Source organism: Lactuca sativa, chromosome 8 (assembly GCF_002870075.4).
Source record: "Lactuca sativa cultivar Salinas chromosome 8, Lsat_Salinas_v11, whole genome shotgun sequence".
In the NCBI taxonomy this organism is placed as follows: domain Eukaryota; kingdom Viridiplantae; phylum Streptophyta; class Magnoliopsida; order Asterales; family Asteraceae; genus Lactuca; species Lactuca sativa.
This window is the reverse complement of record NC_056630.2, coordinates 332,564,420-332,708,598: the sequence shown is the minus strand read 5'-3', so window position 1 is coordinate 332,708,598 and position 144,179 is coordinate 332,564,420. Positions and strand designations below refer to the sequence as shown.

Sequence of the window (144,179 nt, the reverse complement as noted above, 5' to 3'; positions counted from 1 at the left end):
ACTCTCCTCCTCAATCGGATCGAAGCATCTTGATTTTCCTGCCCAATTGATTCTCCACTTCATTCTTGAACTCTTTGAACTTTTCAAAAGTTTCTGACTTTTGCTTGATTAAGTAGATATACCCATATCTACTATAGTCATCGGTAAAAGTCACATAGAAGCGGTTCCCATCCTTCGTGGTTGATCTAAACGGTCCACATACATCGGTATGTATAAGGTCCAACAAACCCTCACCCCTTTCACAAGTACTTGTGAAGGGTGACTTAGTCATCTTTCCAAGCAAACAAGATTCGCATGTGTCATCTTCCCTAAGGTCGAATGACTCCAACACTCCATCCATTTGGAGTTGGGCTATGCGTTTCTTGTTGACATGTCCAAGACGACAATGCCACAAGGATGCTTTATCCATACTATTGGAAGAATCCATGCATAAAACATCATTTCCTTAGTTATCTACAATCATAAAGGTTTCATAAATTCCATTACATGGTATAGCTTCAAAATAAAAGACACCATTTAGATAAACCAAAATAGAACCATTCTCATTATTAAAAGAAAATCTAAAACGTTGTCTAAACAAACCATGAAATGAAATGATGTTTCTAGCCATTTCTGGCGAATAGCAACAATTGTTCAAATCTAAAGATAAACCATTCCTAAGCACTAAAGAATATACTCCAATCTTGGTCACAAGCGACAATCTTCTGTTCCCCATGATTAGATTTATCCTTCCATGCTCCACATCCCTATTTCTTCTTAGTCCCTGCACATTAGAACAAATGTGGTAACCACAACCGGTATCAAGAACCCAAGAAATAGCATGAGATGAATCATTAGATTTAATTGTGTATATACCTGCGAAAGATGGCTTGATCTTTCCTTCCTTGATGGCTTGTAGGTACTTTGGGCAACTTCTCTTCCAATGTCCTATCTTGTGGCAGTGGTGGCACTCTGCCTCCTTTGGGTTAGGGCAGGGTTTAGCAGGATCAACTTTGGTCCCACTAGAAGAGGCACCATCCCGGGACTTAACCTTGTGATGGTTCTTAGATGAAGCCTTCCTCTTCTTTCCCCTTGCTTGTCCAATAGCCAAAACAGGAGCAGCGGGTGGATTGGGAGTTGGTGCAACAGACTTGTCCTTGAAGTTGCTCTCAGCGACCCTCAAGAGACCTTGGAGCTTGCTTAGGGTGACCTCTTCTTTGTTCATGTGGTAGGTCATCCAAAATTGATTGTAACTTGGAGGCAAAGAGTGAAGCACCATGTCGATCGCCAAGTCTTCCCCAAAGTCAACATTCAACTTGCGAATATGGTCGACATACCTTTGCATCTTTTGCAAGTGCACGGTAAGAGACTCTCCATGACCCATTTTAGCGGAAATCATGTTAGTTAAAATCTCATAATGCTCTTGTCTCGCGTTTTGGTGGTATCTCTCCAACAAGTCTTGGTGCATCTCGTACGAGTACATGTCCTCATAGGACTTTTGGAATTCGGAGTTCATAGTGGCTATCATGATGCAATGTACCTTCGTTGCATCACGCTCGTGAATTTCAAAAGCGGTCATTTCAGCCGGAGTAGCGATTTCAAGGTTGATTTTCTCGAGCTTCTCATCGAGGACATACTCCTTGTCCTCATAACGAGCAATAGTGCGAATGTATCTTATCCATTCGCTAAAGTTCGTCCCATCGAAAGTGACCTTTTGACAAAGGCTCATCAATGTGAATGAACTAGCAGCAGCGTTGTTTGCGTTCGACATCTACAAATAGAAAGGACAAAGATAGATTAGAATATGAATCCCTAATTATCACCCAATAAGAAAATTAAGGCTAGGATCCAACAACAATATTTACATATTAGAAAAGGGATGCCGTAATCTAACATGCAAACAATTTGAAGGTAAGTGAATGACGATTCACTAATTCTCCACCACAAAACATAACTTTAAGTCCTAAATGTATTGAGAATTCCTAGGTTTGGATGAGATTCATTGAAACTTTTCAATGGCATGTTTAAATCTCGATATGCCCCTCTTGTTTGTGACTGGGATACCGAGGATCACAAAGCGGGTGTGAATTACCATGCAAATTTACATGGTGCCTTCATTGTAACGATCACCTATTCGATGTGTCGGTAAACCACACACGCTCCATCGAACTATGATAAACAATGAATCACCCTTTGCCACCTTTGCTTAGAACCAATTAGTGTGTCGGTAAACCACACACACTCCACTAACTTCTTAGCAAGGGTGCAAAGTGTAATTTCATGGGATTGCATCAATTCACTTTTCCTAAAGTAACTAAGATTGGGAAATTTTTGAAAACCATGTGGTTACTTTGTATTTCATATGATACTTTTAATGAGAGATGAGGTTTCCCAATCCTACCCGTTCGGCTAACGACCCTCCACCGATCAAGCAAGCGGTGGGTGTGAGTGTACACCCATTAAGCGCCATTTTATAGGCTGCAACCTTATACCCACCTTATAGATCAGCTTCGTGAATGAGGCCTACTAACGGTAAGACTAGAAACATTTAAAACATGGAGGATCAAATAACAAATAATCTTAATTAACAATTAATTCCATAATTATCCATATTTGATTTATTTAATGATTTCTTGCAAAATAATTTACCAATTTAATCAAAATAATTAATTAATTATCACATAAGGAAATTAAATATTTTATTAATTGATAAATATCTTTAATTAGATCAAGATTATAGTCATATATATCAAAAAAAAAACGGATTAGGGTTGATCTAATATGATAACGGCAAGTTTCCAAAAGATAAATATCAAAAAATCCCGATTTTGGCTCTTCCTGACGCTCGGACTCGCCGAGTTCCCAACTGGACTCGCAGAGTCAGGCCAACTCGTCGAGTCCACCATGGACTCGTCGAGTTCATGACACAGAACCACAAAATTTGAATTTTGCAAGCAAGAAACAAACAATCATGCATCAATTTAATAGAAACCAATCTAGTCTCTGATACCGCTGATGGGTTTTGGCCATATGAACATTCCTATGTGCACATGCAAACCCTAATGCTTGGATCTAGGTTTCTCTAATTAAACATGCATTGAATCCAAGACTTATAATGACCAATAGAGTATAAGAACAATACAAAATCAGAGTTAGAAGCATACCTTGAAACACTTGTTTGATCTTCTAGTTCTTGGAGCTTAAGAGCTACAAATGTCACTCCTCTAATGGCTTACAAACACCAACTAGCAAGAGGATGATTTGAGAGAGAGGATAGGGAATAGAAATCGGCCAGGGTTTCTTTGCTTTTGCAGAGGTGCCGATTTCCCTTGCCCCAAGGGTCGATTTATACTTGTAAGGCTCCTAGGGTTTCACCCTTAAACCCTAGTTGGATAATCTTTACTTAAAGCAATCCAAATCCTTTCCAAGATAAGCCCTTGGACGATTTGTGGCTTATCCCAAGCCCTAGAAATCGTCCAACCCTATCCATAAATGATTTACAACCCAAAGTGTAACTATCAAACAATTGACAGTTTATACCCTCTTATTTAATTAATCTCTTTAAGTCACCAAATTAATTCTAATTAATTTATGACTTATATTAATCAAATAACAATATTATTATTCCTTATATTATTCTCATAATATACTAATAATATTTATTCTCTCATAATAAATCATCCTGTCAAGTTGCTATGGTGAAGGCAACCCAAAAGGATCATGCATAATCGAGTCAAATACTTGCCTAATATAGTTGCAGCCTTAGACACTATTCCAACAGCATTGACTATAGGGATCTGAATAAGTTAATGGTGAAGAACCGTTATCCGCTCCCGAGGATAGATGATCTTTTCGACCAGTTGCAGGGTGCATCTTGGTTTTCCAAGATCGATTTGAGATCAGGATACCACCAGGTCAGGGTGAGGGAGGAAGACGTGGAGAAGACCGCGTTCCGGACTCGTTATGGTCATTACGAGTTCGTGGTGATTCCGTTTGGACTCACCAACGCGCCAGCAATATTCATGGATCTGATGTACCGAGTCTGCAGAACAATGCTCGATCACTTGGTCATTATGTTTATAGATGATATCTTGGTGTATTCCAAGACCCGAGAGCAGCATGAGGAGCACCTCAGGGAGCTGTTGGAGGTGCTACGATGAGAACGACTTTATGCCAAGTTCTCGAAGTGCGAGTTCTGGTTGCGAGAGGTTCAGTTCCTTGGACATCTCGTTAATCAGGATGGGATTTTGGTCGGTCCGGCCAAGGTGGAGGTGGTTATGTAGTGGGAGACTCTGAGATCTCCCTCAGACATGAGGAGTTTTCTGGGATTAGTAGGGTATTATCAGAGATTCATTCGTGATTTCTCCAAGTTTTCTGTACCCCTCACTCGTCTAACGAGGAAGGGAGTGGATTTCCGGTGGGGCCCGGAGCAGAAGAGGGCGTTTGAGACCCTCCGGCAGCGGTTATGCAAGGCGCCAGTGTTGATACTCCCAGAGGGAGTGGAGGATTTTGTGGTATACTATGATGCGTCCATCACAGGCTTAGGGGCAGGCCACATGCAGAGGGGGCGAGTGATAGCTTATGCATCGCGACAGTTGAAGCCACATGAGACGAGATACCCCACACACGATCTTGAGCTGGTAGCGGTGGTCTTCGCTCTCAAGATTTTGAGGCATTATCTGTACGAGGTCTGTTGTACCATATACACGGATCACAAGAGTTTGAGGCACATAATGGATCAGCTGAACTTGAATATGAGGCAGCACAGGTGGCTGGATGTAGTCAAGGACAATGATTGCGGGATCCTTTACCATCCTGGTAAAGCAAATGTGGTTGCGGACGCTCTGAGCCGCAAGTCAGCAGGGTCTTCTACCCCAGCCAGATGTATGAGGATAGCGGTGGATTCCCCGTTGGTGGGTTTGGTCAGGGATGCTCAGATCGAGGGTATGAAACCGGAAAACTAGAAATTGGAAAGGATTAAGGGTGCAAGCGCCCGGTTTGTTCAGGATAGTCGCGGGATATTGACCCGATATGGTCGAGTTTGGGTTCCGATGACCGGAGGAGTTAGGCAGACAATGATGGAGAAGGCTCATAAGTCTCGTTTTTCTATTCACTCGGGGGCTACCAAGATGTACCGTGATTTGAGTTTGAGTTATTGGTGGCCTGGTATGAAGTGAGATATCGCTTGGTACGTTGAGAGGTGCTTGACCTGCAGGATGGTCAAGGCCGAGCACCAGAGGCCGCATGGTAAGCTACAGCCTCTGGAGATTCCCATATGGAAATGGGAACAGATCGCGATAGATTTCATCACGAAATTGCCAAGAACGGCAAAGGGATTCGACGCTATATGGTTCATCATGGATCAATTGACCAAGAGTGCCCATTTCCTAGCTATACAGGAGAGTTCGTCGGCGGAGAAGTTGGCCGACCTATACGTCCACGATATTGTCTTTCGCCATGGGGTTCCAGTTTCCATAGTTTCCGATCGGGATGTCCGATTTACTTCCCGTTTTTGGCAGAATTTCCATGAGGAACTAGGTACGAGGTTGCATTTCAGTACAGCGTTCCATCCGCAGACTGATGGGCAGAGTGAGCGGACCATTCAGACCCTCGAAGATAGGTTGAGGGCGTGCGTCATTGATTTTGGTGGGAGTTGGGATTCCCACCTACCGCTTGTAGAGTTCGCCTACAACAACAACTATCATTCCAGTATTGGCGCCCTGCCTTTCGAGCTATTGTATGGGCGGAAGTGTAGGACCCCATTCTGTTGGGGCGAGGTTGGGCACAGGGTGATGGGTCGGACAGAGGTAGTTCTACAAACTACCGAGATGATACAGCAGATTAGACAGTGGTTGTAGACCGTTCAGAGTCGACAGAAGAGTTATGCTGATCGATGCCGATCTGAGTTGGAATTTCAGGTGGGTGACATGGTTCTCCTGAAGGTCTCACCCTGGAAAGGTGTGATCCGTTTCAGGAAGAGGGGAAAATTGGGTCCCCGATACATCGGGTCGTTCAGGATTGTTGCCAGGGTTGGCAGGGTGGCTTATAGGCTAGAGCTTCCGGAGGAACTTAGCCGAATCCACAGCACATTTCATGTTTTGCAATTGCAAAAGTGCATCATGGACCAGGAGGCAGTGGTATCGTTAGATGACATTCAGGTCGATGAGCGCCTGAACTATGTGGAGAGGCATGTAGCTATTTTGGAAAGGAAGAAGGAGATTCTGTGGAACAAGGAAATACCTTTAGTAAAGGTGCAGTGGGAAAATTGGAGGGGATCCGATTGGACATGGGAAGCGGAAGCGGAAATGCGCGAGCATTACCCGACATTGTTTTCTTCAGCGGACTTTGAGGGCGAAGTCTAGTTCAAGTGGGGGAGAATTTTAACTCCTCAATCCTCAGGTATTAATTAATTAAGAATTTCTGAATGAAGCTCTACTCGACGAGTTGGTCGACCTACTCGTCGAGTAGCAGCGGGGTGAGAACACGTGTTTAGTGACCTACTCGGCGAGTCCACTATTGGGACTCGACGAGTAGGAGCTGGCAGATGAAACCCTAAATCCCGGGGTTTGCTCCCTATTTAAAGGAGCCTCAGCCTCCTATGGGCCTCCTTACAGTCTTTGAAAGCTCTTAAAACCCTAATTCGTGTGTGTGTGCCTTGGTGTGGGTTTGAAGCTTGGAAAAGAGGATCTTGGAGGAAGGAAGCTAAGACTGCAAAGGAATTTGAACCAAGAAAGGAGTGGGAAGCAGGTTTTGCCTCAGCTAGCATCGTTTGAAGGTATCAAAGTGCCACTCTTACTTCCTTTACTCCTCTTTTGTTGAGTTCTAGGGCTTTCTATGGATTTTCAAGTTGGGATGTTGAGCTATGGGCTAGATCTGAAGTTGTAACTTCAGATCTGGACTCTCCTTGGATGCTAGAGTCATAAAGTTGTTGTATTGGTTGTGGTTGAAGTCCCTCTTGGACTAGAAGCTCCATTAAGAACTTAAAATAGACATTTGGAGCCTTTATAACCATGCATGCACATAAAGTTTGCAACTTTACGTGGTAAGTATGCCCTAGAAGCTTGGATCTGTGATTTGGAGACGATGCATGGCTCAAAACAAGTCTGTATGGAAAGAGGACTGGATGGACTCGACGAGTCGCACGAATGAACTCGGCGAGTCACATGAAGATGGTCATTGAACTCGTCGATTTGGATGAACAACTCGGCGAGTCCGATGAAGATCACCATAAAACTCGACGAGTTGAAGAACAACTCAACGATTCGGATGGCTTTTCCCTAGGATATGCATGTGTGTTTACCCGTCGAGTTGCAAGGAGGAAACTCGACGGGTGGCCTTAAGGATTGATCAGGATTCGAAGGAACTCGACGAGTCACTTCGATGACTAGGCGAGTTGGAATGTGTTCCATGGACTCGGCGTGTGGCCGAGTGTACTCGGTGAGTTGAGGTCAACATGGACTGCTGACCTTGACTAAGGATTTTGACATTGATCAGGAATCACTAAGAGGTTATGGGGTTTCTCATAGGAGTAAGAACTTATGAGTATATTGTGTTATGGTTATAGGTGGTGGAGCCGGTGTCAAGTGATCCGATAGTTGGAGTTTGCATTTCGAATCGACATCTGCAAGGTGAGTTATCCTCACTATATCGATAGGGTCTACGGCACCAAGGCCGGCCCTTTATGATTTACATCCTGGTTTAGGATGGTTGCTTTGTTATTGTCATGTTAGATTTCATCCTGGTTTAGAATGGGTGTTACGTGATTGCTATGTTAGAATTCATCCTGTTTAAGATGGTTGTTATGCTAGAGATCGGTTAGATCGGTTGTCATGGTATGCTACATATGATTATGATCTGTTAGATCGAAATCAGGATAGATAGTATGTTATGCTTTTATGATCCGTAAGGATTGGTATGTTAGTGACGTCTTAGGTCGATACTCTAGTTACGAGTGAAACTCTGTGATTGATGGTAAATGAGATAGATATGTTTACTATGTGTATGTGCCAGTATATGATAGTATGCGTACATGGTTAGTTGTTGGTTGGTTGGGTTGAGGCGGTCCTGCTTTGTGCTGAAGGCCAACACACCTTCTGAGCGGTCCGGGGAGACTGTAGGCCCACGCGGCGGACCAGTCATACCGAGGCTCGGGATAGATTCAGATAGACTGTAGGCCCAGTAGGGCGTACCAGTCCGGCCGATGGCCCAGTATGTATGTTGTTTGATTGATCTTTATGGCTATGGTTTCTGCCAGTGTGGTATTGGTATTTTGGGGGTAGCTCGCTAAGCCCTCGGGCTTACAGTTTTCAGTTTATTGTTTCAGGTATTTCAGGAGAGCGAGGGAAGGCAAAGGCGTGACCGTACCGCTCCTCATCCTTATGATCTATTTTGGGACACTCTGATGATAAATGAATTGGAAATGTTTTGTAAAAACAATTACTATTTGACTCTTGTGTTAGTATTAAAAGTTTAAATTTGGCGTAAATTGTATGGGTGTTACACCTAGTGTGACACCTCAAATGGTTCCCACAACATCAAATGCATTTGGAATAACTTAGAGAGAAAGTAGAACACTTCAAAATCGGCTTTCCCTCACTTGTTTCACTAGTCGCCGATTTCTTCAATAATAAGATCATTATATGGTTAGTCACAATTAGGGTAAACCCTAATTGTCATGGCTTTCCATTTCCTTGGATCCATGGGTTCAAATACACCATGGAGCATCCTATGGGTTTTAGCCCAACTTGATAATCCATGAAGCATTAGCCCGCTATATAAGTATGGATGAGTTACACAATCAACCCATATATTTAATTAGTCTTCTTTTGATCACTTAATTAATTCTTGATCAATACTAATTAAATAATCTTATTAATATATTAGAACTTATAATATATTAATAAACCTTAAGGGTTACTTCTCTCATTTTAGTCTATCCAACGCATGATGTCATGCAACCCAAATGGACCATGCCGAGTCGGGTCAAGTCTTACCAATTATAGTTATGGACTTAGAAATTAATCCAACACTATGATCATAGGTGGTGGAGCCTGTGTCAAGTGATCCGAGAGTTGGAGTTTACCTTCCGAGTCAACATCTGCTAGGTGAGTTATCCTCACTATATCGATAGGGTCTACCGCACCAAGGCCGGCCCTTTAGTTGTTATTGTTATGGTATGCTACATGTGATTATGATCTGTTATATTGGAATCAGGGTAGACAGTATGTTATGCTCTTATGATCCGTAAGGATTGGTATGTTAGTGACCTGCTAGGTCGGTACTCTAGTTACAAGAGAATTCTATGATTGATGATCAGTGAGATAGATATGTTTGATGTTTGTGTATGCCAGTATATGATAGTTATTCGCACATGGTTACTTGCTTGTTGGTTGGGTTGAGGCGGTCCTGCTTTATGCTGAATGCCAACATACCCTATGAGCGGTCTGGAGAGACTGCAGGCCCACATGGCGGGCCAGTCATGCCGAAGGCTCGGGATAGATTCAGATAGACTGTAGGCCTAGTAGGGCGGTCCAGTCAGGCCGATGGCCCAGTATGCATGTTGATTGATTGCTTGTTACTGATATGGCATTGTCAGTGTGGTATTGGTATTTTAGGGGTAGCTCACTAAGCCCTCGGGCTTACAGTTTTCAGTTTATTGTTTTAGGTACTTCAGGAGATCATGGCAAGGCGAAGGCGTGATTGTACCGCTCCTCATACTTATGTGATGATTTTTGGACACTCTGATGGATATTGATTTGAAAATATTTTTGTAAACGATGCTATTTGATTGTTATTTATGATTGAAAAAGTTTAAATTTGGTGTTAAATTTATGGATGTTACAGTAGGTCATGCGAAACTGGTTGAAGTAGGGTGTGAATGAAGAATGATGTCAATCGCCAGCTCTTAATTGAAGTTAACATTTAACTTCAGCAGGCGGTCAACATATCTTTGCATCTTTTGTAGATGAGCAGTGACATACTCTCCGTCTCTCATCTTGGTCATGATCATTAAAGTGATGATCTCGTACCTCTCCTGCCTTGAACTTTGGTGGTACCTTTCAAGCAAGTCCTGATGCATTTCGTAGGGATAGAAGTCGTCGTAAGACTTTTGGAGTTCAACAGTCATGGTTTCTAGCATGATGTAATGGACCTTCGTGGCATCACGCTCATGGACCTCAAAGGCAGCGATCTCCTCAGGAGTGGCAGTGTTAACATCCACCATTTTCAGCTCTTTTTCGAGGACATACTCCTTGTCCTCGTAATGGGTGACCATCCTTATGTTGCGGATCCAATCGTTAAAATTGTTTCCGTCGAAGGTCATTCTCCTACATAAGTTCATGAGTGAGAATGAGCCGGAAGAGTTTGAGCCAGAAGCGTTGTTGTTCAAGTTCGACATCTGAAAAGGAAAAGAGACAAATATTGATTAGATAAGAATCCCCAATTAAACACCCAAATGAGAAATTAGGGCTAGGATCCAACAACATTATTTTCAATTTAGAAGAGGGATGTCGTAGTCTAAACAACAAATAATTTGAAGGTAAGTCAATGACGATTCACTAATTTCCACCATGAAAAACAAAAGAAAATTAAGTTTTAAATGTATTGAAAACTCCTAGATCTTTTGAGATTCATTGAACATTTCAATGGCATTTTAAACCTCGATATACCCCTCAATTTTTTGACTGGGATACCGAGGATTACAAATAGGGTGTGAATAACCATGCAAATATACATGGTGCCCTCAATGTTACAGTCACCTAATCAATGTGTCGGTTAACCACACACGCTCCATTGATCTATGACTAATCTTGAGTCACCCTTTTCCACCTTTTCTTAGAGCCAAATTAGTGTGTCGGTTAACCACACACGCTCCACTAACGTCTTAGCAAGGGTACAAAGTGTAATTTCATGGAATAGCATCAAATTCACATTTTGCCTAAAGTAACTAAGATTGGGAATTTTGTAAAAACCTTTAGTTAATATATATATATATATATATATATATATATATATATATATATATATATATATATATCATTATACTTTTAATTAGGAAAGAGTTGCCCTATCCTACTCGTTCGGCTAACGACCTCCACTAATCAAGGAAGCGGTGGGTGAGAGTGGACACCCATTAAACGGCTATTTTATAGGTCATAACCTTATGCCCCCTTATAGATCGGTTTCGTAAATGAGGCCTACTAATGGTAAGACTAGCATTTATGTCATACATATATAATAATTATTCTTATCATATTATAATCGGGTGAATTTTAAACTTGTAAAATTCTAGGGTTTAGAATTTAATTATTTCAAAATTAAACTTTTAATCCAAAAACTTAAATTCCAAAACTTGAAGGCAAGTTTTGAAACATTTCAAAACTATCTAGATCAAAATTCAAATAAATAATTAAACAATTAATTTTGGTGATTATCTGATTTTGACCTAATCCAATTTCATGCAAGATAATTGACCAAATAATTCAAATAATTAACATTTATCATATAAGGAAATAATTATTCAATTAATTTGAAATTATTTTTTATTTTTGCAAGGATAATCACATAATATTAATAAAATTCGTATTTTATCAAATAAAAACGTTTTTGTAATTATCCCATAGCAAAATAGGCATAAAATCCCAAAATTCTCTCTGTCTGACAGCCTGACTCGCCGAGCCCTTTACAGAACTCGTCGAGTTCATCCTACTCGTCGAGTACCTCTTTGGGCTCGACGAGCCTGTTAGAAAGATAGCCAAATATTCGATTTTAAGCAATGAATAAAGGCACTATGCATCAAGTACAATAGAAACCAAGCAAAGCTCTGATACCACTGATGGGTTTTGAGCAAAAGAACATCATATGTGCACATGCAAAACCCTAAAGATTTAGATCTAGGTTTATCTATTGTACATGCAAATTTATCCAAAGCTCCTAAACCCTAATCTAGCATACATTGAAATTGAGATCTCTAACAAAACTAGTTTAGATGATACCTTTCAATAGTTGCAAGAATCTTCAATCTTCAAGAAACTTAGTGTCACAAGTATAACACCTCTAATGGCTCTCAAACACCACAAGCAAGAAGATGATCTAGACGATAGAGGAGAGAGGCAAAATTTCGACTATAGTAACTCTAGGGTTTCTTGGTCTAGCCGAAACTGAAGCCCTGGGGTCCCTTAAATAGCTGAGTTGCTAGGGTTTTATTCAAAACCCCAATTGGATGACTTAGGCCCTAAGCAGCTTAAGAACCTTCTGGAATGAGGTCTCCTTGGACGAAATTAGAGTGGGCTTCCACTCCTAATTTCGTCCCCCTTATGCCCATGAGGGTTCACAACCCAAAATCAACTATCTTAGAATTGACAATTCATGTCCCTCTTATTTAATTAATCTCTTTTAGCCACATAATTAATTCTTAACTAACTCTTGACCAATATTAATTAAACTATATGAATTTTCTTTTAATATATTATTCATATAATATATTAATAAACCATAATAACCTCTCTCTCTCCTTAAATCATCATGTCCAGTTGCTTTGGTGAAGGCAACCCAAAAGGACCATGCACAACCGGGTCAAATACATACCAAATATAGTTATGGGCTTAGACACTAATCTAACAATAAGGAATGTGTAAATCAGATTTATAACGAAGAAGTTATGATCCATTAAAGTTACTTTATTCGACCCGATACGGTAACATGCATCATAAAAAGTAAATTTTTGTTAAGTTACCTTTTAGCCTTAGTGATCAAAACAAAAGTCGTAGTACTTGTTAAACCGAGAGCATGCATATAGAGAACGTCCAAATCTGACTTCATGAGAGTAAGTTATGATTTTTATGAGATTCAGCGTAGCAGTATACGACTCAGAAATTGAATATTAGATCAGTCGATTTTTAGCCAAAATGATCTAAACGATAATTAAAGATCTCGTTATGTAACACCCAAGATTTTGAAAGCCAAGAAAGTAAAGGAAACCCTAAATTTAGGAGGGACTCGGCGAGTCCAAGGAAGGACTCGGCGAGTCGGAACGGGATCCGGGTCGAGGAGTAAGTGACCAACTCGGCGAGTCGGCCAAGTGGACTCGGCGAGTCTGTTCTGTGAGAGGAAAACCCTAAATCCGGGGCTTGGAGCCTATTTAAACGTCTTAATCTTTTTCCTAGGGCTCCTTTACTGTCTCTCACACCGAGAACGCCGCACCCTAAGCCTCCATTATGTTCATTCAAGCTTTTAGCCATTTTTGAGTGGTTTTAAGGAAGAAGAAGGAGTGGGAATCTTTGAAGCATCAAGGAGTGGTCTTGGATCCGAAGTTTGGGGAGCATTTCAGAGCATTTGAAGGTATTAAGTCGTTTCTCTCCTCCAGGTTTTCCTTGGTTATCAGTTTTGGGGGTTTTAAGCCATGTTTAAGATCAATCTCGAGCTTGAGGTCCAGATCTGAGGTTGCTACCTCAGATCCATGCTTGTTTTGGTTTAGAATCCCGTAAAGTATCAGCCATTGGGTGGAATTTGGAGCCTCTTGGTCTTAAACCCTAGTTATTAGTGCATTTTGCCTAGATCTCCCTCTCTACACGTAAAGTTTGCAACTTTACGTGGGGAATAGGCTTGGGAAGGGTAGATCTACAGTTTGGAGTTCATGCATGACTCGGAAGTCCTCTACATGTAAGTGGATCTTAATGGAGTCGGCGAGTCCTTCGAGTGGACTCGGCGAGTAGCTTGAAGATGAGGAGGAACTCGACGAGTGGGATGAACAGCTCGTCGAGTCGGATGAAGCTAGGCATGAACTCGGCGAGTTGGATGAACAACTCGGCGAGTTGGATGTAGATTGTCGTGTGCTCGGCGAGTCTGTTCTTAGACTCGGTGATTCAGGTCGCGTGGTCCCAAACCCTTCGAGTTGAGTCTCGAGTCAGCGAGTCAAGCCAGGACTCAGTGAGTTGGACAGGACAGGAATCGGGAATCAGTAGACTCAGCGAGTCAGGGGCTGACTCGGCGAGTAGAGTTGCGAGTGGAAGGACTCTGGAATTATGAACTCGGCGAGTCAGTAGGGTGACACGACGAGTAGGGTTGACCTGGAAGGTTGACTTTGACCAGGACGTTGACTTTGACCAGAGTTGACTTGGTTGACCTTTGAAAGTCAGTTAGACTAAGTGTTATGTTGATATTGGTAGCTCGGGGAGCTAGCGGAGCAGCAGTTCGGAGTCAGTGGTCAGGTAGCGGTCAAAGGGGTTAGCAGCAGCAGTTCAGCAGTATCAGGTGAGTTTCCCTTTGTATGAATGCGTCTACGGCCACAATGCCAGCCCATGTAGTTATGAGTAGAAGACCTGGGGGTTAGCCCTAGGCACAGTATGCTAGTATGATATTCGGACGAGGTCCAATGATAGAGGGCGGGTGCCCAAGGAGCGGTTTATGTGATAGTTTATACTTGTTGTCTGTGTGATACTTGTATGTGCCTGGTAGGGAGGTGAGTGAGGGCGAGGTCCTGTATCTCACCAATAGCAGAGTGTGGATGGTGTTCCACATCTTAGTAGCAGCAGAGCAGGGGCGAGGCCCAAGTTAGGAAAGGAGTGAGGGTGGGCTGGGCCCGTATCTCACTATCAGCAGGAGTTTGGACGAGGTTCCATGACTCATTAGTAGCAGGACACGGGCGGGGCCCAGAGATAGGCGAGGCCTTAGAGCAAGAGTTGTTATTATATGTAATGTTATGTGATATGTTTATGTGCTATTATATGTTAGTGGGCAAGGCCCTATGACAGGCGAGGCCTAAGTGAAACAGATCTGTATCCGAGCGGGGCTCGAAGCCAGGCGGGGCCTGGAGCGGCGGGGCCGTTGTAGCGGGCGAGGCCCGAAGTAGAGGGCGAGGCCCAGGATAGCGGGCGTGGCCCAGTATGTGAAGTATATGGTTTTGCATGGTATGTGGTAAGGTGGGGAACTCACTAAGCTTCGTGCTTACGATTTTCAGTTTTGTTTTCAGGTACTTCCGGTAACGGAGGGAGGAGCTCGGGGTGATCGCATGGCACACACCATAGATTAGTCAGCCTGGGAATGTTTACTCTGATAATAAACATGTATTTTGAAAACTTATACTCAGATTATGTTTTGGAATGACGTCTTGTTTAAAGTAATGTTTTATTAAAAAGAAATTTTTGGTCTTGAATTTTGGGATGCTACACGTTAATAGAAGTTCAATGTATAAAGACAGTAAAAAACGGACGTCGGATGATAAATTTATGCATTTTATACAAGATTTAATAGTCTAAGCCTTTGTGAAATAAATAAAGTCAAAATTAGCTAACTAAGTCTGAAGGAAAGTTGTAGACTCGGTCGATAGCTACGCATGGATATAAAGAACGTAAAAAACAGAGCATGTATGAAGAAGTTATGGAATTTTGAAGTTTGAGATTTATTGCGCTCGTGTGCGCCTTGCGCACAACCTTCTAGAAGCCAGCCACATCACCCTACATAAAGTTGGACACGTATCAACACGCTTGAGGAGCTACATCTACCATGTGCACGGTGCGCATGTCCCTTGCGTGATGCGCAGGTCTAGGTTCCATACTATAAATAGCTCATTTGGGCTCCTTCCATTCCCCACATCTCCTCTACAACTCTCTTTCGAATTCTACTTCTTTAGCTTCGGGATTCTTATAGTACTTAGGATATTTTGGCAAGTTCTGAGGTCCCTACGAGCCCAGTATCTAGTAGCTATTAGCCTAAATTTCTGCTAGATTAATTTCTAGAATTTTTGTCTAGGGAATCCTTGTAAGTTAAATTACAATCTATCTCATTTTAGTGTAATTTATATTTAAATTCATAGTCGTTGTTATGAATTTGTAAATAAGAACTATCGGTAATTCCAAGTTATAATATTGATTGATCTACTTACGTAAGAGGTGACTAGAATTGTCATGTTGGTTTGGTTGTTGTATTGTAGAATATCTATTATGTTGAAATAGTCATGCCTCCCAACTGTCTTGCCTGGCTGATCCTTACTTGATAGAACTATTGGTATTCATTGGAATGATTGAGAGGTATAGACTATTTTAAGTCACGTATAATATTAGACTAAGACTTAGTGGTAATGATATTAGGTTACGTCAAAGGAAAAGTCAGTTGCTAGAAGTGAAGTGTTGTCTGAGTTTTGAGACATCAATTTAACACGTTAGTGCATATTTAGTTTCATCGTACACATAGATATAAATTATTCAAGATAATTACATGTTATATGTGCCTATTATCTGTATCTATGGTAGGTGAATGAGTTATACATATTTTACTTGATTTAAATTGTATATGTATTTTATACTTATAAATATCTTGGGTAGAGATGGCTAGATAAAAGATGATATAGATAATGAGAGATGAAAGATGTAATAGATGATGAGAGGCCTTAAATTTAAAGATGATATATTTGTCTAGTTAAGTATATATGACGACCACAAACTATTCTAGACAGTCTAGTGGAACGCTAGAAGGCTCGCAACTTGTAGGTGTTTTTGAACTAAGTGTTCACCAGGTGTACTCCATCCCCCCCCCCCCCCCCACATGGTTTCCTTATTGAAATATAATGTTAAGGAATCCCTGAGAATTATTGTCTATCCCGAAGATAATCCTTAGGATAGGTCCCTCAAATTAGATGATTTAGGGACAGAGAGTGAGGATAATGAGAATGGGTAATCAGGTAGAATGATTTGATAAGATATATAATTAAAAGAAATTAATTATTATGGGTTGAAAACCCTATGTGCTCACCAGGTTTCCAAGTCCGACCCGCTCAGTTTCATGCATTACAGGTTCTGGTACGAGATCACATGTGTGATAAATGATGAGAGATTTATGGATTATAGGCTAAAAGAATAATAGATGTTTGTAAGGCTTATATTATTTCCGTTTATGCTTACGTACTATATTGACGATGAAATCTCAATACTTTTAATATAAATAAAATACATTTCTTATGAATTGTTTTGATAATATCATTATCATGTTTTTGGGAACAAATTCCGCAATAATATTCTTTAAAAATGATACTCTGATTTTAAATAAGCATAAATAAATTGGTTTTTCCTGGCCGTGAAATTAGGGATGTCACACAAGGTGCGCGACGCGCACTCAATTTTTGAGCTATAAATAGGTGACGATTTCATTCAGTTTTCTTCATTCCTGGAGTGGCTGAGATATAGAGCTTTCAGATTGCCCACATAATTCCTGGTTTTTGCTAGGATTCCTATAAGTTAAGTTATGCTTTTAGTGTAACTTATATTTATATTCATAGTCGTTGTTATGGATATATAAATAAGACTTATCAGTAATTCTAGTTATAATGTTGATTGATCTACTTACAGGAGATGTGTGTAGAATGGCCACGTTGGCTTGGTTGTTGAATTTCAGAAAGGCTATACACTTAAATGATCATGTCTCCCGACTGTTTGGCCTGGCTGATACTTATTTGATAGAACTTTCGGTATTCATTGTGATTAGTGAGGGATCTAGTTTTCACAACCACGTCATCATGCAAATTAATAAGATAAAGTATTATAGATTAATACTTGTTAGGCACACTATCCATTAATTGAATCGCTAGTAGAATCGCCCAGATAGTTGTGAATATCCCGAGTAATTGTCCAGGTGAGTTATCTTACTATACTATGTGTTACAATATATATATATATATATATATATATATATATATATATATATATATATATATATATATATATATATTCATGTATGTTATGACATAGGAGCTAATAAAGTAGAGCTGATAGTATAGCTTCTATATGCCTATATTAGTAGAATTTGATGTATAGTCTCTAAATATGATTATGCAGGTCAAGCAGGGCCGGTCATGTAATTTGGGTGGGTCTCATTATGTATGTTGGGCGGAGCCCATTATATAGCTTAGGTGGGGCAATTTGTATGCATGTATATGTATTTTGATATATAATATCTTGGAGAACTCACTAATCCTAGTGTTTACCCAATTGTTATAAATGTTTTTCAGGTACTTCTTGAGAACGGGAAGGTTCGACTGTACATACGTGCATTCGCAATCATGTTTCCACATTATACTCTAATGTAATTGAATATTTTAATAAATTGAAATAAAAATTTTGGGTTGGAAATCGGGATGTTATATATATATATATATATATATATATATATATATATATATATATATATATATATATATATATATATATATATATATATATATATATATATATATATATATATATATATATATATATATATGAGACAAAAACAATGTTATCATGTAGATAAAAGCTACTTCTATTTTTTAACATCTTAAACAATAAAAGTCTATAAAATGACGATATGTTTTTTCTCTGTCAAATCCAGAGGTTTTTTTTTTTTATTTTATTTTTTATTTTTTATTTTTAACAAAGTAATGTATTTTAAAAAGATATTTACCAAATTGTGTGATTTTGAAAATATCTATCATTTAGGTTAAATTTTATGCAAAATCAAAATTAAATGGTAAAAATAAAACTAAAAAAATTGACTTATCAAAGTAATTACATTTTCTTTTTGTCCATATTTGCTTGAAATATTTTTTGTACACGTCTAGGTAACGACTTGATGAAAGTGTTTACATAGATCGGATGTAATTTGATACAATCGGTCATAATAATCATATTTGAACATTTTCAAAAAGTTCATTACGTAAATGTATACAAGAGAAAATGATTATCCATATGTGAACAAAACATAAAGATAATTACCAAGTCAATTTTTCAAAGATTAAAATGCGTGGCTGATGCTTTTTATCTTGTAGTTCCTACTATAATTATAAAATAAACCCGCAGCATGTATTTATTATCAGAAAATAAATAAATAAATAAAATATATTCAATTTTACTACCAAAAGGTATAAAAGTATATGCACATACCCTCATTAGCGAGTTTATATATATTTATGGTGGGTCACCTGACCCATCTTTTTTTTTTCAACAAGTTATATATAATAAATTACTATGACCTACCATAGAAATATCATCTTATTATTTTTGGCAAAATATACAATTTTAGAGCCCTTATTGTATGTAATAATTGTCCAATATTTTTAGGATATAATCCAATATATATAGCCTAATACAAATTAAACTAAAAGAAAAAAGTTAACCCGACTAAAGAACGGTTTTCACCGCAATGCATGAAGCTTCTACACTTCTTTCAAATCGCCGATCATATTGCCCGTTTGCACACCGTAGGTAAATTACTTTTGTTAATTTTGTGAACATTAAGTAAAATATATGGTTTTTATTTCTAATTTTGTGAGATTAAATTTGTTAGTTTTGGAATTCTAATTCCACCATCGATTAGTAGTGATTCACAAATCATGCTTCACTATACGTTTGGTTCATTAATTTTGTGAATAATTTATTGTGAATTTTTTTTCATTGTTTTAATTGATCTGTTCCATGAATATAAATAGAGCTTTTCATTTTTTTGTTTATATGATTTAATCCGATCTGAACCCGCAATAGTATTTTTTTAATAGTTTTTTTATCGGTTTTATTTAAATAGTGAACCATATAGTTTTAGGTTCTAGACTTGCCACTGCATACCCGCTTCCAAGTTTCAAACTCCAAGTTTCAATATGGATCTGTCCTGACCATTGTAAAAAAAATCTTACGTGAAAAGTGGCATTAGCATACGAAAACGTTTTCCTCGAAATATTGTGGTAATTTAATTGAAAATAATCTTAAAAAACAGATAATATCATTAAACTTGAGTTTTTAATCATATAAGTGTTTTTGAAAAAAATATTTACCCAATGGGTATACTTTAAAACATATTTACTATAATGGGTTTTTTCTGGTAATTCAGTAAAAAAAAAAAAAAAAAAAAAAAAAAAAAAAAAAAACCACCGTGCCTAACTCATTCTTGAATTTTAACAGATATAAATTACAAAGTTTTTTGTACAAATCAATTATCCATAAATAATTCATTAATACTTGTCAAAAGTTTGAAGATCTGAATTAAAGAAATTAATTAAAAATTTCAATTTGGAGCAGCATGAAAGTTTTAAAATATTAAATTCATATATTTAAATTAATTTATATTTTCTTAAACTAGGCATAAATATTAATTAAATACATCAATAGTAATAAACATACAAAATAAATATAAAGTATAAACATAAACATTTTATTTAAAAATGATAATTTTTATTATATAATAATTAATAATAAAATCTAATAATTTTTTATTCGTTCAAAAAAAAACTATTTATCGTTGCCACTTTGCGCGACACATCTAATATTAATTGATAGATATTCATGATATAAGTCTAGTTCTACATATGGGAAGATCAATTATTTTATCGGTTTGTTGATTAAAGATGGAATCATAGTGTGTATCCAAAACGTTATGGTCGTTCATTTTAAAATTAAGTTTACGAGAGTTATTTTAACAAAATATCGTTTGAGTTCAATGATTTTTCATAATAAATATTAAATCTTAGATAAATATACAGGTCATACCATAAATCATTTTTGCATTTCAAACTTACAAAGCAACGCTACGAATTTAACCAAGATTAGATATATGATTATATCATTTATTAAATACTTCTATTCACATAACAAAAATTTCATTTTAAAAAATATTTTATAATAGATTGAATTTCACGTGTGACAAATTCTAAAAAAAAAAACAAAATGGACAAAATATTTTGACATACAATATCAAAACGTGTCTCAGTTAAAAATTTATTTCTTATGTACATTCTATCTATTTCTCAGATATAAAAAACTACAAAATTTCCAACTTCTTCACCAACAAATGTAACTCCCAGCTCAAATAGTCAAATACACGATGCAGATTCCTATTATAATAATAAATTTATACGAAGGGATGTTTTTTGTTTATGATATAATAAGTAGGGGGTGATTTTTGAAAATTAATATCATAGAGTGTATTGGTATCATGTCAGCCATTAATTTGACATAAAAATATATCAGCCATTAATTTGATAAGATATGATTACACGATAAAAAAATAAGCTTTATCTAAATTTTTAAAATGTATTTGTATTGTGTAATTATGTCGTGTCTCTCACATATTCTTGTCTGAAATTATCTGGTCTTCGATAAATAGACAACATCTGCTGACTCGGCAAATAGGGATGGTTACGTGTCCATGGTTGTTGCAGCTCAGAAGAAAGCGCGTGTGAAAATATGGAGTGGGGTCCCCATCTGCAAGGTCCGGAAAGAAGCGAAGCACATGGAGTTACTGCCACGTCATCGGTCTGGGATAACGTGTCACGTAGTCACGTTGATAAGTGTTGTATACTTGTATCTATCCCGGCTTTTAGGTTTTAAGTTTTAACGCTACTTGTACACGTTCCTGTTTCTGCCGACTTTCTTGGACCAATTTTTATTTTATTTTTTGATTACTTTTTATTTTTGTTCTGCCACTTTGTATATTATATATTTTCTTTGGTTTTTACATTTACTTTTAGAAAACTAAATCTAGCAAAACAAACTATGTTTATAGTTTTAAATAATCAACTATAAATTTATATAATACAATTAAAAAAATTGTAGAAAAGATGTAAAACTTTCATTGTTTATAAATAATTAGATATGAGCGGTATGTTACACATGTTATTTATAAAAGGTTATATATAAAAATATAAAAGTTACATCAAATTATTGAGTTAGACAATGTATGTGGATGAATAATTTTCACACTTGAATAATTTTCTTACCTATTGAATTATTATTTTAATGATGTATGAATAGAATGTTATGTAACATAAACTAGTGGGTGAGCCTCTGGTGAACCACGGGTCACCTTTGTAGCAACGAGATGCGTTTTGTTTTATTCACAAAGGATGACGATGAGAAAAAGATGACAAAACGAAGCACAAATCGATAGATGGAAAAGGGACAAGATAAAGGTAAAAAATGGTCAAAGAGACTGAAAATGAGAAATATTAAAACACGTGTGGCAAACTCGGAATGAAATATAAGCGGTAAGACGAAAAAATGGAGAAAAAGAAAGCCAAAATAGTCAAAGGGACTTAAAGTGACAAATATTAATAGATATGTGGCCAATCTCTAATTACAACATATTAGGGATTAAAATTGTCAAACTATAAAAAATGTCGTGGCAAAATGTTGAAAGATACAAAATAATGGGATTTGAAGTGGCAAATATTAAAAGACATGGGTCAATCTCTAATTACAACATGTTATGGACTAAATTGCCAAACTATACAAAGTATTGTGGCAAAATCTTGAAACAAATAAAATATGGATTAAAATTATAAAACTATAAAAAGTATTGTCACAAAATCTTAAAACATACAAAAATATACTATTACTAGTGACCATGTCTATTAATATAGTATAGTAATACTCATTAAATGTAAAGAGAAACGCACACCATCTTGAATACAATCTTCTAAGGGGATGTTTGTTTGGCAGAAATGGAATGGAATTCGAGGGAAAAGGATTCCAATTCCTTCGAATTCCTGTGTTTTATTCATATTTAAGGGAAGGAAAAAGAATCCTAAATGAAATATTTTTCCTTCAAATGAAGGAAAGTTCATTCCTTTACCATCTTAATGGAATTAATTCCTTCATAACATGGAAAGTAGCAGATTACGATATTGCCCTCACTAAACATGATTCATCAGGTAAACCTATCCTATTCATCTCATTCGCGTGCAACAGACAACCTTTCTTATGCACTGCGTCTTCTCCACTTCGTCACATCCATTGTCTGACGAGCTTCATCACAGGTGATTTCTCTTTCTCTCTTTCTCTCTCTCTCTCTATGTGTGTGTATCTCTCTCTATCTCCATCTCCCCCTCTCTTTAATCACATCTTACATTCAAACCAAACAACCCCTTTTGAAGTCGACCCCAAATGCGGCTACTGTGACATCGCTAGAGGGTTTCTTTTTCTTTAATCGCAACTGTGACCCTATTGATATGAGAAGTTGAAAAAAAATCCCTTTCTTTCTCTTCAATCGATGCTAATAACACTTTTATGGAATTAATCTTGCTCTAAAGTTGTTTACTTCAGAGGAATGTGAAAAAAAACATGCAGTTTCTTGCCTAATCTTCTGCACACAACTCGTTTTTAGTTTAGATGCATGTTATTTCGTTTTGAGTTATTTGCCTTATATGAACTTAGTTTATCTCTATCTTTCTTTAATGTGTTTGGTTAATATTGATGGGTTTTAGCCATAAGAACTTTCCTATGTGCGCATGCAAAACCCTAATGCTTGGATCTAGGCTTTCTAATAAATATGCTTTGAATCCAAGACTTCTAATTACTAATTAGGTTAAATAACAACATTGAAACAGATCTAGAATCATACCTTTGAGTTCCTTGTTGATCTTGAGGTCTTGGAGCTTCTAGAGTCACAAGTTTCACTCCTCTAATGGCTTACAAACACCAATAGCAAGAAGAATGATTTAGGAGAGAGGAGAGGGAGGAATTTCGACCAGGGTTCTCTTACTTAATCAGAGGTGTCGAATTCCCTATGCCATGGGGTCTATTTATACTTGTAGACTCCTTAAGGGTTACAACCTAAACCCTAATTGGATAATCTTCTCTTAAGGCTATCCAAATCCATTCCATAGATAAGCATATGGACGATTTTAGCTATCCAAAAGCTCTTAGAATTCGTCCAAGGCATATCCTAATGGATTTACAGTCTAAAGCTTAACTATCAAACAATTGACAGTTTATACCCCTTTATTTAATTAATCTCTTTAAGTCACCAAATTAATTCTAATTAATTCTATGACTTATATTAATCAAATAACAAATATATTATTCATTATATTATTCACATAATATATTAATAATATTTACTCTCTCTTAATAAATCATCTTATCAAGTTGCTATGGTGAAGGCAACCCAAAAGGACCATGCACAACCGGATCAAATACTTGCCTAATATAGTTGCAGCCTTAGACACTATTCCAACAGTCTCCCACTTGGATAAGTCTAGTAACTATATGCACAAGTACAATTCGGTTTGCAATCGTAGCTCTCAAAGACGCTGTCAAACTCTGATCTAATCAATCTTGTCCTTTAGATAAGGGAACGTACAGTCCTCTGTTAGATATCATGCTGACAATCCTATGGAATGGTTAGTCACGCATTTAGGTTTCTCGATCTCTGATTTATTTGACATAGAACTTAATCGAACACATCAATTCAGTTCTGACCGGGCCCGGCACATAAGTCAAATCAAATCATCGAGCGGCCGAGATATCGCTTTTACCTTCTTAGATAAAAGTTACAGATAAACTTCGACTTATATGCATTTACTTATTCATTTACCAACTATACACAACAATACGTTTTATAACATCAAGTTACTGATGTGTTTTCGTATTATCAATGTACAATCAATTAACAAATAATAAACCATATATCTAGGTTTTAAGACTATATGATATTATCGTCTTGCGATCACCTTTTATATCGTATTCCATAAGGTCATTCCAGCAAGCGCGGGTTTATTCCAATGCTCAAAACTAGTTCATAAGCACTCATGAACGTCGCAGCAATCCTTTGCTATGTCTAACACCATTTAGACATTCTACACACCAATTCATGACAATCTTCATTCATATCTACTCCCAACATATGAACGATTGTGGACCATTTGAATAATTCGATTATTCCTAATAAAGTCAATTATTCTGGAAGTCAAAACATGCAAAGTGAAACAATAGCTAAACAATTAACATAAGATAGTAACATTACTCATAAATAAAACTCCTTTATTTAATCATCAAATGTCAATTACATTTATCTATTACACGTTTCTAATACTATCTAATCTATGCTAATATCATCCTTTAGCCCAATACTCCTAGCATGCTGCAAGTGCTTAACCCTACTCAGTCCCTTCGTAAGCGGATCTGCTGGGTTATCTTCTGATGATATCCTCTTTACTACGAGTTGTCCTTCTTCTACACGATGTCTGATGAAGTGATATTTTCTGTCGATATGTCTTGATCTACCATGATCCCTCGGTTCCTTGGTCAAGGCAACCGCTCCTTCGTTATCATAGAAAATCTCCATGGGCTCCTTTATGGCATGTACGACTCCAAGATCACCGATGAAGTTCTTTAGCCATATTGCCTCCTTCGACGCTTCGCTCGCTGCAATGTACTCTGATTCGCACGTTGAATCAGCTACGGTTTCCTGCTTGGAACTCTTCCATGTCACTGCTCCTCTATTTAGGGTAAAGACCCAGCCCGACTGCGAAGGGTAGTTGTCCCTATCGGTCTGAAAACTGGCGTCACTATACCCTCGCACCTTCAAGTCATTACTCCCTCCGAGGACTAAGAACCATTCCTTCGTCCTCCGAAGGTACTTAAGGATGTTTTTCACCGCAATCCAATGTGCTTTGCCAGGATTCCCTTGATATCTGCTAACCATGCTCAAAGCGAAGGCTACATCATGGCGAGTACAAGTCATAGCGTACATGATTGAGCCGACTGCGGAAGCGTATGGTACTCGGCTCATTTCTGCTATCTCAGCTTCGGTACTCGGACTTTGAGTCTTACTCAATTTGGCATTACTTTGTATTGGTAGTTCTCCCTTCTTTGAGTTTTCCATACTAAAACGTTTTAGTACTTTCTCTAAGTAAGTATTCTGACTAAGTCTAATTAGTCTCTTACTTCTTTCTCTTACTATCCTTATTCCCAAAATGTAAGAAGCCTCTCCGAGGTCCTTCATAGCGAAGCACTTCCCGAGCCAGGACTTAACTTCCTGCAGAGTCGGGATGTCGTTTCCTATGAGTAATACGTCATCGACATATAGAACGAGGAAACTTACTATACTCCCACTGGCTTTGACATATACACAAGATTCGTCTTCGCTTCGTACAAATGCAAACTCTTTGACTTTATCATCGAAGCAAAGATTCCATCTGCGAGACGCTTGCTTAAGTCCATAAATGGACTTCTCAAGCTTACACACTCTATCCGGATGCTTCGGATCCACAAACCCCTCTGGCTGAGCCATGTAAACATCCTCAGCCAACTTTCCATTAAGGAAAGCGGTCTTGACATCCATTTTCCAAATCTCATAATCATGAAATGCGGCAATTGCTAGCATCACTCTAATAGATTTAATCTTCGCAACTGGTGAGAAGGTCTCATCATAGTCAACTCCGGGAGTTTGAGTAAAGCCCTTCGCGACCAATCGTGCTTTATATGTGCGTACGTTCCCATCCACGTCGGTCTTCTTCTTGAAGATCCATTTGCACCCAACGGTCTTGCGTCCGGGCACGTGATCAACCAAATTCCAAACTTGGTTATCATACATGGATTGGATCTCGCTATCCATTGCCTCTTTCCACTTTACAGACTCCGGGCCTGCCATGGCTTCCTTATAGCTATTAGGTTCATCAAGGTTTACTAGTGTACCATCACTAGTATACGTGTCCCCTTCGGTAGTAATATGAAAGCCATAAAACTGGGGATGAACTCTAACTCTATCGGAACGTCTAAGAGGTAAGGATTCGTCAATCGGTTCAACCGGAGTTTCCTCCTCGGGTTGAACGCCAGCGGTAAAGGTTCCTTCATCTATCGACTCTTGAATCTCTTCAAGTTCGATTTGCCTCCCACTGTCTCCTTGACTTATGAGTTCTCGCTCTTGGAAAACTCCTCTTCTCGCAACGAAGACAACATTGTCCTTCGGTCTATAGAAGAGATATCCAAAGGATGTCTGCGGGTAGCCGATGAAAATACATCGCTCACTTCGAGGTTCAAGCTTGTCGTGAGTATCTCGTCTTACGAAAGCCTCGCAACCCCAAACCTTGATATGTGCCAACGAGGGAGCTTTCCCAGTCCACATCTCGTGAGGTGTTTTGGCAACCTTTTTAGTAGGGACTCGGTTAAGGATATGGGCGGCAGTCTCTAAGGCATACCCCCAAAAAGAGATTGGTAGCGAAGCACGACTCATCATAGAGCAAACCATATCTAATAAGGTTTGATTACGCCTTTCTGCTACACCATTCAACTGCGGTGTCCTAGGAGGCGTCAATTGTGAAACTATTCCACACTCCTTGAGATAATCGTGGAATTCAAGACTTAGGTACTCTCCTCCTCGATCGGATCGAAGCATCTTGATTTTCCTGCCCAATTGATTCTCCACTTCATTCTTGAACTCTTTGAACTTTTCAAAGGTGTCTGACTTTTGCTTGATTAAGTAGATATACCCATATCTACTATAGTTATCGGTAAAAGTCACATAGAAGCGGTTCCCATCCTTCGTGGTTGATCTAAACGGTCCACATACATCGGTATGTATTAGGTCCAATAGACCCTCGCCCCTTTCACATGTACTCGTGAAGGGCGACTTAGTCATCTTTCCAAGCAAACAAGACTCGCATGTGTCATCTTCCCTAAGGTCGAATGACTCCAACACTCCATCCTTTTGGAGTTGGGCTATGCGTTTCTTGTTGGCATATCCAAGACGACAATGCCACAAGGATGCTTTATCCATACTAGTGGAAGAATCAATATTCAAAACATCATTTCCTAAGTTATCAACAATCATAACGGTTTCATATATTCCATTACATGGTATAGCTTCAAGGTAAAAGACACCATTTAGATAAGCCAAAATAGAACCATTCTCATTATTAAAAGTAAATCTAAATCCTTGTCTATATAAACCATGAAATGAAATGATGTTTCTTGCCATTTCTGGCGAATAGCAACAATTGTTCAAATCTAAAACTAAACTATTCCTAAGCACTAAGGAATACACTCCAATCTTGGTCACAGGCGACGATCTTCTGTTCCCCATGATTAGATTGATCCTTCCTTGCTCCACATCCCTACTTCTTCTTAGTCCCTGCACATTAGAACAAATGTGATAACCACAACCGGTATCAAGAACCCAAGAAATAGCATGATTAGAATCGTTAGATTTGATTGTGTATATACCTGCGAAATATGGCTTGATCTTTCCTTCTTTGATTGTTTGCAGGTAATCCGGGCAGCTTCTCTTCCAATGTCCTATCTTGTGGCAGTGGTGGCACTCTGCCTCCTTCGGGTTTGAGCAGGGCTTGGCAGGATCAACTTTGGTCCTACTAGAAGAGGCACCATCTCGGGCTTTCACCTTGCGATAGTTCTTCGATGAAGCTTTCCTCTTCTTTCCCTTCCCTTGTCCAATAGCCAAGACAGGAGCAGCGGGAGGATTGGGAGTAGGTGCAACAGACTTGTCTTTGAAGTTGCTCTCAGCAACCCTCAAGAGACCTTGGAGCTTGCTTAGGGTGACCTCTTCTTTGTTCATGTGGTAGGTCATCCTAAATTGATTGTACATCGAAGGCAAAGAGTGAAGCACCATGTTGATCGCCAAATCCTCACCGAAGTCAACATTTAACTTGCGAAGGCGGTCGACATACCTTTTCATCTTTTGCAAGTGCACGGTAAGAGATTCTCCATGACCCATCTTCGCGGAAATCATGTTAGTGAAAATCTCGTACCTCTCTTGTCTCGCGTTTTGGTGGTACCTCTCCAATAAGTCTTGGTGCATCTCGTACGGGTACATGTACTCGTAGGACTTTTGGAATTCGGAGTTCATGGTGGCGATCATGATGAAATGTACCTTCGTTGCATCTCGCTCATGAGTTTCAAAGGCGGTGATTTCGGCTGGAGTAGCGATTTCGGTGTTGATTTTCTCGAGCTTCTCATCAAGGACATACTCTTTGTCCTCATAGCGAGCAATGGTGCGAATGTATCTTATCCATTCGCTAAAGTTCGTTCCATCGAAGGTGACCTTTTGGCAAAGGCTCATCAACATGAAAGAACTAGCAGCAGCGTTGTTTGCGTTCGACATCTACAATTAGAAAAAAAAGACAAAGATAGATTAGAATAAGAATCCCTAATTATCACCCAATAAGAAAATTAGGGCTAGGATCCAACAATAACATTTACATACTAGAGAAGGGATGCCATAATCTAACATGCAAATAAATTGAAGGTAAGTGAATGACGATTCACTAATTCTCCATCATAAAAAAACCTAAACTATTAGTCCTAAGTGTTTTTGAGAATTCCTAGGTTCAGATGAGATTCATTGAAACTATTCAATGGCATGTTTAAATCTCGATATGCCCCTCTTGTTTGTGACTGGGATGCCGAGGATCACAAAGCGGGTGTGAATTACCATGCAAATTCACATGGTGCCTTCATTGTAACGATCACCTATTCGATGTGCCGGTAAACCACACACGCTCCATCGAACTATGATAAACAATGAATCACCCTTTGCCACCTTCGCTTAGAACCAATTAGTGTGCCGGTAAACCACACACGCTCCACTAACATCTTAGCAAGGTGCAAAGTGTAATTTCATGGGATTGCATCAATTCACTTTTCCTAAAGTAACTAGGATTGGGAAATTTTAAAAATATGTGTAGTTACTTTGTATTTCTTATTATACTTTTAATGAGAGGATGAGGTTGCCCTATCCTACCCGTTCGGCTAACGACCCTCCACCAATCAAGCAAGCGGTAGGTGTGAGTGTACACCCATTAAGCGCCATTTTATAGGCCGCAACCTTATACCCACCTTATAGATCGGCTTCGTGAATGAGGCCTACTAACGGTAAGACTAGCATTTAGTTATACATATATATATTATTCTAGTAATATCATATTAGTATAGGGTTGTATTTTAAAACTTTTAAAATCTAGGGTTTGAAATTTAAGTTGTCTAAATTAAAACTTTTAATCACAAAAGTAAATTTCAAAACATGAGGGTAGGTTTTAATCATTTAAAACATGGAGGATCAAATAACAAATAATTCCAATTAACAATTAATATCCTAATTATCTATATTTGATTTATTCAAGATTTCTTTGAAAGATAATTACCAAAATAGTTAAATAATTAATTAATTATCATATAAGGAAATTAAATATTTAATTAGTTGATAAATATCTTTTTCTAGATCAAGATCATAGTCATATATATCATAAAATCGGATTTAGGTTGATCTATTATGATTAAGGTAAGTTTCCATAAGATAAACACAAAGAAATCCCGAATCTGGTCATTCCTGACGCCTGGACTCGCCGAGTGCACAAGGGGACTCGCCGAGTCAGGCCTACTCGCCGAGTCCACCTTGGGACTCGCCGAGCCAGTGACTCAGAACCCTAAAAATCGAATGTTGCAGGTTTGTTTTTGTTAATCAAGCAACAATTTAAAGAAAACCAAGCTAGGCTCTGATACCACTGATGGGTTTTAGCCATAAGAACTTTCCTATGTGCGCATGCAAAACCCTAATGCTTGGATCTAGGCTTTCTAATAAATATGCTTTGAATCCAAGACTTCTAATTACTAATTAGGTTAAATAACAACATTGAAACAGATCTAGAATCATACCTTTGAGTTCCTTGTTGATCTTGAGGTCTTGGAGCTTCTAGAGTCACAAGTGTCACTCCTCTAATGGCTTACAAACACCAATAGCAAGAAGAATGATTTAGGAGAGAGGAGAGGGAGGAATTTCGACCAGGGTTCTCTTACTTAATCAGAGGTGTCGAATTCCCTATGCCATGGGGTCTATTTATACTTGTAGACTCCTTAAGGGTTACAACCTAAACCCTAATTGGATAATCTTCTCTTAAGGCTATCCAAATCCATTCCATAGATAAGCATATGGACGATTTTAGCTATCCAAAAGCTCTTAGAATTCGTCCAAGGCATATCCTAATGGATTTACAGTCTAAAGCTTAACTATCAAACAATTGACAGTTTATACCCCTTTATTTAATTAATCTCTTTAAGTCACCAAATTAATTCTAATTAGTTCTATGACTTATATTAATCAAATAAAAAATATATTATTCATTATATTATTCACATAATATATTAATAATATTTACTCTCTCTTAATAAATCATCTTATCAAGTTGCTATGGTGAAGGCAACCCAAAAGGAGCATGCACAACCGGATCAAATACTTGCCTAATATAGTTGCAGCCTTAGACACTATTCCAACAAATATATCTATTTTATTTACAAATAGGTGAGGAAGGTGGACATGCTTGATGGAGTGACTGTGGTCAGATACAAGAAGGTTAAGGATGAATTGATTCTAGATTGAAATGACCATGATCCTATTTCTCGATCTTCAGCCCTAATTAACCAACTATTGTTTCACACATACTAGTTTATATATCAAATTATCAATGTTCTCTGTTTTTATCTGTTTTTATCATTTTTGATAATGGTTTAGTGATTGTGATTTCGTATATGCAGAAATGTGTTATGAAGAACAAGGATACCCAAAAGTTTATTAATGGTAACTATGTGAGTAACAAGGGAAAGATAGAGTTCTGTTACAATTGAGTTCTAAAGTTTTCTTGAACTTTAATTACTATTGTACTCTGATTTTGGTCTTGTTTATGCATCAATTATATCAAATCCCGACTGTTTTTGTTTGTTAATATGATTGAAGTTCTTTTCTTACTATTTTTTATAATTTATATAATGTATCTTTAAAAATGAGTTGAAAAATAATGTAAAATTAAGCAAAATAGACAAAAAAGACAATTTTATCATTTTACAAGGATTCAAATTCCAATTCCTGCCAACCAAACGTAATCTATAATTAATTCCAATTTCATTTCCTGCCAAACAAACAGGATATGGAATTGGATTCAAATTCCTGACAGATTTCTTTTCCAATTCCAATTCCAATTCCTTCAACAACATTTTGTGAACCAAATAACACCTAAGTGTTCAAGAATCCTCTCAAATTTTTTTATTTTATAATGTTTTAGTTTAGTTTTGTTAGTTTTAGTTTTAATTACGTGGAATTTATAACATGTTATCGGCACGAAAGCTTTAATCAAGTCGAAATCACATATATCCTATTCAAGGTATGTATTACTTAATAAAAAATATATTTATTATAAAACAAGCAATTAAAACAGATAAAAAATTATTCGTTATTGATGACTAATGATATTTATTTATTTTTTGTCAAACCATTATTTATGTATTCTAACTTTTATTTATGCATTTACATTATGAAACTAATTTTTATTTATGTATACTAACATTTCAATTATGCAACTAATTTTTATATATACTAATATTTGTTTATACATATCCATATTTATATTTTAGATATTTTTCATAATTTTATTTAAATATTTACTAATATTTATTTATGTTTCTAATTTGTAAAATTATACCAATTAAACAAATTATGTACTATATAAAAGTCTTATTAAATGATTTATAATATCAATATATATATATATATATATATATATATATATATATATATATATATATATATATATATATATATGCAATGTCTATAAACGGCAAAAACAACGGCTATTTTTTCTCCTATAAATAACATCACTATCATATTTCTTTCTACCACAAAAAAGAGTAAATTCTCTCACTTTTCAAGGTTATCAAGATCAAAATGATTCATCCAATTATGATTCTCGCAACTATAATGACCATAGCACTTACCTTCCTATTTTTCAATATCACGCCGGATGTATTTTATCCTAACAATTTTATCATTTCTTAGTCTTGTATGGGATGATTCTTCTCCTGCTTCTGTTTTGTGCAATACATATTGAAATAAATGGATTTTAATTTTCATCTTGTTATTTTGCTTAAATTTATAGTTACAATATGTCCAACATTGCAAAGCTTGAGTTTACAGCACTTGAAGTTAGTGGGAAAAACTATGTGACGTGGATGATAAATGTAAAAATGCTTCTTGAGTCCATGTGAATCTGAAATGTTATATATGAATTTAATAATTGTTTGACACAAGACAAGGAGAAAGCCCAAGTTTTCCTTCATAAGCATATTGATGAAATGTTGAGATTTATGTAAGTCCCAATCTATAGATCCAAATCAGTAGTCAATGAATTGCAAGCAATCAAAAAGAGTGTAAAAGGAGTAGAATGAGAATAATTCGTTATTGATGACTAATGATATTTATTTATTTTTTGTCAAACCATTATGTATGTATTCTAACTTTTATTTATGCATTTACATTATGAAACTAATTTTTATTTATGTATACTAACATTTAAATTATGCAACTAATTTTTATATATACTAATATTTGTTTATACGTATCCATATTTATATTTTAGATATTTTTCATAATTTTATTTAAATATTTACTAATATTTATTTATGTTTCTAATTTGTAAAATTATACCAATTAAACAAATTATGTACTATATAAAAGTCTTATTAAATGATTTATAATATCAAATATATATATATATATATATATATATATATATATATATATATATATATATATATATATATATATATATATATATAGCCGTTGTTTTTGCCGTTTATAGACATTGCATATATATATATATATATATATATATATATATATATATATATATATATATATATATATATATATATGCAATGTCTATAAACGGCAAAAACAACGGCTATTTTTTCTCCTATAAATAACATCACTATCATATTTCTTTCTACCACAAAAAAGAGTAAATTCTTTCACTACAAGGTTATCAAGATCAAAATGATTCATCCAATTATGATTTTGGCAACTATAATGGCCATAGCACTTACCTTCCTATTTTTCAATATCACGCCGGATGTATTTTATCCTAATCAATTTTATCATTTCTTAGTCTTGTATAGGATGATTCTTCTCCTGCTTCTGTTTTGTGCAATACATATTGAAATAAATGGATTTTAATTTTCATCTTGTTATTTTGCTTAAATTTATAGTTACAATATGTCCAACATTGCAAAGCTTGAGCTTACAGCACTTGAAGTTAGTGGGAAAAACTATGTGACGTGGATGATAAATGTAAAAATGCTTCTTGAGTCCATGTGAATCTGAAATGCTATATATGAATTTAATAATTGTTTGACACAAGACAAGGAGAAAGCCCAAGTTTTCCTTCGTAAGCGTATTGATGAAATGTTGAGATTTATGTAAGTCCCAATCTATAGATCCAAATCAGTAGTCAATGAATTGCAAGCAATCAAAAAGAGTGTAAAAGGAGTAGAATGAGAATAACATCAAGCATGCACACATCTATTACGCACAAATTTCAGCTACACCTTGAAATAGACACATACATACGTCACTCAAGACTGACACAGACACGTACTATTTATAGCACACCCAGCAACACATGAGTGTACAGCCACACACGCGTGTGCGGCTGCACACAGGGTGTACGACCACACACACATGTCCGGCCTCACACAGCCACACAAAAGATACAACCACCATAACTAATCCCAAGACCCTAACAAGACCTTTACAAGATAGATGCCTAGCCCAAACCACTATATTATGACTTAACAATCTCCTCCTTGGTTTGAGGCTAGCATGAACTCAGGTCTTCTTAATCAGCATCACCAAGGTGTGTATGTCTCGCTTCCTGAACTGTAGAAGATCCTTAGCATCAACAAGACGAATAGCACAATCGCTGTCTCGAAACTTTATCACTGCAGTGGCAAAAGGCTCTTCGATTGTGGTCTTGAACTTGTCAACAAATTCTGCAATAAGCATATTCTTCAAGTCAAAGTAGCCTGCTGATAGGGCACCAAGATTAAGCTGGAGATCGTAGATCTGTTTAGACTTCTGAAAGTTTTCTTTTTTAATCTCGGAAACTCGAATATCGAGGTTTCAGATCAGAACGTCTTTCTTGATGATCTTCTGTTTAAGAGTAGTGATCTCCTCCTTGAGCTCTGAGATAGATGGGTCTGCTCCCCCTGAACTTCCTTCACCTATTGATATTCATTTGCCACGAGGTAAAGGATCCGAATCTTGTTGAGCAAGAAACTTGGTCCTATTAGGGTCGGTTGAGTTGGTGTAGCAGTTGTGGAGGGTTGTTGGACTGGTGGTGCTTGTTCTTGGATAAGTGCTCCCTGCCTCGGAACAAGTTGTCTTCATTTCACAGGAGGCTGGGAGGTTTGTGTCATTATCTGATCAGTCATCGATGGCATAGATGTTGGAATAGCACCAACAAGGGGAGGAATCCCTGAAGTTGTATCCATATCGGTTGAAACGTGTCAGCCATCTGATCAAAAGTTGGAGACATCACTTTAAGAACACCACTAACTCCTTCTGTCTAGGTTGCACAACATCATGGACAATGTCAAAGAAAGCATCGAGGTCTTCACTGCTTAACCTTATATCATTATCCATAGTCCATAAGCTGATATGTAAGACACTCAACAAGCTACACTTTAACTCAGGAGCGTAGATGATGTCCCCAAAACTCAGCACTCCATTTATAACTATTCCCTTTTGAGTGATCTTCCCTCCATCTCCTCCCGCGAAGGAAACATAGCCCCCATTAATAGTCTGAATGACATGCAGTTGGGAGATGTCTCATGTCATGTTCCTGGAACAACCGATGTTGACGTACCAAGGTCTAGCGACATTCCTCCGCAGCTGTTCCTGCACAATGAGGGATATTATTTAGATTTGGGGACCCAGGTCATTACAACCATGGGTCCCAACAACTGATAGGTTTTACCGCCGCACAAGGGATTACGGCCGTACACTTGATTACGGTTGTACACGGGGATTATGGCCGTACAAGGATCACAACCGTACACGCCAACCGTACACTTAGCCGCACACTCAACCGCACACTTTCAACCGCACACTCAACCACACACCTTCAAAGTTCCAACCGCACACCTTCAAAGTTCCAACCGCACACTCAAAAATACTAGATTTTTTTTAACGAATTCTGATTCCAAACTAGTAAAAACAATGATTAGTAGCAGTTTCTCAATCAAAAAGTATGAATGCACTTCAAAAACCACAATTATCTTCAACCGCACACTCTATGATTCTTCAAATTTGACACTGAATTGGCTCTGATACCAATTGTAAGTCCTAATCTATAGATCCAAATCAGTAGTCAATGAATTTCAAGCAATCAAACAGAGTGTAGAAGGAGTAGAATGAGAATAACATCAAGCATGCACACATCTATTACGCATAAAAGTCAGGTACACCTTGAAACACACACATACATACGTCACTCAAGACTGACACAGATACCTACTATCTATAGCACACCCATCAACACATGAGTGTACAGCCACACACGCGTGTGCGGCCTCACACAGGGTGTACGGCCGCACACACATGTCCGTCCACACACAGCCACACAAAAGATACAATCACCATAACTAATCCCAAGACCCTAACAAGACCTTTACAAGATAGATGCCTAGCCCAAACCACTATATTATGACCTAACAATTTAAATATCGTGATATTACTGATCCAACTATTCTCTAGAATCTCTTGAAAGAAAGATTTGAACATCAAAAGGAAGTTATACTTCCAAATGCTAGAGATGAATGGAGAACACTGAGATTTCAATACTTCAAGAAAGTAAATGAATATAACTCAACTTTGTTCAGAATATGTTCACAATTCAAGTATTATGCACAAGAAGTTACTAATGAAGATATGTTGGAGAAATCTTACTCCACGTTTCATGAAACAAACTTACCTTAATGCAACAATATCGGTTGCAAAAGTTCACAAAATATTTTGAACTGAATGCATGCCTGCTTGTTCCAGAGCGAAACAATGCTCTTGATGGAAAACCATGAATCTCGTCCAACAGGATCAATAGTAATTCCTAAAGCAAATGCTACAAATATTGATGGTCATAGAAACAATACACGTGGACAAGGGTGTGGCCGTGATCGAGGACGACGTCGTGATTATTTTAATCGAAACCAAAGCCATAATCATAACCATAATTCTGGTCGTGGACAAGATTAATCGTGGTCATGGCCAAAAAATGAATAATTACCAATCTTCACAAAGAAATAATGTCCATACATAAGACTCCTATCAACATTCCTTGGCTATTACCAATGATTTGCAAAGTAACAATAGGTACAGTAGCTCCTAGACGTAGCTATCCTCTCACCAGAGCCATTCAACTTCATCGGAGTTCAACCACACACTCTCCGGAGATAGGGACATGAGCTTGACACTGACATTCATGGAGAAATCAGAAATCAACGAAGATGTTGGCAAACATCACTCCATGAATGGAGTTTACTAGAGATACCATCTCCGAAGCACCTACAGTTTCTTGTCCAAAACAGCACATCAAAAACACCATCTTCATAGAAAATGAGCAACCCAAATCAGATCCTGCTTCTGGTTCAACCTTCTTCATTCAAAAGTCTTCTCAACTGATTATTCCTTCTGTCGAAACCACTGACATAACCATCGATCGTTAATCTTCCGTCTCGTGATACCTTCTTCTTTGTTGAGCATTTACCGAACGGACTAAGCTCTCCTTTCTCACAATGATTCTAATTTCTCTCTCTAATCTCTCTATACATCTTCGTCTCTGTCTACAAGTTTTTTTTATAGTAGTGGAAAGAACACGATCTCAACCCGTACAATTGTTATGATATATTGCAACGTTTCTAAACTTGATTTCTTTTTTGTAACTTTGACCCTTTAACTATAAGGTATTAACATCTAAGACCAACTCATAATTTTGTATTATTTACAACAATTAAAATGAAACTAAACCTCACAATAATGAAATATCCCATCTTATTTCAAAATTCATTAATTGCCTTATATGGACAACTATAATGCTAATAATATAATTATCTATAAAACTTTAGCAAATTAAATATTATGAATTTGAAACAACCTTATTATATTTAATATTACTACTAACAAAAATTTTTTATAGTCTTATTAAACATTTTATTTTATTTAGTTATATTATTTAATATTAAATTTTGAATTACATGTAAATACGATTAATTAAGGAATAATGAAAATGAAATGTTATAACTCTGTCCCACATACAATAATTTTGTCCTCAAAATTAATAGTCTAGACTTTGCTTCTAATATTTTATTTATTTATTTATTTCACTCAAATATACCAGTTATTGTCCTTTAAATACCCTCAAAACGCTAAAAAATATACTCAAAGACTGACAATAAATCTTTTGATAAACCTATCCTCTGGTCCATATGACTAGAGACACCGCCACCGTGTTGACACAAGCACTCAAAACATTCTAATCATGAATTTCAACAAGTCCCAAAAACCTTAAATATACGCTTGACTTCTTGACAAATCATCAACAACCCACTGTTCCCACGAGCATAATGATGGTCCATACAAGAATTTCACATTGCATCCAAATCCCTTATCAGCTCAGGTGGACCTCCACCTGACAGCTCATTCAAGACATCTACAACGAACTTCGTGACTCAAGATTTCAGAAACAATACTTATCACTGGTAACAAAAAAATCCTAATAAACAACCTACAAGGAAACAGGGTCCAACATTGCAAACATTTATCAAGCGACTTTTGATGCACAACCAATACATCAACCAAAACAACTTTTACTGACCACATGATTCAAACCAGCTAGTCCCTGAGCCTCCCGACTCCTAACAATGCACTAACGTCCAAAGTACTACATGTGGAGAATAAAAAACATGATTACTGCCCCACATGAAACATACAACCATTGGTTCATGATACGTCGTGACACATTCTAACCACTAAAATGATGAACGTACGACACCATACCGATCATGTCACAATTCCATCACTCGCCTGAAAACTCACGACCAACACTACATCTCCTAAAGATACTCAACCATGAATCCACTTTCTTACCGGAACCCAATCAACATCCCTCTCAATGCTAATCGAACATAACACAAACTGTACCCATATATCATGCACAATTCCTTTCATACTACAGGCTGCTACCCATGCAAAATCAGATGAAAACATGATTGCACGCAACCAGAGAATGAGATTGGCGGTCAAACTCTTATTCCAATTCATAGGCTATAACCCAAATAAGAACCATGCATATAATTCGAACCAAGTGCTCCATGGCTATCTTGTCCAGTCCACATACACCCCTCACGATGATATCTACTTAACTTAACAGAATACACACCCTTAAGAGAACCCATAACCAACCTTGGATCTACTGCATTCCTTTTTCCACACAGCCTTACCTAAAGGGTGAAGTACCAGTAGATCTGACAAAATGACGAACCTCAATCATTAACAGAAAGATCCTCATGAACGACCAAAACAAGATCCCATACCTTGATTGGGATTAAAAAGATATCATCAATATGTACCTAGCTCGATAAAACTTATAAGGTTATCCAGAAATGCTACTGAAACTCTGGTCGGATCCATGCAAAAACTAACCCTACCAGTATGACATGCCAAATTTAGATTCTACGCAGATTTAATGTCACGTTTGGAAAAAACTAAACAACTCTGCCCCAAATTCTAAGCTTCATATAACCAAGTACATCTTTCAAACTCGAGCAAAACTTGACAATAGGTTGACGCATCCATTGCACTTCAACTGATACAACCCGAAACTTCCAAAGAATTTCCGCTATTGATGATGAGCGATATGACCAAAGATCGAGGATACAATGATAACTAGTCCCATGATCAAATACACTACCGAACCAAAACCCATGCGGAGCTAGACATGCGGAATTCTAAAACTGGCTGGCTGATCAGCAACTGCCCAAGCTAGACTATGGATACGAATTTATACATCAATCTGAAAAAACTTTTAACAATCGGTACTTAGCCTCGGTAAACTAACCGCCTCTTTACCTATTCCTATGAAACCATAACTCAAATAGATCGATGATCCTCTAATCAGAATATCCAGCTCTCCCCCACTTTGGGTTCGAACCACCTTCAAATGACGTTGCAACAGATCAAAACTCAATCGGCTCTCCCAGATACATAGCATCCCTGACCCTTGGGATATATATAACACAACTCAAGATGATCTTCTTGATAAAGACTAAGAAAACACCAAGATATTTTAAATCTCAGATGGAGATCTCGAGAACTCCCCAATCATAACCACCTTTAATATTATGAATCCCATGTAGATGCACAAGAAAAAATTCTGACAGTCCACTCATGGCACCGATTCTCTATCTAGAAATAATGGATTACCAATAACCTCGTCCATAAATCCACAACCATCCCTTCATCACGAGGATCATTCATACATATATATATATATATATATATATATATATATATATATATATATATATATATATATGAGAGGCATCACTCTCATAATAGGGATACATCAGAGACAACAAAAGTTAGTGCTCTCCATTTCCTTTCCTGATCACCTGAAACCATCTACCAAAACCTGACCTGACTATATCCAAAGAAGTAGACCCTTGGTCTCATTGCAAAGCATCCATATCGCAACAATCCTCATGTGCCTTCCCACGCTGCCATACTGCTGCCAAAAACCACAACTATCTAGCACTGTGTTAGGTCTACACCCTAACTTTGAAGATCGCATGTTTGCTTTGTCTTTACTTCGAGCACAACAAGCTAGAAGAAGATAACTCCACCATATATAGGAAAATTCCAATCCATCTGTCAACCACTAAACTTCCAACGACAATCCTCGATCTGATCATAACAATTGCTTCCTTCTTGAGTCCTGCGACTCAACTAGCATGACCTCATGCAAGGCCCTCGAGACCTGGAAACCAACCAACTCACATAGGTCTGCACCATTCAAACCCAAACTGACATTAATACTAAGTACCAAATAATCACCAGACCCATTCTCATGCCTGAAAACCCATAACCAAAGACTGATATATATGGAAACACTATCATGAATCATGGTATCAAACCATGTTATCTTCCTAGTAGTCATCTCAGCCATCCCCCCTCATATTTTGAAAAGCTATAGTTTGATCCTCGAACTTGGTAATTAGCCTGAAAATGATCCGATCCACGATACCAGACAATTCATCCTTCAATATCTATGAAAACTCAATGGTAATCATCTCCTTCATCTGATCAACAATTAATCTCGGCCTATCCTGGCCCTCATCTCTAGATCTTGAATCAGATCCCCACGTGAGCTCCATACTAAATCGAACCAAAATGCATCGGAATGCCACAATACACATTGCTACAATTACATGACAAAAATACCCCTCGGGGTTTGTGACTTCCTTGCGACGCGTACGGATCCTATGCTTTTAGTAGTACGGGCACAATCTACCTTCCACACCTATCCGTATTTGTCTCAAGGATCATCACAACCACTCAAAACAAATACAACAACTAGGATATGAATACACCCTATTCTCACTTCCTAGAGAGAGGCTAGACATTCCTCGATTGGCCGTCTAACCCGACGTAACTCGTCTATGAAACTTCCACCAACCCTGCGTAACTCGTGTATGATAATCATACATAACTCTGGATCTAATAAATAGTCGAATACCTTGTTCTACTTTAAGGCCACAACCAGACAAGGAACAGGAAGTAAGGCCCAATTAAACAGTCTCAAGCTATAAAATCTTAGTTATGTACAATTTTGATACATACACTAAGCAACTACAGTACTGATGTCAATTTCATACAAGAAGTCACCCTAGGCTATTAGGCATCATATATCAGGTAATTCTATCATGCAATTCCTGAAGATCCATAGCCTATCACTAGCATGTTGTTCTATCATAAACATCAAATCAAATAACAATGTGGTAACTTGGGGTATACTTTCTGGATCCAACTAATCGTACACATCACATCCTTTCTTGATTATTTTTTAAAACAACTTTGAAAATAATTTTTAAAACTATTGCAATTCATTAGATTGAGTCTAGATTCACACAGATGTTCCTCCAATTCACTTAAACCAAGGCTCTGATACCAACTTGTAACGTCTCAAAAATCACAACAAATTTAAAATTTTCAAAACAACCCATTTACTAAAAAAAGTGTTTACAAAACCATTGTTTCCAAAACATTATTTAAAATCAGAGTCTCCCAAGATCCAATCAACATAAAACCAAGGATGTGTACGGTCACGCCTTCGCCTTGCCATGGTCCTCTGAAGTAACTGAAACAATACTAAAATTGTAAGCCAATGCTTGGTGAGTTCCCCCAAAGTACCACACATAAACATAACAAACAACAACATGCATAAATGAGCCTTCAACCTGACTAGACCACCTCGCAGGGCCTACAGCATATTTGGACCGCTCCCATGAACCGCCTTGCAGGGCCTAGAACCTATCTGGACCGCTCTTCAGGCCTTCGGCCTGATTGGACCGCCTCGCAGGGCCTACAGTCTATCCGGACCGCCACAGGTATCTTGGCTTTCAGCACAAAGCATGACCACCTCAACCCAACCAACCATAACATGTCGACATATACATAACTGATAAACATATAACCAGTCCACAAACAATAGGCAGATCTACAGATCACTACCGCATGCTAACATCCTATTGATATTGCCATATTTATACATATTTTAGGCAACATTTTAATGCATTTTGATTAATATTTTGGTTATTTGTAAATATATGGGGTACTTATGAGATTGAATTATATTTTGCAGCCAAAAGGAACATTCGTGAAGATAAAGGACCAAAAGCGACAAGAATTGGAACTTTGGAGGATTGGAGCTTAAAAGGAGAAGATTCTAGCTGAAAAGTCAATCTCACGATGTGAGCCTTGAGATTCTAGAAGATTGACATTCGGAGGTCAGAGTCCGTGTTCGATATAGATAATAACCAAGCTCACGACGTGAGATGCCTTATCTCACGACTTGAGAGGCAGAACTACCAAAACTATATATAATCTTTGGAACTTACGAATTGAGGAGTTTTGGAGAGACTTGGAGGGTTGAGAAAGAGATTTCTGGAGGAAATTTAATCAGAGAAACAAGTCTAAGCATTTAAGGAAGGACAATTGATTAAAGATCTAGAGATTGAAGATTATAATCATCACTTTAGTTTGGTACATTTAATCATGTCTTTATTTATTCAATTTATGTGTGTGTTTTCAGCCATGAGTAGCTGAATCTAGTTGCTTCTGTTTACCTAGATGAAGCTTTAACTCTACGGATTAGTTAAATTTATTATGGATTTAATAGTTGGTTATGTGCTTGTGTTTGATTATTACTACCTAGCATGCTAATATCCGATACTTTAATTGCTTGAGTTCATGTTCTGTGTAGCTTAGTGACTATTAAGTTACATGAACTTGACACCTAGTGATTTAGTGACCATTGAATTGCTAGAGTTAGAATCGACCCAATTTTAGATAAATAATTAAAGTAATTGAATTAGTTGTGCTGGAGAACATAAATTATGCCATAATTGTGTTTGTTAAATAAATCCTCCATAAGATATCCATAATCAATAGTTGATTATGTGTTTGCTTGTGTATGACCATACATAGTTTTACATGAATTAGTGAAACATTATCAAATTTGGACTTAAATTACTAATAATATAATATTTGGTAACCAACTTTAATAATCCATATTTAGTAGCTAACCATATAGGAGAAGTGGATTCGAACTAAACGGAAGTGTTTTTAGTAACTGATTGAATTTGATCGTTAAGTGATTAAGTTTGTCTGAACTTGTAAAATCAGATAAAAAACCCAATTAACTTTTGCTTGTTTTAGGTTAATTTTTAGTAGTTAAATTAGTTAATTAAATTCGTTCTATGTGTTCGATACCCGACTGTTAGTGCTATATTATTTGCGAAAAGACATTGCCAAAAATCGTAATAGTTAGATAAATAGTTGGTAAAACTCACAAGTAGGTATAATAATTACATATCTAGTTTTTGACGCCATTGCCGGGGAACGGCTAATTTAGTTTTTGATGTATTTGCTTTAAGTTAATCGATCCTTTTTGTAGGGTTAAACCTGCAAAAAGTTATTTTTAGCATTAGTTGATTTTTCTGAATAACCGACCTCAAAACGTGAGCTTGGAGTCTCACGACGCGAGCGAGGAAATTTTGTATTTTTCTTTCATTCTTGTTGCGACAACACGAGGTGGTATTCCTTACCACGTCGTGGTGAACAGTCAGTAGACATTTTTATATAGTTTTTGTTCATTTTTACTTTTTTATTTTTGTTTTTGTTGCAGTAGTACATGACCTGTGGATCCAAGACACCTTTGATACCACCGCTTGAAGATCCAGAGTCAACCCTTTGTAAAAAGACGGATAAGAACATAGGAGAAACCAACCTACCAAATAAATCACCTTTCAAGGATCTCAAATCAGTTTTTTTGAAAAGAAGAAAGGAAAGAACGTAGGTGAATCGATCAAATCCTCAAAAGACAAAAGCAAGGTTGAAAGCTTTGAGCAGAATCCTAATACACAAGAATCCGAATACGAGTCCGAACCCGAATTAGAAAAAGAAGAAAGTGAAACCGAATATGAGCCAAAAAACGAGATGGCGAACATTGTCGACATGTCTATGGAGGCATACAATAAAAGAATCCGAGAGAACACCGGTCCCGGTTTAGTGCAACATACAATTCCCTCTACCGTAACATTCGAGATAATAATGGACATATTCTTTCCGCACTTAAGGAAGTTTCGTTTTTCGGGAAAGATCATGAGGATGCTTACAAACACCTTGATGAAGTCAATGACATAGCTAATTAACATCCCGAATGTTCCACGAGAGACAGTGTTGTTGAGAATGCTTCCAGTCATTTTGAAAGGAGCTACTAAAGATCGGTTAAAGGCGCTTCCACCCGGTGCAATTACTACATCGGCGCAAATGCGTGAACAGTTATTAGAACATTTTTGCCCACCTTCTAAAGTTTCTAAACTCAAGAAGGCCATAGCAAACTTCAAGCAACAACCGGGTGAGCCACTCTATGAAGTATGAGAACGATACAAAAGGATTAAGAAGAAATTTTCCCCAAAATGATTTAAATGAGCAACAAGAAGTATCCATCTTCTATGATTCGGTAAATGTGATGACAAGGCTACTCCGTGACTCTCAAGGACCTTTAATAAAGAAAAATCATGGTGAGATTAAGGAGTTGATTGAAGAGTTTTCTAAGCATTCGTGTGAGTACCACAATCCTCGAAATGATGGAGTAAAAGGAATTGGGAGTAGCATTTTTGAGGACATGACAGCTATTTTAGCTATGCTAAATAATATGGACCGAAGTATGACAAAAATAGATCAATAAATACATGCAATTCGTGTGGGTTGTGAAAGATGAAATGGTTCACATTTGACTAAATATTGCCATTTGGACGAGAACGGGAATAAGAAAGCTCAAGTATGCTACTCGAGTGGAGACCGATACGATGAAGATTAGAGGAAGCCAAAGAAAGAATGGTTGCCATATAATGAATATAAAGAGCAAAAAGAAGAAAATTTTAGGCAAAATGGCCGAGTCTTTTACCAAAAAGAGCAACCACAACCTGAAAAGAAATTTGATTTAGTGTCCATGCTAGCTAGATTTATGGAGGCTTCAGAAAAACAACATGTGAGACCGATGCGGTGATAAGAGACCAAAAAGTTTTAATGAGAGACCAACAAGATTTACTAAGAAATCATCAAGAATCGATTCAAAAAATTGAAGCTCAACTTGGTCAATTAACTACATTGGTTAATGGGCGATTATCTCCACAAATTCTTAATAAAAAGCCACAACCGCATGTCATGGTCATCGATACCAAAGAAGATACTATTTCTGAGTTCCTAGAAGCCCTAGAAGAAGAGAAAAAGCAGCCCAAACCAAAACCAAAGAAGTATAAAGCCGAATAAATAATTGTTACTGAATCACAGATCCCACATCGTGAGGATCCCATTCTCACGACCTGGGGCCAGTCTGACCAGAAAAATTTGATTGATGATCAAGATTATCTTCCTCCTCTACCATTTCCTTCTCGAGCTAAGTTCATCCACTGGAACAAGAATATATGAAGTTTATGAAGCAAGTAAAGGGTATTTCTATTAATACTCCTTTTATTGAGTCCTTGGCACAAGTACCTGAATATGCGAAGTTTCTTCAAGATTTAATTGACACTCGCCAAAAATTAGAGAAGATTGTTATGGTGGTCCTAAGTGAACATAGTTCTAAGGTGATTATGGGAGAAATACCAAATAAGATGGGAGATCTTGGACGCCTTACACTTCCTTGTGAATTTGGAAATAATATGAAGACATATGCTTTAGCCGATTCTGGAGCAACCATAAATTTGATGCCATACCCGTTTTATCAGAAGCTCGATCTTCCAGATTTGAAAGCTACTAGAAGGACTATTCACATGGCTAATCGTTTCATGACTCATCCTCAAGGTATAATTGAGGACATATTGGTAAAAATTAGGAAATTTGTTTTTCTAGTTGACTTTGTTGTATTGGATATGAAATAAGATAAAAATGTTCCAATAATCCTTGGACGACCTTTACCCAATACTGTTGGAGCCTTGGTGGACATTCACGAGTCTAAACTTACATTGCGAGTTGGAGATGAAGAAATGACCTTTGGAGTGGCAGATGGATTCAAGAATAATTATGCTCAAAATGAAGTGTTCAACATTGATTAAGAAAATGAGTTTGAGGAATTGGAGAAATTAATGGAAGAAGAGATTCAAGCCATGAAAGAAATTAAGCGTATAAAGCCTAGAGCATCAATTCCGATAGTTTTCGAAGTCTTTGCTTACAAAACTCCAAGTTATTTAGTTACTGGGGAAAGTGGCAAAGATTTTGTGTCAAGTGATGAGGAAGAAGTTACCCAAGTATTGGAACCACCAACCTTTGTCAATGAGAAGGTTGCCACTATGGAACTAAAAAGTGAAGAAAAAGAAGATAACAAACATGAGCTTATTATGAAGAATAAAGGAGTGAAAAGGAAGCATGAAGAAGGTGATGCTAAGGTTAAAAAAGAGAATTCTAAAAAGGATTATCTTAGACGAGTGCAAGCGTACAAGAAACGATTGAAGGATCAAAAGGTGAAAATGATGATTAAAACTCCTAAAGATTCAACATAAGTCGGCATAGAGATCTGCTCATGACTCCAACAAAAAGAAGCGATTCTCGGGAGGCAACCCGAGCTAGGTTTGTGATTTTAATTTTTAAATTTTTGCATTTTTAGTTAAGTTTTAGGATAAATAATCATCAAAGTCATCTAAATTTTTAGAAAACAACAAAAATCAAGTGTGGGTTCATAATTATAGAGTGGGTTAAATGTCTTAGAAAAAATTGGGATTTTTGGACAAAAAACCTTGATAACACGTCATGGTTATAAGCCCACCTCGTGATCATTTAATTTGGCCCGTATGCTTAGCCTAGAACCATACTCACGACATGAGCTCTAAAGCCTCACGACGTGAGAATTAAAAAACATGGGACCACAAACTTAAACTAATCAGATGCAATTTTTCAACACTTTTGTTCTTCAACCTACGACGTGAGCTCCATATATCCCCCCCCCCCCCCCCACTTCGATTTCAGTTGCATCCCTTAAAAATTTCTCCTCTCTTATGTAATCTTCCACAAATGGTAAGCATTTCATGTTATTAACTCGTTATTTTAACTAATTTTGGAGATTTAGGGGTTAGGGTTTATGTTCATATTTCAAGTTTGCAATTACCCCAATTTGGTGTGATTTTCGACCTGCATGTTTCTTATTTATATTTAGAATCACTGTTTGACAAAAACCTATGATTGTATTAGACTTGATTTGCCTTGGAAACTATTCGATTTTGATCTTCACCCGAACTGCCTTTGCACCTGACTCATGACGTAAGGTCTTAAGCTCATGACGTGAGCTTGGTTGTAACATATTTTGTTATTTTTCTTTTCATATTTGATCTTTGTTTCTTCTTTGTTTTTTGTTTATTTTGCAAGAAATGGCTTCAAGAAGAGCAAATTGCAGTTCTGAGGGAATGTTTTTGACCGCCACCCAATTACCGGTCAACATGTCCCAAAACATGGAGATGAGTTTTACAAACAAGTTGGGTTGGTTACATAGTAGGGAATTTCTCTATCTCTCTTAGAATTGATTGGGTGAAACTAGGGGAAGTGGGGCTTATGCAAAGGATGGTTCCTTATTTGGCGAAGATGTTTATGATGGATGGTTTTTCTTTCACTTGTAAAGGGTGGAAGAATGTATTTGAAATAAGCGAGCCTGTTTTTTAAGAGCTCTGTGTGGAATTTTTCGCGTCCATATCATTCAAATATGCCATTGTGGATCCATATTTTTCATGGTCTTTAGTTTTTTGCCTCGGGGGCGAATACATGTAGTGCAGTTTGGCAGAGTTTTCTTAGCGAATGTGAATTTATGAAGAGAGTGAGACACGAACACCATCTTTTGATATCTTCTTGAGGACAACTATTCGGGAGTATTTACCTGGAGTTAGTAGTTATAGCTTTAGGTCAACCATCGCAAATGGGGCATTCAATTCGGGTGTCTCACAAGAAATCCATATTCGATCCCCGATTCATAGACTCTTTCACCAGTTGGTGACTTTTTCTATCAACCACAAGAAGCATGGACACAAAGTGACAAGTTTAAATTTATTCTTCTTATGGATAATTATTGCACCAATGGTTTTTTGTAATATCCCCTATCATCTTGCTAGCTACTTGGGTAGCAAGGCAGCCATCTCTCGAGCAGGAAGCCCTATCAATGGGGGACATTTTGTTACTCTCATGACGGGATCTTATGGCCTTTTGACACCTCGATTGACTAGGACTTTAACATGCAAGGCGGGGGATGATCTTTCTAAGGGATACTTGGAGTATATGTATGTTGCTGTTAATACGGGATCGCATTGGAGTATTCCTATTGACAATGATGTGGAACAACATGATCATACTGAGCAGTAGCCACGTCCAAGAGGAAGGAGAAATGTTCGGGGGCGTGATGATAGAGGTCAACCAATGCACCTGAATGCACCAATAGGAGGAGCATCTTTTGGCGAGGAGACGATGGAGATCTATTTTGATCAAATGAGCTTGAGTTTGAATTGGATACGAGGGACGATGGAGAATATGATCCATCACTTCAACGTTACACAACCGCCTCATTTGGGAAACCACTATCTAGTTTTTCCAACATGGAGCGACTATAGGACGCGATGCAGAGATGAAGCTGGGCCGAGTGGGACACATGAAGATGACGATGATTATTGATTTATCCTTTTATTAGACTATTTATTTTCTTTTTATTTTTGGCGTGTTTGTTTTTATTTGGTTTGTTTATATTGTGTAATACTACTTTGTGATGATTATGTTTCTTCTTTCCACATTTTGGTTGTTTTATTGCAGAAAATCGTGAGAGAATAGATATATTAGAGATAAGAGGGTATAAGAGTAAAGTCGTGTCATTTAAAGTGAAGAGTCGAAAACCATAATTTTTAATAAGTGTGGGGTTAAGTTTGTCAGAGAAACAAGACTAGAATTGAGGCAAGAATCAAGGAAAGAATAGAGTCTTAGAAGGGTCTTAATGCATTAAGACATTCAGTTGCATTTCACTTGATAGAAGAAATTTTTTCAAAGTTGCAATATGAGAGATCCATTTCTCACGACATAAGTTTTCAATCCTCACATCGTGAGCTCGATGCCATTAAAATTCAGAATTCGTTTCTTACGACATCACGACGTGAGCCTTCAATCCTCATGTCGTGAGCATTAACATTGGTATTTTTATTCTAATCTTCCAATATTACAATGGAGTGTATGCTTTCCCACATTGACATACTATGCTTTGAAGATCTTACGCAACACATTTATTGAAGATTTATGTTTCTGATTCACATTTTTCCGGCACATTCACGTATCTCAGAAGATCCAAGTTCCAATCACATAATCAAGATGTTCAAGTTTTCCACACACATTCAGAATCGATCTCGTCACTACTACTCCAGGGGACTCTATTCCCCTTTCTCCCTTTTATTGCTTTTAAAGTATTTATGAATACAATGAGGACATTGTATGTAGTAAGTGTAGGGTAGGGGGTCGAAAATGTAAATTGCTAGAGAATTTTGAAATTTAAACTTAAAAAAAATGGAAATAGACTTGGAATAATAATCTAAAAAGTGAATCTACTAGTAGTTTAAACTTAAGTTACTAGTGTTATGTGGGATTATCTAATGCGAGCTCAAAAGTTTAATTGAGCCAACATATGTTTTAGTATATTTGTGGCTTCTTATTCTAGTGAAAAGCCATGAGATATGAAAGGTAATCTGATAGTTTATATGGCATAATACATTTTGCAGCCTAAACCTGAAATCTATCCACTAGAGCTTATGTATTCATTGCACTTAGACTAATACCTCTAACCAATAAAGGTTCAAGTTAAGCTCCCTTGCTTAAGCATGTAGGATTTCAGTAGAAAAAAAAGTGAGTTATATAAAAAAAGAGAGAAAATTGAAAAGGTAGAACGAATATAGGAGCTATAAGAGTATGAAAATTATGAAGATTAAAATTCTAAAGACCTAAAAAGTTGAAGATACCAAAAATCAAACAATAAAGGTGATGAATTCAAAGAAATAAAAGATCAAAAATTCAAAGAAGTGAACAATTCCAAAGAGCTCCATTGTGATATCAAAAGTGGTAATTTTTCTATATTATGTATGCTTGGGTAGCTTACCAAAAATACCTTGAGGTTAAGAAAGATATTTGAGGATTGATTCGGAGGGTTGCAAAAATAAGTGTCGTATAAACTAAGGGGTGAAGGTTCAGAAAGATTGTGAGTATTTGTGAGTATTTAGGATTGGGAAATTGTTAGGATTTTAGACACAAATATATGCATTGAGGTCTTGGTATAATGGTTGAGTTCAAAATGGATTGTCTTATGTGATGTTGGTGATGAAAGTTTGCAAAAGGAACATTCTTGAAGATAAAGGACCAAAAGCGATAAGAATTGGAACTTTGGAGGATTGGAGCTTAAAAGGAGAAGATTCTAACCAAAAATTCAATCTCACTCGAGTAGCATACTTGAGCTTTCATATTCCTGTTCTCGTCGAAATGGCAATCTTTAGTTAAATATGGACAATTGCATCTTTCACAAGCCACACGGGTAGCATGTGTGTTGATCCATTTTTGTCATTCTTCGGTCCGTATTATTTAGCATAGCTAAAACAGTTGCCATGTCCTTAAAAGTGCCACTGCCAATTCATTTTACTCCATCATTTCAAGGATTGTGGTACTTACGTGAATGCTTAGAAAACTCTTCAATCAACTCCTTAATATCACCAATATTTTTCTTTATTAAAGGTCCTTGAGAGTCAAAAGGTTGCCTTGTCATCACATTTACCCCATCATAGAAGATTGATGCTTCTTGTTGCTCATTTAAATTGTTTTGGGGACAATTTCTTATTAATCCTTTGTATCACTCCCATGTTTCGTAGAGTGACTCATCCGGTTGTTGCTCGAAGTTTGCTATCGCCTTCTTGATTTTAGAAACTTTAGAAGGTGGGAAAAAATGTTCAATGAATTGTTCATGCATTTGCGCCTATTTAGTAATTGCACCGGGTGGAAGCGCCTTTAACCAATCTTTAGCAGCTCCTTTGAAAGTGACTGGAAGAATTCTCAACAACACCGTCTCTCGTGGAACATTTGGGATGTTAAAGTAATCAGCTATGTCATTGACTTCATCAAGGTGTTTGTAAGCATCCTCATGATCTTTCCCAAGAAAGAGAACTTCCTTAAGCGTAGAAAGAATATGTCCTTTAAGCTCGAATGTTGCGGTAGAGGGAATTGTAGGTTGCACTAAACCAGGACCGGTGTTCTCTTAGATTCTTTTCTTGTATGCCTCCATAGACATGTCGACAATTTTAGCCATCTCGTTTTTGGCTTGTCTTCGGTTTCTCTTTATTCTTTTTCTAATTCAGGTTTGGACTCGTATTCAGATTCTGCTCGAAGCTTTCAACCTTGTTTTTGTCTTTCGAGGAATTGCTCGATTCATCAATGTTCTTTCCTTTCTTCTTTCCAAAAACTAATTTAAGATCCTTGAATGGTGATTTCTTTGGTGGGTTATTTTCTCCTACGTTCTTATCCATCTTTTTACGAAGGTCTGACTCAGGATCTTCAAGTGGTGGTATCAAAGGTGTGTTGGATCCATGGGTCATTTACTATTGTAACAAAAACAAAAATCAAAATATATTGAACTAAATAAAAATGCCTACTGACTGTTCACCACGACATGTTAAGGAATACCACCTCATGACGTCGCAACAAAAACGAAAGGAAAATATGAAATTTCCTAGCTTACGTTGTGAGGTCAGTTATTCAGAAAAATCAACTAATGCTAAAAATTAACCTTTTGCAGTTTTAACCTAACAAAAAGGATCGATTAACCTAAAGCAAATAAATAAAAAACTAAATTAGTCGTTCCCCAACAACGGCGCCAAAGACTTGATACGTAAAAGGATCGATTAACCCAACTATTTATCTTGTTGAAACATGAAATGTGAACCTCTAGCAATCACAAGGATGAAGATCCGAAGTCATCAGTTTCTGAAGTAGAGATGGAGTCCGAAGTGAAGATCAGTTTAAGGTGGAGTAAAGATCTGAGATCAGTCTACCTGTTTAAATATTTATTGTTTCTTGTCTTATTCATGATAATTAGTTGTCAGTTGTTGATTATTAACCAGTCCTTGGAATGTTTCTTTAGGTTGTACGATGTACCTCCTTAGTCTATATAATGAGTGTTTTAAATTACAAGAAACATGGTGAATTGTTACTCAAAAGATAGCAAAATTTCTCTTTAAGTCACTATCACTGTTCTCTCAAGTCAAGATCTTTCACAACATTCTTCTTGTTCATTTAATATCTTTACATTGATTATACTCCATGTTTACTGTAACACTCGTGTTTCTAGCCTAGGCATTTATATTGAGTTGATAGTCTAGGTTAACCTTTGTAACTCATTTTGAAGAAATGAAAATGAATTATGTGTTTTATGCTTAATTATTAGGGCTTAATTAATTAAGAATAAAAATAAGCGCCAAAATTAAAGTGTGAGATAAGCCCGATATCTTTACATAAAGTTGTAGTGGTCGAAACAAGGATTTTGGGGATATAAAGAATACCAAAATCCATGTTATAACGAAGAAGTTATTGATGAGTTTTGAGCATTCTAACACTTCCTAAGTGTACATGCAACCATAATAAACCTTGGATCTATGTTTGTCGAAGATACATGCAAATAATTATTTTTCCAAGGTTCATATCCTAACTAGCATGGCATGGGGAACATGAATCAAATAAAGCTAGTAGAAATACTTACCTTGTAGTTGTAGTTGATTGTTTTGGAGTTTTAGAGCCTAGCACCAATAGTGTGGATGCCTCAAATGGAAATCACAAATCACCACAAACTTGGAACTTTGAGAGAATAGTCACTACTATCTTGAAATCGGCCCTCACCTCAACAAGTGTCAACTAGTGTGATTTCAAGAACCAAAGCCTTCTTTATATAGTGTGGTGGATTAGGGTTACATCCATGTAAACCCTAATACCCATGTCTCTTCATTTCCATGAGATCCATGGGTTAAAGCTCCATGGAGTATCCATGGACTTTTCCATTAAAGCCTAGCCCATTCCAAATAAGCCTTAGCCCACACTATATAAATATGGAAGCCCATATTTAATTAGTAATATCTTTGATCTCTAAATTAATCCTAGATTAATTATAGATCAATACTAATTAAATAATATGATCTTATATTAATATATTAGAACTTATAATATATTAATAAATCATAACTGGTACTATTCTCAACAGATTATCCATAAATTGTTCGGGTGAAGTGCAACCCAAATGGACCATGCCGGGTCGGGTCAAGTACATACCAAATATAGTTATGGACTTAGACACTATATCCAACAGTCTCCCACTTGGATAAGTCTAATAACTATAGTTGCAAGTATGACTTCAGGAACCGATCATCAATCGTAGCTCTTTAAACTCTGTTGAACTAGAATGCGTCATTTTAGATAAGTGATCATATAATCCTCTGTTCTAGATATCAGCCGGACAAATACATGGAACATGGTCTTACTTATTGCCCAACATTTGTTTCCCGATTTCCGATTTGTTTGACATAGAACTTAACTGAACACATCAATTTAGTTCTGACCGGGCCTGGTACATATGTCAAAACAAAATCATCGAGGGGCCCAGATATCAGATTCTAATCCAAGAAGGAACAGATAAACTTCGACTCATACGTTTGTTCTACCATTCATTGAATTATACACAAAGGCACGTCTTATAACATCGAGTTAGTAATGCGTTTTCGTACAATCAATGCATAACCAACTCGTAAGTAACAAATCATATCTCTAGGTTTGAAGACTTATATGATATTACCATCTCACGATCACTTGAGATAAAATTCCATGAAGTGATTCCAGTGAGCATGGGTTGAGTCCAATGCTCAGAACTTATGAGCACTGATGATTGTTGTAGCCATGTCCAACACCTTAGACCTCTGCAACCAATCATGACAGTCTTGATTCATACCTACTTCCGACATATGATCGACTGTGGAGGTTTGAATAATATGATATACCAAACATAATTATTCTGGAAGTCAAAAAATGCAAAATAAATATAGTAAACGATTGACAAGAGATAGCAACACTTTACTCATAAATAAAACACCTTTTATTCATCATCTAATGTCAATTACACTTTACAAATTTCATAATTTATCTAACTACTAAAACTTATATCATCCTTCAGCCCTATGCTCCGAGCATGCTGGAGATGCTTAACCTTACTCAGTCCCTTCGTGAGGGGATCTGCTGGGTTCTCATCTGATGATACCCTCTTTGCCACGAGGATTCCTTCTTCTATTCGATGTCTGATGAAGTGATATTTTCTGTCAATGTGCCTAGATCTCCCATGATCTCTTGGTTCCTTGGCTAAGGCAACCGTACTATTGCTGTCACAGAAAATCTCCATTGGCTCTTTTATAGCTGGTACAACTCCAAGGTCTCCGATGAAGTTCTTTAGCCATATAGCCTCCTTTGCTGCCTCGCTTGTTGCTATATACTCTGATTCACAAGTGGAATCAGCCACTGTCTCCTGCTTGGAACTCTTCCAAGTGATTACTCCTCCGTTTAAGGTAAAGACCCAGCCCGACTGAGAGTGGAAATTATACCTATCAATCTAGAAGCTAGCATCACTATACCCTACAACTCTCAAGTCATCACTCCCACCGAGGGTAAGGACCCAGTCCTTAGTCCTCCGCAGGTACTTGAGGATATTCTTTACCGCAGTCCAGTGTGCCTTGCCAGGGTTCCCCTGGTACCTGCTAACCATGCTTAAAGCAAAGGCTACATCAGGGCGAATACACGTCATAGCATACATGATCGATCCTACAGCTGAAGCATAAGGTAGTCGACTCATTTCTGCTCTCTCAGCCTTAGTACTAGGGCTTTGTGTCTTACTCAATCTGGCATTACTCTGAATGGGTAACTCACCTTTCTTAGAGTTATGGATGTTGAATCTTTTCAACACTTTGTCCAGGTGCTTTGACTAAGTCCAATTAGTCTTTTACTCCTGTTTCTCAAAATCCTTATCCCTAGGATATAGGCAGCTTCACCAAGGTCCTTCATAGCGAAACACTTCCCAAGCCAGGACGTAACTTCCTGCAGGGTTGGGATGTCATTTCCTATGAGTAGTATGTCATCCACATACAGTACCAAAAAGCTGACTATGCTCCCACTAGCCTTGATATAGACACAAGATTTATCTTCACTCCTTGAAAAGCCAAATTCCTTGACTTTCTCATCAAAGCAAAGATTCCTCTGCGAGGTGCCTGTTTCAATCCATAAATGGATTTCTCGAGTTTACACACTCTATTGGGGTACTCTGTACTGACAAAACCCTCTGGCTGAACCATGTAAACATCTTCAGCCAACTTTCCATTAAGGAAAGCGGTTTTGACATCCATTTGCCATATTTCATAGTCATGAAATGCAGCAATGGCTAACATAAACCTAATAGACTTTATCTTGGCCATTGGTGAAAAGGTTTCATCATAATTGATGGGTTTTAGGTAAAACAAATAAACTAGAAAAACAATTCCTAAGTTCACATGCAACCTACTTTGGATCTATGTTTTATCTATTGAACATACAACTTTGAATTGCAAAACAAGAACCCTAGAGGAGAGAGGCTATAATCGAAATCTACAAACTAGGGTTTAGTAATTACATACCTTTCAATTGTTATAGTAAACAATTGATGATTCCCTTGATCTTGATCTTGATCTTCTTGGAAGCTTAGCACCACAAGTGTAATGCCTCTAATGGAATCACACCCAAACTAGCAAGAAGGAAATTAGAGGAGAGAGGGAAGAGGGAGTATGCAAAATTTCGGCCCTTAGGGTTTCTTCCAAAGAAAAGAGTGACCAAAACATGAACCAGGAGGCTCCTTATATAGCTGAGGGATCCAGGGTTTAGGAAAACCCTAGTTATCCTTTGCTTAGGGCCTAAGCAAACCCAAGGGCCTTATCCAAGCCCCCATGGACGAAATTATTAGGGTTTCCCCTAAAGATTTCGTCCACCCTTATCCAAGGGGGTTTTAGAGCCTTCCACTCAACTATTAGATAATTGCAAACTAGTCCCTGCACCTTATAATTAATTCTTTTAACCCCAAAATTAATTCTAATTAATTTCTGGTTAACAACTAATTAAACCAAATGATTTCTTATTGATATATTAATCTTTTAACATATTAATAAAATCATTTATATTAATTTATTAATCTTATAATAAATTAATATCTCTCCTTTCATAATTTCCTTGTCCGGTTGCTAGGTTTGAGGGCAACCCAAAAGGACTGTGCTGCTATCAATTCAAATACATACCAATTATAGTTATGGGCTTAGACACCTAATCCAACAGTCTCCCACTTGGATAAGTCTGTAACTATAATTGCTAGTATGCCTTCAAAATTTGACCAGCAAATTGTAGCTTCCAAAAAGCTGCTGCCGAACTCTGATCCAGTCAGTTACGTGTCCTAAGATAAGTGATCATATAATCCTTCGTTCTGCTAGATATCCCTAGACAAAAGACATGGAATGCAATCAACCTCTTTGTCCAGAATCTATGTTTCCCGATTCCTGATTAGTGATGATGTAGGACTTCTAATTGAACACATCAATTTAGTCCTGGCTGGGCCCAGCACATAAGTCAACACCAAATCATCGAGGGGCCCACAGATATCGCTTTTCCCATTAAGGAAAAGGAACGAATAAACATTGACTCATATACTTGTATCTTTTGCTCATCAAATCATACATGATAATACGTTTTATAACACCTAGTTACTGATGCGTTTTCGTATTACCAATGCATAACCGATTTGCAAATTACAACTCATATATCTCTGTTTCAAGATTATAAGATATTATCGTCTCAGTATTACTCGTGATGGATTCCATGAAGTAATACTCTGAGCAAGGGTTTATCCAATACTCAAATCTCAATTTCTGAGTACTCATGAACGTTGCAGCAAAATCTATTGCCATGTCTATCCTTAGACAATCTACAATCTAGTTCATGACAGTCTTGATTCACTACTTACTTCCAAAAGTACGAGCGACTGTGGAGTTTGAATAATCTTATTATTCGGGAAGTAAAACATGCAAAATTTAAACACAATAATAAACAATTGACAAAAGGTAGAACCCAAACTTATAAATAATACTTTATTATTTAATCACCAAAAGTCAATTACATTTACTTTGTTACAAGTTTCAGAACAAAACCAATCTAACTACTAAAACTAATATCATCTTTCAGTCCTATGCTCCGAGCATGCTGAATATGCTTAGCCCTACTCAGACCCTTTGTGAGGGGATCTGCTGGGTTATCTTCAGATGACACCCTCTTCACTATAAGATGGCCTTCTTCTACTCTATGTCTGATGAAATGGTACTTTCTGTCGATATGTCTGGTTTTACCATGATCTCTCGGTTCCTTTGTCAAGGCTACCGCTCCTTCATTATCGCAGAACAGTTCCATAGGCTCCTGGATGGTTGGAACAACTCCGAGATCCCCGATGAAGTTCCTCAACCAAGCTGCTTCTTTTGACGCTTCACTTGCTGCTATGTACTCTGATTCACAAGTAGAATCAGCCACCGTATCTTGCTTGGAACTCTTCCAAGTAACTGCTCCTCCATTTAATAAGAATACCCAGCCTGATTGAGAACGGAAGTTATCTCTATCCGTCTGAAAGCTGGCATCACTGTAACCATCTACTCTCAAAGTATCATTGCCGCCAAGTACAAGGACCCAGTCCTTCGTTCTTCGCAAATACTTGAGTATATTCTTCACGGCTATCCAATGAGCTCTACCTGGGTTTCCCTGATAGCGACTGACCATGCTCAAAGCAAATGCCACATCAGGACGAGTACATGTCATAGCATACATGATTGATCCGACAGCGGAAGCATAAGGTACACGACTCATGTCATCTATTTCCTCATCTGTACTCGGGCATTGAGTCTTACTCAATTTGGTATTGCTTTGGATAGGTAGCTCTCCCTTCTTGGAATTTTCCATACTAAACCTCTTTAGTACCTTATCCAAGTATGTGCTCTGACTAAGTCCAATTAGTCTCTTCTTTCTATCTCTCAATATTCTAATCCCAAGAATATAGGCGGCTTCTCCTAGGTCTTTCATGGCAAAACACTTTCCAAGCCATGACTTAACTTCATTCAAGGTTGGAACGTCGTTACCAATGAGTAATATGTCATCGACATATAATACCAGAAAAGTTACTATACTCCCACTAGCCTTGATATACACACAAAACTCATCTTCACTTCTAGAGAAACCAAACTCTTTGACTTTCTCATGGAAGCAAAGATTCCAGCTGCGAGATGCTTGTTTCAATCCATAAATGGATTTCTCAAGCTTGCATACCCTATTGGGAAACTTTGCATCAACAAAACCCTCTGGCTGACTCATGTAAACATCCTCAGCCAACTTCCCGTTAAGGAAGGCAGTCTTGACATCCATCTGCTAGATTTCATAGTCATGAAAGGCAGCTATGGCGAGCAATATCCTAATAGATTTAATCTTAGCCACCGGCGAAAAAGTCTCATCATAGTCAACCCCTGGGGTTTGAGTGAAACCTTTTGCAACCAGTCGAGCCTTGAACGTATGCACGTTTCCATCCATGTCTGTCTTCTTCTTGAAGATCCATTTGCACCCAACTGTCTTCCGACCTGGTGCACTATCAACCAAATTCCAAACTTGGTTGTCATACATGGACTTAATCTCGCTGTCCATTGCTTCTTTCCACTTGGAAGCCTCTGGGCCTGCCATTGCTTCCTTATAAGTCACTGGTTCATCTAAGTTTACCAGTGTTCTGTCACTTATGAATGTGTCACCATCTGAAGTAATATGAAAACCATACAACTCAGGTGGCACACTCACCCTAGTGGATCTTCGAAGCGGTAATGATTTATCAACCGGTTCAACAGGGACTGTTTCCTCTGGTTGAGTGCTAGTGTCATCTAAGGTTCCTTCATTGGCTGACTCTTGAATCTCTTCAAGGTCAATGGTACTCCCACTGTCCTCTTTGAATATGAGCTCTCTTTCCAGAAAGACTCCTCTTCGAGCTACAAACACCACGTTTTCACTGGGTCTGTAGAACAAATATCCAAAAGACTGCTTTGGGTAACCAATGAAAACACATTTCTCACTTCTGGCTGCTAGCTTGTCGTGAGTCTCTCGTCTTACGAAAGCTTCACAACCCCAAACTTTAATATGTGCTAACGAGGGAACTTTCCCTGTCCACATTTCGTGAGGTGTTTTGGCAACCTTCTTTGTAGGGACAAGATTGAGGATGTGGGCGGCTGTCTCTAAGGCATACCCCCAGAAGTGAATAGGAAGCGAGGCACGACTCATCATAGAACGAACCATGTCTAACAAGGTTCGATTACGCCTCTCAGCTACACCATTTAACTGTGGTGTTCTAGGAGGAGTCAATTGTGAGACTATCCCACATTCTTTCAGATAGTCGTTGAACTCGGTACTAAGATACTCCCCGCCTCTATCGGATCTAAGTATCTTGATCTTTCTGCCTAATTGATTTTCGACTTCATGCTTAAACTCTTTGAACTTTTCAAAGGTTTCTGACTTATGTTTGATCAAGTAGATGTAACCATATCTGCTATAATCGTCAGTGAAAGTCACATAGAATCGATTAGCATCCCTTGTGGTTGATCTGAAGGGCCCACACACATCTGTGTGTATGAGATCCAACAGACCTTCACCTCTTTCACAAGACCCTGTGAATGGTGATTTTGTCATCTTTCCCAAAAGACAAGATTCACACATATCATCTGATTTTAGGTCAAATGATTCCAACACTCCATCCTTTTGGAGTTGGGCTATGCGTTTCTTGTTAATGTGTCCAAGACGACAATGCCACAAGCATGCCTTGTCTACACTATTAGACAAGTCAATATTAAGTACACTATTTCCTAAGCTATCAACACAAGTCACTGTTTCATACACACCATCACAAGGTAAAGCTTCAAACACAAAAACACCATTCTTATAAACAGAAATTGAACCATTCAAATCATTAAAAGAATATTTAAAACCTTGTCTGAACAATGCATGAAATGAAATAATGTTTCTCGTCATCTCAGACGAATAGCAACAATTTATTAAGTCTAATCTAACATCATTACTAAGCAATAATTGATAAACTCCGATCTTGGTCACTGGTGAAGACTTTCTGTTCCCCATGATCAAGTTTATCCTCCCATGCTCTATCTCCTCACTTTCCTTTAGCCCCTGCAAATCAGAACAGATATGAAAACCACATCCTGTATCAAGGACCCATGAACGAGAAGATAATGAGTTATTAGTAGAAATAGTGTAAATACCTGCCGAGGATGGCTTCACTTTGCCATCCTTGATATCTTGCAGATACTGTGGGCAAGATCTCTTCCAATGCCCCTTTTGATTGCAGTAAAAACAGGTGGCCTCTTTTGGATCAGAAACATGGGGAGTGGAACCATTGGGCTTGGCCTTCGGGCCATTACTAGATGACACAGCTCGAGCCTTGCTCTTCCAGTTTTGCTTGGGAGGACCTTTCCTCTTCTTCCCCTTACCCTGTCCAATGGCCAAGACAGGGGCACTTGCAGGTGTAGAGGGTATACTTTTACCCTTCATCCCTGCCTCAGCTGTCTGCAACAAGTTGTGCAATTGGGCCAAAGTCTGCTCAGTGTTGTTCAAATGGTAAGTTAAGATAAACTGACCATAACAATCAGGCAACGAGTTCAAGACCATGTCAATGGCCAATTCCTCATCGAAGTGAATGTTGAGCTTGACCAAACGCTCTATGTAGCGTTGCATTCTTTGCACATGAGATACAACCGATTCCCCCTCCTTCATCTTGCAAGCCATGAGTGACTTGACTACCTCAAACTTTTCTTGACGAGCTCGCTTATGGTACTTTTCCATAAGGTCCTTGTTCATCTCAAAGGGCCAGTAGTCCTCATAGTACCTCTGCAATTCTGGGGACATGGTTGCAACCATGATGCATGCCACTTTGGTAGCATCATCATAGTGTTTCTTGTAGGAAGCATACTCTTCGGGAGTGGCTTTTGACTCATCAAGTTCTTTGAGCTCCTTTTCAAGGACATACTCTTTGTCCTCAAATCTAAGCGCCATCTTGATGTTACGCATCCAATCGTTATAGTTTGAGCCATCCATAACGACTTTGGAGCAGATGTTTAGTAGAGAGAAGTTGTGGCTGGAGGATGATGAAGCAGAAGTGTTTCCAGGAGCAGACATCTGAAAAGAAAGATAGTTTTAGTTAGATTCCAAGACACCTCAATATAATAACCCAAAGATATCATATCAAGGTTAGGACCCAACTATGACGATTTACAGCTTAGAAATGGGATGCCGAGATCCAAGTTCAAATCTCACAAAGGTAGGTGAATGACGATTCACCAATTCCACCATTAGACAAAATGAACGAAGTGAAATTCCTAATTCTTTTGAGATACATTAAAACTATTTAATGGCATGTTTTAATCTCGGATTATGCTCTACGATTTGTGACTGGGATACCGAGGATCACAAACTAGATGTGAATAACCATGCAAATGTGCTTGGTAACCTTATTGTCTTTATCATTAACTATTGATGTGCCGGTAAACCACACACGCTCCATCAAAATGATAATTATAAGATACCCATTACTACTCTTTATTAGTGCCTTTTAGTGTGCCGGTTAACCACACACGCTCCACTAACGACCAATAAAGCATAATGTGCAATTTCATGGATTAGCATACTTTTCACATTTTTCCTAAAGTAACTAGAGTTGGGATTTTGAAAAATAGTGTTCTAGTACTTTCTTTAATAGCATTATACTTTTAATGAGGAGTAGTTGTCCTATCAAATCCGTTCTGCTAACGACCCTCCACTAATCAAGGAAGCGGTGGGTGAGAGTGGACACCCATTCAACTACCATTTTATAGGCAATTTCCTTATACCCCCCTTATAGACTAGCTTCGTGAATGAGGCATACTAGCGATTTGACTGACCATATTCTTATACATATATAATGTTTAACTTTTAATTATAATATATACATATATAAGGTGTGTTTTAAAACATTTTAAAACTCCAAGAGTTTATATAAATTTTCGAAATTTAAACTATTAAATTTGTTAAATTTAAATAAACTAACCAATTAGATTTAATATTTATCTATTAATTAACTTTTAATTAATTTATTAAATCTTGTAAGGATTATCTAATCAAATTAATCAATTAATTTAATCCTAATCCTTATCCCTCTAAATTTCGAAAATTAGGGATAAAGGATAATTATCCAATTAATCTAATCAAGTAATAATTATCCAAAACAAGAAACCCTAAAATCTCTAGCATATTTCGAAATTCACAAGGGAGGAGGCTAGGGTTTTCAAAACCCTAACCCTAATTTCGATTAGGGTTCTTTGGAGGCTAGGGTTTTCAAAAACCCTTTGATCCATAACCCAAAAAATCGAAAAAATGGCCTTTAGGGTTTAATAGCTATAAACCCTAATTTGCAATTCAACAATTATGACAATTCAATTTAAAACAAACAATGGCTCTGATACCACTGATGGGTTTTAGGTAAAACAAATAAACTAGAAAAACAATTCCTAAGTTCACATGCAACCTACTTTGGATCTATGTTTTATCTATTGAACATACAACTTTGAATTGCAAAACAAGAACCCTAGAGGAGAGAGGCTATAATCAAAATCTACAAACTAGGGTTTAGTAATTACATACCTTTCAATTGTTATAGTAAACAATTGATGATTCCCTTGATCTTGATCTTGATCTTCTTGGAAGCTTAGCACCACAAGTGTAATGCCTCTAATGGAATCACACCCAAACTAGCAAGAAGGAAATTAGAGAAGAGAGGGAAGAGGGAGTATGCAAAATTTCGGCCCTTAGGGTTTCTTCCAAAGAAAAGAGTGACCAAAACATGAACCAGGAGGCTCCTTATATAGCTGAGGGATCCAGGGTTTAGGAAAACCCTAGTTATCCTTTGCTTAGGGCCTAAGCAAACCCAAGGGCCTTATCCAAGCCCCCATGGACGAAATTATTAGGGTTTCCCCTAAAGATTTCGTCCACCTTTATCCAAGGGGGTTCTAGAGCCTTCCACTCAACTATTAGATAATTGCAAACTAGTCCCTGCACCTTATAATTAATTCTTTTAACCCCAAAATTAATTCTAATTAATTTCTGGTTAACAACTAATTAAACCAAATGATTTCTTATTGATATATTAATCTTTTAACATATTAATAAAATCATTTATATTAATTTATTAATCTTATAATAAATTAATATCTCTCCTTTCATAATTTCCTTGTCCGGTTGCTAGGTTTGAGGGCAACCCAAAAGGACTGTGCTGCTATCAATTCAAATACATACCAATTATAGTTATGGGCTTAGACACCTAATCCAACAATAATCAACTCCCGGAGTTTGAGAATAACCTTTTGCAACTAGTCGAGCCTTATAAGTGTGTACATTACCATCCATGTCGGTCTTCTTCTTGAAGATCCATTTGCACCTTACAGTCTTACGACCTGGTACATTCTCAACCAAGTTCCAAACTTGATTGTCATACATGGACTGTATCTCGCTATCCATAGCCTCTTTCCATTTAGCAGCCTCAGGGCCTGCCATGGCTTCCGTGTAACTGTTAGGCTCATCCAGACCTACTAGTGTCTCATAAGTAATAAGTGTCTCAGCTTTCGCGTAATATGGAAACCATAGTAATGCTTAGGTGCATTCCTAACTCTCGTGGAACGCCTCAGAGGTACAGATTCGTCAATTGGTTCAACAGGAGTTTCCTCCTCAAGTTGAGGGATAGCGTTTGAAGTTCCTTCACCACTTGACTCTTGAATTTCTTCAAGATCAATTTGCCTCCCACTGTCTCCTTGGCTTATAAACTCTCTCCCTCTCTCGAAAGACTCCTCTTCTTGCTACAAAGACCACATTATCACTAGGTCTGTAGAAGAGGTAACCAAAGGATCTTTGTGCGTAGCCGATGAAAATACACCTCTCGCTTCGGGGTTCTATCTTGTCATGAGTCTCGCGCCTCACAAAAGCCTCGCAACCCCAAATCTTGATGTGGTCTAGGTTGGGTACTTTACCAGTCCACATCTCGTGAGGAGTTTTGGTAACTTTCTTTGTAGGGACTAGATTAAGAATATGGGCGACAGTCTCTAAGGCATACCCCTAGACTGAGATTGGTAGCGAAGCTTGACTCATCATGGAGTGAACCATATCCAACAAGGTTCGATTACGCATCTCAGCTACACCATTCAACTGTGGTGTCCTGGGAGGTGTCAATTGTGAGACAATCCCACATTCCCTAAGATAGTCGAGGAACTCTGAACTAAGATACTCACCACCACGATCGGATCGAAGCATCTTAATGTTTCTGCCCAATTGATTCTCGACTTCCTGTTTAAATTCCTTAAACCTTTCGAAAGTCTCTGACTTATGCTTGATCAAGTAGACATATCCATATCCACTGTAATCATCAGTAAAAGTCAAATAATAACGATTAGCATCCCTTGTGGCATGTTTGAATGGTCCACACACATCCGTGTGTACAAGGTCCAACAAACCTTCACCCCTCTCACACGAGCCTGTGAAGGGTGACTTTGTCATTTTTCCAAGTAAGCATGATTCGCAACTATCATCTGACTTTAGGTCAAATGACTCCAAGACTCCATCCTTTTGGAGTTGGCCTATGCGTTTCTTGCTTATATGTCCAAAACGACAATGCCATAATGATGCTTTATCCAAGTTATTATTAACAGAATCAATACACAATACATTATTTCCTAAGTTATCAACCACATATACTGTTTCATACACGCCATCACAAGGTAATGTTTTAAAATAAAGAACATTATTAAAGAAAGCATTAATCGAACCAACTTCATTATCAAATGAAAAGGTGAAACGTTGTTTATACAATGCATGAAAGGAAATAATATTTCTTGCCATTTCTGGCGAATAACAACACTTATTCAAATCTAAACTAAACCCACTACTTAGCAATAAAGTATAAACTCCAATCTTGGTGACAGATGAAGCTTTCCTGTTTCCCATGATCAAGTTTATTCTTCCTTGCTCCACATTATCACTTCTTCTTAGTCCTTGTAAATCAAAACATATATGAATACCACAACCGGTATCAAGGACCCAAGAATTAGAATGGGGTGAGTTATTAGATAAGATAGTGTAAATACCTGCATGGTTGGGTTTAACTTTCCCATCCTTCACATCTTGCTGGTACTTTGGGCAGTTCCGCTTCCAATGTGCCTTTTCATGGCAATAGAAGCATTCAGCCTCTTTTGGGTCAGAAGAAGGAGTGATGAAACCTTTCTTGGTTCCACTTGAAGAAGAGCCACCAAGGGTCCTAACCTTGGTACCCTTTGAAGAACTCTTTCTCTTCTTCCCTCGTTCTTTCCCGATTGCCAAGACAGGGGCGGAGTTGGTAGGAGTAGGAGTAGTAACAACCGCCTTACCCTTAAGACCACTTTCTGCGGTCTTTAAGAGTCCTTGAAGTTTGCTGAGAGTGACCTCTTCCTTGTTCATGTGGTATGTCAAGCGGAATTGATCATAACATGAAGGTAAGGAGTGCAAAATAATATCTATTGCTAGCTCCTCCGGGAAGTTCACACTAAGCTTCAGCAAACGGTCCACAAATCTTTGCATTTTCTGCATGTGGCCCGTGATGGGTTCACCATCCTTCATGCGAGTTGTTATCATGGAAGAGATGATTTCATACCTCTCTTGACGAGCACTTTGATGGTATCTTTCCATCAAGTCTTGGTGCATCTCATAGGGGTAGAAATCTTCATAGGATTTTTGGAGATCCGCGGTCATAGTGGCCATCATGATGCATGCCACTTTGGTGGCATCCCTTTCATGTGCCCTAAAATCAGCGATCTCATGAGGAGTAGCAACTGTCTCATCAATCTCCTTAAGCTCCTTATCGAGGACATATTCCTTGTCCTCGTAGCGAGTAATCATTATGATGTTTCTGATCCATTCATTAAAGTTGGATCCATCAAAAGTGACTTTCCCACACAAGTTCATAAGAGAAAAGGAGCCACTAGGATTAGAGCCAGAAGTAGCGTTGTTTGCAGACATCTAGTAAGAGAAGAAAGAAAGAATTAGTTTAGATATAGAGATAGTCCTTAATAAAACACCCAAATGTAATATTAAGGCTAGGACCCAATCACAATATATTATACTTAGAAGAGGTATGCCGTAATCTAAGTAATAACATATTTGAAAGGTAGGTGAATGACGATTCACCAATTTCCACCAAAGTCGAAATATTAAAATATTTAATTTGGTTCTTAGAAACTCCTAGATTCTTTTGAGATTTAATGAACTTTTCAAAGACATGTTTCAATCTCGAGTGTGCCCTCCACGTTTTGTGACTGGGATGCCGAGGATCACAAAACGAGGTGTGAAGTAACCATGCAAATTACTTGGTACCCTTAATAAATTACCCCTCAATCGATGTGCCGGTTAACCACACACTCTCCATCGATACTATGATAAATATTAAGTCACCCGTTACCTACCTTGTTAAGTCCAAGTTAGTGTGCCGGTTAACCATACACGCTCCACTAACGACTTAGACAAAGTGTAAAGTGTAATTTCATGGATTAGCACCTTATTCACATTTTTCCTAAAGTAACTAAGATTGGGAATTTATTAAAACATTTAGTTACTTTATAATATTCATCATACTTTTAATGAGAATTTATAAGTCCTTGTCTTACCCGTTCGGCTAACGACCCTCCACCAGTCAAGCAAGCAATGGGTGAGAGTGGACACCCATTAAGTTGCCATTTTACAAGCAACAACCTTATACCCACCTTATAGACCGGCTTCATGAATGAGGCGTACTAGCGGTAAGACGACTTTAATCTTATACATATATATATATATATATATATATATATATATATATATATATATATATATATTATTAACTTATAATATTATAAGTATAAGGGTTGAATTTTAACTTTTTAAAATTCCAAGGGTTGGAACTAAAGTTTTTAATATGACTTTACTTGTTCCAAAACTTGAGGGCAAGTTTTTTAAACTTTCAAAACTTTTCATTTCTTGTAACTTATGAGTTTAATAGAGTAATAAAAATGAAGACTCTTCATTTTTCTAACTCTTGTGTTCTTTTAATGGTTTTTTAATTCAAGTGACTTTTGGTTTTCCATAACTTGAGGACAAGTTATGGACTCCATTAAAACACATTATGATAAAGAATTAAACTACCACATAGGTTACAAATAATTCCTATGATCATCTAAACATCATAAGATCAAGAACATGAATATGAACACTTTCATGAATCAAAAATTACACATAAAACTTTGTAATTTTGATAACAAGTTGTTGTAAATGGATTAGCAAAGACATTACACCATCTAAAACAAGTTTTTAAGTACCAAAACAGTTTAGGGTAATGTTTCTAGTCCATTTCCAGCAACTAAAGTCGAAAATCTACACTCTGTGGCTCCTACTCGCCGAGTGCATGAACCTACTCGGTGAGTAGGTTGAATATACACATGAACTCGGCGAGTACCCCCATGGACTCGGCGAGTTCATCAGGCAGACAACAAGTTTTTCGACCTTTTCAACTATTTTGCATCAAGTATCAAACAAACAAGCCTAGGCTCTGATACAACTGATGAGTTTTGAGCATTCTAACACTTCCTAAGTGTACATGCAACCCTAATAAACCTTGGATCTATGTTTTTCTAAGATACATGCAAATAATTATTTTTCCAAGGTTCATATCCTAACTAGCATGGCATGGGGAACATGAATCAAATAAAGCTAGTAGAAATACTTACCTTGTAGTTGTAGTTGATTGTTTTGGAGTTTTAGAGCCTAGCACCAATAGTGTGGATGCCTCAAATGGAAATCACAAATCACCACAAACTTGGAACTTTGAGAGAATAGTCACTACTATCTTGAAATCGGCCCTCACCTCAACAAGTGTCAACTAGTGTGATTTCAAGAACCAAAGCCTTCTTTATATAGTGTGGTGGATTAGGGTTACATCCATGTAAATCCTAATACCCATGTCACTTCATTTCCATGAGATCCATGGGTTAAAGCTCCATGGAGTATCCATGGACTTTTCCATGCAAGCCTAGCCCATTCCAAATAAGCCTTAGCCCACACTATATAAATATAGAAGCCCATATTTAATTAGTAATATATTTGATCTCTAAATTAATCCTAGATTGATTATAGATCAATACTAATTAAATAATATGATCTTATATTAATATATTAGAACTTCTAATATATTAATAAATCATAACTCGTACTATTCTCAACAGATTATCCATAAATTGTTCGGGTGAAGTGCAACCCAAATGGACCATGCCGGGTCGGGTCAAGTACATACCAAATATAGTTATGGACTTAGACACTATATCCAACAGTTATGACCTGTCGAAGTTTCGCGAAAAAACCGGCACAGTGCTGAATGTCGTAAAAAGTGAGTTTTCGATAAACTAATTTTTAGCCTTAGTAATCTAAACGAAAGTCGTAGTATTCGTTAAACCGAGAAGTTCGATAAAAAGAACGCCCAAATCTGACTTCGTATGAGGAAGTTATGATTTTTCGACGTTTCAGCATAGCAGTAGACAGCTAAAAACTCGAATTTTAGATCGAGCGATTTTTAGCCGACACAAACTAATCGAGAATTGAAGGTCTCGTCATTAGGAGCACAACGGTAAAAAGTCTGACGAAAACGGACGTCGGATGAAGAAGTTATGAATTTTTAACGGATTTCTTGTCCCGGTCGGTTAAAAATAATAATATAAAATTTAAATCAAAATTAGCAGACGAAGTCTAAACGGAAGTTGTAGATCGTAATTTTAGCTACGCGTGCATATAAAAAAGTCAATAAAAGAGCTCGTATGCGAAAGTTATGGATTTTAGAAGTTTTGGCGCGAAAATCGAGAAAATTCGCATAGTCATACTTTGCCACGTCACCCTCGCTTAGAATGTGACACGTGTCCTGCTGAGTCACCAGGCTGCTGAGTCACCAAAACTGCTGAGTCATGCGAAGCCACGTGTCCTCTTTTGATTTGACCGAGGAGGAGGCCCAATCCGAAGCAGCCAGCTCCCCAGCCGAAGCTTCGCCCTGCTTCCGCGTGTTCCGAGGCTCGCATAGCCTAGCTCCGAGCATCGCTTAGCCTAGCTCCGAACCTCGCAGGTGCACCAGTAGACTCCGGTCCACTTAGAAGCTGCCAGCGAGCCCTCGCAGGTGCGAGCCATGTGCGAGCCATGCGCAGCCTCGTGCGAGCCTTCGCCTGTGAACCCTCTCAGCCGTTGGATCAGAAGCTTCTCAGCCCTTGGATCACAAGCTTCACCCTATAAATAGAAGGCTGCGAGCCTTCTCGGATATTTTTAAGAAATTGCCACATTTAGCCCCTTTCTTCATATTTTCTTCATCTTAACATGCAAAGCCCCGCTATCGATTGTAAATCCCGGAATACCCCACGAAGTGCCCGAGAAGCCCGAAAAATTTATCTTTTCGGTTTCGAAGCCCGACTTTTGCAGAGCCCGGTTTCTCAATAAAACTCCCGGTTTTATTAGAAACGATCGTTTTAGGAAACGAATTGTTGCTCGATTTTCACCAAAATACGTGAGTGTGTAGTTACTTTCAATTTACACATAGATATGAAGTATTTACCTTGAAATATGTGTTATGTGTAAATATGCTAATTGTTTATTCTAGGTGACTCTTGAATTGATGTTTTATACAAGTTTTAAACTGTATATGTTTTTATCTACAAAATATGTTGGGTAGAACATGGGTAGATGAAATAGTTGATGTGTGTTAAAATGGTGAGAGGCCTCGATGTTGTTGTTGTTGTAATCATCTAGCAGAGTATAGATGACGACCACGGACTTTCTAGATAGTCCAATGGAACACTAGCAGGTTCGCAACTTGTAGGTATTGATGAATTAAATGTTCATTAGCGTACTCCATCCCCCTCATGGTTGCCTTAAGGACATGTATGACTGAGGAAACCCCTTAGCAGTAGTGTCCATCCCGATGATAATTCTTAGGCTAGGTCCCTTGTGATAGGTGTTTAGGGACGTAAAGTGAGGACAATGGGAATGGGTAATCAGGGTTATTGTTGATTAGTGAACTTAATAAGTATATTATTATTGTGGGCTGAAAACCCTATATGCTCACCAGGCTCCCAAGCCTGACCCACTCAGTTCTTATGATTACATGTAGTGGACCCCGAGCATAGTCGGAGGACGACGAGAGATTTTTGGATTATAGGCCAGTAGCTGTAAATAATTGTTGAAAGGCTTATAATGTCTTATTTATGCTTTTGATTTGTATCGGAACATGACATCCCGAGGTTTTGGATATATATGGAAAATATATACCTTCTTAATGAAGGGTTTTGATAAACTTTTATCATATGTTGTTTGGGGACCAATTCCGCAACATCTTTTAAAAAGATTTATCTGATTTTATTTTAAAAAGCATAAATTAAATCGGTCTTTTCTGGCCGAGAAATATGGGAAGTGCAGCGTGAAGTCACTTGTTACAAATGTGGAAAGCCAGGGCATTATGCCAATGAATGCACCTTCAATAAGAACGTATGTTTTGGGTGCAATGAAGAAGGGCATATTTTGAGGGACCGCTCGAAGAAGAAGGACGCAACAAAACCCAATCTACCACCAAAGCAGAAGGCGAGAGCCTTTCAGATGACGCTCGAAGCTGCGAAAGAAGAAGCCGATGTCGCTTCAGGTACCTTTCTCGTAAACGAATTGCCTGCCCAAATTTTGTTTGATTCTGTAGCCAATTACCCCTTTATATCGCATGAATTTGGTAGAAAGCTAGCTTTGCCTGTAGATATGCTAGTTAATGCTATAATAGTCGAGATTGCTAGTGGCAAGTTTGTACCTGTTAGCCATCGTATGAAAAACATCCTCACTGACTTGGATGGGAATAAGTTCCAAGAGGAATTATTGCCTATCGAGTTAAATGGATTCGACATAGTTTTAGGAATGGATTGGCTTAGCGCCAACGATGCAAAAATACTATGTAGAAAGAAGATAGTAAAAGTAAACCCGCCAAGGAAAGAGTCGTTTATGGTGTATGGAGACAAATGCAGAGTAAATTATGGAATCATTTCCCTAATAAAAGCTAGAAAGTGTTTGGCCAAGGGATGTACATCATATCTAGCGTTCGTGATCGATGCCAATATGGAAAAGAAAGAGGTGCAGAATATTCCGGTGGTGTGTGATTACCCGGAAGTCTTTCCCGAAGATCTTCCCAGATTGTCCGCTGGTTGACAAGTAGAATTTCGTATTGACTTGTTACCAGGAACGACGCCGATAGAAAAAGTACCTTATCGATTAGCGCCAACCGAAATGAAAGAAATTATGACACAACTTTAGGAGTTAATGGACAAATGTTTCATTTGACCTTGTTCATTGCCCTGGGGAACCCCTGTGTTGTTTGTGAAGAAGAAAGACGGAAGCATGAGAACGTGCATCGATTACAGAGAGCTGAACAAAGTGACGATAAAGAACAAGTACCCGTTGCCAAGGATCGATGACTTGTTCGACCAGTTGTAGGGTTCGAACTATTTCTCGAAGATCGATCTTAGGTCGGGATACCATCAACTAAAGGTGAGAGAGCAGGGTATTGAAAAGACTGCTTTTAGAACGAGATATGGACACTATGAATTTTTGGTTATGTCGTTCGGACTAACCAATGCCCCAGCAGCTTTCATGGATTTGATGAATAGGGTTTGTAAACCATTCTTAGGTAAATCCGTGATAGTATTCATAGACGATATCTTGATTTATTCGAAAAGCAAGCAGGAACATGAAAAGCATCTACGTGAAGTGCTAGAAGTCCTGAAAAAGGAGAAGTTGTATGCAAAGTTCTCCAAGTGTGAATTTTGGATTCAAGAAGTCCAATTTTTAGGTCATGTGGTTAGCCAAGAAGGAATAATGGTTGACCCAGCAAAGATTGAAGTTGTAATGAAGTGGGAACAACCAAAAAGTCCTACGGAGATTCGAAGCTTTTTAGGATTAGCTGGATATTACCGAAGGTTTATCCAAGGCTTTTCTTCGATTGCTAATCCATTAACAGCTTTGACCCACAAAGGAGCTACTTACGCTTGGAATGAGAAGCATAAGGAAGCCTTTGAGAAGTTGAAGAAGAGATTGTGTGAAGCACCGATTCTTTCATTGCCTGAAGGAGTTGATGACTTCGCAATTTATAGCGATGCATCTGGAGTTGGGTTAGGTTGTGTTCTGACCCAAAGGGATAAAGTGATCGCGTATGCATCGAGGCAATTGAAGGAACATGAAAAGAACTACCCCACTCATGATTTGGAGTTGGCAGCGGTAGTATTTGCCTTGAAGATATGGAGGCATTATCTTTATGGCACAAAGTGTAAACTTTTCACTGATCATAAGAGTCTTCAATATCTCTTTAATCAGAAGGAATTGAACATGAGGCAACGACGCTGGCTAGAGCTACTCAAGGACTACGACTTTGAGATACTTTACCACCCTGCTAAAGCAAATGTTGTTGCTGATGCTCTTAGTCGGAAGGTAAATCTTGAAAAGAAAAGGCCAAGAGCGTTGAGAATTGAAGTTGTCTCGACAATTGTGGAAAGTATAAAGAAAGCTCAAGAGGAAGCTTTAGAGAAAAGTGACCGAAAGGAAGAACGTTTGAGAAAAATGTTAGTATTCGGTACAAACAACCAAGGGTTGAAGGTATTCCAAGATAGGATTTGGGTACCTAAGACGGGCGGAATAAGAGATCTTCTGACTGAAGAAGCTCACCAGACCATGTACTCGATTCATCCCGGCAGTACAAAAATGTATAGGGATCTAAAACCCTATTATTGGTGGCGGACGATGAAGCTCGATGTTGCTAAGTATGTGGCCGAGTGTGTAACTTGTGCTAGGTTTAAGGCACAACATCAGAAACCGTATGGGAGTTTAGAACCTTTACCCATACCCATGGGTAAATGGGAAGACATCACCATGGATTTTGTGACTAAACTGCCCAGAACAAGGAACGGTCATGACATGATTTGGGTGGTTGTTGATCGCTTCACTAAGAGTGCGCATTCCATAGCAGCCAAAGAGAAATGGTCTATGGATAAACTTGCGAATTCTTATGTGAAGGAAATTGTGAGGCTTAACGTTGTTCCGTTAATGATTGTGTCCGATCGTGATAGCCATTTTACCTCAACGTTTTGGAGGAGTCTACAAGAGGAATTGGGTACCAAGTTGTGTTTGAGTACAGCTTACCATCCGCAAACCGATGGTCAGAGCGAGCGAACGATTCAAACATTGGAGGATATGCTGAGAGCATGTACCCTAGATCCAAGGTAACTGGGATGAACACTTAGCTTTAGTAGAATTCTGCTATAATAATAGTTTTCACTCAAGCATCAAGATGGTACCTTATCACGCTTTGTATGGGGAGAAGTGTCGAACGCCATCATGCTGGCTGGAAGCTGGGGAAAAGCAGTTTATGGGACCTGAAATAGTCGATGAGACTGCTAAAAAGTTGAAAGTGATAAGGGAAAGGATGTTAGCTGCTCAAGATCAACAAAAGAGTTATGCTGACAAGAAAAGACAACCGATATCCTTCGATGTTGGAGATTCGGTTTTACTTAAAGTCTCGCCGTGGAAGGGACTTATAAGATTTGGTAAGAGAGGGAAGTTGAGTCCAAGGTTTATTCGACCATTTAAAGTTCTTCAGAGGATCGGGAATCAAGCTTACAAGCTAGAGTTACCGTAAAAACTAGAGGGTATTCATAACACCTTTCATGTGTGTTATTTGAGAAAGTTCACAGGAGATGTGCCCGACATAATTCCGATTTCTGAGTTAAGGTTGGATGAAATCAAGAGGTTGATCGAGGAACCTGAGGCAATCGTTGACCGTAAGACTATGAAGTTACGACGCATGATGGTCGATTTAGTGCTTGTGCGCTGGAAACATACGAATGGACCAAATCTCACTTGGGAAACGGAGAGTGACATGATGAGTCGCTACCCGCAGTTGTTTGGTGATATGTGATTCCGGGGAAGGAATCATCCTAAGGGGGAGAGAATTGTAACACTCGTGTTTCTAGCCTAGGCATTTATATTGAGTTGATAGTCTAGGTTAACCTTTGTAACTCATTTTGAAGAAATGCAAACGAATTATGTGAATATTATGTGAATTATGTGTTTTATGCTTAATTATTAGGGCTTAATTAATTAAGAATAAAAATAAGCGCCAAAATTAAAGTGTGAGATAAGCCCGATATCTTTAAATAAAGTTGTAGTGGTTGAAACAAGGATTTCGGGGATATAAAGAATACCAAAATCTGAGTTATAACGAAGAAGTTATGACCTGTCGAAGTTTCGCGACAAAACCGGCACGGTGCTGAATGTCGTAAAAAGTGAGTTTTCGATAAACTACTTTTTAGCCTTAGTAATCTAAAGGAAAGTCGTAGTATTCGTTAAACCGAGAAGTTCGATAAAAAGAACGCCTAAATCTGACTTTGTATGAGGAAGTTATGATTTTTCGAAGTTTCAGCGTAGCAGTAGACAGCTAAAAGCTCGAATTTTAGATCGAGCGATTTTTAGCCGACACAACCTAAACGAGAATTGAAGGTCTCGTCATTAGGAGCACAACGGTAAAAAGTCTGACGAAAATGGACGTCGGATGAAGAAGTTATGAATTTTTAATGGATTTCCTGTCCCGGTCTGTTAAAAATAATAATATAAAACTTAAATCAAAACTAGCTGACGAAGTCTAAACGGAAGTTGTAGATCGTAATTTTAGCTATGTGTGCATATAAAGAATGTCAAAAACGGAGCTCGTATGCGAAAGTTATGGATTTTAGAAGTTTTGGCGCGAAAATCAAGAAAATTCAAATAGTCACACTTTGCCACGTCACCCTCGTTTAGAATGTGACACGTGTCCTGCTGAGTCACCAGGCTGCTGAGTCACCAAACCGGAGTATAGATGACGACCACAGACTTTCTAGATAGTCCAGTGGAACACTAGCAGGTTCGCAACTTGTAGGTGTTGATGAATTAAATGTTCATTGGCGTACTCCATCCCCCTCATGGTTGCCTTAAGGACATGTATGGCTGAGGAAACCCCTTAGCAGTAGTGTCCATCCTGATGATAATCCTTAGGCTAGGTCCCTTGTGATAGGTGTTTAGGGATGTAAAGTGAGGACAACGGGAATGGGTAATCAGGGTTATTGTTGATTGGTGAACTTAATAAGTATATTATTGTGGGTTGAAAACCCTATATGCTCACCAGGCTCCCAAGCCTGACCCACTCAGTTCTTATGATTACAGGTAGTGGACCCCGAGCATAGTCGGAGGACGAGGAGAGATTTTTGGATTATAGGCCAGTAGTTGTAAATAACTGTTGAAAGGCTTATAATGTCTTATTTATGCTTTTGATTTGTATCGGAACATGACATCCCGAGGTTTTGGATATATATGGAAAATATATACCTTCTTAATGAAGGGTTTTGATAAACTTTTATCATATGTTGTTTGGGGACCAATTCCGCAACATCTTTTAAAAAGATTTATCTGATTTTATTTTAAAAAGCTTAAATTAAATCGGTCTTACCTGGCCGAGAAATATGGGGGTGTCACATTTACCTTATCTAATGTTGAGTACTTTTTTGAATATCTCCTTCAAGTCTTGACTGGTTTTACCAGACTCGACTGGAACATCTAATTAAGAAGCAGACCTTGATCTTAAAGATTAACTCAAGGTTTGATTTTTCAAACCTTTTCTTTGTGCATCGTTACTTGAAATCACAATTGGTATCAAAGCTTGAGTGGTTGTCCTTTGAATCCATAAGAACATATTATAGTTGATTCGAAATTACCTTGGTATTTCGATCATTTCTGTGTTCAGGATAAAAGTTCCTCTAGATACCACTTCTGCTCTAATATCTTAACTTTAATGGCTTCTCCTAATTCTCAACAAATGTAATCAATGCAACTAGAAAATAGTGTGGGATTGTCCTTCTCATGCCCTATTGCTAGTTTTCGAAGAGTATGATCATCAGAAAGTCACAATGGAAAGGTTTTTACTTGGTAAGGAAAACAGTGAAGCTATTTGGGGATCTATAAAAGAAGGTCCACATGTTCCTGTTATACAAACTATAAGAGATTGTGTTTCAACTCTCATGGGAAAAGTGGAACAAAGTCAGGCACCTCTCACTGCTGATGACATCGAGAAACTGCATGCAGATCAAGTTGCTTTTTCCAAAATTATGTTTGTTGTTCCTCCTTCTCTCTTTGATTACATTAAGTTGTTTAAATCTGCAAAAGAGATTTGTGACGCACTCCAAGACCTGTTTGAAGGATTATAAAACATGAAGGATAAGTGTTTAACTTCCATTGTCAACGAGTTCAACACTTTCACGACGACTCCCGGTGAATCAGTTGCCTCAGCCTCTAACAGATACCGAATCATTTTCAACAACATGACGGCTCATGGGATTGTCCGAACTCTAGTTAAATACAATCTAAAGTTCATCAATAGTCTTGGTAAAGTATGGGGAAATGTGAAATCATTTCTTTAGAGCAATGGATCTCTGAAGAAGTTGAAGCTCTACTAGTTGTTTGTCGAACTTCAAGGTCATGAATCAAATGTTGCACACACCTTAAGAGAACTTGTTGGGTAGCATAGCGTAGCCTTTTTGATGTATAGCGTCTATTGGGCTCGGTTAATAGTCCATGTTTTGTACTCCGGTTTGGGCCTGTCCAACCGTGAGCTGATAGGGTTTAGTATATAATAATGTGCTTGCATGCATATTAGGTTAACAATTGATAGCAATTACGATAGCTTTACAGATTTTCTTCATCGTTCTTGTAAACCCTAAATCCTCTACAGTAGAAGTTCTTTATCGAGCTCTTCTGAGGATTGTTTATTAATCATTCGACATCTTTTGATCCATTCTTGTGTTCTTGCTGTTTATTCGTTTATTTCTTTACCTGTTTTATAGATCTAATCGATCTTCAAGTTAGTTTTAACTTATCAATTGGTATCAGAGCAGGAGGCTGTGTAATCGATACACTTCTTTTCTGTGAAAAAGGTTTCGATTAGGGTTATTCCGCATTTATTGATATTTATTGAGGCGTCATCTCATAATTGACGTATCTCGATATTTATTGTTTTGCCCTAATTTGATATATTACAAGTATGATCTTTGAACAGGTTATTCGATCAATTATGGACGAGTCGCAATCCAATCCCATGAATATTTCAAACAGCATTGGATCAACAACGAAGATTCCCATCCTGTACACCCATGATTATGAAGTCTGGGCGCATCACTTTGAAGATTATGTTATAGGATCTGAGGATAATGGATACCTCATCTGGGAAGCAATCGTTTCTGGACCTTTTTCTCATTCAGCAACTTCAAGGATTATTAAAACTCAAAAGGAGTATAATGATCTTCTGAAAGATGTTAAAGATATTGCGCAAGATGAAAAAGATAAATTTCAGTGCAATATCAAAGCGTTAAGATTGATCAGATTCGCTCTTCAATCCGATACTTTTAGGTTGGTGAGTTCATGCATGACTGCAAAAGAGATATGGGACAGGCTACGTGAATTGTACTCTACAGATGAAGATCTTGAACACTCCATTCAAACCTTACTCTTATACGAGTTTGGTGAATTCAAGCAAGGAGCCGAAGAAACTGTGACTCAAACGTTCGATCGCTACAATCATCTTCTTAGCAAGATGATCAAACACGACATCGAAAGGAAGCTTATTAAGCAGAAGGTTACATTCTTGAACGGACTCAGATATGAGTGGAGAGCAGTTGTGTCCACAGTTAAAGCGCACGAGCAATTCAAATCCTATTCTTTGGCGAAACTGGTGGGCATCCTAAAATCTCAAGAAAAGATCGTGTTACAGGAGAAAAATGTGGTTTCAAGCCTAGGTTCGTTGGCCCTCCTGTCCAAAAGCAAAGCGGTGATGGAGGACGAAGACCTCAACTTGGATGACTATGACCTCACTTCTGAGGACTATGCTATGATGGTGTCAAACCCCAAGAGGTTCATCAAGAAGAGATTCCCCACTAACAAGAACCGAAATTGGCAAGGGAGTTACAGTTCTGAAAAGCTCAAAGATGAACCGAAGGCTGAAGAGTCAAAGAAGGAACCGAAGGCTGAAGGAGATTCGGGAGTGAGCTGCTATTATTGTGGAGGAAAGAACCACTATGCAAAAGATTGCGTCCTCAAAAAGATGGCATAAAAGGATGAGGAAAAGGATGAAGAAGCTTTGTTGCAGAAAAAGCTAGATGAAATCAGGAAGAAGAAATCTACTGCTAATCCTCCTATGAATGCGTTAATTGTGCAGGGTTCGGTAGCTGATGATGAGTTCGGTGGCGTGGAGGTCTGGTCAACCGACTCTGAAGATGATGAAGTGAGGAAGCCTACACATGGAAAGGCTTATGTGGCGAAAGAAGAGAGCAGTGGAGGAAGATGCTTGATGGTGTCCGACGTATCTCAGATGAGGGGATACAACACTGATGGTGGGAATGATGACACGAAGGAGCAACAGAACTTGTGCTTTACAGCCAAACCGCTCAGCGTGCAGTTCAACGAGCTTGATGAACTGATCAAGAAGGTACAATCAGTTTTTGTCTCATTTAAAGTCCCACATTGTTCATATGAAAAAGAATTAAAAAGTATTAATTAAAGAATCTCTCATCTAGATAGTAGTTTAACTCAAACTCGAGTCACCAATTCTAACCTAACTGACCAATTAAGCAGGGTGTCTTCGAAGAGTGAGGAACGGCGGATGTGGATCGAACTGAAGGAGTCGGAATTAATCAAAATAAAAGATGAAAACATTTATTTGCAAAGAGACAATTTAAAGCTTTTGAAACAGCGAAATGTTTTTTGTTTGATTGCCAAACGTCTTTATACTAATATTACTCAGCTTCATTTGGATTGTGAAATAGGACAAAAGATTCATCGCATGATTTTACCCTTCCTTGAGTTTAAGGAGGATGAAATTGATGCTGAAGCGTATAATTGTGAGAGTGTTATTTCATCTGAGGATGTTAATCCGACATATATGTATGGACTAGACAAAATCGAATCTTTGATTAAGTCCAAGGACCATAAGGACATGCTTAAAAACCTTTTGGATGAAAATGATAAACTGAAACTGAGAACCGAAACCATACAAAAATTTGACTCTTTGAATGACAACTTGAGCTCAGAAAATAAAATTGATGTTGAAAATGCATCTGAGCTTAATGAGGACGTCAATATGAGTGAAATTTCTGTAGAGGACACAGTTGACTGTTCAGAATTTGTCAAGAGCGAACCCGAAAACCACAAGAATCTTATTTCAGAAAATTCAGTGGAGTTTGCTCGTATGTCCCAACAAAAGTCACCGATCCTTGCAGAGAAGGCAGTCGTATCCCAAAAGGTTAGAACCACTCCAAATCAGGTGTACAAGGTAATAGGCGTAACCGAACATCAGACTGCTGAACTCACAGCTATTGTAAATGAAGACAATGCTGATGGCTGTGACGAGTTCTTCTGGTCAGCTCCCATTGACAATGCTGATGAAACGGTGGGTTTGTCTGAAAGGACTTCATGGAAAAGCAAAGGCAGATATGTGCCAGAACCTTTGAATAAACCTGATAGCTTCAATGTGCCAAGTACTAGTGGTACGAAAGATGTTCCTCAGGAAAAAGAAATTCCTGCAAAAGAAGTCACATCCCCAAGTGAAACTTCATCAGTTCAGAGTGAACCAGCTAAAGAAAAACAAAAACCGAAAGCTAACATCCATCATCAACCGAAGCAGATGAGAAATCAAAAACGAAAAAGGAATCAGAGATACAGGAAGAATCTCTCTGAAAGAAAATAGTTTTGGCAATCTCAGAATGCCTATTTCTCACATCAAGACAGGAACTTAAAATTAGAGAAAAGTCCTGTTGGATCGAAAGAGAGTAACAACAACCGAAAGCAGAGGTTCGGTTCGGAGAAAAACATCAACCGAAGGCAAAGGTTCGGTTCAGAAAATGATTCCAACCGAAAGCAAAGGTTTGGTTCTGAGAATGATTACAACCGAAAGCAAAATTTCGGTTCAGAGAACTACATCAACCAAAAGCAAAGGTTTGGTTTGGAAATCAAAAGAGATCAAAACTCTAGGGTCGGTCCCACTGATGATCAAAAGCAAAAAGGGTCACCTAGAATCTTCAACCAAGAAGTCATCTCAATCTAAGCTCTCTTATTCTAATTCTTCTAATTCTTCAAACTCTTCTATCTCTTCTCCACCTCGTCCTAAATTCCATTCTGTTCCTTCTCAAAAATCTCAATCATCAACTGAACAAAAAGGAAAACAGAAGGTTTCAGTGGTTAAACCAGAGTCAAAACTGAAAGTATCGAATCTCAATAAAATTAAAGTTTATACCATCAAAAAGAAAGATGAAACAACACTAATAAAAAGAACATATTTAGTTGACATCTCTCTTACTATTCCTGTTCCTGTGAAAGGCTCACGTGGACCCAAGAAGCTTTGGGTTCCTAAATCTGCTTAATTTTTGCAGGTTATCAGTGACGAGCAGTTTGACGAAGAATGGTACATTGATAGTGGCTGCTCGCGTCACATGACAGGTCGGAAGGAAGAGCTAAGGGAATACAGGTCTCTTTCAAATGGTGGAAACGTCAAGTTCGGGAACAACTCCTTCGGCACCATAAAAGGCTATGGAATGATTACAAACGGTGATTTCACGATAAGGAAGGTTGCATACGTGGAAGGACTACAACACAACCTCATCAGTGTATCTCAGCTTGTTGGAGGTACCGGTCTCAAAGTCTCATTCGACGATGAGGGTTTTGAAATAATTGAGAAGAAGACGAAAAGAGTTATTCTCAAATCGGAGCGTAAAGGCGAAATGTTTCCTTTAAACCCCAAACCCATCAAAGGAAACCCAGCTATCTGCCTGTTATCCAAAGCACAATCTGACAAAAGCTGGCTGTGGCACCGAAGACTCTCTCATCTCAACTTTAAAGATATCAACAAACTTGTTACTGGAGGTCATGTTCGAGGTCTTCCATTGCTCAAGTACGATAGAGATCATTTGTGTGCTGCATGTGAAATGGGGAAGCAGAGTCGTCAAAGTCATCCATCTATAATAAACACTGAGGTTGTTGAACCATTAGAATTACTTCATATTGATTTGTGTGGTCCATCATCTATCGAAAGCATCGGTGGTAGCAAGTATATTCTTGTTATTGTTGATGACTTTTTGCGTTTTACATGAGTGTTCTTTCTGAAGCTTAAATCTGAAGCGACTCACAAGCTAAAAGTGTTCATCAAGCAGATTGAAGTACAGCTGAAGAAGGTCGTTCGCAACATCAGGAGCGACAATGGATTGGAGTTCAAAAATAGAGAATTCGAAGAATTCCTGGCAGAAAAGGGAATCAGTCACAACTTCTCAGCTCCCTACACACCTCAACAGAACGGAATTGTCGAAAGACGAAACCGATCCTTATGTGAAGCAGCCCGAACCATGCTAAGTTTTGCTTCCTTACCTTTATATTTTTGGGCTGATGCTATTTCTGCTGCTTGTTATACACAGAATAGGTCATATCTCAACAAGCGCTTCAATCTCACTCCCTATGAGATCATCAACAACAGGAAGCCAAATGTGAAGTTTTTCCATGTGTTCGGTTCAAGGTGTTTTATCTTCAATTCTAAAGAACACCGCAACAAGTTCGATGTCAAAGCCGACGAAGGGATATTTCTGGGCTATTCTCTCACGTCTAAAGCGTATAGGGTATTAAACAAGCGTTCGAGGAAAACAGAAGAAACTTACTACGTGACTTTTGATGATAGCTATGTCAAAAAGCTAAAGGCCAACGAAGACACAGCTGGAGAAATCTTTCCTCAAACTGGCCAAGTCACAGCCTCGATCGCTAATCTATTCGAGAAGTTCATGGAGCTTTTTGATGAACCAGAGAAGGCCACTCTTTCTGAAGCCAGTGCATCAGACAACAGGGTAGATCACTTAAAGCAACTTGTCGACGATGCTGCAAGGAGAATGAATGAAGGAGAATCAGGTTCTGAAGACCCTCCACAACACAATGCTTCAGTCGAGGGGGAGGATCCACCATCATCATCCCAGCTGAGCTCACAAGTTGAGGGGGAGCTAAGGTCTCAAACTACTCCCGAAAGCACTTCACCAACCGAAAGTGCCTCACCATCCGAAGGTACATCAACGCCTGAAAGCTCAGCACCACAAGAAACCACTGTAGCTCAAGATTCTCAAGACATTCCTGTAAGATCATCTATCGAGGGGGAGCATGCTGATATGTCTTACGACTATGAAAGCCAGTCCGAACCAGAAGAAATGATAAACGCTGAATTAGATCCAACCTTTGATCCAAACTACCCTCCTCTCACCAAATGGACCAGAGATCATCCTGTCTATCAAGTTGTTGGTGATGTATCTGAAAAAGTTCTGACTCGATCACAACTCAAGGCAAAACAGGCTTCCTTGTTTTCAAAAGTCGAATTTTGCATGTTTAACTCATTCGTATCAAAAGTTGAACCAAAGACAGTTAACACTGCTCTTGATCACTCCGATTGGGTTCAAGCTATGCAAGACGAACTGAATGAATTTGAAAGGAACAAAGTTTGGCGAGTTATTCCAACTTCTCCAGATGCCTCGATTGTTGGTCTCAAATGGGTCTTCAGGAATAAAATGGACAAGGAAGGGAACGTTATAAGGAACAAAGTACGTCTGGTAGTGAAAGGATACTGTCAGGAGGAAGGCATTGACTATGAAGAGACATTCGCTCCTGTAGCTAGGCTGGAATCCGTAAGAATATTTCTTGCCTATGCTGCCCACAAAAACTTTGAGGTCTACCAAATGGACGTCAAGTGTGCATTTCTCAATGGAGAACTCGAAGAAACTGTGTATGTGGAGCAACCTACTGGATCCGTGAATGAAAAGTATCCTAATCATTGTTACATTTTGGATAAAGCCGTGTATGGACTGAAACAAGCTCCGAGAGCCTGGTATGAAACGATGACTAAATTTTTAAAGATGTCCAAATTCAAACAAGGTTCGGTTGAACCAACCTTCTTTCGTAAAAAGGAAGGTAACCACCTTATGATCGTTCAAATTTATGTCGATGATATCATCTTTGGCTCAACGAATCGTAGCCTAACAGCTGAATTCAGAAAGCTGATGGAGACTAAATTTGAAATGAGCTCAATGGGTCCTATTAACTTTTTCCTTGGTTTAAATATTAGACAGGGACCCGAAGGCATCTTTATTAATCAGGAAGCTTACACGAAGACTCTCTTAGCAAAATTTGGCATGATGGGAGATTCAAAAGTCAAAGTTCCAATGGCGTTCGGCACCAAGCTCACTCCATCCCTGGATAAACCGGCAGTTGATATTACACTGTATCGTCAAATGATAGGCTCTCTAATGTATCTCACTGCTAGCAGGCCTGACATAATGTTTTCTGTTTGTTACTGTGCTAGATTTCAGGCAAACCCACGCGAACCTCACATGCTTGCAGTGAAGAACATTTTACGATATCTCAAGCGAACTACCTCTTTTGGTCTATGGTACCCTTCCAACTCAGGCTTCTTCGTTCAAGCCTACTCAGATGCAGACCTTGGAGGTTGTGGACTCGACAGGAAAAGCACCACTGGCGGCTGCCAATTCCTTGATGGGAAGTTGGTTAGCTGGAAATCAAAGAAACAAACGTGCGTGTCTTTATCTACAGCTGAAGCAGAATACATTGCAGCTGCATCCTGTACCTCTCAAGTGATTTGGATCCAGAGTCAACTCCGAGACTATGGACTCCATATGAAAAAGATCCCACTATATTGTGACTCTGAAAGTGCAATTAGGATCTGTCATAACCCAGTGCAACACTCCAAGACCAAGCACATAGCACTGAGGTATCACTTCATCAAAGATCATGTGGAAGATGGAAACGTTGAAGTACAATTTGTTAGAACCACTGATCAATTGGCTGATGTCTTTACCAAAGCTCTTCTTGTAGCGTCATTCAACAAAATTCTACAAGGGCTTGGTATGATGGAATCAGAGTCAGTACCACAAACTACCTCTCAAACTCAAACGTCAGAAGCAAAATAGACCGAACGTTCGGGTTCGGTTGAATCATCTGCACTCGCTCATCATTTCAAAGGTAGTTTTCGTGGTTGTAAATTTCATGCACAAAGTTGTTTATCTTATTGTCATAAGTATTTCCTTTTTGAAAGTCTAAATTCCTTGGTTTTTCAAAATTTTTCAAAACCGAAACCAACCGAACGTTCGGGTTCGGTTTTTCAAAATTTTTCAAAACCGAAACCAACCGAACGCTCGGGTTCTGTTTTTCAAAATTTTTCTCAACCGAATCCAACCGAACACTCGGGTTCGGTTCCAAAGTTTTTTTAATGTTTTTCTTTTCTTTTCCAAAATTTTTTTTAATCTTTTATTTTCTTTCTTAGTCTTATTTTTCTTATTATTTATTTTTTTTTATATATTTCAAAACTCCAAAAATATTTTGTTCTTCATTTGCTTTTTGTCTTTAATTGTTACATGCGTGTTCGTTCGTTTATGGGGAAATATTTGTTGGATTAGTTAAGTGTCCCTAGAAGCATGCTGCTGTATGTGCCCAAAGCCTCATCAGATTCTGAATAATAGCCTTAATGACTTGGTATACACAAACCTTGTCTTCCCAATTAGGCTACTACTCTCTTATTCTAATCGTGAGCTACCTAACTCTCTTCTCACATGAGATAAGAGTTTTCTGCTTGGTCCTACTTTTCACAGTAGAGGTACTTTTCTTTCTTACACCATCTCCATTACATTTCTCCATTAAATTCGTTTCATCAACGTAACCCTTGAGACTCTCAGAAATTACCACTGAGGTTTATGGTTACTCAAAAACTGTGTTTATGATCTTAGTTTCGTGCCACTACGAGCTGAGTGAAACCCAAAATTCAATACCAAATCTGAATTGACGGTGAACAATTAATTTTCTCAAGTTTTCACTAATGAATTGACGGACGTATCCTCATGAAATCTCAAGTTTTTCTTTTGTGTGATTCCTATGAAATTGTTAAACACCATAACATTTCTTCCCTTGGGATCCAATTTTTTTTTTTTTTTGAGATTTTATATTTTCCAAGCCACTTTAAAATCATTTCCTACCTACTTGTTCAACAGACTACACCGGTCTCACAAGTACTTTGTTCACTTTCTATCTTATTTCACGATTAGGACTGTTGAATCAAAGCTAAAGCCACCCTAAGGAGCCTAATTAAAAGAAGCCTTTCAACACTTCTTTATAAGTGTTTGATCGTTATTCAACGGGAAACCACACTAACACTTTAAGGTCTCTCTTGACTTTGAAGGAAGAGATTCGTGCCCGGGATCATTTGTTTCGTGTCTTTATTGACATCACAATTATTCCTAAAAAGATTTGCTTTATTTCTTTTCTTTTTACACCCTTAGCACGAAAATCTTTGATTTCCCAAAATTCTGGTACTAATAATTACAGGCATTTTCTATGGATTGGTAATTAATTATAAGATGTGGTCAATATTAATCCACGTGGGCGTGTTATTCAAAGGATGCCGTTACATATTAAAGGGATAAGATGAAAAGTTGCTGACTCAGGCGGGAGATTAATTGATTTGATTTCAAACGGCGGAACAGGGAAAGCGTGCAAATTTGAAGCGTCTAATCTCTAACTGACGTCGCAGACGCGTGTGCGAATTTGAAACGGTTCCTCTCTGGCACAGAAAGGCGCGTGTGAATTTGAAACGGGTTATCAGAAACGGCGCTTGATGGGAGGCGTGTTCTTCGGAATTTGACACTCTCTCTCATGCGTGATCATCAGTTCCACAACTGTCACGCATCCGTCACTCCGAAAAACTCTTGGTATTTCAATAAATGATTTGGGAAGATCCTTCTCTCTCCTTAAACCCTAGTATAAAAAGGCGTTAGCATATACCATTTACCTCTTTACTACAATCGAAAATACCAGAGCAAAAGAATTTCCTGAACCCTTACTGTTCATCATCTTCTTTCCTCTCTTCAACAATGGCAGATTCATCCTCCGTTCACGCTACCTCTCACATCCTGCCCATTCGCCCTCAATAGTGTCTCATCATTGACTTAACCCCTCACGTATATGACTGCTACATGGTTCCCGTCATCGAATGTTTGAAGTATTCGAAAATTGCACCTGCACTTTCAAGGGCAGAATCAGTGCCAATGGAGTTCCTCTCACAGATCTACGCGACGGCGCATTACGATAAAGTCGTCGACAGGATCTTCTTCGAAATTGCTCATCACAAAGCCTCCATTTCCAAGCAACGATTTGGCTCACTGCTAGGGTTTGAAGCTGACCCTTCAAGGGTTAATCCGGAGACAATTCCGTTGGGGCACCTCTTCAATATGTTCTACAATATGGGGTACACGGAGGCGCTCACCTCCGTCGCAAAGTTCAAAAAGTCTTGTTTACCGCCACAGTGGAATGGATTGTTCACTGTGCTTTTCAAGGGTCTTTCAGAAAGGAGCTCAGGTTCAGATGGCTCCAGTCGACTATTCCTGTCCATTCTGTACGGAGTTTACAACGGCGTCAACGTCGACTATGGGTTGGTTCTTTGGCAACAACTCATCCAAAGTTTATCTTCTTCTTCACGGCATTCTGAGGTGTCGTATGCAAGGTTTTGGACCCTGATAACGAAGTGGGTTATGGACAAGTACAGCATTCCCACTGTCGCTGGCGCACCGATGTCTTCGATTGGTACATTTCATACCACGAAGATCATCGTTTCAGATGCTTCGAAATTTCCTTTCAATGGTTCCATTCCGGAGACCATGTAAGCTGATGTTCCAGCTGACAGCAGGATCATCCGGACCTACAAGGAGTTCAAGAAGTCTGGTCCGAGGGATCTCACGTCAGAGATGCTAAAGTCCATTCACGAAGCCGATAAGCCTGCTCCGAGAAGCAAAAAGGCAGATAAAGGCAAACAGGTGGCGAAAGGGGCTAAAGGCCCTTCTCCTAAAAATAGGAAAGCTACTAAAGCTGCTCAGTCCCCGCAGCAGAAGAGGCGAAAGACTCAACCAAAGCGAAAGCTCATTATTGCTTCATCTTCAAGTGAGTCGGAGGGTGAGAGTTCGGATTCGGCTGACGACTCTCCAAGAGGCAACACACCTCAAAGGGGCAACACACCACCCAGATCACCTACCCCTGATATGCAAATCCATACCTGTCCACTTCCCTCTCCTACTCAAACAATTCCTACTTCCATTTCCACCATAAACCCCTTTACCAACATTCCAAAAACCTTAATCCCTATACCACCACCTATTTTCACCGATACTACAACAACATCTACTGCAAAGGTTACAACCAACGTATCTGATACGGGGGTTCATACCGATGCAACCGAACCACCGCCAGTAACCGAACCCATACACACAACCGAAACCCAACAACCACCCGAACCTACCCCCACTCATACACAACCCGAACCTACCCCTGCTCAAACTCAACCTGAACCTACTCATACCACAACACCACCAACTTCACCACCACCACCATCTCCCGGTCATGCCTCTGACAGAGATAACCCTTTCTTTGGCGGGGAAAACATGACATTTGATTCGGTCTATTACAGTCTGTTTCAAGTGCAAAGCGACGATGATGAGGATGCTCCGGTTACAAAAAAGCACCTTAAGGAGCTCCATGAGAAGGTCGACTTGCTCATTGCTTCTTCCTCCAACTCTCAATCATCTCTCTCTGAAGCCGCTCTTCAGAAGATTGTTGATGCCTTCTCTAGGGCTCAACAAGATTCGGTCGCTTCTGCCACCGCCGCCATAGATGCCTCGACGAAAGCTTGTGAGGCTGCGACCGAAAAAGTCGATAAACTATTCTCTGACGCCTCTACCCTGTTACAATCTTTGCAGGAGAGTGCCACTGCTACCAAGACAATGTTGGAACCAATTGTTCAACAGTTGGCCGTGTTTGTTTCCACGGAGTTGAAGTCATTTGCCACACTTCGCCAATCGCTCTATGACGACAACTCTGCCCTTCGTGCCTCTATCGACGAGCGCCTCTCTAAACTCCAAGAGGATCTGGCCGCTGAAAACTCGTTGATGGACGTTCTAGCAAAGAAGACCACTGCCCTAAAGGTCAAGAGTGCTCAACTCTCCAATTCTCAACAACAACCTGACACTCTTCGATCCGAACGGGAGGTAATCAAGACGTGTGTTTCGGATGTCCACTCAGCTATATCCAACATCCTTGAAGCGCACGATCCGATTCTGAACTATTCTGTGAGGCGTACCCTTGCAGAGAAACTCGCTCCTGCCCTGGATGTGCTAAGTAAAATTGAAGGGCTACCCAGTTTCGTGTCCACTCCGAAACAAGGGGGGGAAAAGGAGTCCGGATCGCAACCACCTCATTCCTCAAAGGCAACTCACACAACCGAACCTCCTTCTACAGGCCAAGCCTCTGATTCAGGTGTGAAGGACAAAGGCAAGAAAGTTGCTGAGGAAGATGAGGAAGAAGACAATGAAACCATTGCCGACTTGCTGAAACGCAAAAGTCGACGCAATGCTGAAGACGATAATGTTCGTGTGGCGAGAGAAGCTGAAGAAGCTGAGCGCAAAAAGAAAGAAGCCTACGACCTCCTCGAGAGTAGGAGAACTCTGTTTCCTGCTTGGACTCGAGAGAGGATGATAAAGGAGGCAATCGATACTCCGAGTATCTTATGGCTTGAACCGGTAATCTCCTTTGACTGCTACAACTCCGTCGACTCTCAGTTCGACATGCCCTTAACCCGAAAGGCGTTCATCTTTCACGCCTTCGCCAACATTGTCGAGATCCCTCATCCTCATCTGGAGGTTGATCGGGAATTGATTGAGTTCTATCTGAAGGCCGCTCAGCCCCAGTACCAAACCTGGAGCGCTCAGAAGATCATCAACGTTTGGGTTCTGAAGCCATATACTGAAGGGAGATTTATCAACGTTCGGTTCAAAGTGCTTAGAGGGTCTGCAAAAACTAAACATGCCATCTCTTTAGCAGATCTACTGAACCTCAACCCCCATGACTGGATCGTTCTGCACAACAGCCTTCTGACTAATGAAGCTGAATATGGTCCGATCATTGACCATCTCAAGAGGATGTTGGTGTGTTATATCATGGAGGTCGCCCTGATGGATCAGGAGATTGCAAATGTTTTCAAGAAGAAACCGAAGATCTCTCCTGTTGGCTCGGCCAGTGATCTAAACCAAATGAAGATGGGAAAAATTGACCCGAGGTGTAACTCCGTCATGTTCACTAGGAGTGAAGGACAGAAATGTCTCTTTGCCTTAGCTGATAAACATCTTTATACCACTGCTTGCCTTGAGCATGTGCTGGGGATCATCCACAGGTGCAAAGAAAATACAACGGATGATATCAAATATTTTGACGATATGATACAATGGTACATCCGATTCAGACAGACAATCCTCGCGCTTATCTCTCGTCTGTTTGAGACTGTAAAGAAGAAGGTTCGTGCTGCTGCTGCTGGCCCAAGTAAGAAGACAAAGTGATCTCGCCCAAGTAAGAAGACAATCCTCCGGTTTGGGCCTGTCCAACCGTGAGCTGATAGGGTTTAGTATATAATAATGTGCTTGCATGCATATTAGGTTAACGATTGATAGCAATTACGATAGCTTTATAGATTTTCTTCATCGTTCTTGTAAACCCTAAATCCTCTACAGTAGAAGTTCTTTATCGAGCTCTTCTGAGGATTGTTTATTAATCAGTCGACATCTTTTGATCCATTCTTGTGTTCTTGCTGTTTATTCGTTTATTTCTTTACCTGTTTTATAGATCTAATCGGTCTTCAAGTTAGTTTTAACTTATCAGAACTCTCAGGAGGTCCTCTTGCGGTTGTTAGCTCTTTAGATCCTCATGTCTGAACCCCTATGCTTCGTATCCTTTCAAAGTTGTTATCCTAACTATCCAATCCGTTCAACCCTCTCCACCAACTTTACCTGTTCCTACTAGTTCAAACTATTCGTTTGATGGACACCTCGACCCTGAAGGAAAGGACTCCGAACTATGCTTTCAACATGAGTTTGCTTTACTTTCCATGAAATATAAGTGTCCCTTCACTCCCACTCAAAAAAACATATCACAACTGTTTCCAAGGTCCACATCAAATTAATCCCCAACCATTTCCTAAACCATCTAAAATTACTCCTGCCTGTAAAACCAACATCTCTACACCAAACCATACCTCGGAATCTCAGGAGACTTCGAAGTCAGAAAAACCAAAGATCATTTGTCACAAGCGTGGTCATGAAAATCACTATGCCAAAGACTGATTGGCTGAAGCACCACAAAAACCAAAATCAAGGACTCTGCATACTATGCACGCCGAGCTCAAGAAATGACTGCTAGTGAAAAATCATTTGTTATTACTGTGTCGAGAGATGTGGAAGGATATTGGTCATCTGGTGATGAAGATGATGTGAGTACTGGTGGAAACATGTGTCTGATGGCAAGATAAACAATCGAATGTGATGAAGGCTACTGGTCATCTGGATCAGAGGGAAAATTATGATGATGCTGAACCAAACTACTGCTACATGGCAACCAACAACTCACCTAGTAAAAACATTGTTCAACAGGTAAAATCTATGATTATTGATAATAATTTTGATTTATCTCTTCGTGAACAATATCTAACCCATATCCAATCAGATATGAACATCATTTATAAAGCCTATGAGTTTGTGATTGAAGCTAGTGAGAAGATGGAGAGTGAACTAAGTCGTCTTAGATTACGTTTTGAGGATAAGAGGCTTAAGATTGAGTCTTTAGAACATGAACTTGTAATGTCAAAGGATGAATGTGTCATGCTTAAGGACAAATGTGAAATCACTTATTCTGAAAGAACTGTTTTAATTTTTGATAACAAACATCTCAATGACAAAATAGATGTTTTGCATAATTCCATAGATATTGTTGAAGCAAATGAACTGATGACTCATAATTTTCGTCATCCTAGTCTTGGAAGCGAGTTTCCGAAACTTATTGCTCGTCCCTTGAAGAAGTTACAAAATTTAACTTTTATGGGAGACATTCCAAACCAAAAACATTCGGACACCCCCTGTCTCGCCATTGTCACCCCTTCCTGAGACTTCAGACCGATTCTCATCCCTAATTCCTGAGTTTCAACCAATAGTTGTCAAATGTCCTGATTCCTCGCCTCTTCCGCCTCTGATACCCTTGGACCTGAATCAGACCTCAAAATTTTCCCTTATTATTCCCAATACTGCAGTCCCAATTTCAAACCACAATCCTCCTCACAATTGTGTTGTCGAAGAAATTATTCTGGAGACAGCTAGACCTGACTCCAATAAATCAGATTTTGTCTGGATAGCTTTTGATAGTGACATTGAAGAAGAAATCATGGTAGAATATTCATCTGATTCTCAAGTGATTTCAAAAACCACCTTAGTGCCAATTAAACCCAAGTTTAACATCCCATCTGCTGCCCAAACTTCCAAGTCATCATCTTACTCCAGGAAGAAACCTTCGTTGAATAGGATAGATGTTGTAAATCCTAAGATAGAAGCCAAAAATGCCCTCAAAACGGAAATTTGGTGAAGATAAGACTCCAGGTTTAATGATAATTCCAAAAAGAAAGTATATTCGACTGTAAGCTCAACCACTAGAAACCATAACACATTTGCACCTTTTATGATTCTTAAAAGGCCATCCATTCCTCCTAGCATAGTAGTTCAAAACAAAGTTGTTATACCTATTCCAAAAAAATCTGTTGACACTTGTCCCACAAGAAATAACTCTCCTCAGACTGTTTCCTCTGTTTTTATTGCTAAATTTGATGGTATAATTTTTAAACCACAACAACTTTCAAAACCAAATGTACCATCAACAACATTAAACAAAGAACGCTTTATTAAAACACTGTCACTCAAAAAATTTCAAAGAATTCAAAACAAAATTTTGAGTGGAGAGCTAAAAGTGTTAAAAAAGATATTGCAACTTCAAGTAAGACTGTGATTCCTATAGCTCCAAAAACAGTTTGTCCGAGAAAAGTTGTTCTGACAACCTGTTGTTGAATATGATTTCTGGATCAATGAAAAGACTTTGGCATTTTGCTTCTTTCCTAAAGAATCTCAGAATAAGCCTTCCGAGACACCTATTGCTCAAAAGTCACAATTCAAGTTTAAACCCCGTGCCCAATTCCCAAAACCTAACTCGAAGCCTAAAAACTCCAAAATTCACTAATTTTTTGCCGGCACTTTGTGCTTTGGAACAGGATACAATGTGGTGTATTGGTAGTGGTTGTTCCATACACATTACGGCGCATAAATTTTTTTCGCGTGATCTCAAACTCTCACCGAATGTTGGCTATGTGACGTATTGTACCAACACCAATTCTCAAATCCGAGGTTATGGTGTCCACACTAATGGAAACTTCTCTGTATAAAATGTGGCATACGTAGATGATCTGAAGCATAACTTATTTAGTGTGGCTCAACTTACTGGTGCAAATCATCGAGTGGAATTCTGCAAGAAACACAACTATGTCACGACTGAAGACCGAAAAGAATGTTTGATCAAGTCAAATCGCAACAAGAAAAATTATCCTCTTGATATCAATATGATCATTGGAAAACCTCAACTTTGTCTACTCTCAAAGGTAGTTCCTGATTTTAGTTGGTTATGGCATCGAAGGCTTTCTCATCTAAATTTTCGATATATGACTAATCTTGTTTCCGGTGAGATGGTCAGAGGTATGCCTCTCCTCAAGTTTGAAAATGATCATCTTTGTGCTGCTTGTGAATATGGGAAACAATCGACGAAAGGTCATCGTGTCATCATTAAAAGATCAATATCGGAACTGTTAGAGCTACTTCATATAGATCTATATGGACCCTCCACTGTAGTAAGTATACATCAAAATAAATACATTCTTGTGATTGTGGATGATTTTTACAACGTTCACCTAGGATTTCTTCCTTAGGTTTAAGTCAGAAACAACGTCAGAACTTATCAACTTTATCAAAGGAATTAAAGTTCTTGTCAAACTTCCGGTTCGACGAATCATAAGTGATAATGGTTCGGAATTTACCATTGTCACCATTTAGAAGTACCTATCCGAGAAAGGTATTGACCATAATTTCTCATCTCCCTGTACTCCTCAACAAAAGGATATGGTCAAAAAACATAATAGAACCCTCGTTGAAGCTGCTCGATCGATGCTTAACTTTGAAAATCTTCCACTTTATGTTTGGGCTGAAAGTGTGTTCACTGCTTGCTTTAATCAGAATTGAAGCATTATCAATCGACTCCTCAATATGACACTGTATGCAGCCATGAATGGTCGTAAGCCGAGTATCTCGTTTCTACATGTCTTTGGCTATCGATGCTTTATCAAAAACAATCGTGATCAGCTCACGAAATTTCAGCCAAAAGCCGATGAAGAAATTTTTCTTGGATACTCAACAAAATCAAAAGCTTACTGAGTTCTGAATCGTCGAACTCGTGTTCTTGAAGAAAGCTTTGGTGTCACCTTCGATGACAACTATGTTCAGAATTCTGGCCCAATCCATGTCACAACTCACATCATGGAGTCCGATGATCCATCGCCAGGATATCCGGATCCTCAAATAATTCATGAAGTCGATTTTGAAACCATGTTTGGACCATCTGAAATAGCTCTTGAATCAGAATCTCAATCAAGACAATTCTCATCACCTGTAGCACCAATCTCACAAAATGCTTCAGGTATGATGCCCACATTTCCTCCATTTGATTCTGAACGGATTTAACCATCTCAGATTCTAACGTCCCAAAATTCAAGTCCAAGAAATTCGTTTTTAATTAAGTTGCTCATAAAACATTCACTAGAAAATATTGAATCAACATGTCATCTCATAAAATCAAGTATCATGTTTCAAACCCACGACATAAGCAAATAACATAATAGTACAATCCCAGAAAACACCGTGCGGAAAATCAAATGTGTGTGTGATGCCATGCTACGCCGCCAACTCCTTCCCCTTATATGAAGAGGTACCTGAAACCAAAAAATGAAACCGTAAGCACAAAGCTTAGTGACTTCCCCCATCATACCACATACCATACAATACCATCGGTATCTTTCAACCGGTAATCATCATCAGTATGTTTCAACCGGTAATCGCCATCGGTATCTTTCAACCGGTAATCGTCATCGGTATCTTTCAACCGGTAACTGAGGAATATTCCACCCCTACCACTAGCATACAATAGCAAGATATAAGCACACAGCCAGACATATCCGAGTACTGATCTACCCCTTGGTTCTAAGGACCACTATTAGGGAAACTATCCCTATCATGTAACATTTCATATATATATAACTTATAACCAACGCATACCAGACCATGATAAATTATCACGAAGACAATTATCTTCTAAATACTCCTCAATGGTGGGCCAGCATTGTGGCCTTAGACCCACCCCTACTGGAAGGTAACTCACTTCGTAGCAGCTGTTGAACGGTGCAAAAATCCTCTGACTGCTGCCGCTGCTGCTCCGGAAATCCTCCGGCTATAATTCACACAAAACACTAAGTCAGAAACTGACATCTACTCTTAGGGCAAAATGACCAGTTTACCCCTTGACCAAGTCAAAGTTAAAGTCAACTTCTAGTTGACCTGACTCGCCGAGTTGGCTCGCCAACTCGCCGAGTCCCTATCCTTCCATTAGACCTCATACCCGTCCCTACTCGTCGAGTTAGGCGATGACTCGATGAGTTTTCCTTCTAAATGAACACCGACTGAATCCTCAGCCGACTTGCCGAGTTGTATGAACAACTCGTCGAGTTCATCATCAAATGATACTCATGTCCTGCCTTGAATCGCCGAGCTATATGAACAACTCGTCGAGTTACTCTTCATCCTATGAACACGTTCTGTCCTCGACTCGCCAAGTTGATGAACAACTCGCCGAGTTCTATGAAGATTGTCTTGGACTCGCCGACTCTGTTCATGCACTCGCCGAGTGCCATGAATTTCTAGAACAATTTGCTTAGTCCAAAACGTTAGGTCACTCCCCGGGACTCCCTAAAACCCTTCCACACTCATCTGGTCCTTATGACCCTCACTGATATGAGAGCAAAACCCTTGGACTCGCCGAGTCCAGGAATGGACTCACCGAGTCGGTCACATCCCCTCTCTAAAACTTTGATTTATGATGTACAACACTTAACCAAAGGATAGATCCAGGCCCCTAAACTCGACCCAACACGTAAAGTTACAAACTTTACGTGCATGCATGGGACTTTTGAGCTTAAAAGGCTCTAAAATGGTTCTTTTGTTGCATGGGGCCTTCCTTGAATGCAAAAGCATCCCAAATCTGACTTGTGACTCCAATAATGACATGACCCAGAAGCTCAAACCCCCAACCATGTTTGCAAACATGGTTGGCCACCAAAAATGGCTTATAAAAGCCCTAAATCACCAAAAAGAGGGATCTAACAAATGAATGAGCAAGGTTCAGACTTTATACCTTCTGAAGATTGCAAATGGTGAACCAAACTCGAATCCTTCAGTCTCCTCTTGATCCTCCTATGCTCTTCCTCCTTCCTTGAGGTCAAAACTCACAAGAATCACTCAAAGGCCTTGGATTTCCTCAAAAAAAGGCTAGGGTTTCCTATGAGAAGTGTTTGGGAGCATAATGTCACACCCCAAAACCAAGAATGGCGGAAACGTTCTGGGGCGGAGGACGTCATGTACAGTATCACAACAATGAAAAGTAGTAAACAAGCAACAACATCATCCATTGCATTAATAATATAATTATTATACAAGTGTTCTGTCAAATTTTGATAAAAACTAAAGCATAAATCAAAATGAAAGATGAGTCTTGAACAAGCTCCATCTTCCATTCTCCTTGCATCGGTACTTGTGTATGATGACCTGAGGATACAAGTAATTTTGAAAGCGAGTATCAGCTTTGAAGCTGGTGAGATCATAAGTATTTTAGTGTCTCAATTTGTATGTAAGAATTTGTAAGTTTGGAAAATGTATATGACCTGTAAATGTAAGAATTTGTAAGTTTGGAAACTGTAAGTATGGAAATGTTTGTGAAACAACTGTAAACGTTTGAAAAAAGCTCTAGAAATCCCTATGATTCCTACTATTATATAAGGGTGTCTTCTACCAAGACCTAACTGTTCTCAATGTAGTCTTCTACCAAGACTTAACTGTTTTAAATGTTCGTGTCATGTAAAAGTGTGTGATTTTCCCAAGTGTAACTATTATTAACAAAATATAGTTTTTATATTTATAGTTTAAGTGAAAAGATCATTTAATATGTGTACAGGGAAAATTAATGTCGTACTAAAACATAGCGCTATAAAACTACTGTTGTACTATTTACCTTAAACCGGATTTATATTAAGGCATCGTGTGATTAATTGTACCATACGATTGACTGGTAACAACAACGTAAGAATGGTCGTAATAACGGAATGACGTTTGGCACCCGCAGACCTGCAGGTCCGACTGTAGGTAGCAGCAAGGTGTAGGATAGTCAATCCAGTATAGATCTATACGCAAACTCACGCTCTCCCTTCAAGAGACTCTGGCTACAACTCGGGCCATGACATTTAAGGCATGCTCCGATACAGTGGATCACAATTTTATTAACGTATTAATGTAAGTGTAATGTACGGAAATGTTCTACGTGTGCTAGCTGTAATGTGTGTTCTTTCTCTATCTAGCAAGTATAGTAATGTAATCGTTCTAGTATCGTTATATATATGTTCTCTTTCAAGTATAGTTGTATATGTTCATCTAGTAGTAAGTATTGACTCATGAATGAACTGACTCATAGTATGTTGCGTTCTAGTAATAGTTCTAGTATCTTCCTAAACTACCCATAAGGTAGTTTACTAGTAATCTAACTGGTACGTATGGACATGGATGTATACCCTTGCTACCCAAGGGCATGGGATGAACTGGAAGGACCTTTTATGACTATATATGTACACATGATATATAACTAATATTTAAACGACCTTCGGACGAGTACCCGATATCCCACCAGACCACATCTCAAGCGCGAAAAGGAAATAGGGTGGATAGCCTTCCTAAGTCTTTTAAACATTTCTTATATAACTATCCATATAGAGGCATGCAATTTATAATATAGAAGCATAAATAACTTTTGTAAAACATTTGAACATAATTATTATCTTCAGAAAAGATCGATTTGATGTCAACCTATAAAACAATTTGAAGGCATAGGTTTGATAAAACAGTTTAAGTATAAGGAAACATTTGTTTGAAACACAATTGTAAATAAGTTTGAAATGTGATATACAGAGTAAAATGTCCAGTGTAATAAAGAGTTTAAAACATATAAAATGTTTATAAAAATCATTTGAAGGAAAGTGTTTGGTAAAATGGCTAATGTGTAGTAAATCATTTGAATGCTACATATTAATCACATGTGATTGATATAATAACTAGCGTAATTCTACTTATTAATCACATGTGATTGATATCATAACTAGCATAATTCTACTTTTATCCCCCCATAAAACATTTAAAAATAGTTTAAAACATTATTTAAGGGGTATGAACTCACCTGCAGTAAGTGACTGGAATTGAACGGACTGTTATCGTAAGGAAGGATCGGGCAAGTGCTTGGTGTCAAGTGAAGACTTTAGACACACACAATGATCCTAACTACATATGAATACATATGTATATAAATAATTAGTGATTAAAACACTAACTATACAAGTATAAACATTTTAACGCAAGGAAAGCACTTTTTGTCAAGTGCTAGGAGGCTAATGGGTTGCAACAAAGGAGTGCAAGGCCTCTAATGGGAGTTTAAGGTCTAATGCCCATATGTTTTGGAGTTTACGGCCCAGGGGAGTAAACTCCTGGCCGTAAACTCTCCTTACGGTCACTAAATGAAGCTTAGAATTACTACAACTCTAGTGGTGAATTGTTTCAAGGCTAAATCAAGTATTTGGGCTTCCTATTAACTCCTTTAAGGAGTTCACGGCCCTGGGATCATATTCCCTTGGATTTTACGGCCGTAAACTCCCTTGGGAGGGTTTTATGGTGTTTTCAAGTCTCTAACATTTCAAGGTTATGATCTATGTTGGGTTCTAGGCATAAGGAAGGAGTTAGGGTGTCATTTGATCCCTTTATAGGGGTTTACGGCCCAAGAACTTGTCTTTGCCGTAAACTCCTTAATACTTTTGATTCCTTATGTTTTCTAGGCTTTAAACACTTTAGGGTACATGTCTAAAATCAAGTCTAAGCCTTAGGTGCCTTAAAAGCACTATTTTGAGTATGCTTTTTGGAGTTTAGTGCCTAAGATACTCTTGGGCTGTGAACTCCCAAACTTGGGTGATTCTTGGTTGATTTCATGTCCCTAATACACTCCTATACAAGTCCAAGGCAGTAGTATATCACGGGGGACAGTCTAGGCTTGGTTTCAGGAGTTTACCGCCCAAGAACACCTTGGGGAGTAAACTCCTAAATCGAATGATTTAGCTATGTAATCTATGTTATGAGCACATTTAAAGCTTTCTAACACTACTAGAAAGAGTTACTCACAATTTGGGATAAAAACCCGAAGAGCCATGGGAGAGAATATTGACTTTTCCCTAAATGGAATTCAACTAATGAACCAATTTGGTTCAGAATTCTATTTATAGTCCTGAGATATTTTTGGTAGAAAATATTTTTATTCCTGAAATGAATTCTAATGTCCTAGAGTATTGGAATAACAGTGTTGCACAAAACCCTAGTGCATCCACTCTCCAATATCTCCTTAAGTGTAAAATCCTGAAAACTGTCAAACTTATACTCGAAATCTGAGTTTCCACTGTAACTGTTCTACTTCTATTGGCTTCAAATGGTTTGTTCAAAATGGAAATTTCGGGTTGTCACATCATCCCCCTGTTGAAGGGAATTTCTTCCCGAAATTAGAATTTAGGCAAGGAAGTATGTACGAATGATCGAGTCGTGGGGATGAAACTTCCTAATCGATTTGTTCTAGTGCACTTAAGTGAAATCGGGTTCTCGGTTGGAATCCCAACGAACCTTTACTATCGGGTGATGATGCTGCTTCGTCCGCTTGACCTCTCGGTCGAGGGTCACTACGGCTCTAATACGAAGGCGAGGATCTCGACGAGTGGACTTACAAGAGTCCTAACGGAAAGGTATGGTTTCACGATCGAGACGCTAAGTGTATAACGTACGTTACTGAGTTCGCGGAGTAGGTCTAGTTTGTGCGAGGCACAGGACCGATTCTGATAAGAGTCTAGGAGGTCCTGTCTATCTTGGATTTAGCTTTCCAAGCTTTACGAAGCGTATTAAGCCGTTCCCGAGTGAAACTTCCTAAACAATTTGGTCACTCACTTGGAATCTCCAAGGTTTCTTTTTCTTGCTTAACTTCCCAGTCAAAGGCCACCCCTTGCTGGGTCAGATTTGTACGGGTTTCTGTAATTTGCGAGGAGTTCTGAATGAACTATGTCAGTAGGTCGGTAAGACCTAGAATTTGGCGAATGGCTGTCGGCGTCTCCGGTGTCGACAAATGCTCAACAGTTTTGACAAATTGAAAAAGTACTCAAAACTTCCCACATTACTAACAGTGTGTCTTAGAAATTTCACTCTTCAATTTCAAAACTCATGCCTAGAGAACTTCGCTAAAAGTTCCTCTGTAGGTAATGTTTCCAAGGGTTTTCTTCTTACTACGAGGGTAGATAAGTAAGTCATTACATGGAGAAATGACGAACTGATCCAAGTAAGAAAGACGTAACCTACTCATTTAGTTCATGAAAACTATGAGCGTATTGGTCCTATCCGGAGGGTATCACTACGGACTCGAAGTGTCCGTATCGAGTTCGGAAGATAGTCTTCCGGACATCCTTCCCTAACACTCGAACTGGTGATATTCGGATCTCATATCCATTTCTGAAAGAAATTCTTTCCTTGCGTTTGCTCAACCATTTCGTTTATGCAAGGCAGAGATAATGATTCCTAATGAAAAATCTTGACGGAGTCCTCGATAACCGAGGTACATACAATGCGATCCGTCGATCTCTGCAAGAATATAACCGGGGTTCTCTAGGGTGAGAAACCTAGTCTTCTAATTCTATTTATGTGTAGTCCGCTAAGTTGTCCGGATTGTTCTTGTATCTTCGTAGGTGTTTAAACTATAGGGCGATATGTTTACACGAGTCGTACTGGGTTCTAAGTTTGTTCACATGACGATGCGATTTCTCATAGGCTTAGGCAGTTCTCCGTCCTGAAGTTCATATTTGAATTCATACCTGGTTTCACAATCACTTTTTCGTGTATACGAGTCGTATATAATTAAGATTGAAAAGGTAGTCAAATAACTGATTCTTCTTTAAGCTCACATCCCCTGGGGGAAAAAGAAGTTAAAGTGGAATCATCAATTCTAAACCAGTAGAACCTTGATTATATATCACTCTTATGTATACATTCCTCAGTGATAGATCAATCGTATAAATCCTTGGATTGAACTTGACGTACCGCACGGGTGGTACTTCGGGGATTTCTTCGGACAGAAAATAACTAAGAGGTACTCCTGGCATGAGTACTTCGGGGATTTCTGATATGACGGCTTCGCTGGAAAAGTGATCTAGAAGAAAGAGATGTACGCATGAAGTTGTTTTCGTGAAGATCAAATTGAATCGAGTCGTATGATAATGTCGGAATCAGACTGGAACTTAAAGACATTAGATTTGAACATAAGACGTTTTACAGACAAAACACAACCGTGCAACCATGAACAGAGTTACCGTACTTTAGATTTACCACAAGACTATTGCTGCGAATAAGATATACTACAAAAGACAAGTATACGCAGCACGAGAATCCCTATACAGGCAGGATCTCGCAAGAGGTGAGACTCTAGTTGCACTAGTTCTGGATAGTGTATAAATACGTTACAACAACACGCCTAAGTTACATTAACGAGGGTTCCGACGTAGGCTCTCCTGCAACTGTGATCCTAAGAATCTTCCCGTCTGCGCCAGAGTTCTTTGCTATAGGGAAATCCTTCTTGAAGTGCCCTATCTCCCCGCATTGGTGGCATGACTGGCTAGTACTAGCTTTGGTGAAGGGATTGCGGTGTTTAGCCAATGTTATGTGGACACGAGTGCCTTCCTCGTTACTCCACTTTGAAAAATGCTTCCTAAAGCGTTCAGCGTTATAACTACTCATGTGTGTAGGGTTAGTCCCGATGAAAGGGACCTGAGTGATGGGTCGTGCAGGTGCTCCACAGCCACGAGCATGGTGCCCTATTTTTAGGCAATTGCAACACTGCATCTCATGGCAAGCCCCATGATGATGGAAACTAAACTTATCACACTTCGGGAGTTTTCCCTCGTATGGCCTGCTCGGTACTGGGATGGCAGGGGTTTCCAGTTGTTGTTGTTGCATAGCCAGCCTTTGGGATTTCTTGCGTTCTTTTTGGGCTTGACGCTTTCGTTTCTTGTTCTCTGTCTTTCGGCTTTGCGAGCCAGTGACTGTTACTGTTTGTTGGTTTCCCAGTTTGGTACTACCATCTAAACTCTCGACCCCTTTGTCGGTCTTGCTTGTGTTGCCTGAGTTGATGTGTGTAAGGAAAGTTGTCACAGCAGCTGCTACTGCAGCTTGTAAAGTAGCGGTGTCGATATGGAGGATAGGGGTTTCGTTGCTCGACTGATTGTTTCCGGATGACGACATGATTCTGTTACATGAAAGATAAGGATTTTGTGAGCGATTCCAGTTGACTCTAGGTGTAGTTCGACTGTTATGTAAAGAATAGAAGTATGTTTTCGAAAATTTGACCTACATCCCTATGATGCAGTCCTAGTACTAAGTGGAGGTATGATCGCGAAGGTTTGACCTACATCCCTATGATGCAGTCCTAGTACGGAATGGAAAGTGAGTTTGTAGAATGGTCTCAAGATGTTTGTCGTTCAAGCCGAGTTATCGTGGGTTGGTGAATACCAAGATCCAACCACTAAAAAGAAAGACTTGGAAATGTCTCCGGATCTAACTTGTTATAGTCCAATGACTTGACTAAAGCAGGTTTCAGATAGACTGTAATGAGAGTATGATAAGAGTACTTGAATGAAGAATGACACAAAAGTTAGCCGGCTGTCAATATCTTTGATATTCACGATGTAAAGATTCGGGAAAATGACCTTGTAAAGGTCTTACATCATATCCCGAGAAGATAGTTCTTGACAGCATAAGGACCTAACCTAAAGTACTTAGAGTACAAGGTAATTTCATATAAAATGCCACATCGGGCAAAGATAGAAAACGATTGCTTTCTAACAAGGGAAGCAAAGTAAAGAGTCTAATATTGACGACGGTCACCCCTTTGGTGAACTCTCAGTTCATCCAGTTGACGTTCCATGTCAAGTAGGTGTCTTTCGTACACCCTTTGGCGTACTCGGAGCTCTATGACTTCGGCTCGAGTTTCAGCTAGTGTTTGCAGCAGGGTTTCATGGTTTCTCTTTGATCACTCATGAGCATCTTCTAGACGAATTGTGCGAAGGGTATGCATTCTCGCATCGGCGACAACTTCGGTATTCTGATGTAAGGCTGTCCTGCCTTGAATCTCATTTCGGGTCACTCTGCGGACCATGATATGCAAGATTCTGCATGCTGAGCCCCCATTGTTCAGGTTGTCAAAGCTTCGGTTGCCATTAAATGGCATGGGATGATCTTGTCCTTGGCTCCTTGTTTCCAAGCATTCCACCCACTCAGGGGTCGGGCCATGAAAAGCCGGACGAGGGTTAGGAATTGGAAAGGGCGCTGCTCGGGGTAGGTTCTCAACCTCTGGTTCGGAGTTAGCATCATACGAAAGGTCTTCAGCATGGTGATCATTCAATGGGATAGGATGATCATTCTCTGGTTCTTCTCCAAATGAACCAGCTATGACTTCGTTCGGAAGATACTAGTTGTCGTGGGGATGGAGTCCAGTCATGTTATTTATGCGAGAATTTGGGGGTAAGAAATAATTATTAGACGAACTATCTAGATAATTATTTAGAAAATCTTCATCAGTTACATCGCTATTTGTGAAGTGCATACCAGTTATATGTAATCTAAACAGGATAGACCTTCGAATAAGTGACCTTAACTCCGTATTCACACAGAATAGGGGTGAAGTAAAATTTCCATAGATTCTAAGTCTATAACATCCTAATTACATATAGCCTTAGTGTATCCACTTAGCAACTATCAACTTATTAATGAAGATCCCATTTTAGCTCTCAAGTATAAAGTACTTATAATAACACCAAATACTCCTATAGTATTTTAAATTTAATGTTATGTTCTATTGTTCTCATTGTGGTAGGGTTGGTAAGATTTTAGCATTGTTACAACCACACAATTAAACTTAGGCACATGCTAGTTAACCCTCAGATAATATAGGTGATCAGGCTATATCTTCCCAGTGTTGACCATATGTATCTAAGCCCACTTGCGATGCCCAACAATCGTAATTCTTTTGTACTGTCCTAGTGACACTGATTTTAGTATGAATGCAGGCACGTATACTTTATTAAATATTTTATTATTTAAATTATAAACTCTTGGTTAGAGTATTTTTAATCCCTTATGTATTTATAGTTAGTATATCTTTTATGGGTTGATATACTTAATTCACTATAAACAATGCTCTGATACCAATCTGTCACACCCCAAAACCAAGAACGGCGGAAACGTTCTGGGGCGGAGGACGTCATGTACAGTATCACAACAATGAAAAGTAGTAAACAAGCAACAACATCATCCATTGCATTAATAATATAATTATTATACAAGTGTTCTGTCAAATTTTGGTAAACACTAAAGCATAAATCGAAATGAAAGATGAGTCTTGAACAAGCTCCATCTTCCCTTCTCCTTGCATCGGTACATGTCTATGATGACCTAAGGATACAAGTAATTTTGAAAGCGAGTATCAACTTTGAAGCTGGTGATATCATAAGTATTTTAGTGTCTCAATTTGTATGTAAGAATTTGTAAGTTTGGAAAATGTATATGAACTGTAAATGTAATAATTTGTAAGTGTGGAAAATGTAAGTATGGAAATGTTTGTGAAACAACAGTAAACGTTTGAAAAAAACTCTAGAAATCCCTATAGTCGTAATAACGGAATGACGTTTGGCACCCGCAGACCTGCAGGCCTGGCTGTAGCTAGCAGCAAGGTGTAGGATAGTCAATCCAGTATAGATCTATACGCAAACTCATGCTCTCCCTTCAAGAGACTCTGGCTACAACTCGGGCCATGACATTTAAGGCATGCTTCGATACAGTGGATCACAATTTTTTATTAACGTATTAATGTAAGTGTAATGTACGGAAATGTTCTACGTGTGCTAGCTGTAATGTGTGTTCTTTCTCTATCTAGCAAGTATAGTAATGTAATCGTTCTAGTATCGTTATATATATGTTCTCTTTCTAGTATAGTTGTATATGTTCATCTAGTAGTAAGTATTGACTCATGAATGAACTGACTCAAAGTATGATATTGCGTTCTAGTAATAGTTCTAGTATCTTCCTAAACTACCTATACGGTAGTTTACTAGTAATCTAACTGGTACGTATGGACATGGATGTATACCCTTGCTACCCAAAGGAATGGGATGAACTGGAAGGACCTTTTATGACTATATATGTACACATGATATATAACTAATATTTAAACGACCTTCGGACGAGTACCCGATATCCCACCAGACCACATCTCAAGCGCGAAAAGGAAATAGGGTGGATAGCCTTCCTAAGTCTTTTAAACATTTCTTATATAACTATCCATATAGAGGCATGCAATTTATAATATAGAAGCATAAATAACTTTTGTAAAACATTTGAACATAATTATTATCTTCAGAAAAGATCGACTTGATGTCAACCTATAAAACAGTTTGAAGGCATAGGTTTGATAAAACAGTTTAAGTATAAGGAAACATTTGTTTGAAACACAATTGTAAATAAGTTTGAAATGTGATATACAGAGTAAAATGTCCAGTGTAATAAAGAGTTTAAAACATATAAAATGTTTATAAAAATCATTTGAAGGAAACTGTTTGGTAAAACGGCTAATGTGTAGTAAATCATTTGAATGCTGCATATTAATCACATGTGATTGATATAATAACTAGCGTAATTCTACTTATTAATCACATGTGATTGATATAATAACTAGCATAATTCTACATGTATCCCCCCATAAAATGTTTAAAAATAGTTTAAAACATTATTTAAGGGGTATGAACTCACCTGCAGTAAGTGACTGGAATTGAACGGACTGTTATCGTAAGGAAGGATCGGGCACGTGCTTAGTGTCAAGTGAAGACTTTAGACACACACAATGATCCTAATTACATATGAATACATATGTATATAAATAATTAGTGATTAAAACACTAATTATACAAGTATAAACATTTTAACGCGAGGAAAGCACTTTTGGTCAAGTGCTACGAGGCTAATGGGTTGCAACAAAGGAGTGCAAGGCCTCTAATGGGAGCTTAAGGTCTAATGACCATATGTTTTGGAGTTTACGTCCAAGGGGAGTAAACTACTGGCCGTAAACTCTCCTTAGGGTCACTAAATGAAGCTTAGAATTACTACAACTCTAGTGGTGAATTGTTTCAAGGCTAAATCAAGTGTTTGGGCTTCCTATTAACTCCTTTAAGGAGTTTACGTCCCTGGGACCATATTACCTTGGAGTTTACGTCCGTAAACTCCCTTGGGAGGGTGTTTATGGTGTTTTCAAGTCTCTAACATTTCAAGGTTATGATCTAAGTTGGCTTCTAGGCATAAGGAAGGAGTTAGGGTGTCATTTGACCCCTTTATAGGGGTTTACGGACCAAGAACTTGTCTTTGTCATAAAATCCTTAATACTTGTGATTCCTTATGTTTTCTAGGCTTTAAACACTTTAGGGTACATGTCTAAAATCAATTCTAAGCCTTAGGTGCCTTAAAAGCACCATTTTGAGTATGCTTTTTGGAGTTTATGGCCTAAGATACTCTTGGGCTGTGAACTCCCAAACTTGGGTGATTCTTGGTTGATTTCATGTCCCTAATACACTCCTATACAATTCCAAGGCAGTAGTATATCACGGGGGACAATCTAGGCTTGGTTTCGGGAGTTTACCGCCCAAGAACACCTTGGGGAGTAAACTCCTAAATCGAATGATTTAGCTATGTAATCTATGTTATGAGCACATTTAAAGCTTTCTAACACTACTAGAAAGAGTTACTCACAACTTGGGATAAAAACTCGAAGATCCGTGGGAGAAAATATTGACTTTTCCCTAAATGGAATTCAACTAATGAACCAATTTCGTTCAGAATTCTATTTATAGTCCTGAGATATTTTTGGCAGAAAATATTTTTATTCCTAAAACGAATTCTAATGTCCTAGAGTATTGGAATAACAGTGTTGCACAAAACCCTAGTGCATCCACACTCCAATATCCCCTTAAGTGTAAAATCCTGAAAACTGTCAAACTTATACTCGAAATATGAGTTTCCACTGTAACTGTTCTACTTCTATTGGCTTCAAATGGTTTGTTCAGAATGGAAATTTCGGGTTGTCACACATAAAGGGGGAAAGGAGGCTGCACAAGGTCGTTTAAATAGGGTGCAAACCCCTGGATTAGGGTTTTTGTCCAAACAGCGGCTACTCGCCGAGTCCGGGACCCGACTCACCGAGTCCGCAGCTTAAACACCACGCCTCATCTCGCTTCTACTCGGCGAGTCATTCCTTCGACTCACCGAGTCCAAGGCTAAAAATGCAAAAATATATGAAGATTTAATAACAGAATATGTACCAAGAGCCAGGTGCTACACAAATTGAGTTGGAAAATGGTTTACCCTCTCTTGAATCAAATGTTGAAGGATTCCAAGATGCAGCAGATCAATTTCCTAAATTTGATCATATTCTGGACAACAACGACGACAACGCCATCTTCTTTGAATTTCTGGACGACAATGATGCTGATATCTCTGGTTCAGAATTTCAGGAGGAGCATCATCCTCAAATTCATGTTGTTCAGGGGGGAGCAACACAACCCCATTGTTGATGTCAGATCATCTACTGTAGAAGACCTTCTAAGATTACACATCTAGACCAAGGATCATCCTCTAAAGCAAGTCACTGGAAATCTAAGCGCCGGTATTCAAACTCGTTCAGGCACCCATGTCCAAAATGAATGTCATTTCTCAGAATTTATTTCAATGGTTGAACCTAAATCCATCAAGGAAGCACTTGAAAATGCTGACTGGATTACAATCATGCAAGAAGAATTGGCAGAATTTGATCGAAATGAAGTGTGGTCTCTTGTTCCTCCTCCTCAGGATCATCCCATAGTAGTTACGAGATGGGTGTTCCATAACAAGCTAGATGATGTTGGAGTTATCATTCGAAACAAAGTAAGACTGGTAGCCAAAGGATTCGCCCAGATTGAAGGACTTGTGTAACGCATGATTCCTGGTACACATTTACTTATAATTTATTTATTTTTGTAGAGCTACGCGACGAGTTGGGAGCCCCAGACTCGTTGAGTAGAAACGAGAATGGATGTCGGGTTTTAAGCAGTCTACTCGATGAGTTGAGAGCCCTCAACTAGGCGATTAGGCGTGCCAGAGTGAAACCCTAATTTTGGGGTTTTACACCCTATTTATGCATCTTAATCCCCACCTTATGGCCTCATTTCCAGCCTCCAAGTCCTAAACCCTAATCCACAAAAACCTAAAGCTTTTGGTGAGTGTGTGAGCCATTCTTGAGTGACTTTGTGTATTCTTGAAGCTAGAAGAACAAGGAGGAGCTAGAAGTCTCAAGGAGAAGATAGTAGATACAAAGACTTCCTTCCATCCTCAACATTTTCTGGTAATCAAGTCTCTAGCTTGACTATTAGTTCATTAGATCTCTTTAGTTCCTTTTTATGAGGGTTTAAGTTCAAGAATATCGATCTTTGGTACATGGACGTCCCAAGTGGCTTACCTTCTAGATTTGGAATCATTAAGGGTTGTTAAGGCATAAAGGTGCAAACTTTATGCCATTGGAGCCCCATGCAAACCTTAAAGACGTTATTTTGGCCTTTTAAGCCCCAAAAGGCCATGCATGGAAGTAAAGTCCAAGACTTTACGTGTTCGTTGGGTGTATAGGGCCCAGATCTCGATTTTCATGCTTTGGGTTGAAGTATAAGGCTTTTGGACAGAGATCTATGTCTGAATGAACTAGGATTTTAGCTAAACCCACTTAGGAGGAATATTAGCGGGTAAAGTTGGAAACATTACCCTTAAAGGAACATTTCCAGTGTGTAGAGGAAGTATGGACCTTATATCTAGAGAGTAAGGGCTTAATCTGTTAAGATGGCCAAAACAGACAGAGGAACTCGTCGAGACCAAAGAGGAACTCGACGAGTTGAGTCGTGTTGTCCCGTTTTAGTTTAAGGAAGAACTCGACGAGTCTGTGTAGTGACTCGATGAGTTGATTCGCCAAATCGCGACTGTGAGTAGCCATGGAACTCGACGAGTTAGATCACGATTTTAGGGTTCTAGGACTTGGCGAGTTGGGTCAACCCATAATGTTGACTTGGACTAGAATGTTGACTTTTAGCAGGGGTAAAATGGTCATTTACCCTTAGAAGGATTCTCAGTTTTTGACTAAGTGATTATTATGATAATGATAGCCAGGGAGTCGTTGGAGCTGCCATCAGAGATTCCTCACTTGAGATTTCAGCAGCCAGCTTGAGAGGTGAGTCCATATATAGTATGTTACGGATTAAGGTCCGATATCGGGTGGGGCCCGATGTAGATTTATATGTTTTTCCGGATTTCGTTCCAATGTCGGGACGGTACCCGAAGAATGTTAGTATGCTTGATGTCTTTGTGATTCTTGCATGTTTATGAATTTGTATGTTTCTGGATTTCAGTCCGATGTCGGGGCAGTTCCCGAGCAATGTTTGCATGTTTCCAGATTCGGTCTAATGTCGGGCGGGGCCCGAGGAATGTGTATGTCTTATAGCTAAGTAGTTATGATTATGTTATGTGTATTGGTAGTTGTGCTCATATGTATGATGAGCTTCGCTCGATGCCGGGTGGGGCACGATGCCGAGCGGGGCCCGATGTCCGATGCAGTCTGTTGCCGAGTGGGGCCTGTTGCCAGACAAGCTGATGCCGAGCAATGCCTGATGTAGTAGGGCGGGGCCCAATGTATGTGATATGGGATTATGTGTTTATGTGTGGTATATGGTAGTTTGGGGAGACTCACTAATCTTCGTTCTTACAATTTTCAATTTTTTATCAGGTACTTCTGCTAGTAAAAGGAAGAACTCGGGATGACTGCATGGCACACACCACAACTTTTAGCATGGGAGGATTCACTCTGATATTTTGACATATGATTTTGATACATTGATAGATGATATGAGATTTTTGAGATACATGATTTAAGACATTTTGATACTTGTGGTTTTTTTATTATGATGTTTGATGAAGTATGGTTTTCTTAAATGAAATTAAACGAAATTTTTGGACTGTATTTTTTGGGATGTTTCAAGTTGGTATCAGATCCTTGGTTTGAGGGATTCAGGTACACTCTTGGGTGTGTCTGAACTCAAACAAAGGACTTGGTATGAAAATTTTCAAAAGAAAATCATTTTTATAAAAAGAACTTTGAGAAAAAGAAAAGAATTTTGAAAAGAGAAAAGAACTCCGAAAAAAAGAAAAAGGTGTGGTGCATGCAATCAGCCGAGCTCAAGTAAGTACTCCCAAAATACCCATACAAGTTATGTTATGATATGCTATGAGAATTGTATGCTAGAGTAGGACTAAGGATCTAGGAAGGATGTCTTATGTGCCTGTTATATGTGTATCGGCTTTATGAGAACTGAATGCTAGATTAGGGCTAAGGATCTAGGATGGATGCCTTATATGCCTATTATATGTATCTTAATATTATGAACTGCACGCTAGTACATAGTAGTCAGGGATGGCATGAATGAGATACGCTAGATTATGTTTACTCAACGCTCGAATGCAGCTTGCTTTGTGCTTTTAGGAGTTCTAGCTATCTTTTACTAATTACTAAACGAATATGTTTAGTTACATATTACGAGGAATAAGTAATTTCAAATGGTTAGGTCTAGCTCTATTGCGCAACTCTTGTTTACGTCCAACCGTTGTAGGGTAGGACCTCTCATTCGAAGAATTATCTAGTCTTAGTAATATGTGATAATATTCGCGAGCTAGTTAGGGGGAGATAGCAGGGACTTCTTATGCAACTAATGGCAGATAGCGGGTTGGTGATTCCCCTAGGACAAGCCTAGGATGAGATTAGCACGTGAAGCAGTAGTAGTAGAAGGGACTTGGTGGAATCAAGGAAGTTCATGAGGAAAGTACAGATAGATGTGGATGGTAGTATGGGCCTATACTACTAAAAGCAGAGGATCCATACTCGAATCAAGGAAGGATAAGAGGAATCCAAGGAAATTGTAGTATATGTGATCCCTCGAGATATGATTAGTATTCTGATGTTTTTATGATGTTTTTTTCTAGAATGGTGGTACTACGTACTAGACCGGTCGGCACCTCGGGAGCCATTGAGGGATCAGGCTCAGGCTCTGGGGTCGGGTAGCTAGACGACCATATGAGGGAGTTCATCTCATCTTATATCACACACAACATTGTAGACTAGACTTTGATGATCTTTGGTACGATCAAGGAGGGTATCATGGAGCTGTTAGACTTAAGGCTGAGTGCATTCCGCACTGAGGTGGCGGCCATGATGGGGTCGCGCACACTGACATTTAGGGAGATTAGAACCTGTAGAGCTCCAAACTATCATGGGGCTCGAGACCCCATTGCTAGCGGCAGATGGTTGGCGGATGTTTCCAACGATTTCCGTACCAGCAGATGTCCTAAGGGGGACAAGGTCCAACTTGCTTCCCGTCTCTTGAAGGACAGGGCACGTGATTGGTGGGAGGAGGTCAAACGAGCCATTGGGGTTGATTAAGTCCTGGATGCGATGACTTGGAGTGATTTCTCGGCCAGGTTCAGGGCCGAGTTTGCAACTATGATAGAGGTGCAACAGCTTGCGAGGGAGTTCCAGGACCTCCAACAGACTATGAAGAATGTGGCCGAGATCACCGTTATGTTCAGGGAGAGGATCCTTCTCGTTCCGAAGTACGTGGCGGACGAGGAGATGAAAAAGGCCCGATATCATGAGATGCTGCAGAGTGATATCCTCCAGTTTGTGAGCCACTCCAGCTGCAAGACGTTGGAGGATATGATTGATGGGGAGAGAGAGAGAGAGAGAGAGAGAGAGTTGGATTTGGAGAAGGAGAGGAAGAGGAAACGAGGGGGCGTGTAGGGCAGGGAGTTCAGGCTGCTTCAAGTGTGGTCGAACTGGTCACATGAGCAGGGATTGTACAACTACCACCACCACCAAAATAGTTTCAGATCTGATTTGCTTTCAGTGCAATCAGAGGGGCCACAAAAGGCCCAGTGTCCGAGTTTAGCAGCAGCAAGACAGGTGGCTGCACCCGCTCCTGCCATGTTGAGGATTACAGATGGCCACCAAGGTCTGGCAGAGGCGCCTACATCGAGGAGCAGGGATTTTCAGTTTACTGCAGAGGAGGCACGTGTTGCTCCCGATGTGGTGATGGGTATGTATTCTCTCCTTATCTCTTTATTTGTACTGATTATTGCTTATGTTTACTTGTTTTGTTATAGGATAGTTCTTAGTGAATGGTATATCAGCTTTGGTACTGTTTGATTCAGGGGCTACCCGATATTTTGTGTCGCTCACACTCAGCAAGCGATTCGTAGGGGCTCCAAGGGAGCTGGATTGACCACTTGATGTAGATATAGCAGATGATAGGACCGTGGGTTGTAAGGGTGCACTGGGATGCACACTATAGTTGTTCGACGAGTAGTTTTTCATGGATTTGGTCCCCATTCCCCTGCGAGGGAATCATGTTATAGTGGTTATGGACTCGTTGAGCCCTAATGGGGCAGTGATCGACTGTGAGCAGCAGCTAGTGAGAGTTTGGACTCCTAGTGGGGGAGGGCTAGTTATTCAGGGCGAGAGGCCGCAGCGTGGACTGACGGTATGTTCATCAACGAGAGCAAGGCGTTACCTTCAGTAGGGTTGCCTAGAGTATGTCGCCTATGTTATGGATACCCGGGATAAGGGTAAGGCGATAGTGGATAATGTACCGGTAGTGCGAGAGTACCTAGATGTATTCCCGAAGGATGTTCCTGGGATACCTCCGGAGAGATAGGTTGAGTTCAGGATTGACCTACTCCCTGGTGCGGCACCGTTAGCCAAGGCACCATATTGGTTGGCTCCTCTCGAGATGCAAGAGTTGTCTACGGAGTTGCAAGAGCTACTAGACAAGGGATTTATCAGGCTGAATAGTTCGCCATGGGGTGCCCCCATCCTGTTTGTGAAGAAGAAGGAGATGTCACATCGCATGTGTATAGACCACCGGGAGTTGAATAAGGTAACGGTGAAGAACCGTTACCCCCTCGTAAGGATTGATGATTTGTTTGATCAGCTTCAGGGCGCATCTTGGTTCTCCAGATTGATCTTCGATCGGATTATCACCGGATGCGAGTCAGGGACGAGGATGTGCAAAAGACATCTTTTAGGACCCGCTATGATCATTATGAGTTTGTGGTGATGCGATTTGGCCTCGCCAATGCTCCAGCCATGTTCATTGACCTCATGAACTGCGTGTGTAGACTAATGGCGGATCGGTGTTTAATAGTCTTCATTGATTACATCTTGGTTTACTCCAAGAGTCAGGAGTAGCATGTGGAGCACCTAAGGGAGGTGCTGGAGACACTGAGGGAGAGGATTTTCACAAAGCTCTCCAAGTGTAAGTTCTGGTTGAGCGGGGTGCAGTTTCTGTGGCACCTTGTCAAGCAGAAGGGTATTCTGTTCGATTCGGACAAGATAGAGGTTGTGATGTAGTGTGAGGTTCTGAGGTCTCCAACTGAGATTCAGAGTTTTCTTGGTCTAGCGGGTTATTATTGGAGATTCATCCAATATTTCTCCAAGATCGTTGTTCCTTTGACCCGATTGACGAAGAAGTTAGTGACATTCCGCTGGGGGCCTGAGCAACAGGCAGCTTTCGAGACTCTTAGACAGCGGTAATGCGAGGCACTGATTTTGACTTTGCTGGAGGAAGTTGATGACTTTGTAGTTTACTGTGATGCTTCGATCACAGGCATGGGAGTGGTATTGATGCAGCGGGGTCACGTGATACCTTACGCATCGAGGTAGTTGAAGCCTCACGAGGATAACTATCCGACACACGATTTAGAGCTGGGGGCTGTGGTTTTCGCCCTCAAGATTTTGTGGCATTTCCTCTATGGGTTTCGTTGTACCATTTACACGGACCACAAGTGTTTGAGGTACGTCATGGATCAACCGAATTTGAACATGAGGCAGTGTCGGTAGTTAGATATGGTGAAGGATTATGACTGTGAGATCCTTCACCACCCGACAAGTCCAATATGGTGGCTGATGCCGTAAGTTTCAAGGAGGTAGCGTCCCTGATTCGATACATTTGTCTGAGGATGACAATTATTACTCCATTACCGAAGCAGATCAGAGAGGTGCAGGTAAAGGGCCTGAAGGAGGAGCGATAAAAGTGCGAGCAGATCATAGGCCATGTGGCCTCCTTTGATTACGAAAGTTGTGGGTTCTTGACCCGATATGGGAGGGTTTGGGTACCGTACTGGGATGGAGTACGACAGATTCTGATGGATGAGGCCCACAATTCTAGGTTCTCCATCCATCCCGGGGCGACAAAGATGTACAAAGTTCTTCGTCCTGATTACTGGTGGCCCTACATGAAGTGGAATTTAGCCTGGTACGTGGAGAGATGCTTGACCTGCAGAAACGTCAAGGCAAAGCACCAGAGTCCCCACACCAAGATGCAGCCGCTGGACATTCTGGTGTACAAGTGGGAAGATATAACTATGGACTTCATCACTAAACTTCCCAGGACCACACATGGAGTAGGTTCGATATGGGTCATCGTGGATTAGTTGACCAAGAGTGCTCATTTTATCCCGATCTAGGAGAGCATATCGGCCGAGAAGTTGGCAAAGATATACGTGCTTGAGATAGTGGCACAACGTGGAGTTCCTATCTCGGTGGTGTCAGACCGAGATGTCAATTTCACTTCCAGATTTTGGAAGCGGTTTCACAAAGAGATGGGTACTCGTCTCCACCGCATCACTGATTTCCACCCCCAGGCGGACGGATAGAGCGAGAGGACGATTTAGACTCTCGAGGACACTGCGTGCATGTGTTTTGGATTTCGGTGGCAGTTGGGATACGTATCTTCGGTTAGTGGAATTTTCATATAACAACAGCTACCACACCAGCATAGGTCGACCTCCCTTTGAGATGCTCTACCGGAGGAAGTGTAGGTCCGCAATCTGTTGGGGTGAGGTCGAAATAGAGAGTCATGGGGAGTACTAAGGTAGTACTAAAGACTACAGAGCGAATTCAGAAGGTCCAGAACAGGGTCCAAACTACTTAGAGTCGGCAGAAGAGCTACGCTGATAAGCGGCGTTCAGAGTTGGAGTTTCAGGTGGGCGACATGGTCATCCTGAAAGTGTCACCTTGGAAAGGTGCCATCCGGTTCTGGAAGCGGGGAAAGTTGGGCCCCAGTTATATCGGCCCTTTCATGGTTTTAGCCCGAGTGGGAAGGTGGTGTAACGATTGGATCTTCCAGTGGAGCTCAGCCAGATCCACAACGCCTTCCACGTTTCCTAGCTACGAAAGTGCTTAGTGTATGACTCAATGACTGTGTCTCTAGAGGACATTCAGGTTGATGATAACCTAAATTACATCGAGAGACCAGTAGGTATTCTAGATAAGAAGACGAAGGAGCTGAGGAACAAGGGGGTTGAGCTGGTGAAGGTGCAGTGGCAGCACCGCAGGGGTTCAGAGTGGACTTGGGAGCCCTAAGGGAGATGAGGGAGCACTACCCGGAGTTGTTTCCAGTTCCAGTAGACTTCGAGGACGAATTCTAAGTCAAGCGGGGTAGAATTGTAACTCCTGATTCCTAGTACGCATTTAATTATAATTTATTTATTTTTCTAGAGCTACTCGCTGATTTGGGAGCCCCGGACTTGTCGAGTAGAAACAAGAATGGACGCTGGGTTTTAAGCAGTCTACTCGACGAGTTGAGAGACCTCAACTTGGCGTGTAGGCCTGCCATAGTGAAACCCTAATTTCGGGGTTTTTCACCCTATTTAAGCATCTTTATCCCCACCTTATGGCCTCATTTCCAGCCTCCAAGTTCTAAACCCTAATCCATGAAACCCTAAAACATTTTGTGGGTGTGTGAGCCATTCTTGAGTGATTTTGTGTGTTTTTGAAGCTAGAAGAAGAAGAAGGAGCTAGAAGATTCAAGGAGAAGATAGTAGATCCAGAGACTTCCTTCCATCCTCATCATTTTCTGGTAATCAAGTCTCTAGCTTGACTATTAGTTCATTAGATCTCTATAGTTCCATTTTATGAGGGTTGTTGTTCAAGAATCTCGATATTTGGGACATGGATGTCCGAAGTGGCTTACCTTCCAGATCTAGAATCATTAAGGGTTGTTAAGGCATAAAGGTGCAAACTTTATGCCTTTGGAGCACCATGCAAGCCTTAAGGATGTTATTATGGCCTTTTAAGCCCTAAAAGGCCATGCATGGAAGTAAAGTCCGGGAATTTACGTGTGTTGAGAGAAAAACTTTGAGACACACTTGAACAAACGTTAGAACAAGTATATAGCAGAATAGTTAATCTCGAAGGATCTAAAAGCTCAACAATAATATTAAGAGTTAGACGTTAGAGAGTTAGTTGCGGAAGAGTAAAGAAATGTAAATGACAAAAATTGTTATATCAAGTATACACATAAGCTGATTCATAACAAGGAATGCATTCAAGCCAAGTTAATAAGTGAGATCAAACTTAGTGATTAAGTCACAAAGGACTTGCTCCGAGGAGAGGTTATGGTTGATTAAGAGAGTAAGAAGATTAGATAAGTAAGATAAAAAGAGGACTTCTGAGTTGTGTATTAGAATTAGATGTGTGTTTTTTTGAGTACATGAGAATGAGCTCTATTTATAGAGACTCGTAAAGATAACAGATTTACAACTCTAAGAATAGCCATGCAAGGCATACTGGACAATAGAGTGTGTTACATAAAAGACAAAGTAATGTAAACTAGATAGAGACTGTGGTACTAGAGACTTCGGTTGATGATTGCTGATGAAGCTGCTTGACTGCGGTGGCTTTGAGGCTGCGGTAGTTGGAGTTTAAGAGGGTCATTTTTTTTATTCGACAATTTCCCCCTAAGTGACCTCTTTAACTTTTGATTAGCTATCAAGTTTAAGGAACTTGATCAGGATCCACCAAAACTTCCTGATGTTCTCTAACCAGTTGATTCTTTTGAGGATCTCGAACTTGACCTCTGTGGTGGTGTGCTTGGATTTTTCAACTGCGTTTCGACAGATGTCAAGTTGCTTTCTGGTGAGACGAGGCATGACATTCATAAGAATGAAGTATTTGACATTATTAGTATTCCTCTTGAAAATGACTCCAAGTTCAGGATAGTTGGTTGCACCTAAAGACCTTTCTTCAAAGCCTTCAGTAGGCATCGGTGCAGGGTCAAGTGGTGGCAAGTCGACTATCTCGGAAATGGTGGGGGTGAATGTCAGTGTCGATCTTGGCGAAGTCACTGACTGTTTCCTTCAGGAAAGTACTGTCCCTTTCAAGTGCAATCTTCATATTCGGATGTTTCTCAGACTTGTGATGAAATACCTTAGCGATGTGAAAGACTTCTTCAGGGTTCATACATGGAAAATCAACCTAGGTGCGGATGTAGTCATGTTCCCTTCTGGTCAAAGTGTATTGGATGAAATCTGCCTTCATAAACTTCCGGATCTTGTAATTTTTCACTGCGGATGGTCTATCGTTAGACCATATATGTTCAACGAGAGAGGCATGCTTATCATAGAATTGGCTAAGTCTCTCAAATTCCATTGGCAGTCTTTTGGCGTCAGGAAGGTTGCGGTCGAACTACTCAAATACAGTGAAGTATCTGGCATTGAGAGAGATTGGGACATCCCAGTGTCCATCTGAAGGGGGTTCTGCATAGGTAAGGTGTGGAATGTAGTCATCATCAAGCAATCTTTGGTGGGGAATGACCCAAGAGTTTATCAGGGACTCATCCATGATAGTTTCAAAACCATAAAGTCTCCATACTTCTTCAGCAAGTTTGGCTGCCATCCAATCTTTTTTCCTTTGGGTAGTGACAGGTGAGTCATTTGAACTCGGAGAAGACATATACTCCTCCAGGTTTTTGAAGTGAGGGGGAGTCTCTGGTTTTTTGGGAGTGTTTTCAACTTGTAGTGGAGAATTGTGAGGTAGGGTGTGATGAGATGGTTGCGGTGAAGGTTGTGGTGTATGAATTTTTTTAGTAGAGACTGGAGGAGTTTGATGTTGTGAGATGGACTGGTTGGAATGATGGACTTCTTCTTCACTTCCCCCTCTTGAGGAGTTCAGACCCGGAGCCTCCTCAAGCCATTGACGAAGGCCATCAACCTTGTCAAACACCTCTTGAAATTGTGATTTGAGGGATTTAGTCAATTGTTGATTATTTGGGATGGAGGGGTTGAAGAGTAGTCTGTGGATCTCCTTGGTGAGGTGAAGAATTTCTGGACCATGAAAGTTTGTAGATAGAGATCGCCGCAGTTTGTTGATTGTTGTTCGAAGAACGGAGATTGCAGACTCATAAGCAGTGTGAGTCTCAGCAATCAACTTTTCAGAATGTGAGGCTTGATCCGCAATGGCTTCTTGGAGATCCGTTTTGATTGCGGTAACCTCGGAGGTGAGGCGTTCTGCGGCATCCATAATTCTTTGTGATCAGCTTGACGATTATTGTCTAGCTACTTGATCCCCATTTCCACCTTTAGAGAGATACACCCCGCAACCATTCTCTCTCTTGTTTCCAGCCTTTCAATTCTTTCCATCAGGGACTGCGGCCCAGGTAAGTCTTCTGGTGGCGGTTGAGAAGGCTTAACCGCAAAAAGGATTTGATCAACCTTGGCCTGTAGACTGAGAAATTCCTTCCTGGTCACCGCATTTTTCTTCTTCGTCTTCTTCTCATTGGGCTTAGACGTTGAGTGTTGAGAACCACTCGATTCTTCGTCTTCATCAAACATCATTAGGTCGTCATCCGAAGGAGAGGGTTTGTTTACCTCTTGAAGTTCAGCATCATCGAAACCAAAGATGGGATCAGAACTCACTTCGATTTCTGGTCCTTCATCTTGTTATCCTTCAGCAGTGGGAGTGGGAGGAACTTTGGAGACAAGTTGATCAACAGTGGCTTCCTGAGTTTTTTGGAAGGTTTCAACCATCTGTGTCATCCAATGTTGAACTTTGAGGATTATGGCTACGGTATTGGCATTGTTAATTGCATCTGCCCAATACTTAGCCACAGCTTGTATTTCTTGTTCCTTGAGCTGCTGTTATTTGATTTGCTGATCCTTGCGAACTTGGAATGCCCTACGAAAAGCGACATATTTCTTGGCTTCAGCCTCGTTTGAGGGTTGATACTTGCTCCAAGAATCACTCGAGTTTTCACTGTCAATTCCTTGTAAACCCACCAAGGTGTCCCTTGGGTTCACGGATCCTTGCACATTTGTGCTCATCGTTCCTAAAACACCTATTTCTAATGAAAGTAGAGTAGGCTTTATTGAGCTTCCTAGGTCTCCTTGACCTGTAGTCAAGTTTGGCCTCGGCTAAGTTCTGGCATGGGCGGAAGAAGTGCCCTGTGGTTGGGAATGTGTTTGAAGTGTTTGGGTGATGTTCAATAGGATGGAGTTCAACTCCTCAGGTGAAAGGATATGCAGTCGAGAAGCCCTGGAGACTTTAGGGCGAGAACCATTATCATCCCTTTGGGAATGAACTCGAGACTCTCCTCTTTTTTGTGATTTAGACTCACTTTCTGAGTCTAAAAGGAAACAGATAGTGGTTTCGAATGGATGTGCAAGCATCCCAAGGACTACCGGAGCCTGTAGAGAGGCTGAGGTATCGGTCCAGTCATGCATTTGGCTGGTAGGATCAACTTTTCGTTTCGTGAGGATAGATATGGGTTGGTTATCTTCTTCAGAATCACTGTTGGAGTCATGAAGACTTGGTTATATAGCTGTGATTGCGGGTGGTGTTTTTCTTTTCTTTAAGGGTTTGGAAGTTTGGAAGCATCCTTTTTAGGAGTTCCAGATTTCTTTGAGTTGCGGGGGCCATGAAGGGCAGAAACTTTGAGTTTTCTTCTTTGGGAGTGAGAGACATTAGAGAGAGTGGTAGAAGAAGGGAATGTAGTACCTTCAAGGTTTATAACCGTGGATGGAAGAGGAAGGGTAGGAAGGTATGGGTCAATACCTTTCGTAGCCTTAATGTGGTCCGAGACATCAGCAGTCTCAAGAACAAGAGTAGAAAGTATATGAGTAGCGAGTCTACGGATGGGACCAAAGATTGTTTGATCAGAGGAAGGATTGTACCCTTTTAGATCCTTGGTGACGAAGAAGTTGATGTCACCACCCATATCTATTCGAGTGTCCGCATGTAAGTCACAAATGCAGAGAGACCAGAACCTTGCAAAGGTAAGTTTGGTTAGGTTCTGGCTTGGGCTCTCTTTGGGAATGTATTGTAGAAAATCATCCCAAAGGATCTGTCTGTAGTTTACGTCGTGGCCTGTGAAGATGCCCCAAACCAATTCCAGTAGTTTAAGGCCCATGTTGTCTGTGCCTCCGGTTCTGCCGGATAGATTACGGATGATGAAGTGGCACACAAACTGCCAAACCACAGGCAATTGGTTCTTCTTGAGTTCGCCAATCCCTTTGATCTTTTTCTAATACCTCATCTGATAGAGTGCTGAAGTGATGTCTGCTATTGATAGAGTGAAAAACTTAATGGAGGGATGAACAAGAAGGTTAATGGCGTTGAGGAATTTCTCTTTGGACAGAATGACCAAAGAATCATTGATAAGGTTTAGGTGAACTTCTTAGGGGTTATCGATTGGGCGATAGGCAGAAAAGGCATGTTTTTAAAGAGTTGAAAGCGGAACAACGTCTGTGAAAGCATCAGATGGTCCAAATAGAGGATGGTTTTTCAAGAACTTGATTATGAGTTTGGTGGGAGCATTGTATGATGGTTGTTCTTCGAAGATGGCCCTGAAATTGCTTGAGGAAATTATGGGTGAGTCTAAACCAGTTAGGTTCACTTATCCAGAGGATTTTGATTGTTTCTTTGACACACCGGATTTCACCATTGTTGAGTTTGAGAGAGCTTGAAGAATGCACAAAAAGAATTAAGGGTTTTGAGAGTGTAAACGTTTCTTTGTGGAGAAGAAACGAGTTTTATAGTGGCTTGATGGAGCGGGAAATGTTTTTTTTGACCTATGTGAAATTGGGTAAAAACGTTTGGGTTTATCTTTGAATTAGCATCTTTAATCTTAGCCACATATTGACAAAAGAGGGATAAATACTGAATTTGGGATTAACCAGAAATGGGACTCTGCATTTAATGAAATGTCAGATGTTGTATCACGTCTTGAGAATGTGTGAAGGGGGTGAGATAAATTCTTTGGATAAAGGGGAAGTTGTAACGGATGTGATGTTTTGGGGTAATTGGAAAAGACATATTAGAGGATTTGATTTTAGAAAATCTTTATTTTGTCATCATACCTAAAATAGGTCTGACACAAGGTTTAGAGAAAAAGAATGAGACAGTATCTCAAGGGAATGTTTTTATTTAATGAAAGATCATTAAATAGCACACTATTTTTGTTTTGATTTGAAAAAACAGTCTGAAAATCAATTTATGTGACTGCGGATGGACACATCATTGCAGATGGCTTCTTTGTCATTGCGGATGACTCCAGTGTGAGAAACTGAGAAGAGCACTTATACAAAAAGTTAGTAATAACAAGCAAGAAAGACCCATGAAATATAGATATAACATGTGGTTGTGGTACATATACTGCGGTACACAGGATATACCAAAACCATCAGTTATAAATGTCTTTCAGTTAGGACGGCAATGGAGACCAAGAGGATCTGCGGTACCTATCAATTCAAGAAGAATTAGGGGTCCGGATTAAGCATCCCTAACATTTGAAAGAACGCATTGAGTTTGGTAGAGTCAAGTGCTTTTGTAAAAACATCAGCAATCTCTTCATGAGTAGGGACAAAGATGATTTCGATGTTACCTTTCAGAATGTGGTCTTTGAGGAAGTGATACCGTAGTTCAATATGTTTCATCTTGGAGTGCTGAATAGGATTATGAGAAATCGCTATGGCACTTTCAGAATCACAGTAGATTGGTATCTGCAACATTCTGTATCCATAGTCTAACAGTTGTGTCTTCATCCATAGAACTTGAGAACAACAGTTGGCTGCGGCCACATATTCTGCTTCTACGGTAGACAAAGAAACAGAACTTTGTTTTCTTTAGGACCAGCTGACGAGTCTACCTCCCAAAAATTGACATCCACCAGATGTACTTTTTCGATCAACTTTGCAATCGGCATGATCCACATTGGTAAAAGCTTGCAGACTGAAATCATTGCCTGCGGGGTACCATAGACCAAGAGATTTGCTTCCTTTCAGGTACCGAAGAAAATGTTTGGCTTGTTGGAGAACATCCTACAGAGTTATCTTGGCTTGTTGGAGCAAGAATGAAGTTTTCTTGAACAGCTTGGAGAGGTTCCACCTGGATTGCCGATGGGAGTTCCTTTGGAACCTGAGAAGGTTCCCCCTGCACTGCTGATGGGAGTGTGAAGATCCTTGAATCGGTTCGAGTGTCAATGTTCTCTATGATTTCATCATCCGAATCTGAAGATACATTTGATGTTAGTGATTTTCTGAGGAGAGGAGCTTGAGCATCATCGAGTACTGGAACCTCGATGGTTGTTGCTTGATCCGGAGTAGAGCTTTCCCCCTTAACCAGAGACGTGAAAGTATTGAGAGAAGCTACTTCGGATAGAGATGGACCAGAAACATCAGTGTGTTGTTGTTGAGCAGTTGGTGACACAAGAACTTCAGATAGTTTTGTCGTTTCAACAGGGTTGAAAAGATTATCATAATTGACTTCAACCAGGTTTAGAGGACCTGAAGAAGTAGGAATGTCGCTTTCTATGATGAAGTGGTTTCATTGGATGGAGGGGCGTTGCGGATGTAAGAATCATCGAATTTCACATTGAAGCTCTCAATGATTAGCCTCGTACGTCTGATAAGAACCCGATAAGCAACCTTGTTCGTCGAGTATCCGAGAAAAATGCCTTCATCAGAATTCGGTGCAAATTTGTTAAGCTGATCTTTGTTGTTGATCACAAAATATCTACATCCAAAGATGTGAAAGAAACGAACATTTGGTTTCCGGTTGTTGAGGCCCTCATATGGTGTTTTATTGAGACGTTTGCACATGATGCTTCAGTTTTGAACAAAGCATGCAGTTGCTACGGCTTCAGCCCAAAAGTAAAGAGGAAGGTGTGCGAAGTTGAGCATGGATCTGGCTGCTTTGACTAGTGTACAGTTCCTTCTCTCTACTACACCATTTTGCTGAGGTGTATAAGGAGCATAAAAGTTGTGAGTGATATCTTTAGACACCAAAAAGTGGTTGAGTGGATGGTTAGAGAATTCAGTTCCATTATCACTGCGGATGCGTCTTACAGGTAGCTTGATCTGGAGATCTATCTCTTTGATGAAGTTAATGAGAATCTGCAGTGTTTCGGATTTGAGTATGAGGAAGAAAACCCAAGTGAAGCGAGTGAATTCATCAACTATAAGCCATATGTACTTTTTGTGATGAAGACTGGATATGGTTGACGGACCGCAGAGATCAATGTGTAGAGGTTCAAGTGGTTCAGATATTGAAGAGTCAGTCACCATGGGGTGACTTGCTTTAGACTGCTTACCACATTCAGAAGCAGGACATAGAGTGTCATTGTTGAACTTGAGAATGGGTAATCCTCTGACCAACTCTCCAGTAACCAAATTGTTGACATACTTGAAGTTGAGATGTGCGAGCTTGCGGTGCCATAACCAGCTAACTTCGGATACAATGTTGGAGAGAAAGCACAACTGCGGTTTTCCAATGATGAGAGAGACATCCAGAGGATACATGGTACTCTCAGATCGTGACTAGATCAAGCAGGTGCTCCTATCACTTGTCGTAATGTAAGAAAATTGATCATCAAACTCAACTCGATGGCATGCCTTACACAGTTGGCCAACACTAATGAGATTGTGTTTAAGGTTTTCTACATAAGCAACCTTTTGAATTGAGAAGTTCCCCGCAGTGAGTACGTCGTAACCTCGGATGATTCCATTCGCATTGTTGTCGAATGTAACATTTCCACCATTGCATATAGGCCTGAAATCCCGAAGGTATTCGAACCTTCCGGTCATGTGCAAGGAACAGGCACTGTCAATTAACCATTCATCTTCTTGTTCCTCCTTGCACAAAGCCTGAGAATTACACGGTTAGTTTAGTCATCCAAACTAGTTTGGAGCCTGGGACAACAAGTGAGTTTCTGAGTGATACATGGACCGAGGTTGCAGGGACTGATTTCGTGTCAACTTTTAAACCTAGTCCTAGATGTGTGTGCAATTTTTGAGTGTAGTGTGTTTTTGTAAAGTTACGAGGTTTCTGATTTTTGCAACTACACTGATAATCACAGGTTGAGATTTTGTCTTTTGTTCTAACACCACATTTGGTCAGCGGTCTAAAGGAAGAGTTGTTTGGCTTTTGACTAGACCGAGGTTGAAAAGATCTGACATGAGTGTTGTCATTTTTTTGAAAAGTTTGTTTTGAAATAGGTTTAGCACATGTAGATCTTTGTGTCCTTTTTGTTGGATTTGGTAAAATACCCTTCCACTTGTTAAAATTTTGACGTGACTTTAAATGTGTTGGAGTGGGTAAAATACCTTTCCATTTCGGATCATCTGAGGAATAGATTTGAAAAACACCATTTTGAAAAGATTTTGAACCTTTTTTAGTCGTGTCAGATGACTTAGGAATGACAATTAAAACTGTACATTCCTTTTTGGATGTTTTCTTGGTGGTAGGATTTTTTGAAAAATAGAGAGACAAAGAGAACGAATTTTTCTGGACTTTTGGACTTTTGGGATCTGACATACCTTTTGTTTTTTGAAAACATTTTTCTATTTGTGCCTCGGGAGCGAATTTATTCTTTGAAAGCCTTTTTAGCTAAGGATTTTGGTGAACCGCAGTCTTTGTTATTCAACTGCGGTTTCCTGGAATCCTTTGAAATTTTGTGAAAACGTGGGCTTGAGTCATCAGAACTTTAGGATTCTGGAATTTGGGAACATTGGCCCACTTCAAAATTTTCTATGGGTAATTCATGATAAATCGTTTGAAGAGTGGCAGAAATTTTGTTTGAAGACTGCGGTGAGGATGACTTGACTATCGCAGAGTATGTCTTAGTTGGGACTTCAGTGAGACTTATGTGAGACTTTTGACTACAGTGATGAACACTTCAGTCTGAGGACAAAGATGGAAAGTCTCTAAAGACTTCGATGTCCTCAATGACAATTTCTTCATCATCTACGGATGAGTTTTGAGAACTTTTGACAGTAGTGCCACTGATAGGAATATGATCACATGTGTGACCTGAATCCTCAGGTACAATTTCCTCAATGACATAATTTTTTCTTAGATTGTGCAGTCTACCGAAGTGAGTTTTGATATATTTGGGAAAAGTCTTGTCATTGACTAGGAAATGAAATTCTCGGTCTAGAGTGACATAAAGTCTGTCCTTGTTGAACCGGGGTGAGGAATCCATTGCGGTAGGATATCCATTGGACCAACCCCAATTGTATGTATATTCCACGGTTCCATTATTTACCAAATTTTCAATAGCTTCACTTTCATTGAACAATTTTTCGATTAAAAGATTTAAATGTACAATTTCAGTTTGAGCTAAATCTCTCTGGTTCAAATCTATTTCTAATTGGGTTTCACTCAACATTCTTGCACCTTTTTCTAACTCTAAATCTCTTTCTAACATAGCCATTTTGAGTCTTTTGTTATCCAGTCATCCTCTCACATGGAACATCTCATGGGACGCAATGTTCTTCTCATCTAAGGCTTTGTTATAGTCTGTAAGGATGGAAGCACATGTGTCATTAAGATTATCTATGTAAGGTTGACAATCATGCATGCTATAATTTAGAGTTTGGATCATGAGTTTTACCTGTTCAACGATGCTTAGAGTTCCATCCTTTGCCATCTAGCAGTAGTTTTTGTTCATTTTTGTAGACCCATCATCATCCGCAGTTGCCAACATGCAGATCTTTCCTTTGCCATTAACACTGCTGATGGCTTCATTTTCATCTCCGGATGACCAGACTTGATGGTCTCTTTTGACATGGGCTACTTATGCCCTTGCTTTCTCATTTTCTTCCAATTCTTGAGCCATTCTAAGGTAGAATGCTCTGTCTTTAATTACATTGGCCTTACAATCTCTTGCAAAGTGATTCTCTTTGTTGCATTTGTGACAAACTACAACATCAGTCTTGTCTTCTGAGGGAGTACCAGAGTAAGAGGTTTGAGTAGGTTGCGGCTTCCTTAGGTTGAGTATTGTGAGATTGTAGTGGTGGATGAGAGATTTTAGGGTAATGTGAGTGATTTGTTTGTGGGTTGAAGTTACGATTGAAGGGTGGTTTGTTGAATTGTTGATTTTTACAAAAGGAGTGAGGTGGTAGTCGATTGAATTGTTTGCTGACGAGAGTTATTGCCATTTGAAACTCTTGTTCATCGTCACACTCTATATCAGCTTTGTATGACTGCAGTGAAGTGTCATACGAGGGAGTGTAAGAGTGGTTTTTTGGGGTTTGTGCTATAAGAGCAAGAGGTCCTCTGAAGTCAACACAGTCTTTGAGTACGGTGGATTCCTGTGCTTGAAGTTCCCCATAGAGTTTGTAGAGTGAAAAGGAGTGAATCTTTCTATTACCTTGGACTATCATTTTGGTCGTAGTCCAATGTCTTCCCAAGCCATTAAGAAACTGAAGGTTTGTTTCATGGTTACTGCGGATGGTGCCCGCATTGGATAACTTGGTGACAATCAGGTTGAATCTTTCGAAGGAGTCCTCGAATCTTTCGCCAATGTGAGCTTTGAAGTTGTTGAATTCATTGAGTGCAGTTGTGAGCTTCTTGTCTTGAGCTTGTTCTGAGCCTTCGTACAGATTCTTGAGAACATCCCAGATCTCTTTTGCTGATTTGCAATTTATGATAATATCGAAGTTGTCAGGAGCAACTCCACATGAGATTTCATAAAAAGCAACAACATCATTTTCCAATTTATCAAGATCATCCTTGGTGGGACGGCTCATTGCTGGTTGACCTCCTCCTAGTCTTGTTGTAGCTCCGTCAGTTTGGATTGGTGTAAGGACTGGAACATGTGGTCCTTCTTTTATGGATTGCCATACATCTCTACCAAGTCTTCTTAAGTATCATTCCATTCTTTGTGACCAGTGATGATATTCGTTTGCAACTAGTATTGGTGCTCGATTAGAACCACCAACACTATTAAAAACATTCAAAGATAACGATTGTGCCATGTTTTGAAGTTTTTTTTTGTTTTAGAAATGAGCTTCAGTGGTATAAAAGGCTCTTCGAAAATCAGAGTTCCGAGTTTCAAAAAGCAACCACTATGGCTCTGATACAATTGTTGAGAGAAAAACTTTGAGACACACTTGAACAAACGTTAGAACAAGTATATAGAGGAATAGTTAATCTCAAAGGATCTAAAAGCTCAACAATAATATTAAGAGTTAGAAGTTAGAGAGTTAGTTGCCGAAAAGTAAAGAAATGTAAATGACAACAATTGTGATATCAAGTATACACATAAGCTGATTCATAACGAGAAATGCATTCAAGCCAAGTTAATAAGTGAGATCGAACTTAGTGATTAAGTCACAAAGGACTTGCTCCGAAGAGAGGTTATGGTTGATTAAGAGAGTAAGAAGATTAGATAAGTAAGATAGAAAGAGGACTTCTGAGTTGTGTATTAGAATTAGATGTGTGTTTTTTTGAATACATGAGAATGAGCTCTATTTATAGAGACTCATAAAGATAACAAATTTACAACTCTAAGAGTAACCATGCAAGGCATACTGTACAATAGATTGTTTTACAGAAAAGATAAAGTAATGGAAACTAGATAGAGACTGCGGTACTAGAGACTTTGGTTGATGATTGCTGATGAAGCTGCTTGACTGCGGTGGTTTTGCGGCTGCGGTAGCTGAAGTTTAAGAGGGTCACTTTTTTTGATTCAACAACGTGTTCATTGGGTGTCTAGGGCCTAGATCTCGATTTTCATGCTTTGTGTTGGAGTAATAAGGATTTTGGACAAAGATATATGTCTTAATGAATTAGGGTTTTAGCTAAACCCACAAAGGAGGATTATTTGCGGGTAAAGTTGGAAACTTAGATCTAGAGAGTAGGGGTTTAATCTTTTAAGATGGCCCAAACAAACAGAGGAACTCGACGAGTTGAGTCTTGTTGTCCCGTTTCAGTTTAAGGAAGAACTCGACGAGTCTGTGAAGGGACTCGAAAAGTTAATTCACCAAATCACGACTGTGAGTAGCCATGGAACTCGGCAAGTCAGGGGGTGAATCAATGAGTTAGATCGTGATTTCAGGGTTCTAGGACTCAGCGATTTGATGGAGCAACTCAGCGAGTCAGGTCAACCCGGAATGTTGAATTTGACTAGAATGTTGACTTTGACCTGGGGTAAAATGGTCATTTACCCTTAAAATGATTCTCAGTTTTTGACTAAGTGATTATCTTGATAATGATAGCCGAGGAGTCGTTGGAGCAGCCATCAGAGATTCGTCATTTGAGATTTCAGCAGCCATCTTGAGAGGCGAGTTTTCCTTCAGTAGGAGCGGGTCTAAGGCACCAAGTGTAACGATCGTTTCCGAGGTATAAAAATTATTTAATTCTTCAGTTTACTTTGGGCCATAACTAAATTAATATTGTGAGTGGACTTCTATTTTGGGCCAAAGGGTAAGCATCCCATAAGTCGTACGCGGGGCGTAACCCCCCTTGTACGTTGGGCGTACTGCTTAAATGAAACGTGGGGAGGCTGAACGTACGCGCAACGTACCTTAGGGTACGCCCAGCGTACGCGACCAGGTGGCAAACCCTAATTTTAAGGGTTGAGGCGTATTTAAACCCCATTATAGCCTCCCATGTGGACACCTTACTTATCATTCACTCCAGAGAAACCCTAGTTCGTCCCCTTTTCTCCTTATTTGTGTGTGTTTGATCTTTGAGCTTATTTTTGTGAAGAAGGAAGAGAAGAGAAGTGGAAGAAGAAGAAGTGGAGCACCTTGAGCTCATAGATCTGGAATCATCCTTTCTTTTGGCTTCAAAAGAGGTATAAAGCTTTCAACTTTCCTCATGTAAGTTTAGATCTAGGAGTTTTGGAAGTTTGGACCATTTAGGTCCAAAGGAAGGACCTTTATCTTGCAACTCCGTTTTTGGAGCTTGGGATTGCTATCCTTGAAGCTCAAGTGTCCCCATAGCAATAAAGTTTCGATCCTTGTGGCTTATATGGAACCATGCATGAGATCTAGTTGGTTTTATGGAAGTAGAGTGTTATTTGTGGAAGTTTAAGCCTTTATGAGACTTGTAAGCCATCAAGTAAGCAACTTTATGGCTTAAGTCATGGAATAAGCTTAGGATCTGGATTTGTAGCTTTCGAATCAGATTATTAAGCACTTAATGAGATGTTGGCTTAACAGAGCTGTACACTGGGCGTCCAAGGATGTACGCGCCGCGTACACGCCAGCAGCTAGTACGCTTAGCGTACCTTGGTGTACGCCCTGCGTACGCTACCAGTTTGGGCTTCGAGTGTTGGGCCTCAGTGTGTGCTGGGTTTTAAGCTTAGGGTCCTTGGGCCTTTATGGCCCATCAGAATTCAGTTGCTAAGGACCAAGGATTTAGTATTGGGCTTGGGTAAGGCCCAATAAAAGGGTTCTAGGCCCAATATAGCAAATTGGGCCATTAGTGGGCCTATAGTGGGGCCATAGATGGACTCAGAAGGAATTGAGGTTTTGGGCCATGTTGTGTCCCACACCATAGTAGGGATAAAATGGTCATTTTACCCATAAAGGAATCCCTATTCTGATTTAGTATTTATTTCCCATTATAGCTGGGAAGCAGCCGGAGCAGCATTCAGAGATTTCTCATTCAGGAGTTCAACAGTCAGCACCGCGAGGTGAGTTTCCTTCCAGTAGTAACGGGTCTACGGCCACAATGCCAGCCCGTTTAGTTAGCAGTCAGTTTCGGACTTCGGGTCGATGCAGTAGTTCAGGGTGCTTGATGTCTTTGGATGCAAGCATGTTTATGTGTTATGTGTTCCGGACTCTAGTCTGATGCAGTATGCAGTATACGTGTTTATGCTAGTTGATTTGTGTTTATGCTATGCTATGCTCAGTCAGTTCCAGACTTCGGTCCGATGCAGGGGACGAGGTCCCAGTTAGTTTCGGACTTCGGTCCGATGCAGTTAGTTCCGAACTTTGGTCCAATGCAGAGGACAAGGTCCCAGTCAGTTCTGGATTTCGGTCCGATGTAGTTTCCGAAATTCGGTCCGATGCAGAGGGCAAGGCCCTGGTCATTTCCGGACTCCGGTCCGATGCAGTTTCCGAACTTCAATCCGATGCAGTGGGCAAGGCCCAGTATGTGCTTTATATGTTATTTCATGGTATGTGGTAGTTTGGGGGAGCTCGCTAAGCTTCGTGCTTACAGTTTCAGTTTTGGTTTCAGGTACTTCCGCAAGTAAAGGGAAGAGCTCGGGATGATGGCATCGCACACACCACAGTTTCAGTTTTTTTTTTCTGGGAGTTTCTTTTGATTTGTAGTTTTATTTGACACAAATGTTCATGATATTTTATTATGGGTCGAGATAATTAACACAGGGTTCTATGATGTGAAGATCAGAATATGATTTTTATTATTATTCAAACAAAAAATTTTGGGTCGTATTTTATGGATGTTACAAGTTGGTATCAGAGCCTTGGTTTGAGGGATTCGGACACACTTTCGGGTGTGTCTGAACTCATACTAAGGAAGTGGTAAAATGTTTTCAAAAGAAAAGAGTTTTAGAAAAGTGAAAAGAAATTGTTAGAAAGAAAAGGACTTTGAAAAGAGAAAAGGGATGTGGTGCATGTGATCAGCCGAGCTCAAGTAAGTACCCCCAAATTACCCATACGAGTTTATGTTATGAATTATCAGTTTCAGTAGAATAGCATGCTAGAATAGGGCTAAGGATCTAGGAGGCTGCCTTATGTGCCTGCTATATGTGAACCAGCTTTATGAGAATTGCATGCTAGTATTGAGTAGACAGCAGTAGGATAGCCTGTTTAGGTTATGCCTGATAGTATGAGCTTACAAATTGCATGCTAGTATAGTTTCTCATTTTGAGAATAGATTTGCTTGAGTAGTTTCCTGTGTCCGAATGTTGCTTGCTTTCTGCTTTGTAGGACTCTAAGTGATGGGAGTTAACCGTTAGGTGAATACGTCACGTCACATGTGATTAGGGTTGAATAATCTCAGAGTGTTGGATTTGGCCCTATTGTGCAGCTCTTGTTTGAGTCTAACCATTGTAGGGACGAGTCTTTTACTCGAAGGATTATCTGAGCCTCGTCACATGTGATGGTATTCAGGTGATGGCTAATTAGCATTACAGGGAGGCCTTCAATAGCTGAGGATTGGATTGGGTGGAGTCAGAGATTTCCCTAGGGCAAGCCTAGGATGAGAGTAGTAGAGAGCAGTAGTAGTAGAAGTGACTTGGTGAAGTCGAGGGAGTACTTGAGGAAAGTACGGATAGATGTGGAACGTAGTATGGGCCCGTACTACTGAAAGCAGAGGATCCGTACTCGAATCAAGGAAAGCTGAGATGAGACCAAGAAGCTTGTGGTAGTAGTGATCCCTCAAGATATATCAGTGTTCCTGATGTTTTTATGTGTTTCAGAATGGTGGTATTACGCCCTAGACCAGCAGTCGGCAGTTCAGGTGTCGGAGGGGGATCAGGACCAGGCCCGGAGGCCGGGCAGTTGGAGGAGCAGATTAGGGAGTTTCTCTTTTCAGAGATTACTTGCACCATACTTTAGCAGACTCCAATGATCTTCGGTTCGATCAAGGAGGGTGTCTTAGAGTTGATGGATGAGAGGTTGAGCACCTTTTGTGCTGAGATGGCCGCCATGATGGGTTCGCGCACACTTACTTTTAGGGAGTTCCGGGCATGCGGAGCTCCGAATTATCACGGGGCGCGGGACCCCATAGCGAGTAGTAGATGGTTGGCAGATGTGGCCAACGCTTTCCGCACTAGCAGATGTCCTGATGGGGACAAGGTTAGATTGGCGTCCTGTCTTCTGAAGGATAGGGCATGGGATTGGTGGAAGGAGGTTGGTCATGCCATTGGGGATGACGCAGCTTTGGATGCTATGACCTGGACTGATTTCACTACCAAGTTCAGAGCTGAGTTAGCTAGACTATAGAGACAGTGGCGGAGATTACCTAGAGAGTTTCAGGATCTTAGCTAGACTATAGAGACAGTGGCGGAGATTACCGCCAAGTTCAGGGAGAGGACTCTTCTTGTTCCTATTGGGTTTTGAGCATTCTAACACTCCTAAGTGTACATGCAACCCTAAATACCCTGGATCTATGTTTTCTCTATTATACATGCAAATATGAACATCCAAGGTATTATCCTAATCTAGCATACAAAACAATGGATATAACAAGATAGAATACATACCTTTTTCATGTAGAAAGTCTTCATGAAGCTTGAGTGCCTAGTGCCCCAAGTGTGACACCTCAAATGGTTCACACAACACCAAATACACTTGGAATAACTTGAGAGAAATCTACACTTCATGAAATCGGCTAGCCCTTCTATTACTCACACTATTGGTCGATTTTGTCAAGAATAAGATCTTTATATAGTGTTACAATTAGGGTAAACCCTAATTGTCATGACTTTCGATTTCCTTGGATCCATGGGTTCAAATACACCATGGAGCATCCATGGACCATCCTATGGGTTTTAGCCCAACTTGATTATCGATGGAGCATTAGCCCACTATACAAGTATGAATGATTTACACAATCAACCCATATATTTAATTAGTCTTCTTTTGATCACTTAATTAATCCTAGATTAATTCTTGATCAATACTAATTAAATAATCTTATTATTCTTATTATTAATATACTAGAACTTATAATATATTAATAACCATAAGTGTCTTATTTCTCTCATTATAGTCTATCCAAATGCATGATGCATGCAACCCAAATGGACCATGTCGGGTCGGGTCAAGTCTTACCAATTATAGTTATGGACTTAGACATTAATCCAACAGTCTCCCACTTGGATAAGTCTAAAACTAATATTGCGTATGACTTTAGGAACCGACTGGCAATCGTAGCTCTCAAAAGCTTCTGTCGAACTCTGACCTTGTCGATGAACTCTGACCTTTGTCAATGACTTGTCCATTAGATAAGGGGTCATATATTCCTCCATTCTAGATATCATATGAACTGAGACATGGATTATAATCATTCTCTCTGTCCATTTGTTGTTTCCCGATTTCTGATTTATGATGACTGACTAATTAAACAAATCAAATCAGTCCTTGCCCGGCTGAGCACTTTCATTTGTCATCATCAAATCATCGAGGGGCCCACAGATATCGCTTTTATCCCGAAGGTAAAAGGAATGGATAAACTTCGACTCATATGGATTGTTCTACTACTTGTTGAATCATACACAAAGGCACGTTTTATAGCACTGAGTTACCAAATGCGTTTTCGTGCAATCAATGTACAACCAACTCATAGTGACAACTCATATCTCTAGGTTTGAAGAATATAAGATATTATCGTCTCATGATCACTCGTGATAAAATCCGTGAAGTGATTCCAATGAGCGCAGGTTGAATCCAATACTCAAAACTTATGAGCACTCATGAGTGTTGTAGCCCTTTGTCCAACACCTTAGACCTCTACAAGCCAGCCCATGACAGTCTTAATTCATATCTACTTCCAACATATGACCGACTGTGGATGGTTTGAATAACTTAGTCATTCCGGAAGAATAACCCAGTTTATTCGGGAAGTCAAAACATGCAAAGTGAAACACAATAATAATTGAATCCAATATGGTATCAAAACCTATGAACATAAATAAAGCACCTTTTATTTATCACTATATGATTACACATTATTCATTGTATGCTGTTTCAGCTATCAACTTTATTCTTGAATTTAAAACAATAGTTGCCCCATGCTCCAAGCATGTACACTATGTTTTCTAAACACTAGTCATGCCATACACCAAGTATGCATACTATGTTTGTCTATGATCTTTACTTTGTAAACTAGATCCATTGAACATAACTTCAATGATTCTCTTTTCACACTCCCAAATCCTTACTGCAAATACAAGAATTCCAAATTCATGTCATTTATTGAAATCTGTTGGATTCTAAACTTATATGCATTGAACCTCTTGTAATGATTATGCACAAAGTCAGATGGACTTGACAACAACCATTATAGACCATTCCAAAGGAGATCAGCTCCTTGGGAACATCCTTCTTGCATTAGGTTTCCTAATCTTAAACAGATTGAAAATTCTAACTTTGAAACATTTCCAGATTCCATTTTGACTATCACTTCTGAACAAGAGTTGCCTCCTTACAGATTATGTCAATATGGTCCTTCCAGAATTATCACTATACTTCCAACTGTCCTTGAGCAACCAATCTTTGGTAAACCTTAGATTGTCCTCGACAATTGTTTAATCATTTTTGTCATATCCAGTTCTAAACCTTTTCCCTTCTTAATGCCCTAGGCATTTGGAAAATTTTAGAAAGGATGAATATAGCACATGTAATCGATCCTATATCCGAAGCATATGGGACACGATTCATGATGTCTCACATAAAGACTAAACCAGTCTTTTGCTATAATATGTCCATTTCAATTTGCCAAGTTCTCATAATTCAGATTATGAAAAAGGGATGCCATAATCATAATCGAATTTTAGAACGCAAATAATGGACCCATATACAAAATTTCCTTATGTTGACCCATTCCAACATGAAATTCATATATATTTCCTTGACCAAATGATTAAAATCTCACGATCTAAGCTTATAGATTTTAGATGAGGTATAATTTCCTCTCCCTTAATTATAGCAAAACAACTCTTTCCCAATTGAAACTTTTGTTTTCTATAATTAACATTGCTAGCTTGCAATACTTATCATAATTATCATGCTCCCACTAACATGATGATTATTAGCATAACACTTATGCTCCCACTAGCTTTGACATGTACTCAGAAATCAATTGGACTTCTAGAAATCAATACTTCATTGACTTTCTTACCAAAGTTCAGATTTCTGATACTAGATTGTTTTGATAAGACTTTATCAAAACCATACACCTTCCCTTAGATAGCACACTTGTGTGTCTAAACAATTATGAAAAGGGATGCTGTAATCATAATGGTTAGACCTTTTTGCCACTTCTCACAAGTCCAGGTTAGTGTGTCGGTAAACCACACACACTCCACTAACAACTTTGAGAATGCAAATATCACAATTCCTATCTAGCTAAAATCTACTTAGTGAAAGTGTTTCCTCACCATCATTTTCATGAATCGGAGAGAAACCTTATGACACTTAGATTTAATGGTGTATGTGCTCTTATCCATGTGAGTTGTCAAAACCATACGCACAAGACAAGGATAATGATAAATCCAAACTCATATGGATTGAACTCAATCTTAACTTCTTGCCACCTGACAGCTCAAGGGCCTGCCATTGCTTCCAAGTTGTTGTGTAACACATTGAGAACTCTAAGAACTCATATGCAAAGCCAAATTTAACTGGAATGGGCACAAAATATGTCAACACGATAGGTTATAAACCTCAAGTCGTGTGCTAGTGAAGAACTTCAGTTTTTATTCTTGATTAGTTCTTGAGACTTTCAAGACCTTTAAGACTCCCACTGTCCTCTTGACCTATAAGACTTTCTTGTCAGATATTCAAGAGATAGTGTGGGTTCTAAACAAGATAAACACTTCATACAATTGGCCTAAGTTGGTCTTTGTTTTATCCAAAACATCACAACTTACGAATTTCAAATGTACAAGAGTAGAAAACTTTTACTCTTACATTTGACAAGTGTTTTAAACCTTCTTTAAGACATGTCACTCAAGTTATAATCTTGGAGTATGACTCTAAGACTTGTATTGGAACGAAGTATGACTCATCTTCTTGATTTAACCATTTCAACAATTCAAGTTCCTCTTCTTAGTCATAAGAATACCCTAAGATTTCCTTAGAGAACTAACTTTGATATGGTTTCTTAATCATTAAGATGATCACAAAAACTGATACTAAAGTACTCTCCCATCTTTTCAGATTTGAGAAACTTTTATCCTTCTGCCTAAGTTGATTCTTCTTATTCGCTCTACCTTACATTGAAACTTTTCCAATGTCTCAGAATTATACTTTAGCCTGTAAGTATAACCATATTTGCTAAGCTTTAGTAAATTATGACGAATAATCTTATCGATCTTTTGTAGTGGTCTTAATCAGTGCACAAGAATGTGTACTCGATCCCTTAGTCCGTTACTTGACTCACACACCCATGTGAACAATTAGTTAGTCTTACTTTTCCAATACTTGAAAGTTCTCATTCATCATGCTATACAACTTGCATGATTCCAAGTTCCGGTCCAATTGAAACTTGGGTGATGAGAATCTTTCCTTATTTGGTAAATTTAGACATTACCACAAATGAAAAAATCAATTTCATATTTCCACTCTTGCTATTAATGGAATCATATAAGCAACAATTTTTCCTCAAATGCCATTGTAAGGATATTTTAAAATAAATAAAATCAAAAATTTTCTTTTATTTTAAAACTATGCGGAAAAACTTATCCTTACAATCCATATGAAAACTTGTTGTTATCTATTCCTAAGCAATATCTCATAACCCCTAAGAAGTAGCTCAAGAATCCGATCTTCAAACTATGCGATAGAAATCCATCTACGCCATTCACTTTTCTTTGATTCTTAAAACATCACCATGTGACCTAGTCACATCATGTATCAAGAATCTCAGAATAGAAACTTAACAGAGTTAGATAGTGGACTTTACCAGAAGTAGTGTCAAAATTATTAACTTTAACATCCTTAGGTAAATTTGGCAGCTTCTCAACCAATGCCCTTTTCTTTGGAAATATAAACATATGGACCCTTTGATAATGGTACGCGGGACTATCACAGACTTAGCTTTTCTCTTTACCATTTGGTCAACCGAGTTGACTACGGCCGATCCCTTTCCACTGGGAAGTGAGAGCTTTACTAGATATCCAATGTCATCATTGTCAATGTCTATAAAGATTTAGGAAGTTGATCTTATCAAATAGATAAGATCATTAAGGGTCTTGTCATAGTCTGTTTCATAGGTGTTCCAAAAGAACTCACTATGTGACTTAGAAAGTAGTTGAACCACCAACTTTCTCAAGACTTTGACACCCAACTCTCCCGGCTTGTCAATATGTGACTACATCTCCAAGATGTGATCACACCTAGAGCTTGCCTTGCCAATAGGGCTTGAGTGACCTTGAACTTGTGGGTTAGGGAGAATAACTGGAGGAGGTGAAAGAAGTATGATTTCCATGGGACATCATCTTCATTTAGGAAAGCTTTTTTCAAGAGATTTTGGGAGATATTCAAGATAGTTGATCTAAAGTCCTTAATATAACACCCAATATGAAATATTAAGGCTAGGACCCAACAAACTATTTTATAACTTAGAAGAGGTATGCCGTAATCCAAGCTATAAAATATTTGAAGGTAGGTGAATGACGATTCACCAATTTCCACTAAGATAAACGAAATGTATTATTAGGTTTTAATTGGTTTTGAAACTCCTAGATCTTTTGAGATTCGTTGAGCTATTCAATGGCATGTTTCAATCTCGAGTGTGCCCTTCAGGTTTTGTGACTGGGATGCCGAGGATCACAAAACAAGGTGTGAAGTAACCATGCAAATTACTTGGTACCCTTAAGTGTTTACCCCTCAATCGATGTGTCGATTAACCACACACGCTCCATCAATACTATGATAAACATTAAGTTACCCTTTGCCTACCTTGTTAAATATGAGTTAGTGTGCCGGTTAACCACAGACACTCCACTTACCGACTTAAACAAAGTCCAAAGTGTAATTTCATGGATTAGCACCTTATTCACACTTTCCTAAGTAACTGAGATTGGGTATTATTAAGAGTTTAGTTACTTAGTATTTATCATTAATACTTTTAATGAAGGGAGAATTCTAGTCCTGTCAAACCCGTTCTGCTAACGACCCTCCACCAGTCAAGCAAGCGGTGGGTGAGAGTGGACACCCATTAAGTTGCCATTTTATAGGCAACAACCTTATAACCACCTTATAGACCGGTTTCGTGAATGAGGTGTACTAGCGGTACGACTGACTTTACTCTTATATATATATATATATATATATATATATATATATATATATATATATATATATATTATTATTAACTTATAATGTTATAAAGTATAAGGGTTGAATTTTAACTTCTAAAATTCTAAGGGCTAACTACAAATTAAAGTATTCATAAGTGAAAACTTCTCAAATTCCAAAACTTGAGGGCAAGTTTTGAAAGTATTCAAAACTAATTAATTCCATAACTTATGTGTTTAAAGTAGTTTTAATCCAAAAACTCTTTAAGTTCCATAACTTGAGGACAAGTTATGGAAGACTTTAAACTAATAAAAGAATTAACTTTTCTTTATTTTATAACGTATGGAATTAATTAAGGTTACACTTTTTATTTATTTATTTATTATTAATGAAGAGACTCTTGGTCCTCCATAACTTGAGGACAAGTAATGGAGTCATATAACCATTTAATTAGAACTAGACTCTTCATTTTTGTAACCTTCGCCAACTATTATGACTTTTATGAAACTTAAATGTGACTTTTCATATAACTTGAGGACAAGTTACAAAAACACATTTTATAATCAACTCTTAGATTAAAATGGATTGAAAACACATAATCAATTAACTTTTCTATTAATCTAAGCAACTCATAAGAACAAGATAATTCAAATCAAACCTTTTCATGTAATTAGCCTAAACACTAAACTAATTCAAAACATGAATCTATTGACAATTATCTTTGAAATTGGATTAGCATGAACATTGCCACATCAAAAGCAAGTTTATAAGTCTAAAAGCATCTTAGGGTAATGTTCCTAGTCCAATTCCAGCCAAAAAAGTCGAATTTATGCTGTCTGGGGCTCCTACTCGGCGAGTGCATGAACCTACTCGGCGAGTAGGATGATTTTACTCATGGACTCGGCGAGTTCATCAGTGGACTCGGCGAGTCCAGTGCCCAGAAAGCCAGAAAATCGAGTTTTTCAACATTTTTCAGCAATTTGCATCAAGTATAATAGAAAACAAGCCTAGTCTCTGATACCATTGTTGGGTTTTGAGCATTCTAACACTCCTAAGTGTACATGCAACCGTAAATACCTTGGATCTATGTTTTCTCTATTATACATGCAAATATGAACATCCAAGGTATTATCCTAATCTAGCATACAAAATAATGGATATAACAAGATAGAATACATACCTTTTTCATGTAGAAAGTCTTCATGAAGCTTGAGTTCCTAGTGACCCAAGTGTGACACCTCAAATGGTTCACACAACACCAAATACACTTGGAATAACTTGAGAGAAATCTACACTTCATGAAATCGGCTAGCCCTTCTATTACTCACACTAGTGGCCGATTTTGTCAAGAATAAGATCTTTATATAGTGTTACAATTAGGGTAAACCCTAATTGTCATGACTTTCCATTTCCTTGGATCCATGGGTTCAAATACACCATGGAGCATCCATGGACTATCCTATGGGTTTTAGCCCAACTTGATTATCCATGGAGCATTAGCCCACTATACAAGTATGGATGATTTACACAATCAACCGACATATTTAATTAGTCTTCTTTTGATCACTTAATTAATCCTAGATTAATTCTTGATCAATACTAATTAAATAATATTCTTGTTCTTATTATTAATATACCAGAACTTATAATATATTAATAACCATAAGTGTCTTATTTCTCTCATTATAGTCTATCTAAATGCATGATGCCATGCAACCCAAATGGACCATGCCGGGTCGGGTCAAGTCTTACCAATTATAGTTATGGACTTAGACATTAATCCAACAGTTCCTTAGTACGCAGCTGATGAGGAAATGAAGAAAGCCCGTTATCATGAGATGCTGCAGAGTGATATCCATCAGTTCGTGAGCCGGTCCAGCTGTAAGACGCTGGATGACATGATTGCTAGGGCTCGAGAGTGAGAGAGATTGATCTTGAGATTGATCTTGGATGACATGATTGCTAGGGTTCATGAGCCGGTCCAGGTTCAGGGAGTTCGGGCAAAAAGCCCAAGGGTTCAGATCTCAGAGCTAGGAGTCAGTAGAGTCACGCTAGGTGTGGCAAGTGTGGTAGATTTCACGATGGGGCGTGCAAGGCAGGGAGTGTCGGCTGCTACAAGTGCAGTCGTACTGGGCATATGAGCAGAGATTGTACAGCCACTACTACTGCCGTTGCGGCATCAGATCTGATTTGCTTCCATTGTAATCATAGGGGACATAAAAAGTCCCAGTGTCCGAGTTTAGTTGCTGCAGGGAAGGTGTCAGCACCTACCCCTGCTACTTTGAGGATTACAGATGACCGTCAGGGCCGAGCTGAGACTCCAGTGGCAAAGAGTAGGGATTTTCAGTTGACAGCAGAGGAGGCACGGGCGACTCCTGACGTGGTGACGGGGTCGTTCTCAGTGAACGGCATATCAGCTACCGTATTGTTTGATTCGGGGGCTACCCGATCATTCGTCTCTCTTGCACTTAGCAAGAGGTTTAGCAGAGTTCCAGGGGAGCTAGATTGTCCACTTGAGGTTGAGATAGTAGCTGACAGGACCGTTAGGGTTGCAAGGGTGCACAGAGGGTGTTCCCTACAGTTATTCGATGAGCAGTTTCCGGTGGACTTGGTCCCTATTCCTTTGCGAGGGAATAAGGTTATTGTAGGTATGGATTGGCTAAGCCCCAATGGGGAGGTGATCGATTGTGAGCTGCAGTTAGTGAGGGTTCGCACTCCCAGTGGGGGAGAGTTAGTGATTCAGGGCGAGAGGCCACATCGCGGACCAGTTCTATGCTCAGCGGCGAGAGCGAGGCGCTATTTTCAGCAAGGTTGTATCGGTTATGTTGCCTATGTTATAGATGCCCAGGAGAAGGGCAAGATAGCAGTTGATGATGTTCCGGTAGTGCGAGACTACCTGGATGTAATTCCAGAGGATTTGCCTGGAATACCTCCGGAGAGGCAGGTCGAGTTCGGGATTGACCTAATCCCTGGTGCGGCTCCGATAGCCAAGGCACCGTATCAGTTGGCTCCCCCAGAGATGCAGGAGTTGTCTACGCAGCTGCAAGAGCTGCTAGACATGGGATTTATCAGGCCGATCAGTTTGCCCTAGGGTCCGCCAATTTTATTCGTGAAGAAAAAGGACGGGTCGCACCGTATGTGTATGGACTACCGGGAGCTGAATAAGATAACGGTGAAGAACCGCTACCCACTTCCGACAATAGATGATTTGTTTGATCAGCTTCAGGTAGCGTCTTGGTTTTCCAAGATCGATTTACACTCTGGGTATCATCAGATGAGAGTCAGGGATGAGGATGTGCAGAAAACTGCTTTCAGGACCCAGTACGGTCATTATGAGTTCATGGTGATGCCTTTGGGCTCACCAACACCCCAGCTGTGTTCATGGACCTCATAGACCGCGTATGTAGGCCGTTGGTAGATCGATCGGTGATAGTGTTCATTGATGACATCTTGGTTTATTTCAAGACCGAGGAGCAACACGAGGAGCACCTGAGGGAGGTGCTAGAGATTTTGAGGAAGGAGAGACTTTTCGCGAAGTTCTCTAAGTGCGAGTTCTGGTTGTGCGAGGTGCAGTTCCTTGGACACCTCGTCAACCAGAAGGGTATTTTGGTAGATCTGGCCAAGATAGAGGCCGTGATGCAGTGGGAGGTCCCGAGGTCTCCATCTGAGATTCGGAGCTTCCTAGGTTTGGCAGGGTACTACAGGAGATTCATCCAGGATTTCTCCAAGATAGGATTACCGCTCACCCGACTGACTAAGAAGTCAGTGGTGTTTTGCTGGGGGCCTGAGCAGCAAGCAACATTTGAGACCCTCAGGAAAAGATTGTGCGAGGCACTGATTCTTACCCTGCGAGAGGGAGTAGAGGATTTTGTGGTTTATTGTGATGCTTCGATCACAGGTATGGGAGCAGTGTTGATGCAACGAGGTCGTGTGATAGCTTACGCCTCGAGACAGTTGAAGCTTCACGAGGCTAATTATCCTACGCATGATTTAGATTTGTGGGCAGTGGTGTTCGTCCTCAAGATTTGGAGACATTACCTCTACGGGATACGTTGTACCATTTACACGGATCACAAGAGCTTCAGGTACCTCATGGATCAGCCGAATCTAAACATGAGGCATAGGCGATGGTTAGATGTGTTGAAGGATTACGATTGTGAGATCTTATATCACCCAAGGATGGCCAATGTAGTGGCCAACGCCCTGAGTTGTAAGGCAGCAACGGCCCCGATCAGAGATATTTGTTTGAGGATGACTGTGATTACTCCATTGTTGGAGCAAATCAAAGAGGCGCAGGCCGAGGGCCTCAAGGAGGAGAGACAGAAGTGTGAGAGGATTGTGGGCTGAATAGCTTCTTTTGACTACGATAGTCAAGGATTTTTGACTCTTCATGGGAGAGTATGGGTACCGTACTGGAGCGGAGTACGGCAGGTGTTGATGGACGAGGCTCATAAGTCTTGATTTTCCATCCATCCAGGAGCAACGAAGTTGTATAGGGATCTTCGACCTGATTATTGGTGGCCCTGCATGAAGCGGGATGTCTCCTGGTATGTGGAGAGATGCCTGACCTGCAGGAAGGTCAGGGCAGAGCACCAGAGGCCCCACGACAAGTTGCAGCCGTTAGACATTCTAGTGTGGAAATGGGAGGATATCACCATGGATTTCATCACTAAGCTCCCTAGGACCGCACGTGGGATGGATTCGATTTGGGTTATTGTGGATCGGTTGATGAAGAGTGCCCATTTTATACCAATCCAGGAGAGTATATCGGCGAAGAAACTAGCCGATATTTATGTGCGTGAGGTTGTGGCATGGCATGGAGTGCCTGTTTCTGTGGTGTCAGACCGAGATGTCCGTTTTACTTCCAATTTTTGGAAGCGGTTTCATGATGAGATGGGAACTCGTCTCCATTTCAGCACCGGTTTCCACCCCCAGACGGACGGACAGAGTGAGAGGACGATTCAGACCCTGGAGGACATGCTTCGGGCATGTGTTCTAGACTTCGGTGGCAGTTGGGATACGTATCTTCCATTAGCTGAATTTTCGTATAACAACATTTACCATGTGAGTATTGACCGACCTCCCTTCGAGATGCTGTATGGGAGGAAGTGTAGGACCCCGATTTGTTGGGGCGAGGTTGGTCAGCGTGTCATTGGGAGCACCGAAGTGGTGCTCAAGATGACAGAGTTGATCCAGCAGGTACGTAGTAGGCTGCAGACTGCGCAGAGTTGGCAGAAGAGTTACGTTGACAGGAGGCGATTAGACTTGGAGTTTCAGGAAGGTGACATGGTCCTCCTGAAGGTATCACCTTGGAAGGGCGTCATCAGATTTCGGAAGAGGGGCAAGCTGGGCCCTAGGTTCATTGGTCCTTTTAGGGTTCTGGCCCGGTTGGGTCGGGTTGCTTACCGGTTGGACCTTCCGGCAGAGCTTAGCCAGATCCACAACACTTTCCATGTTTCTCAGTTGAGGAAGTGTTTGGTGGATGAGACAACAGTTGTTCCCTTAGAGGACATTCAGGTTGATAGTAGCCTGAATTATATTGAGAGGCCGGTCGCGATTCTGGACCGGAAGGAAAAGACCTTGAGAAACAAGGTAATTCAGCTAGTGAAGGTGCAATGGCAACACCGGAAGGGTTCAGAGTGGACGTGGGAATCAGAAGAGGAGATGCAGGAGCATTACCCGGAGTTATTTTCAGATTCAGTGGCAGCAGACTTCGAGGACGAAGTTTGATTCAAGTGGGGGAGATTTGTAACGATCGTTTCCGAGGTATAAAAATTATTTAATTCTTCAGTTTACTTTGGGCCATAACTAAATTAATATTGTGAGTGGACTTCTATTTTGGGCCGAAGGGTAAGCAGCCCATAAGCCGTATGCAGGGCGTAACCCCCCCCCCCCCTTGTACGCTGGGCGTACTGCTTAAATGAAACGCGG

General features: G+C 39.3%; 1 non-coding gene across 1 annotated transcript; it reads left to right on the top strand.

The window, feature by feature from the left end:
• The first annotated feature begins 51,197 nt into the window (after window positions 1-51,197).
• Window positions 51,198-51,304, top strand: LOC111892020 (small nucleolar RNA R71). Its single transcript, XR_002850414.1, has one exon. It is a non-coding gene; the product is annotated as a small nucleolar RNA R71 (small nucleolar RNA).
• Window positions 51,305-144,179: the final 92,875 nt, after the last annotated feature.